Source organism: Erythrolamprus reginae, chromosome 2 (genome assembly GCF_031021105.1).
Source record: "Erythrolamprus reginae isolate rEryReg1 chromosome 2, rEryReg1.hap1, whole genome shotgun sequence".
In the NCBI taxonomy this organism is placed as follows: Eukaryota; Metazoa; Chordata; class Lepidosauria; order Squamata; family Dipsadidae; genus Erythrolamprus; species Erythrolamprus reginae.
In genome coordinates, this window is record NC_091951.1 from 35,330,378 (window position 1) to 35,472,492 (window position 142,115).

Below are 142,115 nucleotides of genomic sequence, written 5' to 3' on the forward strand. Positions count from 1 at the left end.
TGTGGGTTCATGCTCTTCTTATCTATTTGATGGACAACCTTGCTCTGCTCCTGTTTATCTGTGGAGCAGGATGTTCCTGACCTGTCTTTTCTATTTACTTTCCAAGATGAGCCTAGCTTTGAAGCGAACAACTGAAGCCAGAAACCAGATAGCAAAGGATACAATTCTTAACAAGCAAGATTTACAGAATTAATTCCTAACAAATAATTCCTAATTGTAGCAAAATAGCACAAGCAACTCTTAATGGAAGGACATAGCAAAGGTAGATTGATTCTTGTCACTATGTCCCTTCAACATAAAGTTTCTCCCCTCCTTGAATTTGGTTTTTAAAAGGCATTCTGTTTATTTAAAAAAAAATGAACAGGGAAGGCACTGAAGTGGCAAAAGTGTTAAAGGGTGGAAAGAAAGAGTGGAGAAAGTGGTAAGTATTATAGAGCATATGTAGAGAAGGGGAATAAACAGTGGGGAGAAAATACAAGTGATCTCACTCTGTTCCAAGATATTCATCCAATCACATTATTGGGAGTCATTGCTAAACTATTGTTAATAAATAAATAAAATAAATATGTTGGTGACTTTCCACAGTCCCAAGGTAGTCATTTTGAAAGCAGGCATAATCCGTGCAAGCAAGATTCATCTTGTAACAGTATTGGTGGTGCCCATTGTTGTCCAGTGTTAAGACTGACACTTTGGAAGAATGTAGAAGGAACTTTAAAAACTAAAATTTTACAAAATCATCAGGTTTCCCAGGAGCCTTTCCTCTAAAGCAAATTGGGAGAAGCAATAATGGCATGCCTTTCTAAAGGTGAAGAATAGGAGGAAATGAAATCCTTCCTAGAAAAGACACTGGAGCAGGTAAAATCAATCACCAGAATCCTTGGACATGCTGACAGCTACCCCTTCAGTTGGTGGGTTGGAGGCTTGGAGAATGAAAATTGGTACAAGAGAGCTAAGACTCCAGACATTATTCCAGTAATCCAGTAGTCTCCTGGTTTGTAGTAATGGAACCCCTCCTTTTCTTCTATTATCACCTTTAATGGACATTTCATCAGCATACTGGCACAGGGAATTTGAGACAGAAGCAGAAGCAGAAAGAGCTGTATATGCAACAGAAGCAACATTTGACCTATACAGTATTCTGCGGGAGATCCTTCCTATTGTTCTTTTTTCATGACAAAATTAAATCTCAGAGATCACAGAAGACCACAATTACAATGAAGAAAGTCCACTTTGGCTCAGATTTGAAAGAGATGCAACAGTATTTGCCCAGCTTTACCCCAAACTCTGATCTCACCACTCCTTATAGTAGATTATCACATAAACCATGTTCAAATGAGAATAAATAATCATGATTATTTTAATAATTAGAAGGGGAATTGGGATCCAGCATTGCCATAAAAGTGTGCCTCTGGAGAGGTTTTTTGTTTGACACAAGAGAATAATCCCAATTTAAGAGTCAAGAGAGAAAATTCAGGGAAACTTTATTGTTTTTGGTCTCCAAACCTATACTTGAGATTCTAAACATTAAAATGTGGGAAAACAGTTCAACACTTTTGAACTAGGCAGTGGGTTATTATAATTCCTTCTTATTGTGTCTGGTGTAGATGAGGCCATCTTCCTAAATGAAGGTTAGATACTCCAAAATGGTTAACTCCATATCGTGACATATTGAACAACCTATTGGGGACCCCTTTTGTGTCTTGTATCTTTCAAAATATAGAAGACTATCAATCTTCATGGTTATAAAGAAGATCTAGTCAAAATTCCCTGGAGTTTTAACCTGAAACAATGGCCCATTATTGAATTCTTCATGATAGCAATAGCAATAACAGATTAACAGACCACCGCATAGTGCTTTTACAACCCTGTCTATGTGGTTTACAGAGTCAACATATTTTCCCCAACAATCTGGGTAATCAGTTTATGACTTTGGAAGGATGGAAGGCTGAGTCAACCTTGAGCCAGTGAGAATTTTCCAAATTGCAAGCAGCCGTCAGGCAGCAGAAATAGCATGCAATACTGCATTCTAAACACTGTCCTTCCTCCTCCCCCTGATGTGATGACATTTGCTACCTCTTACATAAGGTATCTAGTAGGGAACCAAGAGATGATGCTATATGAGTACAATAACACAATGGCTGAAGATGAAGGATTAAACAAAATTTGAGGACCTGAGCTCAGGGGTCAATGTTAAATAATGCACAGCAGTTCTGAGATGCTACTGGTAGAGAAAGGGACGGCGCACTTGTACTGGCCTCCAGTTTGTTCAATTTGTGTGCGGCTGCTACACTGCCTGTCCTATAGGTGCCACCATCTTTTTTATTCATTATTTTTGTATTTTTACTTCATGCGCATGCACAGAAGCAAAATCTTGTGACGGGTCACGTGTGTGAGGTAGATTTCAATGTTTTTTTGCTTCTGTGCATATCAAAATTTCTTTCTTGCATGCATCCCCTCGCAAAATTTCAGTGCAGAAGCAAGAACGTGCTGGGACATGCACACAGAGCATATGCACACACAAGAGAACCAAGCAACCAATGAATAGAATGGAGGTCAAGAAAGAAAGCAGGAGTGAAACCAGGAGGATGTAGTTGAGTGCTTGATTGACAAAGAGAGTCAGGATAATACCCAATATTTCTTTATAAGATAGGAACATTCTGAGTTTATGGAAAGATTTATTTTGCTTCATATTGGGAATTCCCAACATCTGGACACTTTCCACAAGGGGTTGCATCCGGAAAAAAACACAAGCAACCCACAAATACCACAATTTTGTAATGTGCATAAAAATAACCTTAAAAATTTATTTCATTTTATTGTCACATTGCCTGGTCTTTTCTTAAATGCTTGATTGAATTTTCTGCTGCACTAATCATTGCAAAGATATGATTCCCTTGCTCAGGAATGTCTGTATACATTTCCAAAATAAATGTCTGGCTTCTAGGGCACTTTGTATGAGAAAAAGACATGGGCAAATTAATACTCATTTTTATTTATGTATTTATGTATTTATGTATTTATATATTTATGTATTTATGTATTTATGTATTTATTTATTTATTTTTATTTGTCCAATACACAATACATATTGAACAGAATAGACATGTAGTAATATATATAAAGAAAAGGATAAAAGAAAAGATATAAAAATAGAGAAGATATATGAAAGGAAGAAAAGATATATGAGATAAAGGAGAGACATTTGGACAGGGAATGAAAGGCACACTAGTGCACTTATGTACGCCCCTTACTGACCTCTTAGGAATATGGAGAGGTCAACTGTGGAAAGTCTAACGGTAAAATGTTGGGTGTTAGGGATCGACACTACTGAGTCTGGTAATGAGTTCCACGCTTTGACAACTCGATTGCTAAAGTCATATTTTTTACAGTCAAGTTTCGAGCGGTTAATATAAAGTTTGAATCTGTTGCGGGCTCTTGTGTTCTTGTGGTTGAAGATGAAGTAATCATTGACAGGTAGGATGTTGCAGCATATGATCTTGTGGACAATACTTAGATCGTGTTTTAGGCGTCGTAGTTTTAACCTTTCTAGACCCAGTATTGTTAGACTATTTTTGTAGGGTATTCTGTTTTGAGTGGAGGAGTGAAGGGCTCTTCTGGTGAAGTATCTTTGGACATTTTCGGGAGTGTTGATGTCCGAGATGTGGTATGGATTCCAGACCGATCAGCTGTATTCAAGGATGGGTCTGGCAAAAGGTTTGTAGGCTCTGGTGAATAGTGTGAGATTGCCATAGCAGAAGCTCTAGAAGCTTCTTTGGCAATATTGTTGCAGTGTGCTTTGGCACTTAGGTCATTTGATATTAATATCCCAAAGTCTTTTACTGAGTGGGGGTTAGCTGTGAGATTTTGTTTATTCAGTTTATATATGAGGTTCGGATTCTTTTTGCTGATGTGAGAGCATTTGTTGGATGATATTTGAAGTTGCCAGTTGTTAGACCAATCTGAGACAAAGTTGAGGTCTTTTTGGAGAGTAGATGTGTTGTCCGTGGTGTTGAAAAGTTTTACATCATCGGCAAAAAGAACACAGTTGCTTGTGATGTGATCGCACAGGTCATTGATGTAGAGAATGAAGAGAGTAGGACTTAGTACGCTGCCCTGAGGAACACCACTTTTGACAGGGACGGGGGTGGAAATGGCGCTTCCAATTTTGACAACTTGTTGCCTATTTGACAGGAATGCAGTAATCCAGCTGTGGAGGAATCCTGAGATGCCATAGAATTTGAGTTTTAGGAGTAGTTTGTTGTGGACCATTGAGTCGAAGGCCTTATAAATTGCATCAATGGATTTTCCTTCATCTAGGTGGGTAGTCCATATGTTTTTGCAGTGAAGTAGTTGTAGGTTGCAGGATAATTTCTTTCTGAATCCAAATTGTTTGTTAGAGAGTAGGTTATTAGATTCTAAGTAAAGGGTGATAGATTGATTTATAATGGATTCCATGATTTTACATGAGATGCAGCATAGTGATATTGGTCTGTAGTTGTCAACGAGAGAAGGGTCTCCTTTTTTGAAGATAGGGATGACTACTGCTTTTGACCATAGTTTGGGGAGTGTGCTGGTCCTGAAGGATTTTTGGAAGATAATGCTTAGAGGTTCAACTATAGGAGAAGAGAGCTTTTTTAGGAAGTATGCACAACGACAGTCTTGTCCGACTGATAGGGAAGGTTTGAGGTCATGGATTACTTTTTCAATGTGGTCTACAGTGAAGTCTATTTGGGTTAGGTTGTTGAGAGAGTTTGAGGTGCGATTTGCAAAGATGGGGGATGAGCCATTACTGTTAACAAACAGAGCCAAAGAAAGAGTTGAAGAGGTTAGCTTTGGATGGATCATCGTGGTATTCTTTGTTGTTGGGTCCTACGAGAGGTGGAATAGGTCTAGAGTCATTGAGTTTGTTGTTAACGAAGCTGCGAGAGCAATCATGGGCTTTCCCAAAAATGCCCATGTAACACCAACACTCCGCAGTCTGCATTGATTGCCGATCAGTTTCCGGTCACAATTCAAAGTGTTGGTTATGACCTATAAAGCCCTTCATGGCACCGGACCAGGATATCTACGAGACTGCCTTCTGCTGCATGAATCCCAGCGACTGGTTAGGTCCCACAGAGTGGGCCTTCTCCAGGTCCCATCAACAAAGCAATGTCATTTGGCGGGGCCCAGAGGAAGAGCCTTCTCTGTTGCGGTCCCGGCCCTCTGGAACCAACTCCCCCCAGAGATTAGAATTGCCCCCACCCTCCTTGCCTTTTTAAACTCCTTAAAACCCACCTAAGTCATCAAGCGTGGGGTAACTAAGACATCTCCCCCTGCCTATGTAGTTCTAGTACATGATATAACTGTATGTATGTTTGTTATGTTGGGGTTTCTTGCTTTTAGATTTTAAATGTGTAATTGTTATCTTAGATTTTTTAATTATTAGATTTGTTAATATATATTGTTTTTGTTGTTGATGTGAGCCGCCCTGAGTCTGTGGAGAGGGGCGACATACAAATCTAATAAATCAAATCAAATCAAGCTAAGGGGTGTTGTTCATCTTTGATTCACAAATGAAGGGCCAGGTTTGTCTGGAGATGCTTCCACGATCATGTCGTATAACCATACACTGAAGATGCACAGAACATTGTTCCTTTTTCACTGAACTGGTACCTATTTATCTACTTTTACATGCTTTCAAATTGTTAGGTTAGCATGGCGCACGCGCGCGCGCGCTGCGCGCGCACACACACACACAGAGGGAACGTTTGTAGCGAAGGATTTTGAGAAAGTGGTCGCACTCCAATTCCTGCAGACTTTGGAAGAAGTGGATTATCTAAACCCATTTCAATCTGGCTTCAGACCTGGTTACAGAACAGAAACCTCATTGCTCGTGCTGATGAATGATCTCTGGTGGGCCTGGGATAGGGGGCACTCCCCTATCCTGTTTGACCTCTCAGCGGCTTTTGATACCATCGACCATTGTATCCTTCTGCGAGTGGGAGTGGGAGACACTGCTTTACGGTGGTTCTCCTCCTACCTTACATACCCATGATACTCCATTTCTACACAAACTGCATTAGTTGCCAGTTGGTTTCCGAACCCAATTCAACGTGTTGGTTATCACCTTTAAAGCCCTAAATGGCCCAGTGCCAGACTATTTACGGAACTGCCTCCTCCCTCATACCTTATTGCGGCCAGTAAGGGCCCACAGTATCGACCTTCTCAAGGTCCCATCCATCAAACAATATTGCTTGGTGGGACCTTGGCTAAGAACCTTCTCTGTGGCGGCTCTGATCCTATGGAATTAACTGCCCCCAGAGATTCTCCTCCCTACTGATCTCCCAGAAAGCTGTTAAGACCTGGCTTTTCTGGCAGGCCTGGAATTAGATTGACTGCTGTGTGTGCATGGTTCTTTTAAAGTTATTATTTATCGTTATTACTTCTTTTATTATTTATTTATGATTGTATATTAATATTCTTGTATTTATCACATTTGTTAGCCATTCTGAATCTGCTTTGGAATGAGCAACATATAAATAAATAAATAAATAAATAAATAAATGAATGAATGAATGAATGAATGAATGAATGAATACATACATACATACATACACACACACACACACACACACACACATACATACATACATACATAAACAAACAAACAAACAAACAAATAAATAAATATTTGGACTTCAACAATTTTTAAAAACAATGTTAGAACATCACCTCAGAAAATAAAATAAAACATAACATCAACTTATACTGTAATAAAACAACACATCAACATTAGCCATATTCATTAATTTAATTGAAAAGCATATCAGAACAGTTTATCTGGACTGATTTCAGAAATTTTATTAATGTCATTGATGATGGTTAAGATTTAACATGAATTCAGCTTTTGACAATTGAAGGATATGATTAATTGAAATAGTTTGAGATGTTTGTAGGAATTTTGCTATTCGGTTATTATAATTCAAAATCTACATGGAATGAAGAAAGATAAGTGACAAGACATAAAGCAGTACTTCAAAGTTTGTAATTTTTATACTGCATGTAAAGTGTGCAAAAATAGACACCAACATAAGGAACCTTACTGCTTTTTTAGCATTAGATGTTCTTTGGTGTTCATGGCTGGTCTCAGGATAATAATGTAGCACTTGGAGATAAAGATGCAGCCCAGTAATCCCAGGCTGGAGGCCAGGATGGAGAAGATCTGCACGGCTACCATGTATTTTCCCTTGGTACTCAGATATGTGGGGACAAAGGAGATCCAAACACTACAAAAAACCAACATGCTGAAGGTTATCAGTTTGGCTTCATTAAAGGCCCCTGGCAGATTTCGAGCCAGAAATGCCACCAAGAAACAGATGGCAGCCAAAAAACCCATGTAGCCAAGAGCAGAGTAGAACATGGTGACAGAGCCTTCATTACATTGCAGCAGGATATGTTCTGGTTGGGAATGAAAATCAGAATCTGGGAATGGGGGAAAGATTCCCAGCCACATCATACAAATGCCTACTTGAATACCAGAGCAGGATAAAACAATAGAGTTGGCCAGACTCTTCCCCAGCCATTTCCTCATGCTGCTGCCTGGTTTTGTGGCCAGAAAGGCCACCACCACCATTACAGTCTTGGCCAACAAAGAAGAAACAGCAACTGAGAAAATAATACTGAAAATGGTTTGTCGAAGGAGACAGGTCATTTTCACGGGTCGACCGATGAATAGAAGGGAAGTCAAGAAAGAAAGCAGAAGTGAAACCAGGAGGATGTAAGTGAGTTCACAGTTGTTGGCTTTGACTATGGGAGTTTGTCGATATTTAATGAAGATTCCCAGAATAAAGACAGCTGTTAGAGACAAAGCAATGGCAAAGAAAGCCAGGGTGAGTCCCAATGATTCTTCATAGGATAAGAAGCTTATATTTTTGGGGACACATTGATCTCGCTTCTTATTGGAACACTGGTCATCTGGACACTTTTCACAATGGACTGCATCTAGAAAAAAATGGTTAGCATAAATCTTTTTCTGCAGATGTAGGAGCATGAAAACCACATCAGAAATCAATTACTTCATTTTCAAGAAATAATATAATTTTTCTGCCCAGGATATCCATATGACACAGCATTAGTTAAAACAATAAACACTCTTTTTAAAGGCTGAAGATGAATGCGATTATCAGCTCTCAAAATTTGTCCTCTTTCCAAGCAAGCAACCAAGCAAGAAAGTACGTAACAACTGAATAGAAAGCAGCAAATTTTCATTATTTATTGTAATGCTCCCATCATCATACAAAATTGGTGATAGCATCCAATCATTGAAATGTTTTTGGATGTCTTCAAGAAATGTTTTTCTTGCGTCTTGAACAAATACCCCCTAAAAATCAATAGAGAATAATGATTGTATCCTGAATTTTCTTGTCTTTGGAGCCACCTACTGTACCTTCCTGCTCAGAGAATGTTCCTTCCACACAAAGAGAGCAGTCATAGCAGCAAACTGGGGCTCCCTCTCTCACAAGCTTGGCAAAACCTGGGGAGCAACTTTTTGTGCATTTTGAATAAGGCACCATCTAAATATAAACAGAAACTGAAATCAACTGTCTTCCAGTAGCTCAGGGGCACAGTGACTGGTGGCATGAACTTTTAGCTGCCCTTATTTTTCCCTCACCACATTCTAAGTGATATTTTTCTGTTATGCAATTCAGTGAGCTAAACCCTTCATATAAAGGATTTTCTCCTAAAGGTGTTTTTTCAAAAGACAATTGATCTTTTGTTCCCTTGAAGAAGTTTTGGTTCTCATTCCAGAAGCTTCTTCATTTCTGACTGAATGGAGAAGTATGGAAGGATTTATATTCCTTGCAATCTTCTGATTGTTAGCAATCTTTTTGAAACTTGTTGAGGCTACGTGGAATTTATCTGTGCCCTCAGGCTCACTTGAATAATGCAAATGGGTGTGGACCTTTTTTCAACTGATGAATCTATATCCTCTTTACAATAGAGTTTTTTCAACAGTTCCAAATCTTTCAATCCTCCACCATTCTGTCTGAACTGAGGAAGCTTCTTGGATGAGAAGTGAACAATCTACAAGGGAAGACAAAATTCAGGTGCCTTAAAAAACACTTTTGGCGCAACCATGACCTGGATGACTGAGAATCTCCATAGACATTCTGGATTTTCTCTTACTGAAAACAGGATAATTTCATGTACTCTAAATTATGGCAACACATTCCAGTTTAATAATGTAGATTGGAAATCCCACAATACAATTCAGCAGGTCCCAGTGTGTGATAGATTATTATAAAATCTCAAAAGTAAAATGATATCTAATAAATTAATGATGTTTTAAGTTCTCTTATTTGGAAATTCTCTCAATTGGCCTCCATAAGAATTATTTCCGAGCAGAAAAATTTCCACATATAGAGACAAATTGGGGGAATTGGGGGAAAGATCAAAAGCAACATGAGAAAATATTATTTTACTGAAAGAGTAGTAGATCCTTGGAACTTCCAGAAGACGTGCTTGGTAAATCCACAGTAACTGAATTTAAACATGCCTGGGATAAACATATATCCATCCTAAGATAAAATACAAAAAATAGTATAATGGCAGACTACATGGATCATGAAGTCTTTTTCTGCAGTCAATCTTCTATGTTTCTATGTTTCAAATAGAAGAGCAAATTCCAAGTAGTCTCAAGTACTTTGTTAAATAAAGTTGGCCATTGGATGGCATTTTGATTGACAGAAATCTTAACTTCTGAGGAGGCTTGTATTTGTACATTCCCAATTTTCACCCCAGCATATGATTTGTTCCTAACTGACGTCCAGTGCATGATATTAAAGATGCCAACAGGAGCTCCATTTTCATCAAAAGAAATCCCATCTCTGGAGATATTGTGATATTGGAAGTTTCTCAGGAACTTATGAAGCTGCATAAAAACATAGAAAAATCATTACAATTTGAGCCTTTATTCGTTGTTTTTCTTCCTATTATTCTGGATTGGAGGTACTCTGAATAATTCAACTTCTTCAAATCACCAATACAGTCTGAGGATATTGTGCTTCAAATATTTTAGCAAAGGTTTCTCTGCCCAGTTGCAGAGTTGTGCTTCAAATATTTTAGCAAAGTTTTCTCTGCCCAGTTGCTATGTGGGGATGGCCACAGTGAGCATAGCCTAGTCGGCCTCCTTCACCATGGTGCGGGGTTGGAGGCTTTTTCACTCTCCCCGAGCCTCCATCCTGACCCTACACTTACCTGGCATCCAAAACAGTGCACATGGAGACAGGTGGTAGCCCCCAGAATAGGGAAGGGAGAGGACCAGGTCTGCCCTTAAAAGGGGCCACCACTTTTGTTGCCCTCCCTCCCTGCATGGCAGGAATAGGTCCTCCGACCTTCTAGAATCAGTGCTGCAGTGAAAGAGGCAGCCACTTCCAATTAATCATTATTTATTGATTTATTTTGTTTATTAGATTTGTATGCCGCCCCTCTCCGAAGACTCGGGGCGGCTAACAACAACAAAGTAAACAATGTAACAAATCTAATATTTAAAAATAATCTTTAAAAAACCCCAATTTAAAAGACCAATCATACAAAGAAGCATACCATGTATAAATTCTATAAGCCTAGGGAGAAGGGAATATAATAATAATAATAATAATAATAATAATAATAATAATAATAATAATAATAATAATAATAATAATTATTATTATTATTATTATTATTATTATTATTATTATTATTATTATTTATTAGATTTGTATGCCGCTCCTTTCCATAGACTGGCCTGGCCCTTTCATTGACAGAGGCAGTGCACAGGTATGTAGGACCCTCACCACCCACCCTCCCAGAGCACTCCAGACACAGTTGCATTCTTCCTGCTCCTATCACCGCCCATCTTAGCTCCAATGCAGCAGCTGCTTCTCCCTCAAGGGCCACTCACTCATCCACTGCCCAGACTTGGCCAGAAACAACAATTTTCCCATCATGGGCTAGACACTGACTTTGGAAGGCAAGTGGGCATGGGCGACCAACAGGAAGGCCACATGGAAGGCTGCCAAGCATGGCAGGGTTGAGGGGAAGGGAATTATTATTATTATTATTATTATTATTATTATTATTATTATTATTATTTAGATTTATATGCCCCCCCTTTCCACAGACTTGGGGCGGCTCACAGCAGCAACAAAACAATATAAAATAACAAATCTAATATTCAAAATCTAAAAACCCATTATTTAAAAAGCATACACACAAACATACCATACATAAAACTACATAGGCGAAGGGGAGATGTCTCAGTTCCCCCGTGCCTGACAGCAGAGGAGTTTAAGGAGTTTACGAAAGGCAAGGAGGGTGGGGGCAATCCTAATCTCTGGGGGGAGCTGGTTCCAGAGGATCGGGGCCACCACAGAGAATGCTCTTCCCCTGGGTCCCGCCAGTCAACATTGTTTAGTCGATGGGACCCGGAGAAGGCCAACTCTGTGGGACCTAACCGGTCGCTAGGATTCGTGCGGCAGAAGGCACTTTCAAAGATATTCCGGTCCAGTGCCATGAAGGGCTTTATAGGTCATAATCAACACTTTGAATTTTGACCGGAAACTGATCAGCAACCAATGCAGATGCAGGTGGAAGAACTCACAGCTCCAATGGCCTTGTCCACTTAATCAGGTGTCACCAGATCAAACTTTTCCCAGACAGATGGACAAGTATGGGCCCCAGTCACCTAGACTGACTCGTTGTCAGTCAACTCTGTTATCCTATTGGAGTCGAGGTCTGCCCAGATCCGTGCGACTTTATCAGCATAAAAAGTGTTAAAATCCTCGGCATTACTCTGCAAGGGCTCCCCAACTCCCCCCTGGTTAAGAAGGTAGTGGGTCACCCTAAACAGAGCGGCCGGGTGAGATTCCGTTGATGCAATCAAGGCAGCATGATACGCGCATCTTGCCATCTTGAGCGCCACTTTGTAAGTCTTAATATGAGCTCTTACAAGTGTTCGATCGGATTCAAACTTACTCTTCCTCCATGGCTTCTCTAGACATCTCTTCTGGCGTTTCAGCTCCCGGAGCTCCTCAGTAAACCAAGGAACTCTCCGGCATATAGTGCCGCAGAGAGGTTGCAATGGCACAATCCGGTCAAGAGCCCCTGCTGCAGCCTTGTTCCAGGCTACAGCAAGAGATTCCACCAAACTGTGGATGAGAGCATCTGGAATAGCCCCAAGCGCCCTGTGAAAACCCTCTGGATCCATCAGGCATCTGAGGCAGAACCACCTAGTCGGAACCATCAGGCATCTGGGGCGGAACCACCTAGGCAGAACCACCTAGTAATATACTGCTACCTCCCTTCTCCACTGCCTTGACATGCTTTCCTGCCTTTCACGTGGCCTTCCATATGCCTGCTTTTGCAAGCTGGCCATGTGTAAGACAGGAAAGCATGTAGAGTCCTTCCCAGCCTCAAAGCTCCACACTCAAAGCCTCACTAGGAGCCTCTGCCCTCATTAAGGCCACGCAGGAAAACTCCCTGGCATGGTTCAATTTTGGGATGGCAGAAGGCCCAGGCACACCCTGCTCATGCCTACCGCATTTTCCACAACCCTTTTCCAGCACGAAATCATGTTCTACAGAATGTGCAGTGCTGGGAAACCTGCTTGCAGGATGAGAAAGTGGCAAGTGGTGGACCAATACGGGAACATGGCCAGCCAGCCATTGCTGGGTGGCCATTGCTACTGGTCCGCCTGATCCAGGTCAAACCAGCAGCATTTCACTCCCAGACATGATCTTTGAACTTACCACCAGCTTTAACAAGCTACTGTGAAATACCAGATTCACTTTCCCTAAAAAGTGAGGGAGTCTGTTCTACTGTCATCGCTACTGCCATCACTAACAGTCCCCCAATCCACTCTGAGCTGGGTCTGATCTGGGAGCCTATCACTGGCCTTAGCAAACTGCTGTGTAAAACCAGATACACATTCCTAAAAAGCGAGGGAGTCTAAGTTGTACTGTAACAAGGTTGATCAATTTCACTGTGGTGAAAGATCCTTGAACTTTGGTCCTATGAACATTTAAAGTCAGTTTAATGTCAGGTTCCAAGTAATAAACTCGTAGCAAACAGGACTTCGAGACAAGAAGGATCCTCGAATATCAGTTTTATTGTACATATCATATAGGAATAGACTGGTTAAAACTGACTCTAAATGTTCCCACAATTTTAATCTAATTAAAAGTAAAAGCTTTTCTCCCCTTTCCAAAATGTCACATGGTCCAATCAAGGTGTCATCTGGTTGTCTGGTGACTTCACTCATTGTCCCTCTGTCCATCAGTAAAAATCTCCTTGGTTTCCAAGAGACAGTATTTAGTTTTGGCTAGAAAATCCCTTAAAAATATCTCTATTTTCCCTTCCCTATCCCTCAGCTCCAGTGTGGCCACACTGAAGCATCAAAGTGGCCTCAGTCAGGTCAGCTTCATGTTCACAGTCACTCTCAAATACTGCAAACTGGGCAACTGCTCTTGGAATATCTCATCCATCTCTACATCTAATTTAATATTGAGGAATTGGAAGGGGGAATCAATAGAACCTCAAAGGAGAAGACTTACCTGCCATGGCTGTACAATCTGGGGTGATTGATGGTCTCCAACTTGCACTCTCTTTTTATTCCATTGGGAGGAAGAGGCAGCACTGAGGACCAAAGCTACAATTTGAATTATTGGGGAAATATTGGAGGAATCCTGAGAGAGGATTCTTGCAATCACATCATGGGGTGGGAATTCCCAATTTTCCTTTTCTCTGCACTTTTTCCATACTTTCTTAGATAACAAAGGACTGGAGTAAGAACATTGAAATGCTTCCTTTCCATACAATCGGATCATAGATGCATAAGAATTAAAGTCATAATATTGAGTCCTTCTGTTTGTCTGGATAAGGAAAGAAAACAAAGCATATTTATTTTTGAGATCAACCCAGAGGTTAAAATTGTCTATGCTGAATTCTGTCAAAGTTGTTGCAATCCACACCCTTCCCACAATGGATATATTTGTCATATCAATTTGTTGTAGTATTAGTGCTAACATTGCTGAGGCCTGAGAATCTAGTTGGCATACTATAATTTTTATTTGACTCTTGATAAGAGAAAAGAACATTTTTCTTTTTTCTTTTATGAGAGTTTCCCCAGCACTTGTCTGCACACTTGCTTCGGGGACAGTTCCTGAAAGGACAATGCAAATCCCATTTTTTAAGGCGAGAATTTCAAATTTTCTTTTGAATTTTTCTCCTCTTTCTTTGTTCTGAGAAAGGAGGCCGATCCATGTCCATTGGAAGTGCAGGAGCAGCTTGACAACTGCTGAGTAAGGAGGTTCTTGGTTTGGGGTCATCCGATATGAAAAAGGGGAACAATGATTTTTCTCAGCCATCTGGTTGATGATGCAATAGTTGATCTAAGATAAAAAAAGAAGGCATTGGTAGTTTGTGCCAGTTTTGATGATAAAAGTCAGGTGGTAAATCCCAGTTATCAAACAATAACTCTATGAATTTTGCTAGTTCCCTTGACGTTCTGTCCTTATCTGCTTTGGAATATAGCCTTTGGTGGGCTGAGAGACAAAAAGGAAGTTGTATGCTGTTTCCATATACCAGGCTGACTCCACAAAAAAACAAATATAACCCTTCCCTGGTACAAGCTGATACAGAAGGTGAGCCTGATGATGGCAAATAAGACCAAACTAGATCTATAGTAGTCTCCCTTCCTTTTCATTATCAGCAAAGATATGTTACACTTATAGATTATATCTGTTAGCTATTAAAAAAAACCTTATCTGCCTTGGAATATGGCCCCTCGTGTGCCCAAGAGGCAAAAAGGAAGCTGTATGCTCCTTCCATATACCAGGGTGACTTGACAAAAAAATCACCAGGTATTGGGGGATATGTGTGTCTATGTCTCTCTTTGTGTGTGTGTGTGTTTGTGTGTATGTGTATGTGTGTGTGTGTGTAATAACGGTTTTAACTGTTTTAATATTGGATTGTTATATGCTATTTTTATTACTGTTGTTAGCCGCCCCGAGTGTACAGAGAGGGGCGGCATACAAATGAATGAATGAATGAATGAATGAATGAATGAATAAATAAATAAATAAATAAATAAATAAATGTTACTTCTAGGTCCCAGGATATTCCCCTTTTTCCCTGGTCAATCCCTCCAGAATGGAGCGTGCCTTTTCTGGCTCTCCAACAAGAAAATTCAAGCTTCGGGAACAGAATTATGTTCCTCATTTCTCTATACAGTGACGTCACCACTAGAAGTTGTGTTTGTCTACGCATGCACTTGTGTGTGTTTGTGTATACATATTTTCATTATCAGCAAAAATATATTCACAGAGAGAGAGAGAGAGAGAGAGAGAATCTGAAAACTTTACAACATGGAATTAATTTCATTTGGCTTTATACCTGTGGAATTTTATAGAGGGTCAAGAGGTTAGATATATGATCAAAGAGTTCAGAATCCAGCTCTTCAAGAATAGCCAGCAGGTTCTTTTCTATTCCACATCTGTAGTTTGGGACATTCTCCTGCCCTGTAGACAGCACATCCAGCATGGCTTCATATGTCATTCTTGCATTGAAAAAGTTCTCATAGATGTTATAGCCCAAGGTAATGTTGGGTAAGAGCCTTGCATTCTGGTTGACTTCATGAAGAGTAAGCAAGAAAGGCAGAATGTGGTAGGTGTTCTCACTGCAACGTAAGGAATTTCATCATCTTTTCCCCCTCTATATCAATGATTTATGTGATCAACTTAAAAACAATTCCGTTCTTTTTGCCCAGGGTGTAAACTTATTCAATTCTACGGATAATTCTGTTGTTTTGCAAAGTGATCTCAACTATGTGTCCGAATGGTCATCTATTTGGCAACTTCTAATTTTGATTAATAAATGCTCTGTCTTACATATTGGTAAACATATTCATAATATCAAGTTTAAGCTAGGTGGCATTGATCTAGCAGATGATCCTCACCTGTTTAAGAACCTAGGTGTAATTATCTCTGATAATTTATGCTCCAAATGTCACTGTAACAGCATGGCTAAAGCAGCCTAAAGAGTTGTAAACATAATTTTGTAAAGGTTTTTTTTTTAAAAAAAAACACACACATTGTATTGCTAATTAGAACTTATAAAATCTATGTTAGATCAATTTAGAGTATTGTCCAACTGTTTGGAATCCGCACCATATACTTGACATCAATACAATCAAACGGATTCCAAGTTAGTTCACAAGTAAAGTTTTTACTTCCGTACATAGTAAAATTCCTTATGCTACTAGGTTCAAAATTCTCTAGCAGATTGGATAACTTAGAACATGTGATCAGACCTATTACATACAAAATTATATGTAGTAATGTATTATCTGTAAATGACTTTTTCTATTTTAATTGCAATAATATTTATTATTTATTATTTATTTATTAATTGGACTTCTATGCCCCCTCTCCATGGACTCGGGGTGGCATGTAAGTCCATATATATATATATTCATGCAGACAAACACTTTAAAATCCATGTAAATTGTTCTAACTTGATTTTTAAAAAATATGATTTCAGCTACAAATTTTCAATCACAAACCGACTTTCATGGACTTTACTTCATACTTAAGTGGTCAGTAGAGGGAGGGTACATAAATTGAATAAAGTGTCTATCGTCCCTGTTGAGAATTTTTATTCTCTTATTCTTGTTCAAAGTTTTCTAACAAATTTCAGTAAATAAATAAATAAGTAAGTAAGTAAGTAAATAAATCTTTAATTTGGATTTTCATGAAAGCATGTCATATTTACTGTAGTTTTATATCTATATAGTGCAGTCCCCAAAAGATAATCAGATATTCATTATTCAATTAAATTATTCAATTTATTTGGACTATGCAGGTGATAGACCTTTTTAAAATTTCTTTGACAAGAACAATCTCATTGACAGCATTAGGAGCTTCTTGCTAAAAGATATATCAGAGAGAGATGACAAGATTGCTATGTCATGATCAAAGGAATCCTATCAAAATCACCAGAAATAATTCTGCCTATTATTTTCTCCACATTATGGCATGGGAGGAAAAATGAGGAAAATTATTCTTATGGTTCAGTAGCCACGCAAGGAAAATGGTTTTGCTTACTGAAGGTTTCTTACATTGTAACTGTGAGAAGATTTGTATCTTCACACGCCTCCAGAATGTTTATAAGGGATGCTATCAAGTATATATTCTGTATGTTGTGATCATATGATTTTTTTCTGTTATACCTTCTGGAGATGACTAACAGCTAGATTCAAGGGCCAGATTAGCAAGAGATATTACCTATCTGAAAATGGATATCTCTCCAACAAGCCTTTTTTAGACCTAGATATTTGCTGCAGAATATTCATGGTTTTAGAGTTATTGTTCTATAGTCTACAGTTAACTACAGTTAATGTGATTCTTCTGTGATTAAACATTACCTAATCACATCATCTCCTGTTCTGTCCTAGCACCAAAGCCACAAATAACTTCGCAACACACAAACGTTTAAACATGATCTGTTTTAGTCAGCAAAGCAACTTCCCATAATAACGCAACAAGGCAGAATTCCCTCTGTTCAACTCCCAGTTGTTAATTCCTATTTTATCAACTGGCTGAAGTCCAGGAGTTTGCAAAGTTCCTAGAAATTTGTCCTTGAAAACTTCAAGTCGAACTAAAAAACCAAACTAGAGTCATTGAGCAGGCTATGAGCAGACATGTTTTCTGACAGGTTATCTACAGACAGTTTTTTTGAAGACTGGAACCACTGAAACAAAGATTCAAACCACAATACAAACTGGAAACAGAGAAGCATGGCCAATTATTCTGCAGGTCTACTCATGAGTAGACCTTCACCAGAGCAAACCTTTCTGCATTTCTACAGTTCCTGTTGTTAAGCAGCCCTGTGTGCTCTTGCATACATGCAAAGGAGGAACACCTCCTTTCTCAACCCTAACAAGAGGCGCAGAAGACTTCTAAAGGTTCTGGCTGCATGGGCTGCTAGGCAGACCACAACACTCTCACTTCTTTGAATTTCATCCCTTTTATTTTGTTTCCCTTTATTTAAACCAAAAAGAACAGAGAAGCCACAAAAGTGGCAAATGTGTTAAAGGGTGGAAAGAAAGAGTGGAGAGGGTGGTAGGAATTATAGACTAAATGTAAGGAAGGGGAATAAATGATGGGGAGAAAATGCATGAGATCACCCTCTGTTCTAAGGTATTCATCCAATCACTTTACTGGGAGTCACTGCTTAACTATTGTTCATAAATAAATCAATAAAATAAACATGAATTAATAAGATGTTGATTCTTTAGAGTCCCCAGATAATCATTTTGAAAGCTGGCAGAATCCATCCAGGCAAGATTCATTGTGGGACAGTGTTGGCAGTGCCCGGTATTGCCCAGTATTGAGTATGACACTTTTGGAACAACTTAAAAAGAAACTTTGCAAATTCAGGTTTTTAAAAAAGCATTATGTTCCCCTGTTGCTTTTCCAAATTTGGATGAGCAATAATGACTTGCCTTTCTCAAATAGAGGAATAGGAGAAATTAAATCATTGGAGCAGGTAAAATCAATCACCAGAATCCTTGGACATGCTGACATGCTGCAAGACCCAGATTGTGGGGGCAATATGCTGGCTCTGTTAAAAAGTGCTATTGCTAACGTGTTGAAAGCTGTCCTGAGTCTAAGGAGAGGGGTGGGATAAAAATTGAATAAAATAAATAAATAAAATAAATAACCTTTCCAGTTGATGGGTTGGAGGCTTGGAGAACGAAAATTGGTACAATAGAGCTACAGTTCCCGACATTATTCCAGTAATCCAGTAATCTCCTGGTTTGTAGTAATGGAACCACTCCTTTTCTTCTATTATCACCTTAAATGGACATTTCATTAGTGTACTGACACAGGGAATTTGAGACAGAAGCAGAAGCAGAAAGATCTGTATATGCAGCAGCAAGAACATTTGTTTTATACAGTATTCTGCAGGAGATATTTTCTATATTTTTTCTTCTTAAGCAAAGAGCTAAATTTCAAAGATCACAATTGCAATGAGAAAGTCCAGTTTGCTCCAGATTTGGAATAGCTATCTTCAATTTCAGACTGCTACAGTATTTGCCCAACTTTACCCAAACTTTGATCTCATCACAAAGCAGATTATCACATGCTGTCTATTGCATTTGTTGTCACATTGATTGGCCACTAATTGTGGTGGTGAAAATCCCATACACTTTGTTCAAAGGAGAAAAGATAATAATAATTTTAATAATTAGAAAGGGAATTGGGAACGAGCATTGCTATAAAAGTGTTCCATTGGAGAAAAGAATTTTGTTTGACTCAGGAGAATAATCCTAATTTAAGAGTCAAGAGAAAAAATTCAGGGAAACTTGATTGTTTTTGGTCTCCAAATTTATTCTTGATATTCTAAACATTAAAATCTCGAAAAACAGTTCAATATTCTTGAACTAGGCAGTGGGCCATTTTAATTCGTCCTTATTTTGCCCTGTGTGGATGAGGCCATTTTCCTCAATGAAGATTAGATATATCAAAATGTTTAACTCCAGATCATGACATATAGAATAACTTATTGGAGACTCATGTTAAATGTTTTATGTCTTTCAAAAGGTAGAAGTCTTTATGGTTACAAAGAAGATCTAGTCAAAATTCCCTGGGGCATTAATCTGAAACAAAGGGCCATTACTGAGTTCTTCATGATAGCAATAGCAGACTTATATAACACTTCACAGTGCTTTTAAAAGCCCTCTCTAAGTGGTTTACAGAGTCCACATATTTTCCCCAAAATCTGGGCCCTCATTCTACTGACATTGAAGGAGGGAAAGCCAAATCAACCTTGAACCATTGAGAATTGAACTACCAAATTGCAGGCAGCCAGCAAGCTGCAGAAATAGCCTGCAATTCTGCATTCTAACCACTGTGCCACCTCCTCCTGTTGTGGTAACTAGGAGGTATCTAGTCGGGAACCAAGATATGATGCTATATGAGAACAATACTACAATGGCTGACGGTGAAGGGCTAAACAAAATTTGAAGACCTGAGCCAATGGCCAATGCTATATGTTGTAGAGGTATGCATTTTTCGGCTAAGTGTGCACCTGAGACCTCTCTCCATTGCAGCTGCCCCGAGTCTGTGGAGAGGGATGGCATACAAATCAAATAAATAATAAATAATAATAATAATCCTCCAAAACCACTCGATGGAGTGTAAATTAATAAATAAATTATACATCTATATATAATTTAATACGGAAGGGACAACAACTGAAAAAACAACACCAAAAATGGTTTGTTGAAGGAGACAGGTCATTTTCATAGGGCAACCACTGAATAGAATGTAGGTCTAGAAAGAAAGCAGTAATTGAAACCAGGAGGATATAGTTGAGTGCCTGTTGACTGTTGACTTTATCTATGAGGTTTTCTCAGTGTTTAATGAAGATTCCCAGGACAAAGGAAGTAGTTATGGATAAAGCAATGACAAAGAGAGTCAGGATGATACCAGGGGTGAAATTCAGCAGTTTAATATTAAAGGTGGTGGTATACTAAACCCAACCAAACAGAGGAAGTAGATCAACTTTTTGCTAGTCAGCTAAATAAGGCATGTAGGAAGCACATCGCAATAGTAATGGGGGAGTTTAATTACCCTGACATTAACTGGGAGACAAATTCTGCACCAAGTGCAAGATCCAACAGGTTCCTAAAAAACCTAGCAGACAAATTTGTAACCCAAAAAGTAGAAAAGGGAACAAGGGGATCAGCCATATTGGACTTAATTTTCACTAACAGAGATAAAATGATAGAAGGTGTTGAAGCTACAATAACCTTTGGGTCAAGCGATCATGCAATATTAGGATTCAACATTTTTCAGTGCAAATTGGGTGCTCTGGGGTGGAGCTCCATTTTTGCTACCCAACTGTGTTCCCCCGCATCCGGGCAGTAGCCCATCCCTGCATGCATACATACATACTTCATATAACTGGGAACCAAAAAATGTGTGACTCTTGCAAATGAATGGCATGGTTTTCCTGATGTATTGTGAGGCTATCCTCTGATGGACATGGTGCATATGAGACACCACCAAGTTAGAATAGAATAAAATAACAGAGTTGGAAGGGACCTTGGAGGTCTTTTAGTCCAAGCACCTGTTTAGGCAGTAATCCCTATACCATTTCATTCTTGTTGAGTTCATTCTTGTTGAGTGCTCTGGACACATTGATTTGGTAAATGATTGGAAGGAAGAAATGTTTCTCACCTTTTCAGACAACCCAGAAGTCTCTATGATATATACGACACTATAATATCAGAAATCAAAATTAGGACAAATTAGAATCTTGATTTGGCATATTGAATGAAACTGATCAGTATGTGAATAAAAATACTACAATTACATTTGGGAGGGCTTTGCTTTCCCAATGCTTTCTGACTATCCAAAGAGAGGGAGTGTAGAAGGCAGAATTAATGGCATTGGGAGATCATTATCAAGACAAGGTCAACTAAAAGTAGTACTGATTTATATGACACATATTTCCTAATCTGTAATACACTGAAGGGCTGACTGACAAAAAGACAAAATACAGATGCATAAAAACGTAGTTATATATTTTTAGGTAAAGGTATAAGTAGGTATAGGTAAAGGGTTAGTAAGAGATGATCAAGCCAAGGAGTGGTGTACATCTTTGATTCACAAATGAAGAGCCAGGTTTGTCTGGAGATACTTCCATGGTCATATGGCTGGCATAACCATATGCTGAAGTTGCACAGAACATTGTTCCTTTTCAACTGAACTGGTACATATTTATTTACTTTTATATGCCTTCAAATTGCTAGGTTGGCAAGGCACACACAGACACACAGAGACGCACACACACACTATGTATATGGAAATGGATATGGATATTAATAAAGCAGGAACCAATTTTAATACTCTCATAAGAACACCTTCATTATCATATCACATGTCAATATGATTCCCCCCAAACATTCAGATTTGTAATTTTTTTCCTTTTGATTGAAGACTGTTTATAATAATAATTTGTCTCATTAATTTATTCAAATGGATGAGAAAAAATTAAAGTTATTCCAATGTTTATGTTGATATATTATCTATGCTTAATATATAGAATGTTATCTGTCTGTCTGTTTCTCTTTCTCTCTCCCATCTTTATAATTTATCCATCTATAAGTGATTTTCATTATACATCCCAAAGTGATCAATCAAATATACAATATACAGTATTTGAAATTAACTATTTTTAAACAAAGTCAGAACATTACTCTAGAAAATACAATATAACACCAAATCATACATAATTATTAGCTATAGTCTTTAATTTAATCTAAAAGCATATCAGAACATCCCTAATAACAAAAAAATAATTTATGTCATTGATGATGGTTATGGTTTTACATGAATAAAGATTGTGGCAATTGAAGAATATGATTAATTCAAATAGTTTGAGTTTTTTGTAGAAATTTTACTATTCAATTATTATAATTTGAAATCCACATGGAATGAAGAAAGATAAGCTACAACACCTAAAACTGTACAGTAGTCCCTCACCTATCGCTGGTGTTACGTTCCAGACATGGCCACGATAGGTGAAATCCGCAATGGGGAATTTATCGACTGATAGTACTTATTTAAGTATTTATATTGTAATTGTTTGGTAAGTTTTCATTGTTTTAAGTGTTTATAAACCCTTCCCACACAGTATTTATTTTAGATACAGTATTTAAATACAGTATTTACAATTTTAGATTTTTTTTAAAAAAAATCCTGCCGATCGAGTTCGGCGGGCTGTTTAAATCTGCCGATCGGCTTCCTCAGAAACCCACGATGAAGTGAAGCGCGGTATAGCGAGGGACTACTGTACTTCAAAGTTTGTGATTATATACTGTATGTAAACTGCAATCATAGACACCAACAATAAAGAATCTTAATGCTTTTTTAGCATTAGATGTTCTTTGGTGTTCATGGCTGGTTTCAGGATAATAATGTAGCACTTGGGGATAAAGATGCAGCCCAGTAAACCCATGCTGGAGGCCAGGATGGAGAAGATCTGTACGGCCACCATGTATTTCCCCTTGGTGCTCAGATATGTGGGAACAAAGGAGATCCAAACACTACAAAAAACCAACATGCTGAAAGTGATCAGTTTGGCTTCATTAAAGGCCCCTGGCAGATTTCGAGCTATAAATGCTACCAAGAAACAGATGGCAGCCAAAAACCCCATGTAGCCAAGAGCAGAGTAGAACATGGTGACAGAGCCTTCATTGCACTGCAGCAGGATATGTTCTGGTTGGGAATGAAAATCAGAATCTGGGAATGGGGAAAAGATTCCCAGCCATATAATGGAGATGCCTACTTGAATTCCAGAGCAGGATAAAACAATAGAGTTGGCCAGATACTTTCCCAGCCATTTCTTCATGCTGCTGCCTGGTTTTGTGGCCAGAAATGCCACCACCACCATTACAGTCTTGGCCAACAAGGAAGACACAGCAACTGAGAAAATAATACTGAAAATGGTTTGTCGAAGGAGACAGGTCATTTTCACGGGGCGACCGATGAATAGAAGGGAAGTCAAGAAAGAAAGCAGAAGTGAAACCAGGAGGATGTAGGTGAGTTCACAGTTGTTGGCTTTGACTATGGGAGTTTGTTGATATTTAATGAAGATTCCCAGAATAAAGGCAGTTGTTAGGGAGAAAGTAATGGCAAAGAAAGCTAGCGTGAGTCCCAACAATTCTTCATAAGATAAGAAGCTTATATATTTGGCAACACAGTGATCTCGCTTTTTATTGGAATATTGATGATTGGGACACTTTTCACAATGTAATGCATCTAGAAACAAATGGTTAGCATGAATCTTTTTTTGCAGCTATAGGCGAATGAAAACTGCAGCAGAAATCAATTACTTCATTTTCAATGAACAATATAATATTTCTGCCCAGAGATATTTATATGACACAATATTATTTAAAATAATAAAGAATGTGATTATATAAAAAGTTGACCTCTTTCCCAAAACCAAGCAAGAAAGTAACAACTTAATAGAAAGCAACAACCTTTCATTATTTACTTTAATGCTCATATCAAAATTTGGTGATAGTGCCCAATCTTTGAAAAGTTTGTGGATGGCTTCAAAACTGTCATCTTTTTCTTGCTTCTTGAGCAAAAACTTCCCAAAAGTCAATAGAGAATTTTGATATTACAGATTTGTTTTGTTTTTGGAGCCACCTACTCTACCTTCCTGCACAGAGAATGTTCCTTCCACACACAGAGAACAGTCGTAGCAGCAAACTGGGGCTCCCTCTCTCACAAGCTTGGCATAACCTCGGGAGCAACTTTCTGTACATCTTGAATAAGGTGCCATCTAAACATAAACAGAAAGATTAGTCAGGACAATACGTGAATTAGAAGGATTTGCTGAAATCAACTGGCTTCCAGAAGCTCAAGAGGACATTGAGCAAAATGAGTCAAGGAGTAGTGGGATGAACTATAATTACTCTACTTGCAAGGGGTAAATTTCTTTCTTTCTTTCTTTCTTTCTTCCTTCCTTTCTTTGATTTACATGTTGCCCCTCTCCAAGGACTCGGGGCAGCTCACAACCTATCAAAACAATATATAGTACACATATCTAAAATGCAATTAATATAGCTAAAATATCTTTAAATACTCTAATAACATTTAAAATTACTTATATTTATATTGAATTGGATTTGTATGCCGCCCCTCTCCGAGGACTTGGGGTGGTTCACAGCATATATAGTAGACATAACAATACAATAAATCCAATAAATCCAATTAATTTTTTTTAAAAAATTCTGAAACATTTTTAAAAACCATTCATTTACATTCCTCCAATAAATTATTCTAAAAACACTCATTGGTCAGAGGGAAGATCTAATTTCCCCTGGCCTGGCAACAAAGATGAGTTTTTAAACTCTTTCGGGGGCAAGGAGGGTGGGGGTAGTATAAATCTCCAGGGGGAATTGATTCCAGAGGGCCAGGCCCCCCACAGAGAAGGCTCTTCCCCTAGGTCTCATCAACCCGCATTGTTTAGTTGATGGGACCCTGAGGAGACCAACTCTGTGGGACCTCACCGGCTGCTGGGATAATCTGGTCCTATGCCATATATGGCTTTATAAGTCATAACCAACACTTTGAATTGTGTCTGGAAACCAATCGGCAGCCAATGCATTCCGCGGATTGGTGATGAGATATGGGCATGTCTTGGATGGCCCAAAACAGTTTGCGCAACTGCATTTTGCACAATTTGAAGTTTCCGAACATGCTTCAAAGGTAGCCCCATGTAGAGACCATTGCAGTAGTCAAACCTCAAGGTGATAAGGGCATGAGTGACCATGAGCAAACACTCCCTATCCAAATAGGGCCGCAATTGATGCACCAGTTGGACCTGGAAAAACTCCCCCCTTGCCACAGCTGAAAGATTGTGATCTAAAGTCAGCTGTGGATTGAGGAGGATGCCCAAATTGCGGACCCTCTCTGAAGGGGTCAATAATTCCCCCCCCCCCAGAGTAATGGACGTGTCCTTGGGAGGCAGTAACCAGAGCCAATCCATCTTGTCTGGATTGAGTCTGAGCCTGTTGGCACCCATCCAGACCCTGACAGCCTCCAGACATCGGCACATCACTTCCAGTGCTTCGCTGAGTGGATGCAGGGTGGAGATGTACAGCTGAGTATCATCAGCATACTGATATTATCTCACACAGTAACCTTGGACGATCTCACGCAGTAGTTTCGTGTAAATATTAAACAGAAGGGGAGAGAGGACTGACCCCTGAGGAACACCACAATATAGAGACCTAGGCGTCGACCTCTCACCCCTGCTAACACTGACTGCAACTGACCCAAGAATAGGAGGAGAACCACCATAAAATGGTGCCTCCCACTCCCAGCCCCTCCAGTCAACGCAGAAGGATACCATGATCGATGGTATCAAAAGGCACTGAGAGGTCAAGAAGTACTAGGACAGAGGATAATCCCCTGTCCCAGGCCTGCTTGAGATCATCCATCAGCATGACCAAAGCATTTTCTGTGCTATAGCCAGGTCTGAATCCTGACTGAAGCCTAGATTAGTGATTTTTTTCCTTGGGTGCCGAAAGAGCATGGGCATGTGCTATCGTGCATATGTGAGTGCCCACACCCATAATTCAATACCTGGGGAGGGCAAAAACAGTCTCCCCCCCCCCAAGGCCCTCAGGAGGCCAGAAAGGGTCTCTTTCCCAACTTCTGGTGGGCCTAGTTGGCTCATGTTTCACCCTCCCCAGACTCCAAAGTCTTCCCTGGAGCCAGGAGAGGAAAACAATGCCCTTCCCCATCCCCCAGAGGCACCCTGGAAGCCAAAAACTTCCACCCAGAGCCTCCATGTAAGCCAAAAATCAGCTGGCTGGTACACACATGCACATTGGAGCTGAGCTAGGGTAACAGCTTGCGTGCCAGCAGATATGGTTTTGCATGCCACTTGTGGCACACGTGCCATAAGTTTGCCATCACTGGCTAGATAATCGGCTTCATCCAAGGAACATTGGATCTGGAGCAACAACATCTTCTCAACAAAGGGAAGGTTGGAGACAGGATGATAGTTGTTAAATATGGCTGGGTCCAGGGAAGGCTTCTGGAGGAGGGGGTGCACAAGTGCCTCCTTGCAGGGAGCCAGGAAGGAGCCCTCCCTAAGAGAAGTGTTGGTAATCTCCTGGACCCAGCTCCATGTCACCTCCCTGCTGGCCAAGACAAGTCAGGAGGGGCATGGGTGCAACAAGCAGGTGGTGGAACTCACAGCTCAAATGGCCTTGTCCACTTCATCAGGTGTCACCAGGTCAAACTCACTCCAAACAGGTGGACCAAGATGAGCCCCTGTCACACCAACTGACTTGTTGCCTGCTGGCTCTGCATTCCAATTGGAGTCAAAATCAGTCCGTTTGCACAGCAAAACATATCTACACTCATCGGCCAGGGGGCTAGGGTCTAATGTCCTCAAGCCTGGCGACACAACTAGACTCTTACGGAAGGCAAGAAGGGTGGGGCAGTATAAATTCCTGGGGGGAACTGGTTCCAAAGAGCCAGGCTGCCCACAGAGAAGGCTCTTCCCCTAGGTCCCACCAAGTGACATTGTCCAGTTGAAGGGACCTGGAGAAGGCCAACTCAGTGGGATCTAACCGATTGCCTGGGTTCAAGCAGTAGAAGGCAGCCCTGCAAGTAATCTGATCCGATGCCATGTAGGGCTTTATAGGTCATAACCAACACTTTGAACTTCATTTGGAAATCAATCAGCCGCCAATACAGTCTGTGGAATGCTGGTGAAATATAAGTATGCCTTGGAAGGCCCATAACTGCTCTTATTTGGAAGATATCTCAATTGGCCTGTACAAGAATTATTTCTTATTGTCCATCAGGAGAGGGGAGGCTTATAAATGTGATAAATAAATAAATAAATAAACAAATAACCAAAAATAAATAAATAAACAAGTAAGTAAGTTAATTAATTAATTAATTAATTTCTAGGCAGCAAAATTCCACATATGGTTTCAAATAGAACAAATTCCAAGCAGTCTCAACTACTTTGTTAAATGAAGTTGGCCATTGGATGGCACTTTGATTGACAGAAATCTTGACTTCTGAGGAAGCTTGTCTTTCTATGCTCCCAATTTTCACCCCCACATATGATTTGTTCGAAACTGATGTCCAGTGCATGATATCAAAGTCACCAACAGGAACTCCATTTTCATCAAAAGAAATCCCATCTCTGGAAATATTGTGATGTTGGAAGTTTCTCAGGAACCTATGAAGCTGCATAGAAAACAGAAAAAGCATTTTGAGCCTCTATTCAATGTTTTTCTTGCTCTTATTCTGGATTGGAGGTACTCTGAATAATTCAACCTCTTAAAATCACCAGTACAGTATGTATTCTGGGCATGGGCCTCCGGAGCGAACCCCAACTCAGAGATCACTGATTTTATGATAACAATCCCACTCTTTATTCGAACTCAAGCATACAGGAGGAAACTCAGGGTTTAAAACAGCACAGAAGCAGTTAATTTTCTCTTTAGAGCTAGCTCTAATCTATGTCCAGGAAGAGCGCAAGAAACTCAGTCTTATCTGCATTCCTGAGATAAAGACCATTTTTTTACTTAAACATATGCCTTTGCTCACCGAAAGCTTTCCCTAGCACAGCATCTAACAAAGATTGTCTTTTTGAAGTAGAAATCATGATTTTAAAGCTTTGTTCAAGCACACCCCCAGTTTCATGCCCCTACCTAACAAAATGAAATTCAACACAGATAAAAGTAAGGTTTTATAGTTAGGCTTAAGGCTTAATACAAGTAACTGTGAGAGAGATTTTGGAGTCCTACTGGACAATTTAAATGTGAGCTAACAACATATGGCAGCAAACAAAAATGCCAATGCAATCCTAGCTGCATTAATAGAGGGATACAATCAAGATCACATGAAGTTCTAGTATCGCTTTACAAAGTCTTAGTAAGACCACATTTAGAATACTGCATCCAGTTCTGGTCAACACAATATAAAGCCCTACATGGCATCGGGCCAGATTACCTCCAAGACCGCCTTCTGCCGCACTAATCCCAGTGCCCAGTCAAGTCCCACAGAGTAGGCCTCCTCAGGGTCCCATCAAAAAGACAATGCCCTTTGATGGGGCCTGGGGAAGAGCCTTCTCTGTGGGGGGCCCGGCCTTTTGAAATCAGATCCCCCCAGAGATTCGCACTGCCCCCACCCTCATTGCCTTCTGATAAAAGTTTAACGAGCTATTTATACCACCCCGCCTGGGGCCATTACATCCTAGCCCCCTTACCAACAAGTGTTTTAGTATATTTATGGGATGAATGGTGAATGAATTTTTAAAAATTATATTGGAGTTTTAGTTTTTTAGTCATATTTATTAGATTTTTGAGATGTTTACTGTTCTGTATTTTTTATTTGTTGTGAGCTGCCCTGAGAACTCAGAGAGGGGCGGCATAGACATCCAATTAATTAATTAATAATAAATAAATTTAAAAGATACTAAAACTCTGGAAGGACTGTAGAGATGAGCAACAAAAATGGTAAGAAGTCTGGAGGCTAAAACATACTAATGGAATTTGGAATGTCTAGTCTAAGGAAAAGAAGGACAGGAGAGATATGGTATCACTTGAGGGGCTCATACAAAGATGAGGGTTCAAAACATTTCCCAAAGCACCAATAGGGAAATCAAGAAACAATGGTTGGAAACTAATGAAGAAGAGAAGAAACCTAGAACTAAAGAGAAATTTCCTAATGGTGAGAGCAATCAACCAATGGAATAGTTTGCCTTCAGAAATTGTAGTGCTCCAACATTGGAGCCTTTCAAAATGAGACCTGAACAACCATTAGTCTGAAATAATATAGGGTATCTTGCTCAATTATTGCGTTGGACTAGAAAACCTCTGAAGTTGTTTCAAATGCTTATTATTCCTTTTTATGTTCTATGTCAGTGATGGGTGGCACAGGTGGCATGCAGAGCCATATTTGCTGGCATGCAAGCTGTTGCCCTAGCTCAGCTCCAATGTGCATGTGTGTGCTGGCCAACTGATTTTTGGCTTGCACAGAGGCTCTGGGAGGGTGTTTTTGGCTTCCATAGAGCCTCCAGGGAGATGAGCGAAGATATTTTTACCTTCCCCTGGCTACAGGGAAGACTTTGTAGCCTAGGGAGGGCGAAACATGAGAAAACTGGACCCATCATAAATTGGAGAACAGGTTGTTTTCAGCCTCTAGGGGGCTCCGGGGGCTGGGGGAAGCTGTTTTGCACTGTCCAGGTATTGAATTATTGGTGTGGACACTCGCACATGCTCTATAAGATAAACACACACTCTTTCGGCACCCAAGGGAAAAAACGTGAGCCATCAATGTTCTATGTTTTGCTGCTTCACCATCACAGCTAATCTGAGGCAAGATCATTTGCAGATATGGGAAAACTTCTAAAGGGAAAAATGGAGAATAAATTTTACCATCAGTCCTGATCAAGATGAAGTTAGCAAAGTTTAACTTTTAGCTTGTAATGTAACAAAAATTGCCTGATGACTTCCCTCAACCTCCCTCTGGTCATCGGTGGGAATGTCCCTGGTTCCCAGGAGAAAGTATTTTGTTTTAGCTACAAAATCCCAGCAATCTCTATTTCTCCGTTTTTATCCATCAGCTACAATGTGGCAACACTGAAGGCTCAGTCAGGTCATAAGAAATATAAGAACATAAGAAGAGTCATGCTGAATCAAGCCAAACCCCATGAAGTCCAGCATTCTGTGTCACACACTGGCCCACCAATTGTCCATGGGGATCTTGAGCAGAAAGAGAAGGCAAGACCCTCCCTTTCCCTTGACCCTCAACAAATGCTTGCCTCAACCAACATAGAGGCAGCACTTGGATATCTGTTTCAATAACTACTTGGCATCCATGAATCTATCTAAGCCTGCCTTGAAGCTATCAGGGCTGACATCTGTCACGACCTTTTCTGGAAGTGAATTCCATAAACCAACGACCCTCTAGGTGAAGAAATATTTCCTTTGATTTGTCCTCACTTTCTTACCTATGAGCTTTAGGGAGTGCCCCCTTGTCTTAGTATCCACCTTTTCTACCCCATGCATGATTTTATACACTTCGATAAAGTCACCCCTTAAACGCCGTCTTTCAAGGCTTTAGAGACCAACGTGTTGTAACCTGTTATCATAAGGGAGGTGCTCGATTTCCTTTATAATTCTTGTTTCCATTTTTTGTACCTTTTCCAGTTCCATTATATCCTTCTTGAGGTGCGTTGTCCAGAACTGTACACAGTACTCCAAGTGTGGTCTCACCATCGATTTGTACAGAGGCAATACAACACTTGCTGACCTATTTTCAATTCCCTTCCTAATCATGCCAAGCATGGAATTTGCTTTTTTTACTGCTGCTGCGCACTGGGTTGACATCTTCATTGAGCTGTCCACCAAAACCCCAAGATCCCTTTCTTGGGTTGTCTCAGAAAGTTTTATCCCCACCAGTTGGTAGGTATAATTGGGGTTCTTTGCCCAGATGTGCATAACTTTGCACTTGTTTAGGTTAAAATGCATTTGCCAATTTATTGCCCACTCACTCAATTTCGAGAGATACTTCTGGAGGTCCTGACAATCAGTTTCACTTTCCACTACCCAGAACAATTTAGTGTCATCAGCAAACTTTACTACCTCACTATTTACTTCTACATCCAGATCATTAATGAATAAATTAAAAAGTAAAGGTCCCAAAACTGAACCTTGGGGTACACCACTTCTTACTTCTTTCCATCCAGAGAATTGTCCATTTATTGCCACCCTTTGCTTCCTACAATTTAGCCAGTTACCAATCCAGGTCAAGACCTGTCCTCTAATTCCATGGCTGAAGAGCCTTTTTTGGAGCCTTTGGTGAGGGACTTTGTCAAAAGCCTTTTGTAAGACAAGATATACAATATCAACTGGGTCCCCTTTACCTCTGTGTTTATTTACACCCTCAAAGAATTCTAACAAGTTAGGAAGACATGATTTGCCTTTGTAAAAACTATGTTGATTTTCTTTCAGCAATGCCTGTTTTTCCATGTGCCCAGTAATTTTATATTTAATAATGGTTTCCATCACTTTACCTGGAACTGAGGTTAAACTGACTGGTCTATAGTTTCCTGGATCACCTCTGGATCCTTTCTTGAAGATCGGGGTTACATTTTCCTCCCTCCAATCCTCAGGTACAGTGCCTGATGTTACAGAAATATTGTATATTTTAGCTAGAAGTTCAGCAATTTTGAACTTGAGTTCCTTGAGAACTCTAGGGTGGATGCCATCTGGACCCAGCAATTTGTTAACATTTAGTTTAGAGAGGCAGGCAAGAACATCTTCCTTGTTTATCTCTATCTGGTTTAATTCTTCTAATTCCTTCCCTGGGAAAACTAATTCAATGGCACGCAAATGCTCTCTATCCTCCTTAGTGAAAATGGAGGCAAATAAATCATTTAGTCTCTCAGCAATCTCCTTGTCTTCTCTGATTATCCCTTCTGACCATTGTCATCAAGTGGCCTAACTATTTTTTTGGTTGGGTTCCTGCTTCTGATGTACTTAAAAAAGTTTTTGTTATTATTTTTAATATTCTTTGCTATATGCTACTCAAAATCTCTCTTGGCTTTCCTGACTATCACCTTGCATTTGGTCTGCCAGAGTTTGTGATCCTTCCTGTTCTCCTTGGTAGGAAGAGCCTTCCATTCCTTAACTGAGTTTTTCTTCTTTCCAATAACCTCCTTTACCTCATGCGTAAGCCATACTGGTATCCTCTTGGACTTTCCAGTCCTCTTTCTTCTTTTAGGAATGGTCAGCTTTAGTGTTGACTCTCATTTTCAAATACTACAAACTTGGCAACTTCCCTGAGGAATATCTTTCCCATTTTTTATTTTATTTATTTATTTTTATTTATTTATTAATTTGTCGAACAAGTATAGGATTGTAGTTCATATAAGAATGACATAAGTAGAAAGAAATGATAAAAAAGAAAATAGGACATTAGGACAGGGATGGCAGACACAGTTGTGGGCTGCTACGGATATGGTTAGGTACGCAAAACCGGTAGAAAATTTTTGATTTTTTTCTTTTTTCCTATCATAGTAAATGAGATTGAATGCATATAATTTTAAAAGAGCTGTGTGTATGTATGTCTCTCTCTCTGTGTACATACATATAAAGTTTATATAGTAGATAATGTATACTTTTGTGCGCCTGTGTGTAATATGCATGTACATATATGGCATATATACATAGAATTAAATAGTATATTTATTTATTTATTGTATTTATATGCCACTCATTCCAAAGTGGACTCTGAGCAGCTAACAAGTGGGATAAATACAAAAATGCAATCAAAATATATAATAAAATAGATGACATAATAAAACAATATAATAATATCCTAAAAAGAACCATACACACACATCAGTCATATTTTGGGTGTTCAGTAATAGTAAATTGATAGGGAAATTGTATCCCTTTGAGGTGAGGAGAGGCTAGGCAATCTAACCCTAAACCAAACCCTTGACATGAGTGAAGTAGTCACTAACAGGAAGGACATTTTATAAACTACTGTTAGATCGGATCAGAGGCAACATACTTGTAAATTGTCTAATCACAGTATTTCAAGTCTGGAGAAGTAAGGTGTTTTGTTTAGAGAGGAGGAGTGAAGGACTCTTCTTGTGAAATATTTTTGGACTCTCTTAATTGTATTTATTGTCTGATAAGCAATGCAGGTTCTATACAGGTGAACTGTATTCTAGTTTTGTAAGCTCTGGTTTTAAGTTCAATGTTTTTGGAGGAGAAGCTATGTAAGATTTGATTAACAAATCTTAATGCTTTTCTAGCAATCTTTAAAAATTAATATTGAGGAATTGGAAGGGGAGAATCAATGGAACCTCAAAGGGGAAGACTTACCTGCCAAGGCCATAAAACCTGGGTTTTTCCCCCCTTACTTTGTTGGGAGGAAGAGGCAGCACTGAGGACCCAGGCCAAAATCTGAATAATTTGGGAAATACTGGAGGAATCCTGAGACAGGATTCTTGCAATCACATCATGTTGTGGAAATTCCAAGTTCTCTTTTTCCCTGCATTTTTTCCAAACTTTCTTAGATAACACAGGACTTGAATAAGAACATTGAAATGCTTCCTTTCCATACAAAAGGGTCATGGTTGCATAAGAATTAAAGTCATAATACTGAGTCCTTCTCTTTGTCTGGATAAGGAAGGAAAACAAAGCATATTTATTTTGGAGATCAATCCAAAGGTTAAAAATGCTTATACTTAAAGGTGTCAAAGTTGTTGCAATCCAAACCCTTCCCACAATGGATGTATTAGTCATATCAAACATTTGTATTGTTTTTGTTAACAATCCTGAGGCCTGAGTATCTAGTTGGCATACTATAATTTTTATTTGACTCTTGATAACAGAAAGGAACATTTCCCATTTTTCTTGCATGAGAGTATCTCTAGCACTTGACTTCATATTTGCTTCTGGGACGGTTCCTGAGAGGACAATGCAAATCCCATTTTTTAGGGTGAGAGCTTCCAAGCGTCTTTTGAATTTTTCTCCTTTTTCATTGTCCTGAGAAAGGAGGCCGATCCACATCCATTGGAACTGCAGGAGCAGCTTGACAATTGCTGAGTAAGGAGGTTCTTGGTTTGGGGTCATCCGATGGGAAAAAGGGAAACAATGATTTTGTTCAGTCATCTGGTTGATGACACTAAAGTTGATCTAAGATAAAAGAGAAAGTATTGCTAGTTTGTGCCAGTTTTAATGATAAAAGTCAGTTGATAAATCGGAGGTACTTTCTCCACTGCTGAGAGAAGTTTCAAATGTTAACACTATGAATTTTGCTAGTTCCCCTGATGTTCTGTCCTGTTATCTTGTATGCTCCCTTTGAAATCAGGGAGCTCTGAATTATTTGTGGGTGATGTTCATGGGTGGTCCTCATAGAGTGTACCCTTCTGGTCACTTCATAACTCTGTGGATCAATCGTCCAATCAGTCAATTAGTCCATCAGAATAGAGCTGGAAAGACTTCTAGTCCAACAACCTGCTCCAGCAGGAGCCCCTAGTCCAGGGGTAACAAACTCAAGACCTGGCGTCCTTAGATCAAGCCTGCAGTGCCGTCTGAAAATAGCAAAGGACCAGCCTGCAGTGCCCTTGCCAGTGAAAATTAGAGCTAGAGAGGACCGTGTATGTCCTCCCAAGCTCTGTTTTGGCTGACAATGGGTTGCAGGAGACTGTCCCAGCCAAAAAGAGCTCAGGATCCTCTTTTTGCTGACAGGGCATTCAGGCCACCACAGGTGCCCCTGATACAAGTGAAATTATGCTGGTCATGCCCACCTTGGCTATGCCTTCCCCAAAATCAAACACAAACTTGATGCTGTCCTCAATGAAATCAAGTGATATCCTTGCTCTAGGCCATCCTCCTGCTCAAGCAGGAGACCCAATACCATTTCAGACAAGTGACTGTCCATTCTCTTCTTAAAAATATATACAAACACATGCACAGTGCATTTGGATATGTGTGTGTGTGTGTGTGTGTGTGTGTATGATGGCAGGTTTCAACCAGTTTAACAACATGTTCTGTGAGCATGCATACACACATACTTTGTGAATTAAAAATTCTTTCAACTCTTCTAATATTTACACTCTGACTTTCAATTTATTTGGAGAGAAATATATATAAGTGCCGCCTTCTAGTCAAATCAGAACTATTTATAACACAGAAATAATTATATTTGGCTTTATACCTGTGGGATTTTATAGATACTCAAGACATTAGCTATATGATCAAAGAGTTCAGAATCCATGTCTTCAAGAATCGCCAGCAGGTTCTTTTGTCTTCCACATCTGTAGTTCGGGACATTCTCCTGTCCTGTAGACAGCACATCCAGCATGGCCTCATATGTCATTCTTGCACTGAAAAAGTTCTCATAGATGTTGTAGCCCAAGGTGATGTTGGGTAAGAGCCTTGAATTCTGGTTGACTTCATGAACAGCCAACAAAAAGGGCAGAATGTGGTGAAAGGCTTTCTCACTGCAATATAAGAAATTTCATCATCTTTTTCCCCTCTATATCAATTATTTATGTGATTTAAAAGCCATTCCATTATTTTTGCTGATGTTGTAAAATTATTCAGTTCAACAGATAATTCTGCTGTTTTGCAAAATGATAATAACTATTTGTATGAATGGTTATCTATTTGGCAATTCAAATATTGATGAATAATTTTCTCTTCTACATATTGGTAAATGTAATCAGAATGTCAAGTATTGATCTAGCAGATGACCCTCACTTAAGAACCTAGGTATATTTCTCTCTGAGATTTATGCTCCATAGCTCACTATAACATCATATAACAAGCAATCTAGTTGGGATGCAATGTGGGGGAAGGAACAACGAGGCTTTGACTTGAACAGCCGCATCTGTTCTTGCTAGAGCCTAGCCGGCAACATCCCTTGACTGCCCGATTGGCAGCAGGCTGAACCAATCACTGCAAGGATGTGACTCCTCCTCTACATGGAAAAAAGGCACTGAGAGAAGGGGCAGGAGGATAGAAGGGACTTTCGGAAGGTAAAGGCGATGAAAATGTTATCTTTCTCCGAGGGGAGCCGCTTCAGGTGACCTTGGCTTTCTCTTCTGTTTAGAAATAGAAGTCCTTTCCAGCAAGCCGGTGATATATTTTACACGTAAAATAAGTTACCAATTTACATTTGATTCATTTCTAGTAACAGAAGAGGTAATTTTGTAATAAAATGTTACTTCAAATGGGAACATACTTAACACTGTGTAAGTACACTTTTTCTTCCAACAAATCATCACCACCAAGATGATTGTTAATGTGAGTCCTGCTGACTTTTGAGTTTTAGTAACTGAAAATGATTTTATAATCAACATGTCACAAATTATTATAATTCTTCTTTTATATAGAGATCACGCTCAAATGTTCAAGCCTGTGTCCCAGCTAGCTACAGTTCCCAGCTCCTATAGAAACTCATGCTGCAAGGTTGTGCACAGCCAGACAGCTTCAAGGAATTGTACAGTGCAATATATAACAATATATAACAGAATATTATGAGCACTGGAGACTTTTCTTTGGCTTCTGATTGTCTTTCTTGTTTTTAGGTATACTTCTCTCTGAGATTTATGCTCCATAGCTCACTGTAACAGCATTTCTAAAAGAGTATTAAGAGTTGTAAACATAATTTTGCAAAGCCTTTCTCTGGTAACATTTTATTGCTAACTAAAGCTTATAAAACTTAATTTTAGAGTATTATTCAACTGTTTGGAATCCCCACCATATATCTGACATCAGTACAATTGAGTAAGTTCAGACGTACTTCATGAGAAATGTCTTGCACTCTTCTGTACACAGCAGAAATCATTATTCTACTAGAATCCAATTCTCAGTTTGAATAACTTATAACTGCTTTGCTTGAGGTCAAACCTAATGTTACATACAAAATTATACATAGTAATGTTTTGCTTGTAATTTTTTCTGTTTTAATTGCAATAATATGCATGCAAAACACCACTTTAAATGCCATGTAAATAATTTTAAACCTGCTTATAAAAATATTATTTCTGTAATAGAGTTGTCAAATTCTGGAATTCCCTACCTGATTCAGTTGTCTCAACCACTGTTCCCTCTAAGCTGAGTGGCTGTGCAGCCAACATGGCCAACAGAAACTCCAAGCAGCATTTTCCAAAGCCGTGCAATAAGATATAAACAAGCTTAACATGGCTTCTTCCGTTGCATATTGGCTGATCTAAGTTTGCCTATTTGTTGTCTTCTATTCTTTAAATTATTGATCATGTTAATTTCTGTTGGAATCTTTATATGCTAGTGATGTCAATAATTAGGGGTAAAACACAGCACCACCCCGAGTCTTTGGAGAGGGGCCGCATACAAATCTAATAAACTATAACTACAAACTATAATTAGGCAACCAGAATAACAGAATAACATAGTGGGAAGTGACTTTATTCTGCCCAAACACTGAGCTCCAAATAATTATGCAACAAGTTGTCTTGGGTGACATCTGTGAAAAAAACCCCCAGGTGCTCAGGCATGAAAATGTGCCGCTCAGATATTATACTTTTCTCCCCAAAAAATTATAGGGAACATTGGTCTCAACTATAAATTTTCAAAGTTTCAGTCATAAATTGAGGGAGCATACATGCTATAGAGGTTGTGTGAGCTCCAATAGTTGAGACTTTCAAAAGGAGATTGGATTGCCATTTGTGTGGAGAGCAAGAGGGGGAGAGAGAAAGAGAGAGAAATGACTCTTGATTTAAAACATATGGTAAAAGAAATGGTGAAGGGACTCCTACTTGAGCAGGTGATTGGACTAGATGACCTGCAAGGTCCCTTTCAGCTCTAATAATCTGTAATGACAGGATACCACTAGGAGCTTTTGCCAAAAGAAATATCAGAGAGAAAGATAGAAAGTTAGTTATGTCAAGATCAAAGGAATCCTATCAAAATCACAAGAATTGTGAAGAATCATTTTCTACACATTATGACTTGGGAGGAAAAATTGAGAAAATTATTCTGATCGTTCAATATCCAGGGAGCAAAAACAGTTACAATAGTAAGAAACTTCCACAACTTCTTTTACTCAAAAAGAAAGTGTGAGTGTTTCTTACTATTGTAATTTTTCCAATCAGTTTAGAATAAACGTTTGGAAAACCAATGCATTAATTTTATTTACTTACCTATTTGCAAAGCTAATATATCTCTCATATCAATGCTATCAAAATGTATATTGTGTATGTTGTGATTATATGATATAATTTCTTCTTCTGGAGATGACTAATAGCTGTATTCAAGTGTTGGATTGGAGATGAATATCTCTTCAACAAAACTTCATTAGACCAAACAATTACTGCAGAATATTCATGGCTTTACAGTTATTGTACTATATTTTACAGTTAATTGTACTTAATGTGGTCTGCTGTGGCTAAACATTAATGTATCACATTATATGGTCAAAAAAATGCACCAGAATGCAGTCACCAGAATGCCAGGATGCAACTCAAGAAGAAGCTTGGAAATTAGACAGCTTTTATTTGTACAAAGAAGAGCTGGGTATACTGATTCCAACCTGCATATATACAGCAACCATGCAAGGAAGAAGCCACACCTGAGAAGAGTGTAGCTAGGATCTTATGCATTCATTTAGCCAATCAGAGATAAAGATTCATTACCCAACCTGGGCAATGTCTTGCCCATGCCCCCCTTATCAATGGAGCATTTTTTGTCTATGCTCTGTCGAAGCTTTTTTGTTATCTTACAGAGCATTTCTTGTAGCCATGTGGGTTCATGCTCTTCTGATCTATTTGATGGACATTCTTGGGCAACCTTGCTCTGCTCCTGTTTATCTGTGGAGCAGGATGTTCTTGAGTAACTATCTGACCTGTCTTTTCCATTTACTCTCCAAGGATGAGCCTAGCTTTGAAGCGAACAACTGAAGCCAGAAACCAGATAGCAAAGGATATAATTCTTAACAAGCAAGATTTACAGAATTAATTCCTAACAAATAATTCCTAATAGTAGCAAAATAGCACAAGCAACTCTTAACAGAAGAACATAGCAAAGTTAGATTGATTCATGTCACTATGTCCCTTCAACATAAAGTTCTCCCCTCCTTGAATGTGGTTTTTAAAAGGCATTCTGTTTATTTAAAACAAAATGAACAGGGAAGGCACTGAAGTGGCAAAAGTGTTAAAGGGTGGAAAGAAAGAGTGGAGAAAGTGGTAAGTATTATAGCGTATATGTAGAGAAGGGGAATAAACAGTGGTGAGAAAATACAAGTGATCTCACTCTGTTCTAAGATATACATCCAATCACTTTATTGGGAGTCATTGCTAAACTATTGTTAATAAATAAATAAAATAAATATGCTGGTGACTTCCCAAAGTCCCAAGGTAGTCATTTAGAAAGCAGGCATAATCCATCCAAGCAAGATTCATCTTGTAACAGTATTGGCGATGCCCATTGTTGTCCAGTGTTAAGACTGACACTTTGGAAGAAAGTAAAAAGAACTTTGAAAACTAAAATTTTACAAAATCATCAGGTTTCCCAGGAGCTTTTCCTCTAAAGCAAATTGGGAGAAGCAATAATGGCATGCCTTTCTAAAGGTGAAGAATAGGAGGAAATGAAATTCTTTCTAGAAAAGACACTGGAGCAGGTAAAATCAATCACCAGAATCCTTGGACATGCTGACAGCTACCTCTTCAGTTGGTGGGTTGGAGGCCTGGAGAATGAAAATTGGTACAATAGAGCTAAGATTCCAGACATTATTCCAGTAATCCAGTAGTCTCCTGGCTTGTAGTAATGGAACCCCTCCTTTTCTTCTATTATCACCTTTAATGGACATTTCATCAGCATACAGACACAGGGAATTTGAGATAGAAGCAGAAAGAGCTGTATATGCAGCAGAAGCAACATTTGACCTATACAGTATTCTGCAGGAGATCCTTCCTATTGTTCTTTTTTCATGACAGAATTAAATCTCAGAGATCACAGAAGACCACAATTGCAATGAAGAAAGTCCACTTTGGCTCAGATTTGAAAGAGATGTAACAGTATTTGCCCAGCTTTACCCCAAACTCTGATGCCACCACTGCTTATAATAGATTATCACATAAACCTTGTTCAAATGAGAATAAATAATCATGATTATTTTAATAATGAGAAGGGGAATTGGGAGCCAGCATTGCCATAAAAGTGTGCCTCTGGAGAAGAGTTTGATTTGACTCAGGAGAATAATCCAAATTTAAGAGTCAAGAGAGAAAATTCAGGGAAACTTTATTGTTTTTGGTCTCCAAGCCTATTCTTGAGATTCTAAACATTGAAATGTGGAAAAACAGTTCAACACTCTTGAACTGGGCAGTGGGTTATTATAATTCCTTCTTATTGTGTCTGGTGTGATCAATCAAATATACAGTATACAGTATTTGAAATTAAACAAAGTCAGAACATTACCCTAGAAAATAAAATATAAGACCAAAAAATACATAATTATTAGCTATAGACTTTAATTTAATCTAAAAGCATATCAGAACATCCCTAATAACAAAAAAATTATTAGTGCCATTGATGATGGTTATGATTAAACATGAATATAGATTGTGGCAATTGAAGAATATGATTAATTCAAATAGTTTGAGTTTTTTGTAGAAATTTTACTATTCAATTATTATAACTCGAAATCCACATGGAATGAAGAAAGATAAGCGACAACACATAAAACTGTACTTCAAAGTTTGTGATTGTATACTGCATGTAAACTGTGCAATAATAGACACCAACATAAAGAATCCTAATGCTTTTTTAGCATTAGATGTTCTTTGGTGTTCATGGCCGGTTTCAGGATAATAATGTAGCACTTGGAGATAAATATGCAGCCCAGTAAACCCATGCTGGAGGCCAGGATGGAGAAGATCTGTACGGCCACCATGTATTTCCCCTTGGTGCTCAGATATGTGGGAACAAAGGAGATCCAAACACTACAAAAAACCAACATGCTGAAAGTGATCAGTTTGGTTTCATTAAAGGCCCCTGGCAGATTTCGAGCTATAAATGCTACCAAGAAACAGATGGCAGCCAAAAACCCCATGTAGCCAAGAGCAGAGTAGAACATGGTGACAGAGCCTTCATTGCACTGCAGCAGGATATGTTCTGGTTGGGAATGAAAATCAGAATCTGGGAATGGGGGAAATATTCCCAGCCATATAATGCAGATGCCTACTTGAATACCAGAGCAGGATAAAACAATAGAGTTGGCCAGATTCTTCCCCAGCCATTTCTTCATGCTGCTGCCTGGTTTTGTGGCCAGAAAGGCCACCACCACCATTACAGTCTTGGCCAACAAGGAAGACACAGCAACTGAGAAAATAATACTGAAAATGGTTTGTCGAAGGAGACAGGTCATTTTCACGGGGCGACCGATGAATAGAAGGGAGGTAAAGAAAGAAAGCAGAAGTGAAACCAGGAGGATGTAGGTGAGTTCACAGTTGTTGGCTTTGACTATGGGAGTTTGTTGATATTTAATGAAGATTCCCAGAATAAAGACAGTTGTTAGGGAGAAAACAATGGCAAAGAAAGCCAGGGTGAGTCCCAACGATTCTTCATAGGATAAGAAGCTTATATTTTTGGCAACACAGTGATCTCGCTTTTTATTGGAATATTGATGATTGGGACACTTTTCACAATGGACTGCATCTAGAAACAAATGGTTAGCATGAATCTTTTTCTGCAGCTATAGAGAAATGAAAACTGCATCAGAAATCAATTACTTCATTTTCAAGGAACAATATAATATTTCTGCCCAGGGATATTTATATGACACAATATTATTTAAAATAATCAAAAATGTGATTATATGAAAACTTGACCTCTTTCCCAAAACCAAGCAAGAAAGTAACAACTTAATAGAAAGCAACAACCTTTCATTATTTACTTTAATGCGCATATCAAAATTTGGTGATAGTGCCCAATCTTTGAAAAGTTTGTGGATGACTTCAAAAATGTCATCTTTTTCTTGCTTCTTGAGCAAAAACTTCCCAAAAGTCAATAGAGAATTTTGATATTACAGATTTGTTTTGTTTTTGGAGCCACCTACTCTACCTTCCTGCACAGAGAATGTTCCTTCCACACACAGAGAACAGTCGTAGCAGCAAACTGGGGCTCCCTCTCTCACGAGCTTGGCATAACCTCGGGAGCAACTTTCTGTACATCTTGAATAAGGCACCATCTAAACAAGAGCAGAAAGATTAGTCAGGGAAATATGTGAATTAGAAGGATTTACTGAAATCAACTGGCTTCTAGAAGCTCAAGAGGACATTGAGCAAAATGAGTCAGGAGTAGTGGGATGAACTCTAATTACTCTACTTGCAAGGGGTAGATTTATTTACTTATTTATTTATTTATTCCTTCCTTCCTTCCTTCTTTCCTTTCTTTGATTTACATGTTGCCCCTCTCCAAGGACTTGGGGCAGCTCACAACCTATCAAAACAATATATAGTACACATATCTAAAATCCAATTAATATAGCTAAAATATCCTTAAAGACCCTAATAACATTTAAAATTATTCATATTTATATTTATATTGAATTGGATTTGTATGCCACCCCTCTCCGAGGACTTGGGGTGGTTCACAGCATATATAGTAGACATAACAATACAATTAATACAATTAATACAATTAATTTTTTTAAAAAAATTCTGAAACATTTTTAAAAACATTCATTTACATTCCCCCAATAAATTATTCTAAAAACACTCATTGGTCAGAGGGAAGATCTTATTTCCCCAAGCCTGGCAACAAAGATGAGTTTTTAAACTCTTTCGGAAAACAAGGAGGGTGGGGGTAGTATGAATCTCCAGGGGGAATTGATTCCAGAGGGCCAGGCCCCCCCACAGAGAAGGCTCTTCCCCTAGGTCTCACCAACCCGCATTGTTTCGTTGATGGGACCCTGAGGAGACCAACTCTGTGGGACCTCACCAGCTGCTGGGATTCGTGCGGCAGAAGGCGGTTTTGGAGGTAATCTGGTCCTATGCTATGTAAGGCTTTATAAGCCATAACCAACACTATGAATTGTGTCTGGAAACCAATCAGCAGCTAATGCAGTCCGCGGAGTGGTGGTGAGATATGGGCATGTCTTGGATGGCCCAAAACAGTTCGTGCAACTGCATTTTGCACAATTTGAAGTTTCCGAACATGCTTCAAAGATAGCCCCATGTAGAGAGAATTGCAGTAGTCAAACCTCAAGGTGATAAGGGCATGAGTGACCATGAGCAAAGACTCCCTGTCCAAATAGGGCCGCAATTGGTGCACCAGTCGGACCTGGACAAACTCCCCCCTTGCCACAGCTCAAAGATGGTGATCTAAATTCAGCTGTGGATTGAGGAGGATGCCCAAGTTGCGGACCCTCTCTGAAGTGGTCAATAATTTCCCCCCCCCCCCAGAGTAATGGACGTGTCCTTGGGAGGCAGTACCCAGAGCCACTCTGTCTTGTCTGGATTGAGTCTGAGCCTGTTGGCACCCATCCAGACCCTGCCAGCCTCCAGACACCGGCACATCACTTCCAGTGCTTCACTGAGTGGACACATGGTGGAGATATACAGCTGAGTATCATCAGCATATTGATGGTATCTCACCCAATGCCCTTGGACGATCTCACTCAGCAGTTTCATGTAGATATTAAACAGCAGGGGAGAGAGTACTGACCCCTGAGGAACACCACAATGTAGGGACCTAGGCATCAACCTTTCACCCCCCCGCTAACACTGACTGCAACTGACCCAAGAGATAGGAGGAGAACCACCATAAAATATTGCCTCCCACTCCCAGCCCCTCCAGTCGACGCAGAAGGATACCATGATCGATGGTATCAAAAGGCACTGAGAGGTCAAAAAGCACCAGGACAGAGGATAATCCCCTGTCCCGGACCCACCAGAGATCATCCATCAGCGTGACCAAAGCAGTTTCTGTGCTATAGCCGGGTCTGAATCCTGACTGAAGCCTAGATTAGTGATTTTTTTCTTTGGGTGCCGAAAGAGCATGGGCATGCGCTATCCTCCATATGTAAGTACCCACACCCATAATTCAATACCTGGGGAGGGCAAAAACAGTCTCCCAACTTCTTGTTTCCCAACTTCTGGTGGGCCCAGTTGGCTCATGTTTTACCCTCCCCAGACTCCAGAGGCTTTCCTGGAGTCAGGAGAGGATAACAATGCCCTTTCCCATCCCCAAGAGGCACCCTGGAAGCCAAAAACGCCCTCCCAGAGCCTCCGTATAAGCCAAAAATCAGCTGGCTGGTACACACATGCACATTGGAGCTGAGCTAGGGTAACAACTCGTGTGCCAGCAGATATGGTTCTGCGTGCCACTTGTGGCACACGTGCCATAAGTTTGCCATCACTGGCTAGATAATCGGCTTCATCCAAGGAACATTGGAGCTGGAGCAACACCATCTTCTCAACAACTTTCCCCATAAAGGGAAGGTTGGAGACAGGATGATAGTTGTTAAATATGGCTGGGTCCAGGGAAGGCTTCTGGAACAGGGGGTGCACAAGTGCCTCCTTGCAGGGAGCCAGGAAGGACCCCTCCCTAAGAGAAGCGTTGGTAATCTCATGGACCCAGCTCCATGTCACCTCCCTGCTGGCCAAGACAAGTCAGGAGGGACATGGGTGCAACAAACAGGTGGGGGAACTCACAGCTCAAATGGCCTTGTCCACTTCATCAGGTTCACCAGGTCAAACTCACTCCATACAGGTGGACCAATATGAGCCCCTGTCACACCAACTGACTTGTTGCCTGCTGGCTTTGCATTCCAATTGGAGTCAAAATCAGTCCATTTGCACAACAAAACATATCTACACTCATCGGCTAGGGGGCTAGTGTCTAATGGCCCCAATCTGGCAACACAACTAGACTCTTACAGAAGGCAAGAAGGGTGGGACAGTATGAATTCCTGGGGGGAACTTGTTCCAGCGGGCCAGGCCGCCCACAGAGAAGGCTCTTCCCCTAGATCCCACCAAGTGACATTGTCCAGTTGATGGGACCTGGAGAAGGCTGACTCAGTGGGATCTAACCGATTGCCGGGGTTTAAGCAGTAGAAGGCAGCCCTGCAAGTAATCTGATCCAATGCCATGTAGGGCTTTATAGGTCATAACCAACACTTTGAACTTCATCTGGAAATCAATCAGCCACCAATGCAGTCTGTGGAGTGCTGGGGAAATATGAGTATGCCTTGGAAGGCCCATAACTGCTCTTATTTGGAAGTTATCTCAATTGGTCTGTAAAATAATTATTTCTTATTGTCCATCAGGAGAGGGGAGACTTATAAATGTGATAAGTAAGTAAGTAAGTAAGTAAGTAAGTAAGTAAGTAAGTAAGTAAGTAAGTAAGTAAGTAAGTAAGTAAGTAAGTAAGTAAAATAATTAATTTCAGGGCAGCAAAATTCCACATATGGTTTCAAATAGAACAAATTCCAAGCAGTCTCAACTACTTTGTTAAATGCAGTTGGCCATTGGATGGCACTTTGATTGACAGAAATCTTGACTTCTGAGGAAGCTTGTCTTTCTATGCTCCCAATTTTCACCCCCACATATGATTTGTTCAAAACTGATGTCCAGTGCATGATATCAAAGTCACCAACAGGAACTCCATTTTCATCAAAAAAAAATCCTATCTCTGGAAATATTGTGATGTTGGAAGTTTTTCAGGAACCTATGAAGCTGCATAGAAAACATAGAAAAAATATTTTGAGCCTCTATTCAATGTTTTTCTTGCTCTTATTCTGGATTGGAGGTACTCTGAATAATTCAACCTCTTAAAATCACCAGTACAGTATGTATATGCTGCCGATCAGTTTCCGGTCACAATTCAAAGTGTTGGTCATGACCTTCAAAGCCCTACATGGCATTGGACCAGAATACCTCTGGAACCACCTGCTACCGCACAAATCCCAGCGGCCAATAAAGTCCCACAGAGTTGGCCTTCTCCGGGTCCCGTCGACTAAACAATGTTGTCTGGTGGGCCGCAGGGGAAGAGCCTTCTCTGTGGTGGTCCCGGCCCTCTGGAATCAACTCCTCCCGGAGATTAGAACTACTCCCATCCTCCTTGTCTTCCGTAAACTACCTAAGACCCACCTATACCGCCAGGAATGGGGGATTTGAGACACCTTTCCCCCAGGCTTATTATAATTTATGTTTGGTATGTATGTGCTGTTTGGTTTTTAATTATGATAGGGTTTTTAGTTTTTTCTTAATATTACATTTGTGCCTGTATAATATTGTTTTTTTATCGCTTGTTGTGAGCCGCCCAGAGTCTTCGGAGAGGGGCGGCATACAAATCTAATAAATAGTAATAATAATAATAATAATAATAATAATAATAATAATAATAATAATAATAATAATAATAATAATATTATATGGTATCACTTGTGGGGCTCATATAAAGATGAGGGTTCAAAACATTTCCCAAAGCACCAATAGGGAAGACAAGAAACAATGGTTGGAAACTAATGAAGAAGAGAAGAAACCTAGAACTAAAGAGAAATTTCCTAATGGTGAGAGCAATCAACCAATGGAATAGTTTGCCTTCAGAAATTGTAGTGCTCCAACATTGGAGCCTTTCAAAATGAGACCTGAACAACCATTAGTCTGAAATAATATAGGGTATCTTGCTCGATTATTGCGTTGGACTAGAAAACCTCTGAAGTTGTTTCAAATGCTTATTATTCTGTTTTATGTTCTATGTCAGTGATGGCGAACCTATCGCACGGGTGGCACAAGTGGCATGCAGAGCCATATCTGCTGGCATGCAAGCTGTTGCCCTAGCTCAGCTCCAACGTGCATGTGTGTGCTGGCCAACTGATTTTTGGCTTGTACAGAGGCTCTGGGAGGATGTTTTTGGCTTCCAGAGAGCCTCCAGGGAGATGAGCAAAGATATTTTTACCCTCCCTTGGCTACAGGGAAGACTTGGGAACCTAGGGAGGCGAAACATGAGAATACTGGACCCATCATAAATTGGAGAACAGGCTGTTTTCAGCCTCTAGGGGGCTCCGGGGGCTGGGGGAAGCTGTTTTGCACTCTCCAGGCATTGAATTATAGGTGTGGGGACTCGCGCATGCTCTATAAAATGCACACACACTCTTTCAGCACCCAAGGGAAAAAAGGTTAGCCATCAATGTTCTATGTTTTGCTGCTTCACCATCACAGCTAATCTCAGGCAAGATCATTTGCAGATATGGGAAAACTTGTAAGGGGAAAAATGGAGAATAAATTTTACCATCAGTCCTGATCAAGATGAAGTTAGCAAAGTTTAACTTTGAGCTTGTAATGTAACAAAAATTGCCTGTTGATTTCCCTTAACCTCCCTCTGGCCATCGGTGGGAATGTCCCTGGTTCCCAGGAGAAAGTATTTTGTTTTAGCTACAAAAGCCCAGCTATCTCTATTTCTCCGTTCTTATCCCTCAGCTCCAATGTGGCACCATTGAAGGCTCAGTCAATTCACAAGAACATAAGAAGAGCCATGCTGAATCAGGCCAAAGCCCATCGAGTCTAACATTCTTTGTCACACACTGGCCCACCAATTGTCCATGGGGATCTTGAGCAGAAAGAGAAGGCAAGACCCTCCCTTTTCCTTGACCCTGAACAAGTAGTACTCAAGGGAATCCTGCTTGCCTCAACCAACATAGAGGCAGCACTTGGACATCCGTTTCAATAACCACTTGGAATCCATGAATCTGTCTAATCCTGCCTTGAAGCTATCAAAGCTGAAAGTTGTTATGACCTTTTCTGGAAGTGAATTCCATAAACCAATGACCCTCTGGGTGAAGAAATATTTCCCTTGGTTTGTCCTCACTTTCTTACCTATGAGCTTTAGGGAGTGCCCCCTTGTCCTAGTATTGTGTGATAGAGAAAATAATTTTTCTCTATCCACCTTTTCTACCCTATGCATGATTTTATACACTTCGATCAAGTCACCCCTTAAATGCCATCTTTCAAGGCTGAAGAGACCAAGGTGTTATAACCTGTTATCATAATGGAGGTGCTCCATTTCCTTTATCATTCTTGTTGCCCTTTTTTGCACCTTTTCCAGTTCCATTATATCCTTCTTGAGGTGTGGTGTTAAGAACTGTACACAGTACTCCAAGTGTGGTCTCACCATCGATTTGTACAGAGGCAATACAAGGCTTACTGACCTATTTTCGATTCCCTTCCTAATCATGCCAAGCATGGAATTTGCTTTTTTTTACTGCTGCTGTGCACTGGGTTGACATGTTCATTGAGCTGTCCACCAAAACCCCAAGATCTCTTTCTTGGGTTGTCTCGGAAAGCTTTGTCCCCATCAGTTGGTATGTATAATTGGGGTTCTTTGTCCCGATGTGCATAACTGTGCATTTCTTTAGGTTAAAATGCATTTCCCACTTTGTTGCCCACTCACTCAATTTCGAGAGATCCTTCTGGAGCTCCCGACAATCAGTTTCACTTTTCACTACCCGGAACAATTTAATGTCATCAGCAAACTTTGCTACCTCACTATTTACTTCTACATCCAGATCATTAATGAATAAATTGAAAAGTAAAGGTCCAAAAACTGAACCTTGGGGTACACCACTTCTTATTTCTTTCCATCCAGAGAACTGTCCATTTACTGCCACCATTTGCTTCCTACAATTTAGCCAGTTACCAATCCAGGTCAAGACCTGTCCTCTAATTCCATGGCTGAAGAGCTTTTTTAGGAGCCTTTGGTGAGGGACTTCGTCAAAAGCCTTTTGAAAGTCAAGATATACAATATCAACTGGATCCCCTTTATCTCTGTGTTTATTTACACCCTTAAAGAATTCTGACAAGTTAGTAAGACATGATTGGCCTTTGTAGAAACCATGTTGATTTTCTTTCAGTAATGCCTGTTTTTCTATGTGCCCAGTAATTTTATCTTTAATAATGGCTTCCATCACTTTACCTGGAACTGAGGTTAAACTGACTGGTCTATAGTTTCCTGGATCACCTCTGGATCCTTTCTTGAAGATTGGGGTTACAGGTACAGTGCCTGATCTTAGAGAAATATTGTATATTTTAGCTAGAAGTTCAGCAATTTCGAATTTGAGTTCCTTGAGAACTCTAGGGTGGATGCCATCTGGATCCGGCAATTTGTTGACATTTAGTTTAGAGAGGCAGGCAAGAATATCTTCCTTGTTTATCTCTATCTGGTTTAATTCTTCTCATTCCCTCCCTGGTAAAACTAATTCAGTGGCAGGCAAATGCTCTCTATCCTCCTCAGTGAAAACAGAGGCAAATAAATCATTTAATCTCTCAGCAATCTCCTTGTCTTCTCTTATTATCCCTTCTGACCATTGTCATCAAGTGGCCCAACTGTTTTTCTGGTTGGGTTCCTGCTTCTGATGTATTTAAAAAAGTTTTTGTTATTATTTTTAATATTCTTTGCTATAGGCTCCTCAAAATCTCTCTTGGCTTTCCTGACTATCACCTTGCATTTGGTCTGCCAGAGTTTGTGATCCTTCCTGTTCTCGTCGGTAGGAAGAGCCTTCCATTCGTTAAATGAGTTTTTCTTCTTTCCAATAACCTCCTTTACCTCATGCGTAAGCCATACTGGTATCCTCTTGGACTTTCCAGTCCTCTTTCTTCTTTTAGGAATGGTCAGCTTAAGTGTTGACACTCATTTTCAAATACCAAAAACTTGGCAACTTCCCTGAGGAATATCTTTCCCATTTTTTATTTTATTTATTTCTTTATATTTATTTATTTACTTTGTCAAACAAATATAGGTTTTTAGTTCATATAAGCATGACATAAGTAGAAAGTAATGATAAAAAAGAAAATAGGACATTAGGACAGTGATGGCAGACACAGTGATGGGCTGCTACAGATATGGTCAGATACGCAGAACTGGTAGAAAATTTTTGGTTAGATATGCAAACCGGGTAGAAAAATTTAGAATTTTTTTCTTTTTTTCCCTTCTGGGCTTTGGATATGTTTTTCCTATCCTATAGTAAATGAGATTGAATGCATATAATTTTAAAAGAGTTGTGTGTATGTATGACTCTCTCTCTCTCTGTGTACATACACATAAAGTTTATATAATAAATAATGCATATTTTTGTGTGCCTGTGTGTAATATGCATGTACACATATGGCATATATACACAGAATTAAATAGTATATTTATTTATTGTATTTATATGCCACTCATTCCAAAGTGGACTCTGAGTGGCTAACAAGTGGGATAAATACAAAAATGCAATCAAAATATATAATAAAATCGGTGACATAATAAAACAATAAAATAATATCCTAAAAAGAACACACACACATCAGTCATATTTTGTATGTTCAGTAATAGTAAGTAGATAGGGAAATTGTATCCCTTTGAAGTGAGGAGAGGCTGGTCACATGGCCAGCAAGCGGCCACGAAATAATACCCACCCACAGTATGGTAATATTTTTTTTATTTGGGTGGGCACTATGGTGCACTTATGCACGCCCCTTCCAAACATCTTAGAAAGGGGAGAGGTCAACTGTAGACAATCTGAAGTTAAAGATTTTGGGGTTTGGGAAAGAAACCACAGTGTCAGGTAATGCATTCCAGGCATTGGTCACTCTATTGCTGAAGAAGTATTTTCTGAAATCTAGTTTTGTGCTCGTGTGTTGTTGCAGTTGAAGGTGAAGTAGTCACCAACAGGAAGGACACTTTGGTATATAATTTTATAAACTACTGTTAGATCTGATCGGAGGCAACATAGTTGTAAATTGTCTAATCACAGTATTTCAAGTCTGGAGAAGAGGAGAAGTGAATGACTCTTCTTGTGAAATATTTTTGGACTCTCTTAATTGTATTTATTTCTGATATGCAATGCAGGTCTGACAAAAGTTTTGTAAGCTCTGGTTTGAAGTTCAGTGTTTTTGGAGGAGAAGCTATGTAAGATTAGATTAACAAATCTTAATGCTTTTTTTAGCAATCTTGTTACAGTTAAAAATTTAAAAATTAATATTGAGGAATTGGAAGGGGGGAATCAATGGAACCTCAAAGGGGAAGACTTACCTGCCATGGCCATAAAACCTGGGTTTTTTCCCCCTTACTTTGTTGGGAGGAAGAGGCAGCACTGAGGACCCAGGCCAAAATCTGAATAATTTGGGAAATACTGGAGGAATCCTGAGACAGGATTCTTGCAATCACATCATGTTGTGGAAATTCCAAGTTCTCTTTTTCCCTGCATTTTTTCCAAACTTTCTTAGATAACACAGGAGTTGAATAAGAACATTGAAATGCTTCCTTTCCATACAAAAGGGCCATGGCTGCATAAGAATTAAAGTCATAATACTGAGTCCTTCTCTTTGTCTGGATAAGGAAGGAAAACAAAGCATATTTATTTTGGAGATCAATCCAAAGGTTAAAAATGCTTATACTTAAAGGTGTCAAAGTTGTTGCAATCCAAACCCTTCCCACAATGGATGTATTAGTCATATCAAACATTTGTATTGTTGCTGTTAACACTCCTGTGGCCAGAGTATCTAGTTGGCATACTATAATTTTTATTTGACTCTTGATAAGAGAAAGGAACATTTCCCTTTTTTCCTGCATGAGAGTATCTCTAGCACTTGACTTCATATTTGCTTCTGGGACGGTTCCTGAGAGGACAATGCAAATCCCATTTTTTAGGGTGAGAGCTTCCAAGCGTCTTTTGAATTTTTCTCCTTTTTCATTGTCCTGAGAAAGGAGGCCGATCCACATCCATTGGAACTGCAGGAGCAGCTTGACAATTGCTGAATAAGGAGGTTCTTGGTTTGGGGTCACCCGATGTGAAAAAGGGAAACAATGATTTTTTTCAGTCATCTGGTTGATGAGACTATAGTTGATCTGAGATAAAAGGGAAGGTATTGCTAGTTTGTGCCAGTTTTAATGATAAAAGTCAGTTGATAAATCTGAGGTACTTTCTCCACTGCTGAGGGAAGTTTCAAATGTTAACACTATGAATTTTGCTAGTTCCCCTCATGTTCTGTCCTGTTATCTTGTATGCTCCCTTTGAAATCAGGGAGCTCTGAATTATTTGTGGGTGATGTTCATGGGTGGTCCTCATAGAGTGTACCCTTCTGGTCACATTATAACTCTGTGGATCAATCATCCAATCAGTCAATTAGTCAATCAGAATAGAGCTGAAAAGACTTCTAGTCCAACCACCTGCTCCAGCAGGAGCCCCTAGTCCAGGGGTAACAAACTCAAGACCTGGCGTCCTTAGATCAAGCCTGCAGGGCCGTCTGAAAATAGCAAAGGACCAGTCTGCAGTGCCCTTGCCAGTGAAAATAGAGCTAGAGAGGACCGTGCATGGACCTCCCAAGCTCTGTTTTGGCTGACAATGGGTTGCAGGAGACTGTCCCAGCCGAAAAGAGCTCAGGATCCTGTTTTTGCTGACAGGGCATTCAGGCCACCACAGGTGCCCCTGATACAAGTGAAATTATGCTGGTCATGCCCACCTTGGCTATGCCTTCCCCAAAATCAAACACAAACTTGATGTGTTCCTCAATGAAATCAAGTGATATCCCTGCTCTATGCCATCCTCCTGGTCAAGCAGGAGACCCAATACCATTTCAGACAAGTGACTGTCCATTCTCTTCTTAAAAAATATATACAAACACATGCACAGTGCATATGCGTGTGTGTGTGTGTATGGTGGTGGGTTTCAACCAGTTTAACAACATGTTCTGTGAGCATGCATACACACATACTTTGTGAATTAAAAATTATTTCACCTCTTCTAATATTTACACTCTGACTTTCAATTTATTTGGAGAAATATATGCTGCCTTCTAGTCAAATCAGAACTATTTATAACACAGAAATAATGATATTTGGTTTTATACCTGTGGAATTTTATAGATTGTCAAGACATTAGCTATATGATCAAAGAGTTCAGAATCCATCTGTTCAAGAATCACCAGCAGGTTCTTTTGTCTTCCACATCTGTAGTTCGGGACATTCTCCTGTCCTGTAGACAGCACATCCAGCATGGCCTCATATGTCATTCTTGCACTGAAAAAGTTCTCATAGATGTTGTAGCCCAGGGTGATGTTGGGTAAGAGCCTTGAATTCTGGTTGACTTCATGAACAGCCAACAAAAAGGGCAGAATGTGGTGAAAGGCTTTCTCACTGCAACATAAGAAATTTCATGATATTTTTTTTCCTCTATATCAATTATTTATGTGATTTACAAGCAATTCCATTATTTTTGCCAATGATATAAAATTATTCAGTTCAACAGATAATTTTGTTGTTTTGCAAAATGATAATAACTATTTGTATGAATGGTTATCTATTTGGCAGTTCAAATTTTGATGAATAATTTTCTCTTCTTACCTATAGGTAAACGTAATCAGAATGTCAAGTATTGATCTAGCAGATGGCCCTCACTTAAGAACCTATGTATACTTCTCTCTGAGATTTATGCTCCATAGCTCACTATAACATCATATAACAAGCCATCTAGTTGGGATGCAAAGGGGGGGAAGGAACAACGAGGCTTTGACTTGAACAGCCACATCTGTTCTTGCTAGAGCCTAGCCGGCAACATCCCTTGACTGCCCGATTGGCAGCAGGCTGAACCAATCGCTGCAAGGATGTGACTCCTCCTCTACATGGAAAAAAGGCACTGAGAGAAAGGGCGGGAGGATAGAAGGGCCTTTCGGAAGGTAAAGGCGATGAAAATGTTATCTTTCTCCGAGGGGAGCCGCTTCAGGTGACCTTGGCTTTCTCTTCTGTTTAGAAATAGAAGTCCCTTCCAGCAAGCCGGTGATATATTTTACAAGTAAAATAAGTTACCAATTTACATTTGATTCATTTCTAGTAACAGAAGAGGTAATTTTGTAATAAAATGTTACTTCAAATGGGAACATACTTAACACTGTGTATGTACAGTGGTACCTCGAGATACGAGTTTAATTCGTTCCGGACCTGGGCTCTTAAGTCGAGCAGCTCTTATCTCGAACGACTTTTCCCCATAGGAATTAATGTAAATAATTTTAATTGGTTCCAGCCCTCAAAAAACTCACAAAGTTAGTCTAAATTATGCAGAAAGACATGTTTTTAATGAAGAAATGTACATGTACATATAAATGAATAATGAAGTTTCTTTCACTTAACTTGTAAACTTTCTTAAACTTTTAAATTTACATATGTTCAACTTCTCTGCCACCCAATCCTGTAGGACAGAGGTCCCCAACCCTTTTTGCACCAGGGACCGGCTTTAAGCGATCAAGAGAGGAATGGGTGAATGAATGGACGGAGGGTGGGAAGGAAGGAAGGAAAGAGGGAAGGGACAGGAACAGAGGAAGGAAGGAAGGAAACTTATGAAAGGGGAGAGTAAGAGAGGAATGAGTGAAGGGAGGGAGGGAGGGAAGAAGGTGGGAAGGAGAAAGAAAAGAAGAAATAGAGGAAGGGAAGGTAAAAGAGAGAAAGAAAAAGAGCAAGAAAGAAAGAAAGAAAGAAAGAAAGAAAGGGGGAAGGGACAGGAACAGAGGAAGGAAGCAAGGAAACTTATGAAAGGGGAGAGTAAGAGAGGAATGAGTGAAGGGAGGGAGGGAGGGAAGAAGGTGGGAAGGAGAAAGAAAAGAAGAAATAGAGGAAGGGAAGGTAAAAGAGAGAAAGAAAAAGAGCAAGAAAGAAAGCTGCAAGCCCCCCCCCGAGCCCCCCAGGCCGGCTGCAACCTTTTAAAACACGCGCGCCGCTTCACAGCTGTCTCCTGAAGCCGAACGCGGAAGTTAGCGTTTGGCTTCAGGAGACAGCTCCTTGGTGCTTGTATCTCGAATTTGGGCTTGTAAGTAGAACAAAAATATCTCTCCCCTCCCAGCTCTTATCTCGAGTTGCTCTTAAGTAGAGCAGCTCTTATGTCGGGGTTCCACTGTATACTTTTTCTTCCAACAAATCATCACAACCAAGAGGATTGTTAATGTGAGTCCTGTTGACTTTTGAGTTTTAGTAAATGAAAATGATTTTACAATCAACATGTCGCAAATTATTATAATTCTTCTTTTATATAGAGATCACGCTCAAATGTTCAAGTTTGTGTCCCAGCCAGCTACAGTTCCCCGCTGCAATAGAAACTGATGATGCAAGGTTGTGCACAGCCAGACAGCTTCAAGGAATAATACATTGCAATGCATAACAATGTATAACAGAATATTGTGAGTACTGGAAACTTTTGTTTGGCTTCTGATTGTCTTTCTTTTTTTTTATTGAACACTGTATACTGTTTCTTTTTGAAATAAGCAAATATATCTTATAAGTTAGTTATATGAGATTTGATTAAAGGTAAGCTCTCTTTGAAATATATGAATACATTTTATATGTTGGTTTGCAGATAACAATAGTAAAATTTGAGGATAACTTTGATTTACAAAAATCGTAAGTTTAAAACAATACAAAGGTTAGGATAATATTATAGTAGTATGAATTTTGGCATTAATCATTTGTTCTTCGGAATTAATATAATATATTTACTTTTTTTGGAGAGTGTGGTTTCTTCTTATATAAGATAAATATCATCTTGTAGAAGAAACATTTTACAATTAATGATTGAGCAGCCCCAAACTGTTGTTTACTGATGTATTGAGATAGTAATGATTTTAACTTGTGAAATATGTTTTAAATGGAAAATCTGAATATTTATCATATGGAAATTTGAGTTAAGCAATTCTTTTGAAATAATATATGAAATTCTGATTATTAAGAACATTATAATGATGATGATGATGATAACAACAACAACAACAATAATAATAATAATAATTTATTAGACTTGTATGCTGAACCTCTCAGAAGACTCTTGTAATGAAGATGAAGATAACAAATTTGATTACATACCTAAATATATTTTTAGAGGTTTTTGGTTACGATAAAAGAAGGAATAAAAAAGGATATAGCAGAAGAGATTTAGGAAGGGGAGGAAGTAGTAGGCCCAAAATTGGAAAGGTGCAAGAAATTAAAATAATAATAATAATAATAATAATAATAAGAATAAGAATAATAATAATAATAAGAATAAGAATAAGAATAAGAATAAGAATAAGAATAAGAATAAGAATAAGAATAAGAATAAGAATAAGAATAAGAATAAGAATAAGAATAAGAATAAGAATAAGAATAAGAATAAGAATAAGAATAAGAATAAGAATAAGAATAAGAATAAGAATAAGAATAAGAATTTATTAGATTTGTATGCTGCCCCTCTCTGAAGACTCAGGTCGGCTCATAACAACATAAAACAGTGTACAAATCCAATTTTTAAAAAAATACAATTTAAAACACTTATAATAAAATAATCACACACTCCAATCAAACCATACACCAACCTTGATAATTGGGGTGTGCGTTAATTTCCCCATGGCTGGCAGCAAAGATGAGTTTTTAATAACTTACAAAAAGCAAGGAGGGTGGGGGCAGTCCTAATCTCTGGGGGGAGTTGGTTCCAGAGGGATGGGGCCACCACAGAGAAGGCTCTTCTCCTGGGTCCCACCAGATGACATTGTTTTGTCGCCAGGACCCGGAGAAGGCCAACGCTGTGGGACCTAATCGGCCACTGGGATTCGTGCGGCAGAAGGTGGTCTTGTAGGTATTCTGGTCTGATGCCATGTAGGGCTAACCAACTCTTTGAATTGTGACCGGAAATTGATCGGCAGCCAGTGCAGGCCACAGAGTGTTGATGAGACATGAGCATAACGAGGAAGGCCTATGATTGCTCTCGCGGCTGCATTCTGCACGATCCGAAGTTTCCGAACACTCTTCAAAGGTAGCTCCATGCAGAGAGCATTGCAGTAGTCGAATCTCGAGGTGATGAGGGCATGAGTGACTGTGAGCAGTGACTCCCAGTCCAAATAGGGCTACAACTGGTGCACCAGGTGAACCTGGGCAAGCGCCCTCCTTGCCGCAGTTGAAAGATGATGCTCTAATGTTAGCTGTGGATCGAGGAGGATGCCCAAGATGTGGACCCTCTCTGAGGGGGTCAATATTATTTATTTATTTATTATTTATTTATTTATTAGATTTGTATGCCACCCCTCTCCATAGACTCGGGGCGGCTATAATAATTCCCTCCCCCCAAGGTGATGGACAGACTGATGGAATTGTCCTTGGGAGGCAAAACTCACAGCCACTCTGTCTTGTCAGGGTTGAGCTTGAGCCCGTTGACACCCATCCAGACCCTAACAGCCTCCAGGCACCGGCACATCATTTCCACTGCTTCGTTGACTGGACATAGGTTGGAGATGTACAGCTGGGAATCATCAGCGTACTGATGATACCTCACCCCATGCCCTTGGATGATCTCACCCAGCAGTTTCATGTAGATATTGAGTAGCAGGGGGGAGAGGACTGACCCCTGAGGCACCCCACCAGGAGTAACCTAGAGGTTGACCTCTAACCCCCCACTAACACCGACTGAGACCAACTGGAGAGATAGGAGGAGAACCGATCCTGGGCCTGCCAGAGAACATCCATCAGTGTGACCAAAGCAGTTTCTGTGCTGTAACCGAGCCTGAATCCTGATGGCTGAGGGCCTAGATAACCGGCTTCTTCCAAGGACACTCGAGTTGGAGCACCACCACCTTCTCAACAACCTTCACATAAAGGGAAGGTTGGAGACTGGACAATAGTTGTTAAGAATGGCTGGGTTCAGGGAAGGCTTCTTGAGGAGGGGGCACGCCAGGTTGAGTCCATGAGGCCAGAACAAGGGATCGCTTTCAAATAGTGAGACAATAATAAATTAGTATCAATGAATATAAAATAAGTTCTTAGTCACTAGTGCAAATTCATCAGTCAATCAATCAATCCAGGTATAATGTCCTCCATAGATCTTCAATAAAGTCTTAGAGTCTGCTGTATTATGCGATCTTCCCACTAGGGGTACAATTCTTCTGTGATCTTTTGTAGTGAATAGGAAGATGGAGGGGGTGGGGGGAGATGACAAAGATCACAAAGCAAGAATTAAACATTGATTGATATCCCCAGTCTAGTTGGCCTTGATGTTCTTAGGCAGTTTAATTCCAACATTCTCACCCCTGACACTAGTTATTCTGGTTGCTCTAGTCTGTTGTTCTAATATCAGCCAATGCCTTCCACTCCACAGGGCAGCCCCAACTCACTTCAGCCACCTCTCTGCTCATACTGGCCGTCTGTCTCCTTTGTCTCCTTTCGTCCCCACGGCACCAGCAGCTCTCACTCATTGGTGCCATGCGGGGAACTGTATCATTGCTCCTAGTTGTTCCTCACATACCATATCTCCATGGACGTCCTCTGATGCCGACAGCAAGTCGCTCCCACCGGACTGGATCCTTGGCGTCTTTGGCCTCACAATGCAGGTGAATTCGCCTCGGTCTCGGCGCTGGTCTCCGCTCCGTTACTCCTTCACCTCCACCATCGCGGCACTGGTCACTCTCACTCACCGGTGCTGCGCTGAGAGTCTTGGTTCAATCATGGTCTCAGTTCTCTCATCTCTCTCAACTCCTTCCCCTTCAGTGTTCGGCACCCGGGAGTGGCTGCCATCTTCCATGCCCCAGCTGATCACTCTGCCAAACTCTCTCGGCTCTGCAGTCCCTGGCGCCCCCACAGACAGCATGGTAGCACTCAATTTTGAACCCCCAAAATGGGGGGCAGAGCAGCAAATAGACCTTGAGCCATATCCAGCCTGGGTTGATTCATTTCTGATGATTTTTTCACCATAGTCTCAGAGGAGTGGCGGATCCTCCATCTCCTCGCTGCTCGCACCAGAACCATTTTGGAAGAAAAAGTTATATCATCATCATCATCATCATCCCAACTGATGGGTATGCCTTGTTGTGGTGGCAGGGCTTGCATGCTTCAATGAAGCTGAGAGCTATGCCGGCTGGAGTACAAACTACCAGTAGGTCTAACCTCGCCAGAGTGGTCAAAGCAGAGGAGCCAGACTAAACATACCTAACCCATTTAAACTAATGGAGAGACAAAACAAAAAGAAGTCTATACTGGCTCAGTCATCACCCAGGATAAAAAGGACCATGGTGGCTGCTGAGGAACATGGGCAGCCATTGACAAATGAGCTACAGGAAGAAAACAAACAAAACTTACAAATCAAAGAGCGGCAGAAATTTTCAATGTCAGGGAATCGCACAATCATGAACTGTTATTAAAACTCGGAGCCTGAAAAATGTAGATATCAGAGACGGATGTACCAATTATGGAAACAAGAACATGCAAACTCAAAAATAACGGAACTTTGACTGGTCGATCAGCGACGATTCATAATCAGGAACCAAATTTTCAGTGAAGTCAAATTAGAAGAAATACGGAAAACTTGCAAAATAAAAACACCAAAATCTGATCTGGCACCAGTAGAAGCTCCAATAAGATCTGGAGTCACTGCACAACTGGAAACTGATGAAAATTTGGAAAGACAGCAAGAAGCTGCAGATGAAACACAGGCAGCAAGAACTGAAGGACCAAATACTTGCTCACGCAGGGTCCAATGCAGAGTGAAAGATACTGGCAGCCTTAAAAACTATAAGCAAGAAACGACTTGTCCCACTGATGGAAGCTATTAACTCTGCACTTCCAATTGTCAATGTAACATCAATTGAAGAATTGAATCAGCTTGCCTACAGTACAGCTGTGATAGTAACTGAAGGACTAGGATTACTGCAACAGAAGCCAATCAGAAAACCAAAATGGAAAATCTGACTAGAACTGAAAATCAAAAGCTTGAGATCAGATGTAGGTAACTTGAAGAACATTAAGGAGCAGAAATTGAACAATCAGAAGATCAAAAACTATTTGACCAAAAGATACTGGCTTAATACAAGAAAAATCAAGGAAGCTCTGGAAATTGTAAAGCAGCAGATAACAGCAATGGCCAGTAAAATTGAGCGATATGATGCTAGGATCACCCAATACAGACAGAATCAAACATTTCAATCCAACCAGAGGTAGTTCTACCAGAACCTGCATCAGCAAACAGATAAGAAAATTGAAAAGCCAGAGGTGAAAATAACAACAAAGTTCGGGAAAGATCTCTGGGAGGTTGAAAAGGACTATAACAAAACTGCCAGGTGGATAAAGGAGTTTGAGAAAAAATTCTCAAAGAACAAAAGGCAGTAGCTGGAAATAACACCTGAAATGATTGCAAAAAGAGTGAAGAAAGTAAAGAACTGGACATCCCCTGGCACTGATCAGGTGCATGGTTTCTGGCTCAAATACCTGTCCATCCTGCATGCAAAAATGGCTGAATTGTTCAACAAAATGCTGCAGACAGAAAATATCAATGAATGTTTTACAACTGGCAAAACATACTTAATATTGAAAGATGCAGCGAAAAGAGCAATACCAGGAAACTACAGGCTGATAACATGTCTGCTGACCATGCTCAAACTGCTGATGGGTATCATAGCTGACAGAATTCAGGACTACCTACAAGAAAATGAAATCATGCCAGTGGAGCAAAATGGCAATAAAAGATGAAGCAGAGGTCTGAAAGACCAGCTCCTAATTGATAAAATGATTTTGGAGAGTAGGAAAACAAACCTATACATGACCTGGATTGACTACAAGAAAGCCTTTGACTTTGGCTGGATCATAAAATGCCTGGAAGTCATTGGAGTCAATGAAAACATCAGAAATTCATAGAAAAGGTGATGAAATATTGGAAGACTGAGCTTTTTGTCAGGAATGAAAGCTATGGACTGATCAATATCAGGAGAGGCATCTTCCAGGGGGATTTCTTGTCCCCATTGCTATTCATCATTGCTATAATCCCACTATTATCCTACACAAAACAAACCTAGGCTACAAAACTGCTAGGAATTCACAAAAAAATTTCACACCTGTTGTATATGGATGACCTGAAGTTATACGGAAAATCAGAAACTGAGATACAGTCACTAACCAACACTGTATGAATCTTCAGCAATGACATCAGCATGGAGTTTGGCCTGGATAGGTGTGCCACAGTGGCATTGAAAAAGGGGAAAATCACTGAAAATGAGGGCATTGAAATGCCAAATGGTCAAACCATCAAGTGCCATCAGGCACTACACCACTGCAGTGACGTTAACAGGCTATATTTACCAAGGAAAACAGGTGGCAGAGGACTTTTTCAAGTGAGGCAGACAGTGGAAGGAGAGAAGCATGCATTAGCAGACTATGTGAAAGAGAGCAAAGAGTCAGCATTGATAGAGGACAACAATAGGAAGCTTATCAAGGTGAAGCAAACTAAAGACCAATACAGTCAATGTCGTATGGACAGCTGGCGGAGCAAAGCATTGCATGGCCAGTTCTTGGAAAAGATTGAAGGCAAAGTGGATTAAAAAAAAGACCTGGTCATGGCTTACAAGTGGAATGTTCAAAAAGGAGACAAAATGACTAATACTGGCTGCATGAGAACAGGTCATTAGAACGAATGCTATCAAAGCCAGAATTGAAACATCAAAAGACGATCTGAAGTGTAGACTCTGTAAAGAAGGAGATGAAACAATCAATCACATACTCAGCTGCTGCTAAAAGATCACACAGACTGACTACAAGCATAGATATGATGCTGTGGCTTAGATAATCCACTGGAACCTGTGCTGGAACTACCATTTACCAGTGGCAAAGAACTGGTGGGATCATAAGCCCGAAAAAGTGGTCGAAAATGAGCAAGCAAAACTACTGTGGGACTTCCGACTTCAGACTGACCGAATTCTGAAGCATAACACACCAGACATACTGATTGTGGAGAAAAAGAAAGTATGGATCATCGACATCGCAATCCCAGGGGACAGCAGAATCGAGGAGAAGCAGCTGGAGAAATTAGTGAAATACGAAGATCTAAAAATCGAGCTAAAACGACTCTGGCACAAGCCAGTGAAAGTGGTCCCAGTGGTACTTGCCACACTGGGTGCAGTGCCAAATGATCTCAGCGGACATTTGAAAACTGTCAGAATTGACAAAATCTCCATCTGTCAATTGCAAAAGGCTGCTTTACTGGGATCGGCAAACATAATTCGACGCTACATCATACAGTCCTAGGTGCTTGGGAAGAGCCGACTGGTGATGAAATACGAAATCCAGCATAGTGATCTCGTTTTCTGTGTTGTACTGACAAAATAATAATAACAACAACAACAACAACAACAACAACAACAACAACAACAACAACAGAGCTGTAAGGGACCTTGGAGGTCTTCTAGTCCAATCCCTGCTTAGGCAGGAAACCCTACACTACTTCAGACAATTTCCAGTGTTGGAGCATTCACAACTTCTGGAGGCAAGCTGGTCAACTGAACTAAGCTGTTCCTGACATTTCTCCTTAGTTCTAAGTTACTTTTCTCCTTTTTTAGTTTCCACCCTGTTGTGATTCCGCCTGAGGCTCCTCAGGGACCGGCTGGAGCTCTGCCGGATTCATGCCCAGAGGAGGAGGACAGTGACCAGGAGGGGGAGGACCAGGCAGACGGGGGAGAGGAATGTCAGGAAGAGGAGGAGGGAGAGCAGCCTGAGACCCCCGGGGGGGCCCTCTCCCCAGCTAGTAGCCTGGATTCATTGGATGAAGACGCACAGGCTATAATAGACATGAGGCAGAGACGTGCAGCTCAAAGAAGGGGCCAATTAGAAAGGTATTTCCATCCCTGAATTGGCAACAGCTGGGTTTGGGTGTGGTTCTCCTCAGCAGGGTTGAAAAGGCAGGCCCGCCCTTACAGTCTTGTGGAGAGTTATCAACTGGGAGTCCTGTGACCTTGCTTCGATTCTTGGCGTCTCTGATCTTGGCTTGTGGCCTAGAAGGCTGAAAGACTTGGGGGAGGCGTGGGTTTTATTATCTCCAGTGTTGTTTCTGCCAGCAAGAATCCTGTTTTATTGCCTGGCCTTCGTGAAACCTCTGTGAAGCTTCATCGTGTTCCTGTCTGTAAGAACAGTTTTTGTTACCTGTGTTTGCTTTCCAGTATATAAACTGCCTTTGCTTTTTACCAGTGTGTCTGGATACTCTTTTTGGATGGTGTTGGCGTCTGGGGGGACCCAGACAGAACACACCCATTGCTTCTTGTTCTACCCTCAGGTCTTTTGGAGAATAGGTTGACTCAATCTTCTTTGTGGCAATTCCTGAGATGTTGGAACACTGCTATCCTGTCTCCCCTGGTCCTTCTTTTCATTAAATTAGCCATGACCAGTTCTTGCAACCATTCTTCATACATTTAAGCCTCTAGTCCCCTAATCATCTTTGTCAGTCTTCTCTGCACTCTTTCTAGAGTCTCAACATCCTTTTTTGCATCATGGCAACCAAAACTGAATGCAATATTCCAAGTGTGACCTTCACTTGGAATACTGCGCGGTATCATAGTGAGATGCCACAAATTTCACTTCCAAACTTTTAAAAAATAGGAAACTTTCCCCCCTATAAACTATGGTTGGAAAATGATGGAAACTGTCACAAAAAGACCAACATTTGTAGCAAATATATGATACTTTAGTGACTAGACTGATATTTAACAAGATATTTAGTATATTCCACTGCTAGCTTGTACAACGAAACATGCAACCAATTGGTGCCTTCCATTAAAATGAAGCCTTCTGTGAACATAATATACTATTTGGGAGCAAATATATCTTTTAAATATATTATTTCCACTCATAAATTAGTTTGGTTAACAAATAAGATATAAACAAGCTTAACATGGTTTCTTCCCTTGCATATTGGCTGATCTAAGTTTGCCTATTTGTAGTCTTTTGTTCTTTAAATTGTTGATCATGTTAATTTCTGTTGGAATCTTTATATGCTAATGATGTCAATAATTAGGGGTGAAACACGGCACTGCCCTGAATCTTCGGAGAGGTGCTGCATACAAATCTAATAAACTATAACTACAAACTATAATTAGGCAACCAGAATAACAGAATAACATATTGGGAAGTGACTTTATTCTGCCCCAGCACTGAGCTCCAAATAATTATGCAACAAGTTGTCTTGGGTGACATCTGTGAAAAAAAATAAAAAAACCCGGTGCTCAGGCATTAAAATGTGCCACTCAGACATTATATTTTTCTGCCAACACCACCCAAAAATTATAGGGAACATTGGTCTCAACTACAAATTTTCAAAGTTTCAGTCATAAATTGAGGGACCATACATGCTATAGAGGTTGTGTGAGCTCCAACACTTGAGACTTTAAAAAGGAGATTGGATTGCCATTTGTGTGCAATGGTGTGGGGACTCCTGCTTGAGCAGGTAATTGGACTAGATGACCTGCAAGGTCCCTTTCAGCTCTAATAATCTGTAATGACAGGACACCACTAGGAGCTTTTTGCCAAAAGAAATATCACAGAGAAAGATAGCAAGTTGGTTACGTCAAGATCAAAGGAATCCTATCAAAATCACAAGAAGTGATTTTACCTATCATTTTCTCCACATTATGACTTGGGAGGAGAAATTGAGAAAATTATTCTGATAGTTCAATATCCAGGGAGCAAAAACAGTTACAATACTAAGAAACATCCACACCTTCTTTTACTCAAAAAGAAAGTGTGAATGTTTCTCACTATTGTAATTTTTCCAATCAGTTTAGAATAAACGTTTGGAAAACCAATGCATTAATTTTATTTACTTACCTATTTGCAAAGCTAATATATCTCTCATATCAATGCTATCAAAATGTATATTGTGTATATTGTGATTATATGATATGATTTCTTCTTCTGGAGATGACTAATAGCTGTATTCAAGTGTTGGATTGGAGATGAATATCTCTTCAACAAAATTTCATTAGACCAAACAATTACTGCAGAATATTCATGGCTTTGCAGTTATTGTCCTATATTCTACAGTTAACTGTACTTAATGTGGTCTGCTGTGGCTAAACATTAATGTATCACATTATATGGTAAAAAAAAATGCACCAGAATGCAGTCACCAGAATGCCAGGATGCAACTCAACAAGAAGCTTGGAAATTAAACAGCTTTTATTTGTACAAAGAATAGCTGGGTATACTGATTCCAACCTGCATATATACAGCAACCATGCAAGGAAGAAGCCACACCTGAGAAGAGTGTAGCTAGGATCTTATGCATTCATTTAGCCAATTAGAGATAAAGATTCATTACCCAACCTGGGCAATGTCTTGGCCATGCCCCCCTTATCAATGGAGCATTTTTTGTCTATGCACTGTCCAAGCTTTTTTGTCATCTTATAGAACATTTCTTGTAGCCATTTGGGCTCATGCTCTTCTTATCTATTTGATGGACATTTTGGGGCAACCTTGCTCTGCTCCTGTTTATCTGTGGAGCAGGATGTTCCTGAGTAACTATCTGATCTGTCTTTTCTATTTACTCTCCAAGGATGAGCCTAGCTTTGAAGCGAACAACTGAAGCCAGAAACCAGATAGCAAAGGATACAATTCTTAACAAGCAAGATTTACAGAATTAATTCCTAACAAATAATTCCTAATTGTAGCAAAATAGCACAAGCAACTTTGGACATGGTGACAGCTACCTCTTCAGTTGGTGGGTTGGAGGCTTGGAGAATGAAAATTGGTACAATAGAGCTGAGATTCCAGACATTATTCCAGTAATCCAGTAGTCTCCTGGCTTGTAGTAATGGAACCCCTCCTTTTCTTCTATTATCACCTTTAATGGACATTTCATCAGCATACTGGCACAGGGAATTTGAGACAGAAGCAGAAAGAGCTGTTTATGCAGCAGAAGCAACATTTGACCTATACAGTATTCTGCAGGAGATCATTCCTATTGTTCTTTTTTCATGACAGAATTAAATCTCAGAGATCACAGAAGACCACAATTGCAATGAAGAAAGTCCACTTTGGCTCAGATTTGAAAGAGATGAAACAGTATTTGCCCAGCTTTACTCCAAACTCTGATCTCACCACTGCTTATAGTAGATTATCACATAAACCTTGTTCAAATAAGAATAAATAATCATGATTATTTTAATAATTAGGAGGGGAATTGGGAGCCAGCATTGCCATAAAAGTGTGCCTCTGGAGAAGAGTTTTGTTTGACTCAGGAGAATAATCCCATTTTAAGAGTCAAGAGAGAAAATTCAGGGAAACTTTATTATTTTTGGTCTCCAAACCTATACTTGAGATTCTAAACATTAAAATGTGGAAAAACAGTTCAACACTCTTGAACTAGGCAGTGGGTTATTATAATTCCTTCTTATTGTGTCTGGTGTGATCAATCAAATATACAGTATACAGTATTTGAAATTAACTATTTTTAAACAAAGTCAGAACATTACCCTAGAAAACAAAATATAACACCAAAACATACATAATTATTATCTATAGTCTTTAATTTAATCTAAAAGCATATCAGAACATCCCTAACAAAAAAAATATTAATGCCATTGATGATGGTTATGATTTAACATGAATACAAATTGTGGCAATTGAAGAACATGATTAATTCAAATAGTTTGAGTTTTTTGTAGAAATTTTACTATTCAATTATTATAATTGGAAATCCACATGGAATGAAGAAAGATAAGCAACAACACATAAAACACTACTTCAAAGTTTGTGATTGTATACTGCATGTAAACTGTGTAATAGTAGACACCAACATAAAGAATCTTAATGCTTTTTTAGCATGAGATGTTCTTTGGTGTTCATGGCTGGTTTCAGGATAATAATGTAGCACTTGGGGATAAAGATGCAGCCCAGTAAACCCATGCTGGAGGCCAGGATGGAGAAGGTCTGTACAGCCACCATGTATTTCCCCTTGGTGCTCAGATATGTGGGAACAAAGGAGATCCAAACACTACAAAAAACCAACATGCTGAAAGTGATCAGTTTGGTTTCATTAAAGGCCCCTGGCAGATTTCGAGCTATAAATGCTACCAAGAAACAGATGGCAGCCAAAAACCCCATGTAGCCAAGAGCAGAGTAGAACATGGTGACAGAGCCTTCATTGCACTGCAGCAGGATATGTTCTGGTTGGGAATGAAAATCAGAATCTGGGAATGGGGGAAAGATTCCCAGCCATATAATGCAGATGCCTACTTGAATACCAGAGCAGGATAAAACAATAGAGTTGGCCAGATTCTTCCCCAGCCATTTCTTCATGCTGCTGCCTGGTTTTGTGGGTTTTGTGAGAATAGTCGTAGCAGCAAACTGGGGCTCCCTCTCTCACAAGCTTGGCATAACCTCGGGAGCAACTTTCTGTACATCTTGAATAAGGCGCCATCTAAACATAAACAGAAAGACTAGTCAGGGCAATACGTGAATTAGAAGGACTTACTGAAATCAACTGGCTTCCAGAAGCTCAAGAGGACATTGAGCAAAATGAGTCAAGGAGTAGTGGGATGAACTCTAATTACTCTACTTGCAAGGGGTAAATTTCTTTCTTTCTTTCTTCCTTCCTTCCTTCCTTTCTTTGATTTACATGCTGCCCTTCTCCAAGGACTCAGGGCAGCTCACAATCTATCAAAACAATATATAGTACACATATCTAAAATCCAATTAATATAGCTAAAATATCCTTAAAGACCCTAATAACATTTAAAATTATTCATATTTATATTTATATTGAATTGGATTTGTATGCCGCCCATCTCCGAGAACTTGGGGTGGTTCACAGCATATATAGTAGACATAACAATAAAATAAATCCAATTAATACAATTTTTTTTAAACAACTTCTGAAACATTTTAAAAACATTCATTTAATTTTCCCCAATAAATTATTATAAAAACACTCATTGGTCAGAGGGAAGATCTAATTTCCCCAGGCCTGGCAACAAAGATGAGTTTTTAAACTCTTTCGGAAGGCAAGGAGAGTGGGGGTAGTATGAATATCCAGGAGGAATTGATTCCAGAGGGCCAGGCCCCCCACAGAGAAGGCTCTTCCCCTAGGTCTCACCAACCTGCATTGTTTGGTTGATGGGATCCTGAGGAGACCAACTCTGTGGGACCTCACCGGCTGGCTGCTGGGATTCATGTGGCAGAAGGCGGTTTTGGATATAATCTGGTCCTATGCCATGTAGGGCTTTATAAGTCATAACCAACACTTTGAATTGTGTCTGGAAACCAATCAGCAGCCAATGCAGTCCATGGAGTGGTGATGAGATATGGGCACGTCTTGGATGGCCCAAAACAGTTTGCGCAGCTGCATTTTGCACAATTTGAAGTTTCCGAACATGCTTCAAAGGTAGCCCCACTTAGAGAGCATTGCAGTAGTCGAACCTCAAGGTGATAAGGGCATGAGTGACCATGAGCAAAGACACCCTGTCCAAATAGGGCCGCAATTGGTGCACCAGTCAGACCTGGACAAACTCCCCCCTTGCCACAGCTCAAAGATGGTGATCTAAATTCAGCTGTGGATTGTGGAGGATGCCCAAGTTGCGGACCCCAGAGTAATGGACGTGTCCTTGGGAGGCAGTACCCAGAGCCACTCCATCTTGTCTGGATTGAGTCTGAGCCTGTTGGCACCCATCCAGACCCTGCCAGCCTCCAGACACCGGCACATTACTTTCAGTGCTTCACTGAGTGGACACATGGTGGAGATGTACAGTTGAGTATTATCAGCATACTGATGGTATCTCACCCAGTGCCCTTGGATGATCTCACTCAGCAGTTTCATGTAGATATTAAACAGCAGGGGAGAGTGGAATGACCCCTGAGGAACACCACAATGTAGGGACCTAGGCATCGACCTCTCACCCCCCGCTAACACTGACTGCAACTGACCCAAGAGATAGGAGGAGAACCACCATAAAATGGTGCCTCCCACTCCCAGCCCCTCCAGTCGACGCAAAAGGATACCATGATCGATGGTATCAAAAGGCACTGAAAGTTCAAAAAGCACCAGGACAGAGGATAATCCCCTGTCCCGGGCCCGCCAGAGATCATCCATCAGCGTGACCAAAGCAGTTTCCGTGCTATAGCAGTGTCTGAATCCTGACTGAAGCCTAGATTAGTTATTTTTTTTCCTTGGGTGCCAAAAGAGTATGGGCATGCACTATCGTGCATATGTGAGTGCCCACACCCATAATTCAATACCTGGGGAGGGCAAAAACAGTCTCCCCCAAGGCCCCCAGGAGGCCGGAAAGGGCCTGTTTCCCTACTTCTGGTGGACCTAGTTGGCTCATGTTTGACCCTCCCCAGACTCCAAAGGCTTCCCTGGAGCCAGGAGAGGATAACAATGCACTTTCCCATCCCCAAGAGGCACCCAGGAAGCCAAAAACGTCCTCCCAGAGCCACCGTGTAAGCCAAAAATTAGCTGGCTGTTACATACATGCACTTTGGAGCTGAGCTAGGGTAACAGCTCGCGTGCCAGCAGATATGGTTCTGCGTGCCACTTGTGGCACACGTGCCATAAGTTTGCCATCACTGGCTAGATAATCGGCTTCATCCAAGGAACATTGGAGCTGGAGCAACACCATCTTCTCAACAACTTTCCCCATAAAGGGAAGGTTGGAGACAGGATGATAGTTGTTAAATATGGCCGGGTCCAGGGAAGGCTTCTGGAGGAGGGGTGCACAAATGCCTCCTTGCAGGGAGCCAGGAAGGACCCTTCCCTAAGAGAAGCGTTGGTAATCTCCTGGACCCAGCTTCATGTCACCTCCCTGCTGGCCAAGACAAGTCAGGAGGGACATGGGTGCAACAAGCAGGTGGTGGAACTTACAGCTCAAATGGCCTTGTCCACTTCCTCAGGTGTCACCAGGTCAAACTCACTCCAAACAGGTGGACCAAGATGAGCCCCTGTCACACCAACTGACTTGTTGCCTGCTGGCTCTGCATTCCAATTGGAGTCAAAATCAGTCCGTTTGCACAGCAAAACATATCTACACTCATCGGCCAGGGGGCTAGGGTCTAATGGCCCCAAGCCTGGTGACACAACTAGACTCTTATGGAAGGCAAGAAGGGTAGGGAAGTATAAATTCCTGGAGGGAACTGGTTCCAAAGGGCCAAGCCACCCACAGGGAAGGCTCTTCCCCTAGGTCCCACCATGTGACATTGTCCAGTTGAAGGGACCTGGAGAAGGCCGACTCAGTGGGATCTAACCGATTGCCGGGGTTCAAGCAGCAGAAGGCAGCCCTGCAAGTAATCTGATCCAATGCCATGTAGGGCTTTATAGGTCATAAACAACACTTTGAACTTCATCTGGAAATCAATCAGCCACCAATGCAGTCTGTGGAGTGCTGGGGAAATATGAGTATGCCTTGGAAGGCCCATAACTGCTCTTATTTGGAAGTTATCTCAATTGGCCTGTAAAAGAATTATTTCTTATTGTCCATCAGGAGAGGGGAGGCTTATAAATGTGATAAACAAACAAACAAACAAACAAACAAACAAGTAAGTAAGTAAGTAAGTAAGTAAGTAAGTAAGTAAGTAAGTAACTAAGTAACTAAGTAACTAAGTAAGTAAATTAATTAATTAATTTCTGTGCAGCAAAATTCCACATATGGTTTCAAATAGAACAAATTCCAAGCAGTCTCAACTACTTTGTTAAATGAAGTTGGCCATTGGATGGCACTTTGATTGACAGAAATCTTGACTTCTGAGGAAGCTTGTCTTTCTATGCTCCCAATTTTCACCCCCACATATGATTTGTTCGAAACTGATGTCCAGTGCATGATATCAAAGTCACCAACAGGAACTCCATTTTCATCAAAAGAAATCCCATCTCTGGAAATATTGTGATGTTGGAAGTTTTTCAGGAACTTATGAAGCTGCATAGAAAACATATAAATAACATTTTTAGCCTCTATTCAATGTTTTTCTTGCTCTTACTCTGGATTGGAGGTACTCTGAATAATTCAACCTCTTAAAATCACCAGTACAGTATGTGTTCTGGGCATGGGCCTCCGGAGCGAACCCCAACTCAGAGATCACTGATTTTATGATAACAATCCCACTCTTTATTTGGACTCAAGCATGCATGAGGAAACGCAGGGTTTAAAACAGCATAGAAGCAGTTATTTTTCTCTTTAGAGCTAGCTCTAATCTACTTCCAGGAAGAGCGCCAGAAACTCAGCCTTTTCTGCATTCATGAGATAAAGACCTTTTGTTACTGAAACATATGCCTTTGCTCACCGAAAACTTTCCCTAGCACAGCATCTAACAAAGATTGTCTTTTTGAAGGAGAAATCATGATTTTAAGCTTTGTTCAAGCACACCCCCAGTTTCATGCCCCTACCTAACAAAATGAAATTCAATACAGATAAAAGTAAGGTTTTATAGTTAGGCTTAAGGCTTAACACAAGTAACTGTGAGAGGGATTTTGGAGTCCTACTGAACAATTTAAATGTGAGCTAACAATGTATGGCAGCAAACAAAAATGCCAATGCAATCCTAGCTGCATTAATAGAGAGATAGAATCAAGATCACATGAAGTTCTAGTATCGCTTTACAAAGCCTTGGTAAGACCACATTTAGAATACTGCATCCAGTTCTGGTCAACACAATGTCAAGTCCTACATGGCATCGGGCCAGATTACCTCTGAGACCACCTTCTGCCAGTGCCCGGTCAAGTCCCACAGAGTTGGCCTCTTCAGGGTCCCATCAACCAGACAATGTCATTTGATGGGGCCTGGGGAAGAGCCTTCTCTGTGGGGGCCCCGGCCTTCTGAAATCAGCTCCCCCCAGAGATTCGCACTGCCCCCACCCTCATTGCCTTCTGAAAAAGTTTAAAGAGCTATTTATGCCACCACGCCTGGGGCCATTACATCCTAGCCCCCTTACCAACGAGTGTTTTAATATATTTATGGAATGAATGGTGAATGAATTTTTTAAAATTATATTGGAGTTTTAGTTTTTTAGTCATATTTATTAGATTTTTGAGATGTTTACTGCTCTGTATTTTTGATTTGTTGTGAGCTGCCCTGAGAACTCAGAGAGGGGCGGCATACACATCCAATTAATTAATTAATAATAAATAAATTAAAAAGATACTATAACTATGGAAAGACTGTAGAGATGAGCAACAAAAATGATAATAAGTTTGGAGGTTAAAACATACTAACAACAGTTAATGGAATTTGGAATGTCTAGTCTAAGGAAAAGAAGGACAGGGGAGATATGGTATCACTTGAGGGGCTCATACAAAGATGAGGATTCAAAACATTTCTCAAAGCACCAATAGGGAAGACAAGAAACAATGGTTGGAAACTAATGAAGAAGAGAAGAAACCTAGAACTAAAGAGAAATTTCCTAATGGTGAGAGCAATCAACCAATGGAATAGTTTGCCTTCAGAAATTGTAGTGCTCCAACATTGGAGCCTTTCAAAATGAGACCTGAACAACCATTAGTCTGAAATAATATAGGGTATCTTGCTCGATTATTGCGTTGGACTAGAAAACCTCTGAAGTTGTTTCAAATGCTTATTATTCTGTTTTATGTTCTATGTCAGTGATGGCGAACCTATCACATGGGTGGCACAGGTGGCATGCAGAGCCATATCTGCTGGCATGAAAGCTGTTGCCCTAGCTCAGCTCCAACGTGCATGTGTGTGCTGGCCAACTGATTTTTGGCTCACAGAGAGGCTCTGGGAGGGTGTTTTTGGCTTCCAGAGAGCCTCCAGGGAGATGAGCGAACATATTTTTACCCTCCCCTGGCTACAGGGAAGACTTTGGACCCTAGGGAAGGTGAAACATGAGAATACTGGACCCATCATAAATTGGTGAACAGGTTGTTTTCAGCCTCTAGGGGGCTCCGTGGGCTTGGGGAAGCTGTTTTGCACTCTCCAGGCATTGAATTATAGGTGTGGGCACTCGCGCATGCTCTATAAGATGTTTTGTTGCTTCACCATCACAGATAATCTGAGGCAAGATCATTTGCAGATATGGCAAAACTTGTAAGGGGAAAAATGGAGAATAAATTTTACCATCACTCTTGATCAAGATGAAGTTAGCAAAGTTTAACTTTGAACTAGTAATGTTACAAAAATTGCCTGATGACTTCCCTCAATCTCCCTCTGGCCATCGATGGAAATGTCCCTGGTTCCCAGGAGAAAGTATTTTATTTTAGCTACAAAACCACAGCTATCTCTATTTCTCTGTTTTTATCCCTCAGCTACAATGTGGCAACACTGAAGGCTCAGTCAGGTCATAAGAAATATAAGAAATAAGAAGAGTCATGCTGAATCAAGCCAAAGCCCAGGAAGTCCAGCATTCTGGCCCACCAATTGTCCATTGGGATATTGAGCAGAAAGAGAAGGCAAGACCCTCCCTTTCCCTTGACCCTCAACAAATGGTACTCACAGGAATCCTGCTTGCCTCAACCAACATAGAGGCAGCACTTGGATATCCGTTTCAATAACCACTTGGCATCCATGAATCTATCTAGTCCTGCCTTGAAGCTATCAGGGCTGACATCTGTCACGACCTTTTCTGGAAGTGAATTCCATAAACCAACGACCCTCTAGGTGAAGAAAAATTTCCTTTGATTTGTCCTCACTTTCTTACCTATAAGCTTTAGGGAGTGCCCCCTTGTCTTAGTATCCACCTTTTCTACCCCATGCATGATTTTATACACTTCGATAAAGTCACCCCTTAAAAGCCGTCTTTCAAGGCTGAAGAGACCAATGTGTTGTAACCTGTTATCATAAGGGAGATGCTCGATTTCCTTTATAATTCTTGTTTCCTTTTTGCACCTTTTCCAGTTCCATTATATCCTTCTTGAGGTGCGTTGTCCAGAACTGTACGCAGTACTCCAAGTGTAGTGTCAACATCGATTTGTACAAAGGCAATAGAACGCTTGCTGACCTATTTTCAATTCCCTTCCTAATCATGCCAAGCATGGAATTTGCTTTTTTTACTGCTGCTGCGCACTGGGTTGACATCTTCATTGAGCTGTCCACCAAAACCCCAAGATCCCTTTCTTGGGTTGTCTCAGAAAGTTTTGTCCCCACCAGTTGGTAGGTATAATTGAGGTTCTTTGCCCCGATGTGCATAACTTTGCACTTGTTTAGGTTAAAATGCATTTGCCAATTTGTTGCCCACTCACTCAATTTCGAGAGATCCTTCTGAAGGTCCTGACAATCAGTTTCACTTTTCACTACCCAGAACAATTTAGTGTCATCAGCAAACTTTGCTACCTCACTATTTACTTCTACATCCAGATCATTAATGAATAAATTAAAAAGTAAAGGTCCCAAAACTGAACCTTGGGGTACACCACTTCTTACTTCTTTCAATCCAGAGAATTGTCCATTTATTGCCACCCTTTGCTTCCTACAATTTAGCCAGTTACCAATCCAGGTCAAGACCTGTCCTCTAATTTCATGGCTGAAGAGCCTTTGGTGAGGGACTTTGTCAAAACCCTTTACCTGTGTGTTTATTTACACCCTCAAAAAATTCTAACAAGTTAGTAAGACATGATTTGCCTTTGTAAAAACCATGTTGATTTTCTTTCAGCAATGCCTGTTTTCCTATGTGCCCAGTAATTTTATCTTTAATAATGGTTTCCATCACTTTACCTTGAACTGAGGTTAAACTGACTGGTCTATAGTTTCCTGGATCACCTCTGGATCCTTTCTTGAAGATCGGGGTTACATTTTCCTCCTTCCAATCCTCAGGTACATTGCCTGATCTTAGAGAAATATTGTATATTTTAGCTAGAAGTTCAGCAATTTCGAACTTGAGTTCCTTGAGAACTCTAGGGTGGATGCCATCTAGACCCGGCAATTTGTTAACATTTAGTTTAGAGAGGCAGGCAAGAACATCTTCCTTGTTTATCTCTATCTGGTTTAATTCTTCTAATTCCTTCCCTGGGAAAATTAATTCAGTGGCAGGCAAATGCTCTCTATCCTCCTCAATGAAAACGGAGGCAAAGAAATCATTTAGTCTCTCACCAATCTCCTTGTCTTCTCTGATTATCCCTTCTGACTATTGTCATCAAGTGGCCCAACTGTTTTTCTGGTTGGGTTCCTGCTTCTGATGTACTTAAAAGAGTTTTTGTTATTATTTTTAATATTCTTTGCTATATGCTCCTCAAAATCTCTCTTGGCTTTCCTGACTATTGCCTTGTATTTGGTCTGCCAGAGTTTGTGATCTTGCTGTTCTCCTCGGTAGGAAGAGCCTTCCATTCCCTAAATGAGTTTTTCTTTTTTCCAATAACCTCCTTTACCTCATGCGTAAGCCATACTGGTATCCTCTTGGACTTTCCAATCCTCTTTCTTCTTTTAGGAATGGTCAGCTTTAGTGTTGACACTCATTTTCAAATACTACAAACTTGGCAACTTCCCTGAGGAATATCTTTCCCATTTTTTATTTTATTTATTTCTTTATATTTATTTATTTACTTTGTTGAACAAATATAGGATTGTAGTTCATATAAGCATAACATAAGTAGAAAGTAATGATAAGAAAGAAAATAGGACATTAGGACAGGGATGGCAGACACTGTGATGGGCTGCTCCGGGCTGCCAATAGGGCAATACTACCGGTACTGGCGTCAGGGGCCTGGCCAAATTGAAAAATGGGAGGGGGCAGCGATTGAAGAAGACCAGTAACATCTGCGGTTGCTGGTGAGTTGGAGTGCTAAGGAAGCTAATTGGATTAAGTTGCAAAATTGTTACAATCGGGACCAGGCAAGAGCACAGATCAGCAAAAATGCCTAATTTTCTCTATTCTGCCTGAAGAGCTTCATAGCTGTTAAAGATGAAGTTTGGATCAGAGCTAGTTTGGTATACATTTTGATTATGGTGTTAGATTTTTTTTGAAATTGTTCCCTTCTTAGTGTGAGGAAAAGATGTGTTGCTTTGGAGTTGACATATTTTTTGGAGCCGTCTCGACATTTTAGATTTGAGAAGCAAACACCATCCTGGATTCGAGAAGCAAGCATTGTGGGAAGTGGGAAGATTTGAATATGCAAAGCAGAAACTGGGTAGAGCTAAGGACTAAGGACTTTTCAAAAAACAAACAACTACATCATATTTTGAGACTTTGCAGAGAAGATCTGAAGCGGGAGTTTGTTATTTTAAATTTACATTCTAAATTATGTTAAATGAATACACAGTAATATCTCACCGTATGTTTAATAGATATGATAACATCCTAGGAAAAGAAGAAAAAGAAGAAAAGAGAAATAAAGGTGTTGTTCTTAGAGCCACGGACATGCTATTTGTTAAGAGACATTATACATTACACATTTAAAAGCTTAAATATATTAAGTTATGGAACTTAATAGCAAATTAGGCAATATTTGGTGATCCTATTTGTTTGTTTTTTCCCCCTTTGATTATGCTACTGCAAGATGTTTTCAATTTTTTTAGGGGTATTTTTTAATAGGTGCTAATTATCTGTAAAGGGTTGACTTTTTTTTTACACCTCTGGTTACCTGTTATTTATTGGTATTATTGTGAAAACAAATATTTTTCTAGTGTGATGCAGGAGTATTTTGTCTTTATCCTTTGTGCCATCTTATTGCTGCTTTTAATATCGTTGATGGCAAAATTAATAATATTTTGTTAATTTGGTGTATTTGCACTGTTCTGGTTATTTATTTATATGTATGTAATATGTTGATGTCACTTGAATATATTTTCTGCGTTATTAACATATTATTAATCTGTCAAACATGTGTACCTTGTTGTAGTGGCAGGGTTTAAATTTTTTTGGGGAAAGGTAAATTTAATACATAATTGGTATGTCGCAAAATAAAGTAGTTTTTAAATGGCAGGGGGGGCCCAGACACTTAGGCTGTATGGAGCCCCAAAATTCCTGATGACGGCCCTGGGGCTGCTACGGATATGATCAGGTACGTAAAACCGGTAGAAAATTTTTGATTTTTTTTCTTTTTTCCCTTCTGGGCTTTGGATATGTTTTTCCTATCATAGTAAATGAGATTGAATTAGATAATTAGATTAATTGAATTAGATAATGAATTAAAGGGGAGGGATAAAATGGCAGGAGCGAGCATCCAGTGGACTGTATTAAAAAAGGCCATCTTAAAAGCCACTGGACTGTATGTAAGACAAATAACTAAAGGTAAAAGGAAGAAGAAACCGCTATGGTTTAGCAATGATGTAAGGGCTATAGTCAATGAAAAAAAGGCTGCCTATAGGAGGTATAAAGAGTCTGGAAGTATAGCTGATAGGGAGGTATATAAAATGAGACAGAAGGAGGCGAACAGATAATATATGCTGCTAAAGCCTCAAAAGAGGAAGAAATTGCCAAATCTGTAAAGAAGGGGGATAAAACCTTCTTCAGATATATTAATGATAAGAAGAAGAAAAACTGCGGCATCACGAAGCTTAGTACCGGGAATAATACATGCATTAATGGGAATAAGGAGATCGCTGACCATTTCAATAGCTACTTCTGTTCAGTTTTCTCAAAAGACACCTTACAAAATAATACTATAGAGGGATATAGCATTGCTTCCAGCTGTACGGATTCAGCTCCAGTGATCTTAGAAGCCGATGTCTTAGAAGAACTTGAACGATTAAAGATAAATAAGGCAATGGGTCCAGATGGCATCCACCCCAGAGTTCTTAAAGAACTCAGATCTGTCATTGCTACCCCCCTGACTGATTTGTTTAACCAATCCTTGTTAACAGGAGAAGTTCCTGAGGATTGGAGAATGGCCAGTGTTGTGCCTATTCACAAGAAGGGCAGTAGAGAAGAAGCTGGTAACTACAGGCCAGTTAGCTTGACATCAGTTGTAGTTAAAATGATGGAGACTCTACTCAAAAAGAGGATAAATCAGCACCTAAAAAACAATAACTTATTAGACCCAAATCAGCATGGCTTTACTGAAGGCAAATCATGTCAGACTAATCTCATTGATTTCTTTGACTATGTCACAAAGGTGTTGGATGAAGGTGGTGCCATGGATATTGCCTACCTGGACTTCAGCAAAGCCTTTGATACGGTTCCACATAAAGAGCTGATAGATAAATTAGTGAAGATTGGACTTAATCCCTGGATAGTTCAATGGATTTGCAGCTGGCTGAAGCGTAGACATCAGAGAGTTATTGTTAATGGCAAGTATTCCGAGCAGAGTCAGGTTACAAGCGGTGTGCCACAAGGATCTGTTCTGGGTCCTATTCTTTTTAATATATTTGTGAGTGACATAGGGGAAGGTTTGGTAGGGAAGGTTTGCCTATTTGCCGATGACTCTAAAGTGTGCAATAGGGTTGATATTCCTGGAGGCGTCTGTAATATGGTAAATGATTTAGCTTTACTAGATAAATGGTCTAAGCAATGGAAACTGCAGTTTAATGTTTCCAAATGTAAAATAATGCACTTGGGGAAAAGGAATCCTCAATCTGAGTATTGTATTGGCAGTTCAGTGTTGGCAAATACTTCAAAAGAAAAGGATTTAGGGGTAGTGATTTCTGACAGTCTCAAAATGGGTGAACAGTGCAGTCAGGCGGTAGGGAAAGCAAGTAGGATGCTTGGCTGCATAGCTAGAGGTATAACAAGCAGGAAGAGGGAGATTATGATCCCACTATATAGAATGCTGGTGAGACCACATTTGGAATACTGTGTTCAGTTCTGGAGACCTCACCTACAAAAAGATATTGACAAAATTGAACGGGTCCAAAGACGGGCTACAAGAATGGTGGAAGGTCTTAAGCATAAAACGTATCAGGAAAGACTTAATGAACTCAATCTGTATAGTCTGGAGGACAGAAGGAAAAGGGGGGACATGATCGAAACATTTAAATATATTAAAGGGTTAAATAAGGTCCAGGAGGGAAGTGTTTTTAATAGGAAAGTGAACACAAGAACAAGGGGACACAATCTGAAGTTAGTTGGGGGAAAGATCAAAAGCAACATGAGAAAATATTATTTTACTGAAAGAGTAGTAGATCCTTGGAACAAACTTCCAGCAGATGTGGTAGATAAATCCACAGTAACTGAATTTAAACATGCCTGGGATAAACATATATCCATCCTAAGATAAAATACAGAAAATAGTATAAGGGCAGACTAGATGGACCATGAGGTCTTTTTCTGCCGTCAGACTTCTATGTTTCTATGTTTCTAATGCATATAATTTTAAAAGAGCTGTGTGTGTGTATGTCTCTCTCTCTCTCTCTGTGTGTGTTTGTACATACACATAAAGTTTATATAGTAGATAATGTATACTTTTGTGTGCCTGTGTGTGATACGCATGTACACATATGGCATATATACATAGAATTAAATAGTATATTTATTTATTGTATTTATACACCACTCATTCCAAAGTGGACACTGAGCAGCTAACAAGTGGGATAAATACAAAAATGCAATCAAAATATATAATAAAATCAGTGACATAATCAAACAATAAAATAATATCCTAAAAAGAACCATACACACACATCAGTCATATTTTGGATGTTCAGTAATAGTAAATAGATACGGAAAATTGTATCCCTTTGAGGTGAGGAGAGGCTAGGCAATCCAACCCTAAACCAAACCCTTGACGTGAGTGACATCAAGTTAGCCACCTTTAAGCCAGTCACATGATCTTTAAGCCACCTTTAGTCACATGATCACCAAGCCACTCCCACTTGGTCACATGGCCAGCAAGCCGGCCACAAAATAATCCACACCCACAGTATGGTAATATTTTTTTTTAATTTGGGTGGGCACTATGGTGCGCTTATGCATGCCCCTTCCAAACCTCTTAAAAAGGGGAGAGGTCAACTGTAGACAATCTGAACATAAAGATTTTGGGGTTTGGGAAAGAAAGCACAGAGTCAGGTAATGCATTCCAGGCGTTGGTCACTCTATTGCTGAAGAATTATTTCCTGGAATCTAGTTTGGAGTGGTTTACCTTAAGTTTGAATCTATTTCGTGCTTGTGTGTTGTTGCAGTTGAAGGTGAAGTAGTCACTAACAGAAAGGACATTTTATAAACTACTGTTAGATCGGATCAGAGGCAACATACTTGTAAATTGTCTAATCACAGTATTTCAAGTCTGGAGAAGTAAGGCGTTTTGTTTAGAGAGGAGGAGTGAAGGACTCTTCTTGTGAAATATTTTTGGACTCTCTTAATTATATTTATTGTCTGATAAGCAATGCAGGTTCCATACAGGTGAGCTGTATTCTAGAATTGGTCTGACAAAAGTTTTGTAAGCTCTGGTTTGAAGTGGGTTTTTGGAGGAGAAGCTATGTAAGATTAGATTAACTAATCTTAATGCTTTTCTAGCAATCTTGTTACAGTTTAAAATTTAAAAATTAACATTGAGGAATTGGAAGGGGAGAATCAATGGAACCTCAAAGGGGAAGACTTACCTGCCATGGCCATAAAACCTGGGTTTTTCCCCCCTTACTTTGTTGGGAGGAAGAGGCAGCACTGAGGACCCAGGCCAAAATTTGAATTATTTGGGAAATACTGGAGGAATCCTGAGAGAGGATTCTTGCAATCACATCATGTTGTGCAAATTCCAAGTTCCCCTTTTCTCTGCATTTTTTCCAAACTTTCTTAGATAACACAGGACCATACGAAAAGGGCATGGTTGCATAAGAATTAAAGTCATAATACTGAGTCCTTCTCTTTGTCTGGATAAGGAAGGAAAACAAAGCATATTTATTTGGGAGATCAATCCAAAAGTTAAAAATGTCTATACATAAAGGTGTCAAAGTTGTTGCAATCCAAACCCTTCCCACAATGGATGTATTAGTCATATCAAACATTTGTATTGCTGCTGTTAACACTCCTGAGGCCTGAGTATCTAGTTGGCATACTATAATTTTTATTTGACTCTTGATAAGAGAAAGGAACATTTCCCTTTTTTCTTGCATGAGAGTATCTCTAGCACTTGACTTCATATTTGCTTCTGGAACGGTTCCTGAGAGGACAATGCAAATCCCATTTTTTAGGGTGAGAGCTTCCAAGCGTCTTTTGAATTTTTCTCCCTTTTCATTGTCCTGAGAAAGGAGGCCGATCCACATCCATTGGAACTGCAGGAGCAGCTTGACAATTGCTGAGTAAGGAGGTTCTTGGTTTGGGGTCATCCGATGTGAAAAAGGGAAATGATTATTTTGTTCAGTCATCTGGTTGATGACACTATAGTTGATCTAAGATAAAAGAGAAGGTATTGCTAGTTTGTGCCAGTTTTAATGATAAAAGTCAGGTGATAAATCTGAGGTGCTTTCTCCACTGCAGAGAGAAGTTTCAAATGTTAACACTATGAATTTTGCTAGTTCCCCTGATGTTCTGTCCTGTTATCTTGTATGCTCCCTTTGAAATCAGGGAGCTCTGAATTATTTGTGGGTGATGTTCATGGGTGGTCCTCATAGAGTGTACCCTTCTGGTCACATTATAACTCTGTGGATCAATCATCCAATCAGTCAATTAGTCAATCAGAATAGAGCTGGAAAGACTTCTAGTCCAACCACCTGCTCCAGCAGGAGCCCCTAGTCCAGAGGTATCAAACTCAAGACCTGGCGTCCTTAGATCAAGCCTGCAGGGCCATCTGAAAATAGCAAAGGACCAGTCTGCAGTGCCCTTGCCAGTGAAAATAGAGCTAGAGAGGACCGTGCATGGCCCTCCCAAGCTCTGTTTTGGCTGACAATGGGTTGCAGGAGACTGTCCCAGCCGAAAAGAGCTCAGGATCCTGTTTTTGCTGACAGGGCATTCAGGCCACCACAGGTGCCCCTGATACAAGTGAGATTATGCTGGTCATGCCCACCTTGGCTATGCCTTCCCCAAAATCAAACACAAACTTGATGTGTTCCTCAATGAAATCAAGTGATATCCCTGCTCTAGGCCATCCTCCTGGTCAAGCAGGAGACCCAATACCATTTCAGACAAGTGACTGTCCATTCTCTTCTTAAAAAATATATACAAACACATGCACAGTGCATATACGTGTGTGTGTGTGTGTGTGTGTGTGTGTGTGTGTGTGTGTGTATGATGGTGGGTTTCAACCAGTTTAACAACATGTTCTGTGAGCATGCATACACACATACTTTGTGAATTAAAAATTATTTCAACTTTTCTAATATTTACAGTCTGACTTTCAATTTATTTGGAGAAATATATATAAGTGCTGCCTTCTAATCATATCAGAACTATTTATAACACAGAAATAATGATATTTGGCTTTATACCTGTGGAATTTTATAGATGCTCAAGACATTAGCTATATGATCAAAGAGTTCAGAATCCATCTCTTCAAGAATCGCCAACAGGTTCTTTTGTCTTCCACATCTGTAGTTCGGGACATTCTCCTGTCCTGTAGACAGCACATCCAGCATGGCCTCATATGTCATTCTTGCATTGAAAAAGTTATCATAGATGTTGTAGCCCAGGGTGATGTTGGGTAAGAGCCTTGAATTCTGGTTGACTTCATGAACAGCCAACAAAAAGGGCAGAATGTGGTAAAAGGCTTTCTCACTGCAACATAAAAAATTTCGAATGGAATCCTACTGAAGCTATAATTATTTGCAATGAAATTTGGATTACTTACTCTATTTTTCTACTTTTAAAATTTTTGACATTATTTTTACTTCTTTTTTACCCTTGTTTTTGGATTTGATGGGACTATTTTTCTGCGTTATAATAGAGCTGTAAGGATATCTTTTGTATTTTTACTTTCTTCTGCCCTTTTTATAAAATAAAGAGACTTGGATTATTTTACAAGTATTTGAATTTGGAAATTACACTGGACATTGGTTTTGGACTTATTCTTATTTTTCTTGGATAATTTTATTAGAACATAATTTAGGTTCACTTTAATTGGATTTATTGTTAGAAATATTTGCATCCTTTTTTTTTCTATGGACTAAGTGGGACTATTTTTTTCTTTTTCTCTCAATACAAATTTGGAGGCGTAAGGATATCTTTTGTGCTTGTCTCTTCTCTCCTTGTTTTTTTCTTTCTTTTTTATACAATAAGAAGACACTTTTTTAAACTGGACATTATATTGGACATTACATTGGACATTTGCTTGGAGTATCTCTTTTTTGAGATTTTTATTAAAGTATAACTTATATTTGGCATTTTTGGACTTAATAGTTTCCTCTTTTTTTGCTTCTTTTTCTACTTTTTGGATTTTTCCTTTAGATTTTTTAGATCTTTTCTTTTTTTTACCTTTTCTTAGTTAATAGATTATTATTATTGTATTGTTATTATTTTCTTTATATATACCCTTTCATATTTTCTTTCTTCCTTTTCTCTTTTAAAGAAATCTTTTCCAGTTTTTTTTTCTTTTTCTCCCCTATCACTTTCCTCTCCCTAAAGAAATCTTCCTACCTTTTTACCTTATTTCTTCCTTATCTCCCTTTTTCTCCCCCTCCCTTTTATATTTTTAATCTTCAATTACCATTATTTTTTAATTATTATTAATTTTTTTCCCTTTTTTCTCTTTCAAAATGACATTTATATTTTTTCTCTCTTTTAGCATTAAATAGCTATGTGCTAGAATATTGGTTTCTTCCTTTCCCCCACCTGATCTCCCTTTTAAGGTGCCTAGGAACTCATTGAAATACTTTTCCACCTACCCCCTCTTCTTTTTCTCTTTCTTTTCCATTTTCCTCTCCAATTAAACCAATAATTGATTACAATATTAACTGAATTGTATTGATATACTCAATTTCTTTCTTCTTTCTTTTTTTGTTTCATTTTCTTATTAAGAATATATAAGATCTAGATTAAAACATTTTTAAACTAAAATAATAACAATGATTTTGCATGATGAAAGATTCCCACAGGGCACAGAGTGTGACTTCAGTGACCACACTAACATCGCGAAAACAACCAACTACTCCTGTCCCAACCTCTTCACCCAGGGTCTCCCCAACTTCATCACCATTACAACAAAGGACCATACCCACAATGTTGGCTAAAGAGAAAGAAAAAGATAAGCCTATGATGGACCCTAACCTCCAGATTATTCAAGAAGCATTAGCAGACATTAAGGCATTACAAACCCAGGCAAAAACTGAAAGTGACTCATACAAAGAAGAAATGAAAACCTACTTACAAGAATTGAGACAAGAGATGAAGGAGATGAAAGATGAAATTAAAAAAGAAATTGCGGAACTTAAAACAGAATTAACTGAAGTAAAAGAAATGTTGTTGTAATGGACGGAAATATAAAAGCTATTCAACAAAAACTACAAGACAGCGAAAAGAGAATACAAGTGACAGAAGAAAAAATTCAAGATGTGGGACAGAGAGTAGAAGAATATGAAGACCGCAACTACGCAGCCCGCAGAGACTTTGATATAGCGATAACCAATTTAGAACTCCACTCCGCACAACATGGTTTGAGGTTCCAAAATATTGAAGAAGAAAAAGATGAAGATTTGCCTTCAAAAATGGCAGAAGTCATGGGAGCTATTTTGCAGCTGGACCCAACAGACCTTGTAAAAGAAATCGATGAAGTCTACTGAGTCCAGACTGGCTATGTAAGGCGCCATAACTTACCCAGAGAAGTTCACATTAAGTTCACAAGAAGAATCGTCAAAGACGCGATACTGAAATACACCAAAAATGAGTCCCTTCAACGTAATGGGAAAGAAATCACGATTCTGAAACAAGTTCCGAGGAGAGTTCAAGAAAGTAGAAGACAATATTACTTTCTTACAAGCATTTTAATCAGAAAGAACATTGTTTTCAGATGGCTGATACCAGAAGGGTTGACCCTAACATGGCAACAAACGAGAGTGAAAATAGAAAGCATAGAACAAGCAAGATATTTTCTAACACGCAGTGGACTGGACAGTACTGCACAAATTCAGGTTCAACCAAAACCTAGCGACGATATGGTGGGGGCCACAGGTGGCGGAGGGGAAAAAGCATTGGTGGTGAAACAGAAACAACCACAGATTTCACAGGACTTAATCTTGGATACTCAACTCCGAGAACCAAAAGAAGCCAAAAGGTACTATAAATAAAGATGACACATGATCTGAAAATATTTTCAGTTAATGTAAATGGACTAAATAACCCAAGGAAGAGAAACCAAGTCTTAACTAAACTCTCGAAACAAAAAGCCCAGATAAACATTCTACAAGAAGTCCATATCAAAAAATCAAAAAGAAGTCTCCTCAAAAATTCAAAATTGGGAAAATTATATACTAGTTTGGCTAACCAAAAGAAAAGAGGTGTAGCAATGTATATTGATGAACTAATTGAATCAAAAGAAATATACAATGAAGGGGATGGAAGGATTTTGATAGTACAGTTAGATTTAGAAACAAAACCATTAACAATTGTCTCAATTTATGCACCAAATGATAATCAAAAACAATTTTATAAAGATTTACATGAAAAAATTAATGAGTTATTAATTGAAAATATGATAATAATAGGAGACTTTAATGCAATCTCAGATGACCAAATGGATTACAATGGGAAAAGAAAAAAAAAAAAGGTAATTCTACCGGCGTCATTTTGGAAAATGAGTTCAGAATTAACATTAAAAGATGTATGGCGAGAACAGCATTTAAAAGATAAACAGTATACCTTTTATTCCAACCCGCATAAGACATGGTCTAGAATTGATATGGCTTGGGCTCCTGCACACATAATGGAACAAATAAGTGAAATAGAAATAGAGACAAATACCTGGGCGGACCATAACCCTTTATCCTTATATTGGAAAGGTAAAAGGAGAATAAAGAATTGGTCAATGAATAGAACTATAATAAAAGATCCTGAATATAAGAAATGGATAGAGAAGGAATTAGAGATTTTTTAAAAAATAAATAAAAACACAGATACCACACCTCAAAATTTATGGGATACAACTAAAGCATATATACGTGGACTAACAATATCATTTATAGCAAGAAAAAATAAAGAAAAGAAAAAATACCAAGGAACACTAGTAGAAGAACTAAGAAAATTAGAAATTTTAATGCAAAAAGAGGATAAGGATGACAAATTAAAAAATCAGAGAGAATTAATAAGACACAAATTGAGATTAATAGAACAAGAACCAATTGTAGAAAAGATAAAGAGAGTAAAACAAGATTATTTTGAGCATGCAAATAAACCCGGAAGATGGTTGGCATACAAACTAAGAAAAGAGAGAGAAAATAAAATTATAAAAAATTTGATAGATTCAAAAGGTACAATAAAACATAGAATAGAAGATAAAAAGGAAATAGTATTAGAATTTTATAAACAATTATATAAGAAAGAAGAGATAAGTGAGGATTTAATTTTTAAATATCTGGAAAAAATAGAACTTCCAGTTTTAACCGAAACACAACAGCAAAGTTTAAATAGACCTATTACAGATATGGAATTAAAACAATCTATAAAGAATCAAAAAAACAATAAAGCGACTGGTCCAGACGCAATACCAGCTGAATTTTATAAATTAGATTTAGAAATACTTTCTTCAAACATGCTTGAGATATATAATCAAATATTGACAATAGGTAAATTACCAAAAACTTGGTCAGAAACTTTAATAACTTCAATACATAAGGCTGACACAAAGAAGGAAAAAATTGAAAATTACAGACCCATTTCATTGTTGAATGTGGATTATAAAATCTTTATATCAATATTTGCTAATAGACTTAAAAGTATTATAAATAATATGATACATAGTGATCAAAATGGATTTCTACCAGGAAGACAAATTAAAAATAATTTAAGAATAATAGTTAATACTTTAGAATACTACGAGCAGCATCCAGAAAAACAAATGGCACTTATATTTCTGGATGCCAAAAAAGCATTTGACAACGTGGATTGGAATTTTATGAAAATACAATTAAATAAGATGGAAGTAGGAACATTTTTTTTTAATATAATAGACGCTATATATTCTGAACAAACTTCTAAAATTATTATAAACAGTGAACAGACAGAAAAAGTAGTTATACAAAGAGGAGTAAGACAAGGTTGCCCAATATCACCATTGTTATTTATTCTAACCTTAGAAGCATTGTTGATAAAAATAAGAGCGTATAAGGAAATAAAAGGACTGGAAATTAGAAAAGAAACTTATAAAATACAAGCATTTGCTGACGACGTAGTGTTTGTTTTGGATGACCCAATAGAATCTATTTTAAACTTAATAAATGTGATCGAAGAATATGGGAAAGTTGCAGGATTGAAAATAAACAAGGAAAAGACACAGATATTAACAAAAAATATGACTGAAGTACAGAGAAAATATTTAGGTGACTTATCAAACATGAAGATCACGAAAAAAGTTAAATACTTAGGGATATGGATGACTTCTAAAGCCCTATCCTTAAAAAGTGATAATTATTTAAAATTATTAAGTCAGATTTAAAAAGTCTTAGAAATATGGAGTAATTTACAATTATCACTTGTAGGAAGAATCTCCACAGTTAAAATGAATATTCTTCCAAAAATATTGTTTCTTTTCCAAGTGATCCCAATAAACCCAGGAACGAAATTCTTTGCCGAATTGAATAAGATAATAAGAAAATTTATTTGGCAAGGCAAAAAAGCAAGAATAAAACAAAATTCACTAGAAAATCGTAAGGAAAGAGGAGGTCTAGGTCTCCCAAATTGGAAACTATATTATCATGCCACAGCTCTGACATGGATAAAAGAATGGCTGACACTAGAAAATCAAAGATTGCTCAATCTAGAAGGTCACGACTTGATGGTCGGATGGCACGCATTTGTATGGTATGATAAATTAAAAACTCACTCATATTTCAAAAACAATGTTATTAGAAAAGCATTAATAGAAGTGTGGAATGAAATAAAGAAAAATCACTTTTTAGTAATGCCAGAATGGGTTTCACCCTTTGAAGCTATTGTACATCCGAATCTTAAAGGAAAAAGTGAGATTTGGAAATACAGTGACTTGTTAGATAACCAATTAAAACTAAGAACAAAACAAGAGTTATACGAGTTGGGTATAGATTTAGATTGGTGGCATTATATGCAGATTAGTTCTAGATACCAAATAGACATAAAGACTTATATTTTTAAAAAAGAAAATAATGTACTGAGCAAATTATTATTCCAAAGTCAAACAAAGACAATTGGAAATGTTTATAAATATTTATTAAATCATAGAACGATAGGTTGGATATTGAAAGATAATATGATCAGTTGGTGCAAAAATTTTGGTAAAGAGATTGACTTAGATACTTGGGAAAATGTATGGAAGTATAATTGGAAAATAACAAAATCCATTTCCTTCAAAGAAAACCAAATTAAGATGTTTTATAGATGGCACCTTCCACCATATAGAATCTCTAAAATGTTTCCATCTGTATCGCCTATTTGTTGGAAATGCAAAAAAGAAGTTGGCACATATTATCATGCATGGTGGACCTGTCCTGAGACAAAAATATTTTGGAATAAAGTAGAGAATTGGATAAATGAAATAACTAAGGAGAAGATCAAAAAATCTCCTGAATTTTTCCTATTGGGTATTTCAAATATAAAGTATAAAAAAGAAATTTACTATTTAATAATACATATATTGGTGGCGGCACGAATAGTATTTGCACAGAAATGGAAAGAAAAGACGATACCGAAAGATACGGAGGTATTCAAAAAAATTATAGAATGTGCAGAATTAGACATGATGACTAAACGTTTGAATAACCAAACCGAAACGGAATTTTACAAAATATGGGATAAAGTATATGATTGGTGGAATGTTAAAAATAGTACTAAAAATTAAATATGCAAGAATAAATGACTATTTGAAAAATTATAAGATAGAATTAAATAGTTTATATGATAACTAACCTAGAAGTGTTTATTTTGTTTTCTTTTTGTACTACTAATAATTTGTTTATTGTTCTTTATATATACATATATATATACAAGTGTATCTTTTTTTAAAACATAAAGAAATTTAATCAATAATTTTAATCTTAAAAATATGGAATTAAATTTAATGATAATGTATTTTGCAAGAGTGGCATTTCTGCTTAGATTTTGTAACAGTTAGAGTTTTTTATATTCTGTATTAGTAGACTTCTACGATAAGCGGAGCAATGGTAGCTCCTTAAATGTTCAATGTTGTATGTCTTTGTCTGTCTTTTTTGAAAATAATAAAAAATATTTTAAAAAAAAGAAAGAAAGAAATTTCATCATCTTTTTTTCCTCTATATCAATTATTTATGTGATTTAAAAGCAATCCCATTATTTTTGCCGATAATGTAAAATTATTTGTAAAATGATAATAACTATTTGTATGAATGGTTATCTATTTGGCAGTTCAAATTTTGATGAATATTTTCTCTTCTTACATATTGTTAAACATAATCAGAATATCAATATTGATCTAGAAGATGACCCTCACTTAAGAACCTAGGTATACTTCTCTCTGAGATTTATGCTCCATAGCTCACTATAACAGCATATAACAAGCCATCTAGTTGGGATGCAAAGGGGGGGAAGGAACAATGAGGCTTTGACTTGAAGAGCCGCATCTGCTCTTCCTAGAGCCTAGCCGGCAACATCCCTTGACTTTTTAAAAGGCATTCTGTTTATTTAAACCAAAAAGAACAGGGAAGGCACTGAAGTGGCAAAAGTGCTAAAGGGTGGAAAGAAAGAGTGGAGAAAGTGGTAAGTATTATAGAGTATATGTAGAGAAGGGGAATAAACAGTGGGGAGAAAATACAAGTGATCTCACTCTGTTCCAAGATATTCATCCAATCACTTTATTGGGAGTCATTGCTAAACTATTGTTAATAAATAAATATAATAAATATGCTGGTGACTTTCCACAGTCCCAAGGTAGTCATTTTGAAAGCAGGCATAATCCATCCAAGCAAGATTCATCTTGTAACAGTATTGGCGGTGCCCATTGTTGTCCAGTGTTAAGACGGACACTTTGGAAGAAAGTAAAAAGAATTTTGAAAACTAAAATTTTACAAAATCATCAGGTTTCCCAGGAGTCTTTCCTATAAAGCAAATTGGGAGAAGCAATAATGGCATGCCTTTCTAATGGTGAAGAATAGGAGGAAATGAAATCCTTCCTAGAAAAGACACTGGAGCATGTAAAATCAATCACCAGAATCCTTGGACATGGTAACAGCTACCTCTTCAGTTGGTGGGTTGGAGGCTTGGAGAATGAAAATTGGTACAATAGAGCTAAGATTCCAGACATTATTCCAGTAATCCAGTAGTCTCCTGGCTTGTAGTAATGGAACCCCTCCTTTTCTTCTATTATCACCTTTAATGGACATTTCATCAGCATACTGGCACAGGGAATTTGAGACAGAAGCAGAAGCAGAAAGAGCTGTATATGCAGCAGAAGCAACATTTGACTTATACAGTATTCTGCAGGAGATCCTTCCTATTGTTCTTTTTTCATGACAGAATTAAATCTCAGAGATCACAGAAGACCACAATTGCAATGAATAAAGTCCACTTTGGCTCAGATTTGAAAGAGATGCAACAGTATTTGCCCAGCTTTACTCCAAACTCTAAAAATAAAACTTCAGAACCTTGAAAAAACCCTACAAACCAAACCAAATAACACTGAAATTTTAGGAGAACTGAATATTACAAAACACTACATAAACCTACAAACTCAAGAAGAACTCTCACATAAATTAAGGATTGCCAAACAAAAGCATTTTGAATTTGCAAACAAACCCGGGCGATGGTTAGCCTCAAAACTCGCTCATCAAAAAGCAGAAAAAATCATAGAGGCAATATATGATCATACAGGTGTCTTAAAAACAACACTTAGTGATAAAAAACAAATAATTAAATCCTTCTTTGAGGAATTGTATAAAAAAGATGACGTAAATGAACAACTAATAAATAATCTATACGAGAGCTTAGAAAATACAGAAAAAATAAATAAGGAAGATCAGGATATGCTAAATGACAAAATAACATCAATAGAACTAATCAATGCAATTATGAAACAAAATAATAATAAAACCCCGGGCGCAGACGGTATACCTGCTGAATTCTACAAACAATTTCAAGAAATGCTGGAGCCTATAATGTTACCTCTTTTTAATGAAATCTTCGAAGGTTCAAAGCTTCCTTCCTCTTGGAATGAGGCTTATATAACTTTAATACCTAAAGATACACAAAATAGAGCTTACATTCAAAATTATCGCCCAATATCCTTTCTTAATTCAGACTATAAAATCTTTGCATCAATCATAGCTGAAAGATTTAAAAGAATACTAACTGTTAGAATACATACAGACCAAAATGGCTTTCTTCCAGCAAGAAATATAGCAACAAATACAAAGATTATTTTGGACTCTTTAGAATATTACGATAAAAACATAGATAAACCAGTAGCATACCTATTCGTAGATTTACAGAAAGCCTTTGATAGTTTATACTGGCAATTCTTCACAACACAAACGGCGTCAATGCAACTTGGTAATAAATTTACAGAACTCATTAAAACTATATACTCAATACAAACAGCCAAAATACTGATAAACAATGATATGACAGAAACAATAAACATAAAAAAGGAGTGAGGCAGGGCTGTCCCTTAACCCCCCTGATTTTTATTTTCGCACTAGAAGTTCTACTAAATAAAATAAGACACAACAAGGAAATCCAAGGACTAAAAATTAAAAGTGAACACTATAAACTTCAAGCATTTGCTGATGACATGGTGTACAAGACCCCTTAAAATCTGCACCTATTCTAATTAATGAAATAAATAAATTTGGAAAGATTGCCGGACTAAAAATCAACAGGGAAAAAACAAAAATGATAACAAAAAATATGACAAAACAGCAGATATTGAAACTAGAGGAATCTACTAAAATCAAAACCGCCAAAAAGTTAAATACCTAAGACTATGGATTACCGCTAATTGTAGCACTATCAAGAAAGACAGCTACGATAAACTAATCAATGAAATGGACAAAGATTTTTGCAGATGGTCAAAGCTCTCACTTTCTATAATGGGGAAAATTGCCGTAATTAAAAGTAATATACTCCCTAGATTTTTATACCTTTTTCAAACTGCACCCATTAAATTAAACAGGACTTTTTTCAAAAACTTACACAAAAAAATTCGCAAATTTATATGGACAAAAAAAAAAAGGGCAGAATAAAACTTAAAGACCTACAAGATCATAGGTCAAGAGGTGGATTCGGGTTACCAAACATGGAACTATATTACCATGACTCAATTGCTAACTTACTGAAAGAATGGATAACACTTAAAAATTCTAGAATATTAACACTTGAAGGCTATGACCTTCAATCCGGGTGGCACAAGTTTCTGATGGCAGACATAGGTAAAATACCAACATACTTCAGATCAAACTACATACGAAAAACCTTAATTAACACCTGGCACTTCATTTTAAAAAAACATTACCTCTGTATCCCAAAATGGATATCCCAAACAGAAGCAATTATATACCCGAATGCATTAACCCCTGACAAAATTATAACATACGACCAACTGTTAAACAAAAATAATGATCTAATCCCTAATCAAAAACTCATGGAAAAAGGTATTAAAGTGGATTGGTTATACTACCTACAAATCAAATCAAAATATAATGAAGATAAGAACAAATTAGGCTTTCAAAAAACCATCTCCTTGATAAGATAATTTTTGGTCCACAAAAAAAACCAAATATCAAACATATACAATATCCTCCTTAAACACGATACAGTAGAAGAAATAGTTAAAGGAACTATGATAGCGTGGTCACAAAATTTTGGATACACAATTAATTTAAATGAATGGGAAAAAATTTGGACTGTTTACTACAAATTAACGATGGCAACTTCATATAAGGAAAATAATTACAAAATGTTCTACAGATGGCACCTGCCACCTGCTAGACTTGCAAAAATGTATCCAAACATATCACCACTATGTTGGAAATGCAGCAAAAAACCAGGTACATACTACCACATCTGGTGGACATGTGAAACCACCCAAAAATATTGGTATAAAATCAAAATCATGCTAGAACAAATCACTTCCCAGATCATCCATGCAAAACCCGAACTATTTTTATTAGGAATCATAAGACAAAACTTTAATAAAGAAAACAGATATATTATAATTCACATTATTACAGCCGCAAGGATTTTATATGCACAATTCTGGAAACAGGAAAAAAACCCAACCATTCTATCCCTTTTGATTAAAATAATGGAATGTGCAGAAATGTCCAAGCTAACAATGGAATTGCAAAACAAGGATGAGACAGATTTCTATAAAGCATGGGACAAATGGTACATTGGTTAAAAAAAAGAAATTACTGAAAAATTATTCATCAAGAAAAATATCCAATAAAAACAACTTGTAAAACCAGCAATCTACGTCACAAATCATAATATCAAAATTGAAACAACAAACTGTAAACATCGATTGACACAAATTTTGAATTACAAAGAAACTGAATGAACAAACCCTTAAACCACCGATGCGTGTTGGCACTAACAATTACGTCAAAAACATATGGATAAAACTTTAGGGAAATCTACACCACCTATGTGTTCAAACCACAGGCCGCAAAGCATGAAAGCCCCAGCTCTAACGCTGGCCCTCTACACTCTTCTTACTACAGTGATCCCCCGAGTTTCGCGATCCCGAACATTGCGAATCGCTATATTGCGATTTTTCCACCCGGAAGTAAAAACAGCATCTGCACGCATGCGTAGATGGTGGAGTTTGCGTTCCCCGCCGGGCAGATCAGCTGCTGGGCGGCCGAAGGAACCTTCCCTGGGTCTTTCTGCCGGCATGGGGGGCTTCCTAGCACCCCCCGACCCCCCAACCCGGGTTTGGGGGGTGCTAGGAAGCCCCCCATGCCGGCGGCGACCTTTTAAAACACCCATGCCGCTTCCCAGCTGAGTCCTGAAGCCAAACGCCAAAGGCGAACTTCTGCGCTTGGCTGCAGGACTCAGCTGGGAAGCGGCACGGGTGTTTTAAAAGGTCTCCGCCGGCATGGGGGGCTTCCTAGCACCCCCCCAAACCCAGGTTGGGGGTTCGGGGGGGTGCTAGGAAGCCCCCCATGCTGGCGGAGACCTTTTAAAACACCCGTGCCGCTTCCCAGCTGAGTCCTGAAGCCAAACGCCAAAGGCGAACTTCTGCGCTTGGCTGCAGGACTCAGCTGGGAAGCGGCACGGGTGTTTTAAAAGGTCTCCGCCGGCATGGGGGGCTTCCTAGCACCCCCCCAAACCCGGGTTGGGGGTTCGGGGGGGTGCTAGGAAGCCCCCCATGCCGGCGGAGACCTTTTAAAACACCCGTGCCGCTTCCCAGCTGAGTCCTGAAGCCAAGTGCAGAAGTTCGTCTTTGGCGCTTGGCTTCAGGACTCAGCTGGGAAGCGGCACGGGTGTTTTAAAAGGTCTCCGCCGGCATGGGGGGCTTCCTAGCACCCCCCCAAACCTGAGCTGCAAACGGCGGGTAGATGGGCGAGCAGCAAACGGCGGGTGAACAGGGCGAGCGGCAAACGGTGGGTGAACGGGGCGAGCGGCAAACGGCGGGTGAGCAGGTCAACGGGGCGAGCGGCAAACGGCAGGTGAATGGGGTGAGTGGCAAACGGCGGGTGAACAGGGCGAGCTGCAAACGGCGGGTGAACGGGTCGAGCTGCAAATGGCTGGTAGGCGGGCGAGCGGCAAACGGCGGGTGAACGGGGCGAGCGGCAAACGGCGGGTGAACGGGGTGAGCGGCAAACGGCAGGTGAACGGGGCGAGCGGCAAATGGCGGGTAGGCGGGCGAGCGGCAAACGGCGGGCGGGCATCAGCGAGGATCCGAGGTGGCGGGGAAGACCCAGGGAAGGTTCCTTCGGCCGCTGGGGTTTCCTCTTTGCGTGGGCAGCTGGGAAACCCCATCTTCGGCTCCTCGCTGCTGCTGCGCTACCAAGCAGATCAGCTGGTAGGCGGCCGAAGGTACCTTCCCTGGGTCTTCCCCGCCGCCCACACGCAAACCCCACCATCTGCGCATGTGCGGCCATGAAAAAAAAGGACGCGCATGCGCAGATGGTGTTTTTACTTCCATGCCGCTACATCGCGAGTTATCGATTATCGCGAGGGGTCTTGGAACGGAACCCTCGCGATAATCGGGGGATCACTGTACTCCTCTTTTGCTTCAATTTCCTATCCCTCTTCCCCTCATATCTCTTTCTCCTCTTCCCCAACCCCCTCCCTTTCTTCTTTTCTCCGTACCCACCGACGTGTACTATATAAGTAAATTATAATTGTTAGAATGTACATTATATATATTCCCTTTGCTCTTCTGTACCCTGTTTTTAATGTATATATTAAATAAAATTTAATTTTAAAAAATAAAATAAAATTGAATACCCCCCCCCCAAAAAAAAACAAAGTGCAGGCAGCTGGCAGGCAGCACAAATAGTCTGCAATACTGTACTCTAACTACTGAGCCACCTCCTCCTCCTGATGTGATGACATTTGCTGTCTCTTACATAAATAAGTTATCTAGCAGGGAACCAAGAGATGATGATTTATGAGTACATACCACAATGGGTGAAGGTGAGGCACTAAACAAAATTTGAGGACCTGAGTCCAGGGCCAATGTTGTATGATGCACAGCAGTTGTGGGTTGCTACTGGTACAGTAGGGGACAGCGCATAGGTAGTGACTGCCAGATTGTTCAATTTGCGTGTGGCTCCTACGGTGTCAGTCCTATAGGAACTGCCATCTTTTTTATTCTTTTTTTTTTTTTTGTATTTTTGCTTCATGCCCATGCACAGAAGGAAAATCTTGTGAGGGGACACGCGCGCGACAGAGATTTCTGCTATTTTTTGCATGCATTCCCTCACAATTTCAGTGCAGAATCAAAAACACATTGGGATATGCACACATAGCATGTGCAGACACAAGAGAACCGAGCCACCAATGAATAGAATGGAGGTCAAGAAAGAAAGCAGGAGTGAAATCAGGAGGATGTAGTTGAGTGCTTGATTGTTGACTTTATTTATGGGAGTTTTTCAATGTCTAATGAAGTTTCCAAGGATAAAGGCAGTAGTTATGAATAAAGCAATGACAAAGAGAGTCAGGATAATACCCAATATTTATTTATAAGCTAGGAACATTTTGAATTTATGGAAAGATTTATTTTGCTTCATATTGGGAATTCCCAACATCTGGACACTTTCCACAATGGGTTGCATCTGAAAAACACAAGCAACCCACAAATCCCACAATTTTGTAATGTGCATAAAAATAACCTGAACGATTTATTTTAGATTGTCTCACTGTCACCCTGCCTGGTCTTTTCTTAAAGGCTTGATTGAATTTTCTGCTGCATTAATCATTACAAAGATATGATTCCCTTGTTCAAGAAAGTCTATATACATTTCCAAAACAAATGTCTGGCTTCTAGGGCATTTTGTGGGAGAAAAAAAAAACCAGGCAAATTAATACCAAACTAGGTCCCACAGAACATGAAAATCAATCACCGCTTTGGAGGTTAAACAGATCAGATCCAGTCATGGGCTGCTGCCCATACAGGAAGGGGTGCATTGGGGGTAGTGAAAATGGAGCTGAGGGAAGGGAAGAAGGGAGGGAAGGGGAGGAAAGGGAAGAAGGGAAGGAATGGAATAGAGGAAAAGAAAGGAAAGAAGGAAAAGGGAGGAGAAAGAAGGGAGGAAAGGGAAGGAAAGGAGGAAATGAATGGGAAGGAGAGAAAGGAAATAAAGGCAAGGCAAGGAAAGGAGGAAAGGAAATGGGAGGAGAAAGGAGTGAAGGAAATGGACAGAAAGGAAAGGAGGAAATGAATGGAACAGGAGAAAGGAAAAGAACGGAAAGGATAAAAGCAAATGGGAGGAGAAAAGAGGGAAGGAAATTGAAGGAAAGAAAAGAAATGGAACAGAGGAAGGGAAAAGAAAGAAAAGGGGAGGAAAGGAAGGAAGAGAGAGAAAGAAAGAAAGAAAGAGAGAAAGGAGGGAGGAAGGAAGGAAGGAGGAAGGAAAGAAAGAAAGAAAGAAAAACCTATGACCACAACTGAGCTCAAAATTTGGTTGCTACACTCTAACAGTGATGTGCAAGTTAGGGAAGTACATCTGAAGGCATGTGTAATGTTCTAATGTATAGAGGTTATGGTTAAATGTGTGCCAGAAAGGACACTCTGGGTATGTTTTTCCTATCGCTGTAAATGGGGTTCAATGTCTATAATTTTTGAAGAGATGTGCATGTGTGTGTGTATATATATAGTAGATAATGAATATTTTTGAGTGCCTATGTATAATATGTATGTACACATAGAGAATATATACAAGGAAAGGCCAGGCACCCTAACCCAAACCCTTGATGTGAGTGACAAGCCAATTACATGATCTTTAAACCATCCCGATCACATAATCGTCAAGCCACTCCTACCCAGTCACATGGTTGACAAGCCACTTCCACCCAGTCACATGACCATCAAGCCACACCCACAAAATAATTTATGCCCCTAGTGTGGTAGTACATTTTTTTGTGGCCCTTCACTTATTGGACTTGAGCGTTGTACCTCATGATTCTTGACAAATGTATATTTTCTTTTATGTACACTGAGAATGTATGCACCAAAGAAAAAATCCTTGGCCAATAAAGAATTCTATTCTATTCTATTCCGACAACATGGGGTGAGTTATCAACAATACACTGATGATACTCAGCTGTATATCACCACCCCATGTCAGTTCAGTGAAGCAGTGGAAGTAATGTGCTGGTGTCTTGAAGATGTTAGGGTCTGGATGGGGATTAACAGGTTAAAACTCAACCCAGACAAGACTGAATGGCTGTGGGTCCTTCCTCCTAAAGACACTTCTACCTTTCCATCTTTGGTCTTAGAGGGAAAAACAATTTCTCCCTCAGATAGGGCTTGCAACATGGGTGTCCTCCTAGACCCACAGCTGAGGCTATAGAAACATCTCTCAGTTGTGGCTAGGGGGGCTTTCACACAGGTTCAATCTGTCCACCAGTTTATGGCCCTACCTTGACCAGGAGGCACTCTGCACATACACTCATGCCCTCATCACCTGTCATCTTGACTATTGCAATGCGCTCTACATGAGGTTACCCTTGAAGCATGTTCAGAGACTTCAACTGGTCCAAAATGCAGCAGCGCATGCAATAAGGGGTTTACCTAGGTATGCCCATGTTACTCCATTTCTACACAAGCTAAATTGGTTGCCAATCAGTGTCTGAACCCAATTCAAGGTGTTGGTTATCACCGTTAAAGCCCTAAATAGCTCAGGGACAGACTATTTACAGGACCACCTCCTCCCTCATACCTCATTGTGAACAGTAAGGGTCCACAGAGTCAGCCTTCTCCAGGTCCCATCCACCAAAAAATGTTGGTTGGTGGGACCTCAGGAAAAAGCCTTCTCTGTGGTGGCTCTGACACTATGGAATCAACTGCCGCCAGAGATTTGCATTATCTCCTTCCTACCGATCTTCCAGAATGCCGTTAACACCTGGCTTTTCCAGCAGGCCTGGAATTAGATTGACTGCTATGTGTGTATGGTTCTTTTAAAGTTATTAAATATCATTATTACTGAATTTATTATGTATTTGTGATTGTATATCAATATTATTGTATTTATCACATTTGTTAGCTTCTCTGAGTCTGCTTTGGAATGAGCAGCATATAAATACAATAAATAAATAAATTAACAAACAAACAAACAAATAAATAAATAAATATTTGGAATTAAATATTTTTTTAAAACAATGTTAGAACATCACACAAGAAAATAAAATATAATATAACACCAACTTATATATTAATAAAACAAGACATCAACATTAGCCATAGTCTTTAATTTAATTAAAAAGCATATCAGAACAGTTTATCTGGTGTGATTTCAGAAATTTTATTATTGTCATTGATGATGGCTATGATTTAACATGAATTCAGTTTGTGACAATTGAAGGATATGATTAATTCAAATAGTTTGAGTTTTTTGTAGAAATATTACTATTCAATTATAATTCAAAATCCACATGGAATGAAGAAAGATAAGGGACAACGTATAAAACAGTACTTCAAAGTTTGTGATTTTATACTGCATGTAAACTGTGCAAAAATAGACACCAACATAAGGAGCCTTACTGCTTTTTTAGCATCAGATGTTCTTTGGTATTCATGGCTGGTCTCAGGATAATAATGTAGCACTTGGGGATAAAGATGCAGCCCAGTAAACCCAGGCTGGAGGCCAGGATGGAGAAGATCTGTACGGCCACCATGTATTTCCCCTTGGTGCTCAGATATGTGGGAACAAAGGAGATCCAAACACTACAAAAAACCAACATGCTGAAGGTGATCAGTTTGGCTTCATTAAAGGCCCCTGGCAGATTTCGAGCTATAAATGCTACCAAGAAACAGATGGCAGCCAAAAACCCCATGTAGCCAAGAGCAGAGTAGAACATGGTGACAGAGCCTTCATTGCACTGCAGCAGGATATGTTCTGGTTGCGAATGAAAATCAGAATCTGGGAATGGGGAAAAGATTCCCAGCCATATAAGGCAGATGCCTACTTGAATACCAGAGCAGGATAAAACAATAGAGTTGGCCAGATTCTTCCCCAGACATTTTTTCATGCTGCTGCCTGGTTTTGTGGCCAGAAAGGCCACCACCACCATTACAGTCTTGGCCAACAAGGAAGACACAGCAACTGAGAAAATAATATTGAAAATTGTTTGTCGAAGGAGACAGGTCATTTTCACGGGGCGACCGATGAATAGAAGGGTGGTCAAGAAAGAAAGCAGAAGTGAAACCAGGAGGATGTATGTGAGTTCACAGTTGTTGGCTTTGACTATGGGAGTTTGTTGATATTTAATGAAGATTCCCAGAATAAAGGCAGTTGTTAGGGAGAAAGCAATGGCAAAGAAAGCCAGGGTGAGTCCCAATGATTCTTCATAGGATAAGAAGCTTATATTTTTGGCAACACAGTGATCCCGCTTTTCATTGGAATATTGATGATCGGGACACTTTTCACAATGGACTGCATCTAGAAAAAAATGGTTAGCATGAATCTTTTTCTGCAGCTATAGGAGAATGCAAACTGCATCAGAAATCAATTACTTCATTTTCAAGGAACAATATAATATTTCTGCCCAGGGATATTTATATGACACAATATTATTTAAAATAATCAAAAATGTGATTATATGAAAACTTGACCTCTTTCCCAAAACCAAGCAAGAAAGTAACAACTTAATAGAAAGCAACAACCTTTCAATATTTACTTTAATGCTCATATCAAAATTTGGTGATAGTGCCCAATCTTTGAAAAGTTTGTGGATGGCTTCAAAAATGTCATCTTTTTTTTGCTTCTTGAGCAAAAACCTCCCAAAAGTCAATAGAGAATTTTGATTGTACCTATTTGTTTTGTTTTTGGAGCCACCTACTCTACCTTCCTGCACAGAGAATGTTCCTTCCACACACAGTGAACAGTCGTAGCAGCAAACTGGGGCTCCCTCTCTCACAAGCTTGGCATAACCTCGGGAGCAACTTTCTGTACATCTTGAATAAGGCACCATCTAAACATAAACAGAAAGATTAGTCAGGGCAATATGTGAATTAGAAGGATTTACTGAAATCAACTGGCTTCCAGAAGCTCAAGAGGACATTGAACAAAATGAGTCAAGGAGTAGTGGGATGAACTTTAAATACTCTACTTGCAAAGGGTAAATTTATTTATTTATTTATTCCTTCCATCCTTTCTTTCTTTGATTTACATGCTGCCCCTCTCCAAGGACTCGGCGCAGCTCACAAAACAATATATAGTACACATATCTAAAATCCAATTAATATAGCTAAAATATCTTTAAAGACCCTAATAACATTTAAAATTACTCATATTTATATTTATATTGAATTGGATTTGTATGCCACCCCTCTCTGAGGACTTGGGGTGGTTCACAGCATATATAGTAGATACAATACAATAAATACAATTAATACTAATTTTTTTTAAAAAATTCTGAAACATTTTAAAAAACATTCATTTATATTCCCCCAATAAATTATTCTAAAAACACTCATTGGTCAGAGGGAAGATCTAATTTCCCCAGGCCTGTTAAGAAAGATGAGTTTTTAAACTCTTTCGGAAGGCAAGGAGGGTGGGGGTAGTATGAATTGATTCCAGAGGACCAGGCTCCCCACAGAGAAGGCTCTTCCCCTAGGTCTCACCAACCTGCATTGTTTGGTTGATGGGACCCTGAAGAGACCAACTCTGTGGGACCTCACCGGCCGCTGGGATTCATGCGGCAGAAGGCGGTTTTGGAGATAATCTGGTCCTATGCCATGTAGGGCTTTATAAGTCATGACTTTGAATTGTGTCTGGAAACCAATCAGCAGCCAATGCAGTCCATGGAGTGGTGATGAGATATGGGCATGTCTTGGATGGCCCAAAACAGTTTGCGCAGCTGCATTTTGCACAATTTGAAGTTTCCGAACATGCTTCAAAGGTAGCCCCAGGTAGAGAGCATTGCAGTAGTCGAACCTCAAGGTGATAAGGGCATGAGTGACCATGAAAAAAGACTCCCTGTCCAAATAGGGCTGCAATTGGTGCACCAGTCGGACCTGGAAAAACTCCCCCCTTGCCACAGCTGAAAGATGGTGATCTAAAGTCAGCTGTGGATTGAGGAGGATGCCCAAGTTGCGGACACTCTCTGAAGGGATCAATAATTCCCCCTCGCAGGGTAATGGACGTGTCCTTGGGAGGCAGTACCCAGAGCCACTCCATCTTGTCTGGAGTGAGTGTGAGCCTGTTGGCACCCATCCAGACCCTGACAGCCTCCAGACACCAGCACATCACTTCCAGTGCTTCGCTGTGTGGACACAGGGTGGAGATGTACAGCTATTGTCATCAGCATACTGATGGTATCTCACCGAGTGCCCTTTGATGATCTCACCCAGCAGTTTCATGTAGATATTAAACAGCAGGGGGGAGAGGACTGACCCCTGAGGTACACCACAATGTAGGGATCTAGGCATCAACCTCTCACCCCCTGCTAACACTGACTTCAACTGACCCAAGAGATAAGAGGAGAACCACCATAAAATGTTGCCTCCCACTCCCAGCACCTCCAGTCGACGCAGAAGGATACCATGATCGATGGCATCAAAAGGCACTGAGAGGTCAAAAAGAGGATAATCCCCTGTCCTGGGCCCACCAGAGATCATCCATCAGCGTGACCAAAGCAGTTTCTATGCTATAGCCGGGTCTGAATCCTGACTGAAGCCTAGATTAGTGATTTTTTTCCCTTGGGTGCAAAAAGAGCATGGGCATGTGCTATCATGCATATGTGAGTGCCCACACTCATAATTCAATACCTGGGGAGGGCAAAAACAGTCTCCCCCCCAAGGCCCTCAGGAGGCCAGAAAGGGCCTGTTTTCCAAATTCTGGTGGGCCCAGTTGGCTCATGTTTCACCCTCCCCAGACTCCAAAGACTTCCCTGGAGCCAGGAGAGGATAACAATGCCCTTTCCCATCCCCCAGAGGCACTCTGGAAGCCAAAAACTTCCACCCAGAGCCTCCGTGTAAGCCAAAAATCAGCTCGCTGGTACACACATGCACATTGGAGCTGAGCTAGGGTAACAGCTAGCGTGCCAGCAGATATGGTTCTGTGTGCCACTTATGGCACACGTGCCATAAGTTTGCCATCACTGGCTAGATAATCGGCTTCATCCAAGGAACATTGGAGCTGGAGCAACACCATCTTCTCAACGACCTTCCCCATAACAGGAAGGTTGGAGACAGGATGATAGGTGTTAAATATGGCTGGGTCCAGAGAATGCTTCTGGAGGATGGGGTGCACAAATGCCTCCTTGCAGGGAGCCAGGAAGGAGCCCTCCCTAAGAGAAGTGTTGTAATCTCCTGGACCCAGCTCCATGTCACCTCCCTGCTGGCCAAGACAAGTCAGGAGGGACATGGGTGCAACAAGCAGGTGGTGGAACTCACAGCTCAAATGGCATTGTCCACTTCATCAGGTGTCACCAGGTCAAACTCACTACAAACAGGTGGACCAAGATGAGCCCCTGTCACGCCAACTGACTTGTTGCCTGCTGGCTCTGCATTCCAATTGGAGTCAAAATCAGTCCGTTTGCACAGCAAAACATATCTACACTCATCGGCCAGGGGGCTAGGGTCTAATGGCCCCAAGCCTGGTGACACAACTAGGGGAACTGGTTCCAGAGGGCCAGGCCGCCCAAAGAGAAGGCTCTTCCCCTAGGTCCCACCAAGTGACATTGTCCAGTTGAAGGGACCTGGAGAAGGCCGACTCAGTGGGATCTAACCGATTGCCGGGGTTCAAGCAGCAGAAGGCAGCCCTGCAAGTAATCTGATCTGATGCGATGTATGGCTTTATAGGTCATAACCAACACTTTGAACTTCATCTGGAAATCAATCAGCCACCAATGCAGTCTGTGGAGTGCTGGGGAAATTTGAGTATGCCTTGGAATGCCCATAACTGCTCTTATATGGAAGTTATCTCAATTGGCCTATAAAAGAATTATTTCTTATTGTCCATCAGGAGCGGGGAGGCTTAGAAATGTGATAAATAAATAAATAAATAAGTGAGTGAGTGAGTGAGTGAGTGAGTGAGTGAGTAAATTAATTAATTAATTTCTGGGCAGCAAAATTCCACATATGGTTTCAAATAGAAGAACAAATTCCAAGCAGTCTCAACTACTTTGTTAAATGAAGTTGGCCATTGGATGGCACTTTGATTGACAGAAATCTTGACTTCTGAGGAAGCTTGTCTTTCTATGCTCCCAATTTTCACCCCCACATATGATTTTTTCGAAACTGATGTCCAGTGCATGATATCAAAGTCACCAACAGGAACTCCATTTTCATCGAAAGAAATCCCATCTCTGGAAATATTGTGATGTTGGAAGTTTTTCAGGAACCTATGAAGCTGCATAGAAAACAGAAAAAACATTTTGAGCCTCTATTCAATGTTTTTCTTGCTCTTATTCTGGATTGGAGGTACTCTGAATAATTCAACCTCTTAAAATCACCAGTACAGTATGTGTTCTGGGCATGGGCCTCCGGAGCGAACCCCAACTCAGAAATCACTGATTTTATGATAACAATCCCACTCTTTATTCGAACTCAAGCATGCATGAGGAAACACAGGGTTTAAAACAGCACAGAAGCAGTTAATTTTCTCTTTAGAACTAGCTGTAATCTATGTCCAGGAAGAGCGCCAGAAACTCAGTCTTATCTGCATTCCTGAGATAAAGACCATTTTTTTACTTAAACATATGCCTTTGCTCACCGAAAGCTTTCCCTAGCACAGCATCTAACAAAGATTGTCTTTTTGAAGTAGAAATCATGATGTTAAAGCTTTGTTCAAGCACACTCCCAGTTTCATGCCCCTACCTAAGAAAATGAAATTCAACACAGATAAAAGTAAGGTTTTATAGTTAGGCTTAAGGCTTAACACAAGTAACTGTGAGAGAGATTTTGGAGTCCTATTGGACAATTTAAATGTGAGCTAACAATGTATGGCAGCAAACAAAAATTCCAATGCAATCCTAGCTGCATTAATAGAGAGATAGAATCAAGATCACATGAAGTTCTAGTATTGCTTTACAAAGCCTTAGTAAGACCACATTTAGAATACTGCATCCAGTTCTGGTCAACACAATGTAAAGCCCTACATGGCATCGGGCCAGATTACCTCCAAGACCGCCTTGTGCCGCACGAATCCCAGTGCCCGGTCAAGTCCCAGAGAGTCGGCCTCCTCAGGGTCCCATCAACCAGACAATGTCATTTGATGGGGCCTGGGGAAGAGCCTTATCTGTGAGGGGCCAGGACTTTTGAAATCAGCTCCCCCCAGAGATTCGCAGTGCCCCCACCCTCATTGCCTTCTGAAAAAGTTTAAAGAGCTATTTATGCCACCATGCCTGGGGCCATTACATCCTAGCCTCCTTACCAACGAGTGTTTTAGTATATTTATGGAATGAATGGTGAATTAATTTTTAAAAATTATATTGGAGTTTTAGTTTTTTAGTCATATTTGTTAGATTTTTGAGATGTTTACTGTTCTGTATTTTTTATTTGTTGTGAGCCGCCCTGAGAACTCAGAGAGGTGTGGCAAACACATCCAATTAATTAATTAATAATAAATAAATTAAAAAGATACTAAAACTTTGGAAAACTGTAGAGATGAGCAACAAAAATGATAAGAAGTCTGGAGGCTAAAACATACTAACAACAGTTAATGGAATTTGGAATGTCTAGTCTAAGGAAAAAGAAGGACAGGGGAGATATGGTATCACTTGAGAGGCTCATACAAAGATGAGGGTTCAAAACATTTCCCAAAGCACCAATAGAGAAGACAAGAAACAATGGTTGGAAACTAATGAAGAAGAGAAAAAACCTAGAACTAAAGAGAAATTTCCTAATAGTGAGAGCAATCAAACAATGGAATAGTTTGCCTTCAGAAATTGTAGTGCTCCAACATTGGAGCCTTTCAAAATGACACCTGAACAACCATTAGTCGGAAATAACATAGGGTATCTTGCTCGATTATTGCGTTGGACTAGAAAACCTCTGAAGTTGTTTCAAATGCTTATTATTCTGTTTTATGTTCTATGTCAGTGATGGTGAACCTATCGCATGGGTGGCACAGGTGGCATGCAGAGCCATATCTGCTGGCATGCAAGCTGTTGCCCTAGCTCAGCTCCAATGTGCATGTGTGTGCCGGCCAACTGATTTTTGGCTCGCACAGAGGCTCTGGGAGGATGTTTTTGGCTTCCAGAGAGCCTCCAGGGAGATGAGCAAAGATATTTTTACCCTCCCCTGGCTACAGGGAAGACTTTGGACCCTAGGGAGGTGAAACATGAGAATACTGGACCCATCATAAATTGGAGAACAGGCTGTTTTCAGCCTCTAGGGGGCTCCGGGGGCTGGGGGAAGCTGTTTTGCACTCTACAGGCTTTGAATTATAGGTGTGGGCACTAACGCTCTTTCAGCACCCAAGGGAAAAAAGGTTAGCTGCTTCACCATCATAGCCAATCTGAGGCAAGATCATTTGCAGATATGGAAAAACTTGTAAGGGGAAAAATGGAGAATAAATTTTACCATCAGTCCTGATCAAGATGAAGTTAGCAAAGTTTAACTTTGAGCTAGTAATGTAAAAAGTAATGCCTGATGTCTTCCCTCAACCTCCCTCTGGCCATCGGTGGGAATGTCCCTGGTTCCCAGGAGAAAGTATTTTGTTTTAGCTACAAAATCCCAGCTATCTCTATTTCTCCGTTCTTATCCCTTAGCTCCGATATGGCAACACTGAAGGCTTAGTCAGGTCATAAGAACATAAGAACATAAGAAGAGTCATGCTGAATCAGGCCAAAGCCCATCGAATACAACATTCTTTGTCACACACTGGCCCACCAATTGTCCATGGGGATCTTGAGCAGAAAGAGAAGGCAAGACCCTCCCTTTTTCTTGACCCTGAACAAGTGGTACTCAAGGGAATCCTGCTTGCCTCAACCAACATAGAGGAAGCACTTGGACATCCATTTCAATAACCACTTGGCATCCATGAATCTGTCTAATCCTGCCTTGAATCTATCAAGGCTGACAGCTGTCATGAGCTTTTCTGGAAGTGAATTCCATAAACCAACGACCCTCTGGGTGAAGAAATATTTCCCTTGGTTTGTCCTCACTTTCTTACCTATGAGCTTTAGGGAGTGCCCCCTTGTCCTAGTATTGTGTGATAGAGAAAATAATTTTTCTCTATCCACCTTTTCTACCCCATGCATGATTTTATACACTTCGATCAAGTCACCCCTTAAATGCCGTCTTTCAAGGCTGAAGAGACCAAGCTGTTATAACCTGTTATCATAAGGGAGGTGCTCCATTTCCTTTATCATTCTTGTTGCCCTTTTTTGCACCTTTTCCAGTTCCACTATATCCTTCTTGAGGTGCGTTGTCCAGAACTCTACACATTACTCCAAGTGTGGTCTCACCATCGATTTGTACAGAGGCAATACAACACTTACTGACCTATTTTCGATTCCCTTCCTAATCATGCCAAGCATGGAATTTGCTTTTTTTTACTGCTGCTGCGCACTGGGTTGTCATCTTCATTGAGCTGTCCACCAAAACCCCAAGATCTCTTTCTTGGTTTGTCTCGGGAAGCTTTGTCCCCATCAGTTGGTAGATATATTTGGGGTTCTTTGCCCCGATGTGCATAACTTTGCATTTCTTTAGGTTAAAATGCATTTGCCACTTTGTTGCCCACTCACTCAATTTTGAGAGATCCTTCTGGAGCTCCCGACAATCAGTTTCACTTTTCACTACCCAGAACAATTTAATATCATCAGCAAACTTTGCTACCTCACTATTTACTTCTACATCCAGATCATTAATGAATAAATTAAAAAGTAAAGGTCCCAAAACTGAACCTTGGGGTACACCACTTCTTACTTCTTTCCATCCAGAGAACTGTCCATTTATTGCCACCATTTGCTTCCTACAATTTAGCCAGTTATCAATCCAGGTCAAGACCTGTCCTCTAATTCCATGGCTGAAGAGCTTTTTTAGGAGCCTTTGGTGAGGGACTTTGTCAAAAGCCTTTTGAAAGTCAAGATATACAATATCAACAGGGTCCTCTTTATCTCTGTGTTTATTTGCACCCTCAAAGAATTCTGACAAGTCAGTAAGACATGATTTGTCTTTGTAGAAACCATGTTGATTTTCTTTCAGTAATGCCTGTTTTTCTATGTGCCCAGTAATTTTATCTTTAATAATGGTTTCCATCACTTTACCTGGAACTGAGGTTAAACTGACTGGTCTATAGTTTCCTGGATCACCTCTGGATCCTTTCTTGAAGATTGGGGTTACAGGTACAGTGCCTGATCTTAGAGAAATATTGTATATTTTAGCTAGAAGTTCAGCAATTTCAAATTTGAGTTTCTTGAGAACTCTAGGGTGGATGCCATCTGGACCCGGCAATTTCTTAGCATTTAGTTTAGAGAGGCAGCCAAGAACATCTTCCTTGTTTATCTCGATCTGGTTTAATTCTTCTAATTCCCTCCCCCTGGGAAAACTAATTCAGTGGCAGGCAAATGCTCTCTATCCTCCTCAGTGATAACGGAGGCAAAGAAATCATTTAGTCTCTCAGCAATCTCCTTGTCTTCTCTTATTATCCCTTCTGACCATTGTCATCAAGCGGCCCAACTGTTTTTCTGGTTGGGTTCCTGCTTCTGATGTACTTAAAAAAGGTTTTGTTATTATTTTTAATATTCTTTGCTATATGCTCCTCAAAATCTCTCTTGGCTTTCCTGACTATCGCCTTGCATTTGGTCTGCCACAGTTTTTATTTTGGATGGGCACTACAGTGCACTTATGCACGCCCCTTCCAAACCTCTTAGAAAGGGGTGAGGTCAATTGTAGACAATCTGAAGTTAAAGATTTTGGGTTTTGGGAAAGAAACCACAGAGTCAGGTAATGCATTCCAGGCATTGGTCACTCTATTGCTGAAGAAGTATTTTCTGGAATCTAGTTTGGAGTGGTTTACCTTAAATTTGAATCTATTTCGTGCTCGTATGTTGTTGCAGTTGAAGTTGAAGTAGTCACTAACAGGAAGGACATTTTGGTATATAATTGTATGAACTACTGTTAGATCGGATCGGAGGCAACATAGTTGTAAATTGTCTAATCACATTATTTCAAGTCTGGAGGAGTAAGGTGTTTTGTTTAGAGAGGAGTGAAGGACTCTTCTTGTGAAATATTTCTGGACTCTCTTAATTGTATTTATGTCTGATATGCAATGCAGGTTTTATACAGATGAGCTGTATTCTAGAATTGGTCTGACAAAAGTTTTGTAAGCTCTGGTTTGAAATGCAGTATTTTTTGAGATGAAGCTATGTAAGATTAGATTAACAAATCTTAATGCTTTTCTAGCAATCTTGTTACAGTTTAAAATTTAAAAATTAATATTGAGGAATTGGAAGGGGAGAATCAATGGAACCTCACAGGGGAAGACTTACCTGCCACGGCCATACAACCTGGGTTTTTTCCCCCTTACTTTGTTCAGAGGAAGAGGCAGCACTGAGGACCCAGGCCAAAATTTGAATTATTTCGGAAATACTGGAGGAATCCTGAGAGAGGATTCTTGCAATCACATCATGTTGTGGAAATTCCAAGTTCTCTTTTTCCCTGCATTTTTTCCAAACTTTCTTAGATAACACAGGACTTGAATAAGAACATTGAAGTGCTTCCTTTCCATACAAAAGGGCCATGGTTGCATAAGAATTAAAGTCATAATGCTGAGTCCTTCTCTTTGTCTGGATAAGGAAGGAAAACAAAGCATATTTATTTTGGAGATCAATCCAAAAGTTAAAAATGTCTATACTTAAAGGTGTCAAAGTTGTTGCAATCCAAACCCTTCCCACAATGGATGTATTAGTAATATCAATCATTTGTATTATTGCTGCTAACACTCCTGAGGCCTGAGAATCTAGTTGGCATACTATAATTTTTATTTGACTCTTGATAAGAGAAAGGAACATTTCCCTTTTTTCCTGCATGAGAGTATCTCTAGCACTTGACTTCATATTTGCTTCTGGGACAGTTCCTGAAAGGACAATGCAAATTCTATTTTTGAGGGTGAGAGCTTCCAAGTGTCTTTTGAATTTTTCTCCTTTTTCATTGTCCTGAGAAAGGAGGCCAATCCACATCCATTGGAACTGCAGGAGCAGCTTGACAATTGCTGAGTAAGGAGGTTCTTGGTTTGGGGTCATCCGATATGAAAAAGGGAAACAATTATTTTGTTCAGTCATCTGGTTGATGAGACTATAGTTGATCTAAGATAAAAGAGAAGGTATTGCTAGTTTGTGCCAGTTTTAATAATAAAAGTCAGTTGATAAATCTGAGGTACTTTCTCCACTGCTGAGGGAAGTTTCAAACGTTAACAGTATGAATTTTGCTAGTTCCCCTGATGTTCTGTCCTGTTATCTTGTATGCTCCCTTTGAAATCAGGGAGCTCTGAATTATTTGTGGGTGATATTCATGGGTGGTCCTCATAGAGTGTACTCTTCTGGTCACATTATAACTCTGTGGATCAATCATCCAATCAGTCAATTAGTCCATCGCAATAGAGCTGGAAAGACTTCTAGTCCAACCACCTGATCCAGCAGGAGCCACTAGTCCAGGGGTAACAAACTCAAGACCTGGTGTCCTTAGATCAAGCCTGCAGGGCCGTCTGAAAATAGCAAAGGACCAGCCTGCAGTGCCCTTTCCAGTGAAAATAGAGCTAGAGAGGACCGTGCATGGCCCTCCCAAGCTCTGTTTTGGCTGACAATAGGTTGCAGGAGACTGTCCCAGCCGAAAACAGCTCAGGATCCTGTTTTTGCTGACAGGGCATTCAAGCCACCACAGGTGCCACTGATAAAAGTGAGATTATGCTGGTCATGCCCACCTTGGCTATGCCTTCCCCAAAATCAAACACAAACTTGATGCGGTCCTCAATGAAATCAAGTGATATACCTGCTCTAGGCCATCCTGCTGCTCAAGCAGGAGACCCAATACCATTTCAGACAGGTGACTGTCCATTCTCTTCTTAAAAAATATATGCAAACACATGCCCAGTGCATATACGTGTGTGTGTGTGTGTGTGTGTGTGTGTGTGTATGATGGTGGGTTTCAACCAGTTTAACAACATGTTCTGTGAGCATGCATACACACATACTTTGTGAATTAAAAATTCTTTCAACTCTTCTAATATTTACACTATGACCTTCAATTTATTTGGAGAAATATATATAAGTGCTGCCTTCTAGTCAAATCAGAACTATTTATAACACAGAAATAATTATATTTGGCTTTATACCTGTGGAATTTTATAGATTGTCAAGACATTAGCTATATGATCAAAGAGTTCAGAATCCATCTCTTCAAGAATTGCCAGCAGGTTCTTTTGTCTTCCACATCTGTAGTTCGGGACATTCTCCTGTCCTGTAGACAGCACATCCAGCATGGCCTCATATGTCATTCTTGCACTGAAAAAGTTATCATAGATGTTGTAGCCCAGGGTGATGTTGGGTAAGAGCCTTGAATTCTGGTTGACTTCATGAACAGCCAACAAAAAGGGCAGAATGTGTTGAAAGGCTTTCTCACTGCAACATAAGAAATTTCATCATCTTTTTTCCCTCTATATCAATTATTTATATGATTTAAAAACAATTCCATTATTTTTACCGATAATGTAAAATTATTCAGTTCAACAGATAATTCTGTTGTTTTGCAAAATGATAATAACTATTTGTATGAATTGTTATCTATTTGGCAGTTCAAATTTTGATGAATAATTTTCTCTTCTTACATATTGGTAAATGTATGCTGTCTCAGGCAGTTCTCTTAAAACAGATCTCTTATAAAATTGAGCATTAAGTAATATGCTAATTTACATTTCCAAACTTTGAACTGGAGGAATCAGCAAATGTATGATACTTTAGTGACTAGACTGATATTTAGCAAGATATTTAGTATATTCCACTGCGAGTTGGTACAACAAAACATGCAAACAATTTTTGCCTTCCGTTAAAATGAAGGCTTCTGTGAACATAATTACTATTTGGGAGCAAACATATCTTTTAAATATATTATTTCCACTCATAAATTAGTTTAGCTAACAAATAAGATATAAACAAGTTTAACATGGTTTCTTCCCTTGCATATTGGCTGATCTAAGTTTGCCTATTTGTAATCTTCTGTTCTTTAAATTATTGATCATGTTAATTTCTGTTGGAATCTTTATATGCTAGTGATGTCAATAATTAGGCAACCAGAATAACAGAATAACATAGTGGGAAGTGACTTTATTCTGCCCCAGCACTGAGCCCCAAATAATTATGCAACAAGTTGTCTTGGGTGACATCTGTGTGTGTGTGTGTGGGGGGGGACAGGTGCTCAGGCATAAAAATGTGCCGCTCAGACATTATACTTTTCTGCCCACACCCAAAAAAAATTAGAGGGAACATTGGTCTCAACTACAAATTTTCAAAGTTTCAGTCATAAATTGAGGGAGCATGCATAAGTGCACTATTGTGCCTATCATCCCTATCATTGTATTTTATTTTCTTATTTTTGTTCTCATTTTGACAAATTCCAATAAATAAATAAGTAAGTAAGCAAGCAAGCAAGTAAATAAATAAATATATAAATAACAGACAAACAAATAAACAAACAAATAAATTGTTAGTTTGGGTTTTCATGAAAGAATGTCATACTTACTGTTGTTTTATAGCTATATAGTGCAATGCCAAAAACATAAGCAGTTACTCATTATTCAATTAAATTATTCAATTTATTTGGACTTTGCAGGTGATAGACATTTTTGAAATTTCTAGAAAAAGAACAGATCCTTTGACACCATTAGGAGCTTCTTGCCAAAAGAAATGTCAAAGAGAGATAGTAAGATTGTTATGTCAAGGGAGAATGATCAACCAGTGGAACAGCTTGCCTACAGAGGTTGTGAGCACCGTTCCTGGTAAGCTGTGCATGTGCGCGCGTGCACATTCCAAATACCCCCCGCACAGCCTTTTCCTCGGGCATGTGCTCCCCATCCCCCTGCCAGCCCATGGGGGGGGGTGCGGACAGTACAAGGAAGCCGTGGCCGCCCCTGCCTCTCCATGGTGCCTCCGGCCCCCTCACGCTCCTGGCCTCTTGACCCTGCCGCCCGCCCGCCCGATCCGCCCCCTCTCCTCCTCCGCCGCCTCCTGCCTTGGGCGAGACTTCTCTCACGGCGGCTGCAGCTGCGGCTTCGGCTTCTCGGGACAAAAGCGCTCCCAGCCAGGGGGCTGCGAGAGGGGCGGGGCGGGGTTTCCTGAAATGGATGGAGAAAGCCCTCTCTCGCAGCCCCCTGGCTGGGAGCACTTTCGCTGGGAGAGAGGGCTTTCTCCATCCGTTTTGGGAATGCCCCCCCCTGCCCCTCTCGCAGCCCCTTCTCTGGGAGCGCTTTCGTCCCAGACTTCCAGCAAGGGGGCTGCAGTAGAGGCAGGGCAGGCATTCCTGAAGCGCTCGGAGAAAGCGCTCTCGCAGCCCCCTCACTGACGGAGAGGGATAGAGAGAAAGTAAGTGAGAAAGAGAGAAAGAAAGAAAGAAAGAAAGAAAGAAAGGGGGGAGAGATAGCAAGAGAGAGAAGAGAAAGAAAGCAAGAGAGATAGAAAAAAAGAGAGAGAAAGAAAGAAAGAAAGCAATAGAAAGAGAGAAAGAAAAAAAGAGACAGAGAGAGAAAGTGAGAAAAAGAGAGAGAGAGCAAGAGGGGGAGAGAGAAAGAGAGAGAAATGACTCTTGATTTAAAGCATATGGTAAAAGAAATGGTGAAGGGACTCCTACTTGACCGGGGGATTGGACTGGATGACCTGCAAGGTCCCTTTCAGCTCTAATAATCTGTAATGACAGGACACCACAAGGAGCTTTTTGCCAAAAGAAATATCCGAGAGAGAGATAGCAAGTTTGTTATGTCAGGATCAGATCAAAGGAATCCTATCAAAATCACAAGAACTGATTTTCTCCACATTATGACTTGGGAGGAAAAATTGAGAACATTATTCTGATAGTTCAATATCCAGGGAGCAAAAACAGTTACAATAGTAAGAAACTTCCACACCTTCTTTTACTCAAAAAGAAAGTGTGAATGTTTCTTACTATTGTAATTTTTCCAATCGGTTTAGAATAAACGTTTGGAAAACCAATGCATTTATTTTATTTACTTACCTATTTGCAAAGCTAATATATCTCTCATATCAATGCAGAATATTCATGGCTTTGCAGTTATTGTCCTATATTCTACAGTTAACTGTACTTAATGTGGTCTGCTGTGGCTAAACATTAATGTATCACGTTATATGGTCAAAAAATGCACCAGAATGCCAGGATGCAACTCAAGAAGAAGCTTGGAAATTAAACAGCTTTTATTTGTAGAAAGAAGAGCTGGGTATACTGATTCAACATGCATATAGACAGCAACCATGCAAGGAAGAAGCCACACCCGAGAAGAGTGTAGCTAGGATCTTATGCACTCATTTAGCCAATCAGATATAAAGATTCATTACTCAACCGGGACAATGTCTTGCCCATGCCCCCTTATCAATGGAGCATTCTCTGTCTATGCTTTGTCCAAGCTTTTTTGTTATCTTACAGAGCATTTCTTGTAGCCATGTGGGTTCATGCTCTTTTTATCTATTTGATGGACAACCTTGCTCTGCTCCTGTTTATCTGACCTGTCTTTTCTATTTACTCTCCAAGGACGAGCCTAGCTTTGAAGCGAACAAAAGAAGCCAGAAACCAGATAGCAAAGGATACAATTCTTAACAAGCAAGATTTACAGAATTAATTCCTAACAAATAATTCCTAATTGTAGCAAAATAACAAAAGCAACTCTTAACAGAAGGACATAGCAAAGTTAGATTGATTCTTGTCACTATGTCCCTTCAACATAAAGTTTCTCCCCTCCTTGAATTTGGTTTTTAAAAGGCATTCTGTTATTTAAACCAAAAAGAACAGGGAAGACACTGAAGTGGCAAAAGTGTTAAAGGGTGGAAAGAAAGAGTGGAGAAAGTGGTAAGTATTATAGAGCATATGTAGAGAAGGGGAATAAACAGTGGGGAGAAAATACAAGTGATCTCACTCTGTTCCAAGATATTCATCCAATCACTTTATTGGGAGTCATTGCTAAACTATTGTTAATAAATAAATAAATAAAATAAATATGTTGGTGACTTTCCACAGTCCCAAGGTAGTCATTTTGGTGGTGCCCATTGTTGTCCAGTGTTAAGACTGACACTTTGGAAGAATGTAGAAGGAACTTTAAAAACTAAAATTTTACAAAATCATCAGGTTTCCCAGGAGCCTTTCCTCTAAAGCAAATTGGGAGAAGCAATAATGGCATGCCTTTCTAAAGGTGAAGAATAGGAGGAAATGAAATCCTTCCTAGAAAAGACACTGGAGCAGGTAAAATCAATCACCAGAAACCTTGGACATGCTGACAGCTACCCCTTCAGTTGGTGGGTTGGAGGCTTGGAGAATGAAAATTGGTACAATAGAGCTAAGGTTCCAGACATTATTCCAGTAATCCAGTAGTCTCCTGGCTTGTAGTAATGGAACCCCTCCTTTTCTTCTATTATCGCCTTTAATGGACATTTCATCAGCATACTGGCACAGGGAATTTGAGACAGAAGCAGAAGCAGAAAGAGCTGTATATGCAGCAGAAGCAACATTTGACCTATACAGTATTCTGCAGGAGATCCTTCCTATTGTTCTTTTTTCATGACAGAATTGAATCTCAGAGATCACAGAAGACCACAATTGCAATGAAAAAAGTCCACTTTGGTTCAGATTTGAAAGAGATGCAACAGTATTTGCCCAGCTTTACCCCAAACTCTGATCTCACCACTGCTTATAGTAGATTATCACATAAACCTTGTTCAAATGAGAATAAATAATCATGATTATTTTAATAATTAGAAGGGGAATTGGGAACCAGCATTGCCATAAAAGTGTGCCTCTGGAGAAGAGTTTTGTTTGACTCAGGAGAATAATCCCAATTTAAGAGTCAAGAGAGAAAATTGAGGGAAACTTTATTGTTTTGGTCTCCAAACCTATACAGTACTTGAGATTCTAAACATTAAAATGTGGAAAAACAGTTCAACACTCTTGAACTAGGCAGTGGGTTATTATAATTCCTTCTTATTGTGTCTGGTGTAGATGAGGCCATCTTCCTAAATGAAGGTTAGATACTCCAAAATTGTTAACTCCATATCATGACATATTGAACAACCTATTGTGGACCCCTGTTGTGTCTTGTGTCTTTCAAAATATAGAAGACTATCAATCTTCATGGATATAAAGAAGATCTAGTCAAAGTTCCCTGGGGTTTTAACGTGAAACAATGGCCCATTACTAAATTCTTCATGATAGCAATAGCAATAATAGACTAACAGATGACTGCATAGTGCTTTTACAGCCCTCTCTAAGTGGTTTACAGAGACCACATATATCCTCCAAGGGTCTGGGTAATCATTTTAATGACCTTGGAAGAATGGAATACTGAGTCAACCTTGAGCTGGTAAGACTCTTGCAAATTGCAGGCACCTGGCAGGCAGCACAAATAGTCTGCAATACTGTACACTAACTAATGAACCCCCTCCTCCTCCTGATGTGATGACATTTGCTTTCTCTTACATAAATAAGGTATCTAGCAGGGAACCAAGAGATGACGCTATATGAGTACAATACCACAATGGGTGAAGGTGAGGCACTAAACAAAATTTGAGGACCTGAGTCCAGGGCCAATGTTGTATGATGCACAGCAGTTGTGGGTTGCTACTGGTACAGTAGGGGACAGCGCATGGGTAGTGGCTGCCAGATTGTTCAATTTGTGTGCGGCTGCTACGGTGTCAGTCCTATAGGAACCGCCATCTTTTTTATTCATTTCTTTGTATTTTTGCTTCATGCCCATGCACAGAAGCAAAATCTTGTGAGGGGACACGCGCGCAACAGAGATTTCTGCTATTTTTTGCCTCTGCGCATACCAAAATCTCTTTTTTGCATGCATTCCCTCACAATTTCAGTGCAGAAGCAAAAACACACTGGGATATGCACACATAGCATGTGCAGACACAAGAGAACCGAGCAACCAATGAATAGAATGGAGGTCATGAAAGAAAGCAGGAGTGAAATCAGGAGGATGTAGCTGAGTGCTTGATTGTTGACTTTACTTATGGGAGTTTCACAGTATCTAACGAAGTTTCCAAGGATAAAGGCAGTAGTTATGAATAAAACAATGACAAAGAGAGTCAGGATAATACCCAATATTTATTTATAAGCTAGGAACATTTTGAATTTATGGAAATATTTATTTTGCTTCATATTGGGAATTCCCAACATCTGGACACTTTCCACAAGGGTTTGCATCTGAAAAAAACACAAGCAACCCACAAATCCCACATTTTTGTAATGTGCATAAAAATAACCTGAAAGATTTATTTTAGATTGTCTCACTGTCACCCTGCCTGGTCTTTTCTTAAAGGCTTGATTGAATTTTCTGCTGCATTAATCATTGCAAAGATATGATTCCCTTGCTCAAGAAAGTCTATATACATTTCCAAAACAAATGTCTGGCTTCTAGGGAATTTTGTGGGAGGAAAAAACCCGGGCAAATTAATACCAAACTAGGTCCCACAGAACATGAAAATCAATCACCGCTTTGGAAGTTAAACTGATCAGATCCAGTCATGGGCTGCTGCCCATACAGGGGGGCGGGATGCATTGCGGGTAGTGAAAATGGAGCTGAGGGAAGGGAAGAAGGGAGGGGAAGGGAGGAAAGGGAAGAAGGGAAGGAATGGAACAGGGGAAAAGAAAGGAAAGAAGGAAAGGGGAGGAGAAAGAAGGGAGGAAAGGGAAGGGAAGGGGAAATGAATGGAAAGGAGGAAATGAATGGAACCGGGGAAACAAAATAAAGGAAAGGAAAGGAAATGAGGAAAGGAAATGGGAGGAGAAAGGAGGGAAGGAAATTGAAGGAAAGAAAAAAATGGAACAGAGGAAGGGAAAGAAAAGAAAAAGGGAGGAAAGGAAGGAAATGGGAGGAGGGAAGGAAATTGAAGGAAAGAAAAAAATGGAACAGAGGAAGGGAAAGAAAAGAAAAAGGGAGGAAAGGAAGGAAGAGAGAGAAAGAAAGAAAGAAAAAAGAAAAAGAAAAAGAGAAAAAAGAAAGAAAGAAGGAAGGAAGGAAGGAAGGAAGGAAGGAGGAAGTGAGGGAAGGAGGAAGAAGGAAAGAAAGAAAGAAAGACAAACCTATGACCACAGCTGAGGCCAAAATTTGGTTGCTACACTCTAACAGTGATGTGCAAGTTAGGGAAGTAAGTACATCTGAAGGCATGTGTAATTTTCTAATGTATAGAGGTTATGGTTAAATGTGTGGCAGAAAGGACACTCTGGGTATGTTTTTCCTATTGCTGTAAATGGGGTTGAATGTGTATAATTTTAGAAGAGCTGTGCATGTGTGTGCATGTACATATAGTAGATAATGTATATTTTTGAGTGCCTATGTATAATATGTATGTACACATAGGAAATATATACAAGGAGAGGCCAGGCACCCTAACCCAAACTCTTGATGTGAGTGACAAGTCAATCACATGATCTTTAAACCATCCCGGTCACATGATCATCAAGCTACTCCTACCCAGTCACATGGTTGACAAGCCTCTTCCATCCAGTCACATGACCATCAGGCCACACCCACAAAATAAGTTATGCCCCTATGTGGTAGTAATTTTTTTGTGTCCCTTCACTTATTGGACCTGAGCATTGTACCTCATGATTCTTGACAAATGTATATTTTCTTTTATGTACACTGAGAACGTATGCACCAAAGACAAATTCCTTGTGTGTCCAATCACACTTGGCCAATAAAGAATTATATTCTATTCTATTCCGACGACATGGGGTGAGTTATCAACAATACACTGATGATACTCAGCTGTATATCACCACCCCATGTCAGTTCAGTGAAGCAGTGGAAGTGATGTGCTGGTGTCTTGAAGATGTTAGGGTCTGGATGGCGATTAACAGGTTAAAATTCAACCCAGACAAGACTGAATGGCTGTGGGTCCTTCCTCCTAAAGACACTTCTATCTTTCCATCTTTGGTCTTAGAGGGAGAAACAATTTCTCCCTCAGATAGGACTCGCAACATGGGTGTTCTCCTAGACCCATAGCTGAGGCTATAGCAACATCTCTTAGTTGTGGCTAGGGGGGCTTTCACACAGGTTCAACCTGTCCACCTTGACCAGGAGGCACTCCGCACATAAACTCATGCCCTCATCACCTGTCGTCTTGACTATAGCACTGCGGAGTCTTCAGTTGGTCCAAAATGCAGCAGTGCATGCAATAAGAGGTTTACCTAGGTATGCCCATGTTACTCCATTTCTACACAAGCTAAATTGGTTGCTAATCAGTCTCTGAACCCAATTCAACGTGTTGGTTATCACCTTTAAAGCCCTAAATAGCTCAGGGCCAGACTATTTACAGGACCATCTCCTCCCTCATACCTCATTGCAAACAGTAAGGGTCCACAGAGTCAGCCTTCTCCAGGTCCCGTCCACCATACAATGTTGGTTGGTGGGACCTTGGGAAAGAGCCTTCTCTGTGGCGGCTCTGACACTATGGAATCAACTGCCCCCAGAGATTCGCATTATCTCCTTCCTACCGATCTTCCAGAATGCCATTAAGACCTGGCTTTTCCAGCAGGCCTGGAATTAGATTGACTGCTATGTGTGTATGGTTCTTTTAAAGTTATTATTTATCGTTATTACTGATATTATTATGTATATGTGATTGTATTTCAATATTATTGTATTTATTACATTTGTTAACTTCTCTGAGTCTGCTTTGGAATGAGCAGCATATAAATACAATAAATAATAAATAAATTAACAAACAAACAAATAAATAAATATTTGGAATTAAATATTTTAAAAAAACAATGTTAGATCATCACCCAAGAAAGTAAAATATAATGTAACACCAACTTATATAGTAATAAAACAAGACATCAACATTAGCCATAGTCTTTAATTTAATTAAAAAGCATATCAGAATAGTTTATCTGGTGTGATTGCAGAAATTTTATTATTGACATTGATGATGGCTATGCTTTAACATGAATTCAGCTTGTGGCAATTGAAGAATATGATTAATTCAAATAGTTTGAGTTTTTTGTAGAAATATTACTATTCAATTATTATAATTCAAAATCCACGTGGAATGAAGAAAGATAAGCGACAACACATAAAACAGTACTTCAAAGTTTGTGATTTTATACTGCATGTAAACTGTAAAAAATAGACACGAACATAAGGAACCTTACTGCTTTTTTAGCATCAGATGTTCTTTGGTGTTCATGGCTGGTCTCAGGGTAATAATGTAGCACTTGGGGATAAAGATGCAGCCCAGTAAACCCAGGCTGGAGGCCAGGATGGAGAAGATCTGCACGGCTACCATGTATTTTCCCTTGGTACTCAGATATGCGGGAACAAAGGAGATCCAAACACTACAAAAACCCAACATGCTGAAGGTGATCAGTTTGGTTTCATTAAAGGCTCCTGGCAGATTTCGAGCCAGAAATGCCACCAAGAAACAGATGGCAGCCAAAAAACCCATGTAGCCAAGAGCAGAGTAGAACATGGTGACAGAGCCTTCATTGCACTGCAGCAGGATATGTTCTGATAGGGACTGAAAATCAGAATCTGGGAATGGGGGAAAGATTCCCAGCCATATCATACATATGCCTACTTGAATACCAGAGCAGGATAAAACAATAGAGTTGGCCAGACTCTTACCCAGCCATTTCCTCATGCTGCTGCCTGGCTTTGTAGCCAGAAAGGCCACCACCACCATTACAGTCTTGGCCAGCAAGGAAGACACAGCAACTGAGAAAACAATACTGAAAATGGTTTGTCGAAGCAGACAGGTCATTTTCACGGGTCGACCAATGAATAGAAGGGAAGTCAAGAAAGAAAGTAGGAGTGAAACCAGGAGGATGTAGGTGAGTTCACAGTTGTTGGCTTTCACTATGGGAGTGTCTCGGTATTTAAAGAAGATTCCCAAAATAAAGATGGTGATTAGGGACAAAGCAACTGCAAAGAAAGCCAGGGTGATTCCCAATGATTCTTCATAGGATAAGAAGCTTATATTTTTGGGGACACATTGATCCCGCTTCTTATTGGAATACTGGTCATCTGGACACTTTTCACAATGTACTGCATCTGGAAAAAACGGTTAGCATAAATCTTTTTCTGCAGCTGTAGGAGCATGAAAACCACATCAGAAATCAATTACTTCATTTTGAAGTAATAATATAATATTTCTGTCCAGGATATCCATATGACATAGCATCAGTTAAAACAATAAACACTCTTTTTAAAGGCTGAAGTTGAATGCGATTATCGGCTCTGAAAATTTGTCCACTTTCCAAGAAAGCAGCCAAGCAAGAAAGTAAGTAACAACTCAATAGAAAGAAGCAAACTTTCATTATTTATTTTAATGCTCCCATCATCATACAAAATTTGGTGATAGCATCCAATCATTGAAATGTTTTTGGATGTCTTCAAGAAATGTTTTTCTTGCTTCTTGAATAAATACCCACTAAAAATCAACAAGGAATAATGGTTGTATCCTGATTTTTCTTGTTTTTGAAGTCACCTACTGTACCTTCCTGCCCAGAGAATGTTCCTTCCACACAAAGAGAACAGTCATAGCAGCAAAGTGGGGCTCCCTCTCTTACAAGCTTGGCAAAACCTGGGGAGCAACTTTCTGTACATCTTGAATATGGTCCAATCTAAATATAAACAGAAAGATTAGTCAGGACAACATATGAATTAGAAGGATTTACTGACATCAACTGTTTTCCTGTAGCTCAGGAGCACAGTGAGTAGTGTCAGGAAACCTCAAACATCTAGCTTTCTTTAGAGTCCCATATTTCTCTCCTACAACTGATTATTGTATCATCATATCACTTTTTTAGCTGCCCTTATTTCCCTCTCCACATTCTAAGTGATATCTTTCTCTTATGCAATTCAGTGGGCTAAACCCTTCATATTAGGGATTTTCTCCCAAAGGTGTTTTTTTTCAAAGACAATTGATCTTTGTTTTCCCTTGAAAATGTTTTGGTTCTCATTCCAGAAACTTCTTTGGTTCTGACTGAATGGAGGAGAATGGAAGGATTTATATTCCTTTCAGTCTTCTGATTGTTCGCAATCTTTCTGATAGTTGTTGAGGCCACTTGGAATTTATCTGTGCCCCCAGGCTCACTTGAATAATGCAAATGAGTATGGACCTTTTTTCAACTGATGAATCTATATGATGTTTACAACATAGTTTTTTTCAGCAGTTCCAAATCTTTCAATCCTCCATCATTCAGTCAGAACTGAAGAAGCTTCTTGGATGAGAAGTGAACCATCTACAAGGGAAAATAAATTCCAGATCAATGTTCTGTCTAATTTTTTTTTCAGTGTGGGTGGAAAAGTATAGCGTCTGAGTGGCAGTCCCTTTGGGACTGAGCAGCATAGAAGTACAAATAAATAAGTAAGTAAGTAAGTAAGTAAGTAAGTAAGTAAGTAAGTAAGTAAGTAAGTAAGTAAACAAACAAACAAACAAACAATGAATGAATGAATAAATGAATAAATACATAAATAAATAAATCTCCCCCCTGCCTGTGTGTGTATGTGTGTGTGCGAGAGAGAGAGAGCTCTTGAACCACTTCCAAAAAAACAGGTGAGGGCTGGGGTTTTTTCTCTGTTATTATTTAAGTGCTTTTCACCATATGCTTTAAATCAAGAGTCACTTCTCTCTCTGTTTCTCTCTCTTTCCTGTCATTCTCTGCCTCAATCATTTTCTCATTTCTCTTTTTTCTCCCCTTTTTCTATCATTTCTCTCTCTTGCTTTATCTCTCTCTCTCTTGCTTTCTTCCTCTCTCTCCCTCTCTCCCTTCCTCTCTCCTCTCTCTCTCTCTTTTTCTTGCTCTCACTCTTTCTCTTCCTTCCTCTCTTCTCTCTCTTTCTCTCTCTTGCTTTCTTTTTCTCTCTTTCTTCCCCTCTTGCTCTCTCTCTCTTTTCTCACTTTCTCTCTCCCCCTCTCCTTTCTATCTCACTCTGTCTGTTGCTCTCTCTCTTTCTTTCTCTCTCTCGTTTTCTTTCTCTCTCACATTCAAAACAACCTTCACTGGTCTCCGCAGTTTCGTCACTCCCCGCCCCCAACTCCAAGCCCGGCTCCTTGTGCGGCCTTGGAAAAGGGTGCGCGGAGGGTAATTTTTGGGCACGCGGCCACATGGCCGCGTACCTTAGAGTGAACATAGTTCCAGGTGATTTTAAAAAACACTTTTGGCACAACCATGACCTGGATGACTGAGAATCTCCTTAGATATTCTGGATTTTCTCTTACTGAAAACAGGATAATTTCATGTACTATAAATTATGGCAACACATTCCAGTTTAATAATGTAGATTGGAAATCCCACAATACAATGCAGCAGGTCCCAGTGTGTGATAGATTATTATAAAATCTCAAAAGTAAAATGATATCTAATAAATTAATGAGGCTTTAAGTTCTCTTATTTGGAAGTTCTCTCAATTGGCCTCCATAAGAATTATTTCCAAGCAGAAAAAATTCCACATACGGAGACAAATAGAAGAGCAAATTACAAGCAGTCTCAAGTACTTTGTTAAATAAAGTTGGCCATTGAATGGCACTTTGATTGACAGAAATCTTAACTTCTGAGGAGACTTGTATTTGTACACTCCCAATTTTCACCCCAGCATATGATTTGTTTGAAACTGATGTCCAGTGCATGATGTCAAAGTCACCAATAGGAACTCCATTTTCATCAAAAGAAATCCCATCTCTGGAAATATTTTGTTGTTGGAAGTTTCTCAGGAACTTATGAAGCTGCATTAAAACATAGAAAAATCATTACAATTTGAGCCTTTATTCAGTGTTTTCCTATTATTCTGGATTGAAGGCACTCCGAATAATTCAACCTCTTCAAATCACCACTACAGTCTGAAGGATATTGATTTAGCCAGGGTTGTGCTTCAAATATTTTAGGCTTCTCTGCCCAGTTGCTCTGTGGGGATGGCCACAGTGGGCATAGCCTAGTCGGCCTCCTGCACCATAGTGTGGGTGTGAGAAATTCTTCACCCTCCCCGAGCCTCCATCCTGACCCTGCACTTACCTGCATCCAAAAGAGTGCACATGGAGACTCCTGTGGTGGGAGGGGACGGGTAGGTTGGTCTGGGGGGAGCAGGTTAGGTGGGCCAGGGCCTGACAGGAGTGGGATTTGTGGGGTTCACTGAATCACACAGAATCTTCCAGAGCAGTCCATCTGAGTCCATCTTTTGCAGATATGGGAAAACTTGTAATTGGAGAAGATGGAGAATTTTACCATCAATCCTGATCAAGACAAATTTAGTGGAGTTTAACTTTGGGCTAGGAATGCAACAAAAATTGCATAGTGATGATATCTCTTTCAAATAGTAGCTATGGAAGAATATCCATTAGTTGAGATGTGTGGATTAACTTTTTGTTGCCTCCAGAAGATGCTATCATTTATCTCTTGTTGCTACATTAGAAACTTTTAGTCAGCAAAGTTAAATTTTAATCCAATTTTGAACCAAGGCATTCTCCATTGGTCAATGGTGTCCAATGGATTGATGTCCATGTTGCTGTTGGACCCACAGAGAAAGCCAAGCTTAGTTGCAGCCGCATTTGTAGCTGTATCACTCTTGGCTTGGCTCATCCTGTTGCCTCTTGTGGAAGCCCCTTTTGGACAGCCCTGACCCAGAGGACAGCAAAGCAAAGGCATTTGGATGCCAAAGCTTTCCCCTCATCCTCCTCCTTTATTTGGGGGGGCATTTCTTCTGGAGGGTGGAACAGTGCACCTCACCTCACAGCTTTTCTTGGAATATCTCATCCATCTCTACATCTAATTTGAGGAATTGGTTGGGTAGAATCAATAGAACTTCACAGGAGAAGACTTACCTGCCATGGCTGTACAATCTGGGGTGGTTGATGGTCTCCAACTTGCATTCTCCTCTTATTCCATTGGGAGGAAGAGGCAGCATTGAGGACAAAGGCCACAATTTGAAGTATTTGGGAAATACTGGAGGAATCCTGAAACAGGATTCTTGCAATCACATCATGGGATGGGAATTCCCAATTCTCCTTTTCACTGCATTTTTTCCAAACTTTCTTAGATAACACAGGATTTGAATAAGAACATTGAAATGCTTTCTTTCCATACAATTGGACCATAGATGCATAAGAATTAAAGTCATAATATTTAGTCCTTCGGTTTGTCTGGATAAGGAAGGAAAACAAAGCATATTTATTTTGGAGATCAACCCAGATGTTAAAATTGTCTATGCCGAATGCTGTCAAAGTTGTTGCAATCCACACCCTTCCCACAATAGATTTATTTGTCATATCAATTTGTTGTAGTATTAGTGTTAACACTACTGAGGCCTGAGAATCTAGTTGGCATACTATGATTTTTATTTGACTCATGATAAGAGAAAAGAACATTTTTCTTTTTTCTTTTATGAGAGTTTCTCCAGCACTTGTCTGCATATTTGCTTCTAGGATGGTTCCTGAGAGGACAATGCAAATCCCATTTTTTAGGGCGAGAACTTCCAAGTGTCTTTTGAATTTTTCTCCCCTTTCATTGTCCTGAGAAAGGAGGCCGATCCACGTCCATTGGAAGTGCAGGAGCAGCTTGACAATTGCTGAGTAAGGCGGTTCTTGGTTTGGGGTCATCCGATATGAAAAGGGAAAATGATGATTTTGCTCAGCCCTCTGGTTGATGACACTATAGTTGATCTAAGATAAAAGAGAAGTTATTGGTAGTTTGTGCCAGTTTTAATGATAAAAGTCAGATGGAATATCTAAGGGCCCTTCCTCAATTATCAAACTATAACTCTATGAATTTTGCTAGTTCCCTGGATGTTCTGTCCTTATCTGTCTTGGAATATGGCCCTTGGTTGGGCTGAGAGGCAAAAAGGAAGCTGTATGCTCCTTCCATATGCCAGGCTGACTTAAGAAAAAAATCACACCTAACCCTTCCCTGGTGCAACTTGATACAGGAGGCAAGCCTGTAGCCTAGAGGATAAGGCTACAGGCAGAGCCCCAGGTTCAAATCCCAGTAAGGGTATGGCTACCTGATGAAGGCAAATAAGCCCAAAATAGATCTATAGTAGTCTCCCTTCCTTTTCATTATCAGAAAAAACATGTTACACTTATAGATTATAGTTGTTGGGTATAAAAAAACCTTGTCTGCCTTGAAATATGGCCCCTGGTGGGGCCGAGAGGCAAAAGGGAAACTCTATGCTCCTTCCATATACCAGGGTGACTTGACAAAAAAAATCACTAGGTATTGGTGTGTGTGTGTGTGTGTGCGCGCGCGTGCACATGTGCATACAATATACCAGGGTGATTCGACACAAAAAAACATGTAACCTTTCCCTGGTACAGAGCTGAAGGGATTGGATACTGTAGCCTAGAGGTTAATTATCTGCCTTACAAGGCAAAGGCTGCAAGTCCAAGTCCCAGTGAGGGTATGGCTAGCTGATGAGGCCAGAATAAGGCTGAAATAGATCTATCCTAGTCTCCCTTAATTTTCAAATTCAGCAAAAACATGTGACATACACACACACACAGAAACACACAAATACATGCATACACACACATGCACACACTGCATATACATACACATATTTATGTGTGTGTATATGTGTGTGTGTATGTGTAATTTTTTTAATTGAATACACATACAAAACAAACAAAATATTGGGGAAATAATTTCCCCTATTTACAATAAACTTCCATCAGTATATATCCACATTTATATTATCTTATATATTATATATATTGTAATTTACCTGTAGTTTTCCAAGCCCTAAGTCTTTGCAGGTCTTTCCCATTGCTCTACTTGTTCCAAATGTTTCTTTCCAAATGCTAATGAGGTTCCCAGCTCTTACTGGCTTTGAAGCTCTTTTATTGTTACTGTCTCAGAATAAAGTTTTTTAAAGCCCTTAACCAGGAGAGAAAATAATGTGCTGCAGCTGACCAGACTAAGGACACTAGTCATATGAATACCTGATAAGCAGATTCTTTTCCCTATTTTCCTCCCCCCAAATTAAGGTGTGTCTTATACTCTGGCGCATCTTATACTCTGAAAAATACAGTATCTTTCACTAAATTTTGGTTAATTGTCCATCTAATTTTCCTTTTCTTTCCTTTCCATGGAATTCTTAGTGGGTTATCATCTGCCCACATATTAGCTTCAATTTCAATTACATGTAAATCATTGTGCAATCCTGGATGTAGATTGCACAATGTGGACTTCTTGTAAACATTATATTGGTATTTAATTTCCTTAATTTTGCAATTTTTTTGTTCTCTTCTTTGGTCTATTTAATCCATTTATGTTTATTGAGGTTATTTTAATTTCCTCTTCCATTATTACCTATATTGTTTTTTATATTCTTTGTTTCTCTTAGTACTCTTCCTTTTGCTCCTTCTCATCTTTCCTGTCTCCTTTCTTCTTCTCTTTCATTCTCTCTTTCTTCTATCTGATCTTCTTACTGACTCCTATTTTCCACTTCTCCTCTACTTTCTTTACTCTCCTGTTCCTCATATATCTCGCAACGATGATCATAAAACTCTTGGGCTTTCTCCAGTGTATCAATATTAAATGTTTTATCTTGCCAAGTTATCAATAGGCCTTCTGGCATCAACCAACTGAACATTGTTTTATTTTTCATTAAATAATTTGTTAAAAATTGGTACTTTTTCTATTGTTCCTCACTCTTTGTGGAATCTATTTTAATATAATAATTACTTTTCCTTTGTATAATATCAATTCCTCTCTTGGTTTTTTTGTATATTTCATCCCCTATCATTCTCCTAGCATATTTAATGCTTCTTCTTATCTAGTTTTTGTGTACTCTGTGCACTTCCTCGATATCTCTTCTCATCTCTTGAATATCTATTTGTATTATTTCCATCAAAATTTCTGACATCTTATCACCTAAGATCTCTCCTTTCTCCTCCATTATACAGTGGTCCCTCATGATACAAACCCCTCGTGATACAAACTTTTCGAGATATGAACCCGGGGTTCAGAAATTTTTTGCCTCTTCTTACGAACATTTTTCGCCTTACGAACCCGCTGCCGCCGATTGCAAAAATCCACCCGGCTGTCACCTTCTGAAAAAGCTGGGCGCTTCTCAGCCTTCTACTGAACCTGAATGCCGGCAGAGGAGGAAAAAAAAGCAGGCGACCCCTCAGTCAGGCTGCTTCCCGTGGCTGCAATGAGGAAGGGCACCCCTAGGCTTCTTTCTGCAGCAGCAGGAGGAGGCGGAGGCAGGCACGGAGGGCTCCAGTTTCACAAAGCCAGAGTTGGTCCTGAATCCTTGTGTGCGCCAGCCGGGCTACTGTTCCTCCCCCGCGGAGCTTCCAATGCCTGGCCGGAGAAGGCTCGTTTCTCTTGCTCACTCACTCGCTCTCCAGCCCGCTACAAGGACGTCATGGGAGAAAATACTGACATTGGGCTTTTTTCTCTGGGGGATAGAAAAGACATATCCCTTCCCCTAGTGTCCAGAGAATGGAAAACGCTCCTTTGGATTCAGACGCTGGAGAAAGGGAAAGATCTCTCTAAGCCCCCAGAGAAAAGAATCCCTCCCTTTGATCCAGACAGCCTCAATCCAAGAGATCGTTTTCCATTTTCTCTGAGGGCTTAGAGAGTTCCTTCTCTTCCTCCAGCATCCAGAGAATGAAAAACGCTCTCTTGGATTGAGGCTTCTCAGATTAAAAGGAAGGATTCCTTTCTCTGGGTGCTTAGAGAGTTCTTTCCCTTCCTCCAGCTTCCAGAGAATGGAAAACACTCCCTTGGATTCAGACCCCAGAGAAAATACGCTGGAGAAAGGGAAAGGACTCTCTAAGTCCCCCAGAGAAAAGAATCCCTCCCTTTGATCTGGGCAGTCTCAGTCCAAGAGATCGTTTTCCATTTTCTCTGAGGGCTTAGAGAGTTCTTTCACTTCCTCTAGCGTTCAGAGAATGGAAAATGCTCCCTTGGATTCAGGCTGTCCAGATCGAAGGGAAGGCTTCTTTTCTCTGGGGGCTGGGAGAGACCTCGATTCGTTCTTTCCCTCGGGAGAGAGCCCGACAGACAGGAGTCAGCGAGGAAAGAAGATAGTGGGCCACCCTCAGAAGAAATGGCTGAGGCAATGTCCGGAGGTGGGGTTTTGAGGTGGGGTTTTGAGGTGGGGTTTCAGTGTTTTTGCGATGCTGCAATTTTGCTGAGGCTCCCCTCTCTGGGAAACCCCACCTCCGGACTTCCATTGCCAGCAAAGCGCCCATTTTTGCAATGCTGGGAATTCCCGTGCTGGGATTTCCCTGCAGCATTGCAAAAACACGCAGGTGGGGTTTCCCATGGAGGGGAGCCTCAGGGGAATTCCACCAGTGTGAAAACGGGCACTTCAGCCGGCAAAAGGGGTGAATTTTGGGCTTGCACGCATTAATCGCTTTTCCATTGATTCCTATGGGAAACAATGTTTCGTCTTACGAACCTTTCACCTTACGAACCTCCTCCCAGCACCAATTAAGTTTGTAAGATGAGGTATTACTGTACAGTGGAACCCCGACATAAGAGCTGCTCTACTTAAGAGCAACTCGAGATAAGAGCTGGGAGGGGAGAGATATTTTTGTTCTACTTACAAGCCCAAATTCGAGATACAAGCGCCAAGGAGCTGTCTCCTGAAGCCAAACGCTAACTTCCGCGTTCGGCTTCAGGAGACAGCTGCGAAGCGGCGCGCGTGTTTTAAAAGGTTGCAGCCGGCCTGGGGGGCTCGGGGGGGGTGCTTGCAGCTTTCTTTCTTGCTCTTTTTCTTTCTCTCTTTTACCTTCCCTTCCTCTATTTCTTCTTTTCTTTCTCCTTCCCACCTTCTTCCCTCCCTCCCTCCCTTCACTCATTCCTCTCTTACTCTCCCCTTTCATAAGTTTCCTTGCTTCCTTCCTCTGTTCCTGTCCCTTCCCCCTTTCTTTCTTTCTTTCTTTCTTTCTTTCTTTCTTGCTTTCTTGCTTTCTTTCTTGCTCTTTTTCTTTCTCTCTTTTACCTTCCCTTCCTCTATTTCTTCTTTTCTTTCTCCTTCCCACCTTCTTCCCTCCCTCCCTCCCTCCCTTCACTCATTCCTCTCTTACTCTCCCCTTTCATAAGTTTCCTTGCTTCCTTCCTCTGTTCCTGTCCCTTCCCTCTTTCCTTCCTTCCTTCCCACCCTCCGTCCATTCATTCACCCATTCCTCTCTTGATCGCTTAAAGCCGGTCCCTGGTGCAAAAAGGGTTGGGGACCTCTGTCCTACAGGATTGGGTGGCAGAGAAGTTGAACATATGTAAATTTAAAAGTTTAAGAAAGTTTACAAGTTAAGTGAAAGAAACTTCATTATTCATTTATATGTACATGTACATTTCTTCATTAAAAACATGTCTTTCTGCATAATTTAGACTAACTTTGTGAGTTTTTTGAGGGCTGGAACCAATTAAAATTATTTACATTAATTCCTATGGGGAAAAGTCGTTCGAGATAAGAGCTGCTCAACTTAAGAGCCCAGGTCCGGAACGAATTAAACTCGTATCTCGAGGTACCACTGTACTGTATTTTGAAACCTCAAATAAGATGAGGCCTTTTCCATTTCAAGACAGGCAATTGATTCTTCAAGTTCTCTAATAATCAATGTATTTTTTTTCTCCATCTTTTCTTCCTTTTCATATACCCGGTCCACTTTAGCTTCTATTGTCTTAATCCTTTGTTCGCTCTCTGCCATCATCTGTTGAATCTTTTCAATCATTTCATCTATGCTCTTAACATTTCCTTTAACTTCTACCATGCTTTCTGTTGTGGTTAGCTCAGGCCCAGCTCCTGCCCCAAGGAATGTGGAGGTGGATGTGGGGGAAACATCCGCATGCCACAGGCCTGTTTTGCTCCCGATAGAATCTGCTGACAAAGTCTCCTCTGACCAAGGAAGCGTGAGTGACAGGGAAGAGGGGAGTTTGGCAGACAGCCCAGAGGAGATCAATCTTCCTTATCACCCCTAGATTCTGAACAAGAACTTATGACAGACCCATGCTTGCAGAGAGTGATGCATAGAAGAGAACAACTGAAGGATTATTACAGGAGATAAGTGAGGCCATCTGTGGTTGGGAGGGGCTGCTGTAATTAGTACTACAGATAAAAAGAACAGCGTGCTGATTTAGCCTTGTGGAAGTTTATCTGATTCATAGTTTCATCAAGATCGTGGTTTTGCTGTTTCCCTGTTCAAGATTGTGTGTGGACTTTCTGGACTTTGGAATTGGACTCAATTTCCCAGTTACTGGATGAGAAATTGGATTGCATTTAACCTGGGCCTTGTGTGTACCAGAAAATCTCTTTGACATTTAAAAAGGGAGTTTGTTCTGCTTTTCTGTTGATAAAGACTTTTGGTTTTCCTTCTATCGGGTGGTGTGTATCTTTCTGGACCAATTACCCTGTAATTATGGGCGGTTGGGACACGCCGGCAGAACACTTTCTATTGATCTTTGTTGTGATGCGGATGTTGTGGTGGTGGTAGGGTTTGATACTGCTTTCCCCCTAACTTAGTTATGTAATTGTACTAGTCATTTTAATTGTTTGGCATATTTTTTTCCACAATAGCATATAATGAAACAAAAAAGGAAAGGAATTTTTTTTCCTTTATTAACATTGTAAAGTATTACAAATACTACTAGAAAGATAAATTGTATATACTTTAATGCAATAGGTGTGGGGGGGTTGTGTGTGTATATATATATATATATTCTTATAAAACTCAATATGGCATATTATTATATAGTATGTTAAATAGCATTTCTTTCAATTAATTATATCTACTTCTAAAATCAAGCGAAAGGAGAATGGGTCTTCTTATCAATATGCACTATATTAATAATAAATACAATACTAATATAATCACTTAATTAATTAGAGGATTTCTTAAATAATTATCTATCAACAATATTTCCAGATAATAAAAAAAATCTTTTAAAAAAATGTTTTGGTTGGTGTGCAATCAATTTAACACTTCAACAAGCTATTTCCTGGATTCCACAGTCTTACGTCATTTCGAACATCAGCTCCATGATTCATCTTCAACTCCAGTAATAATGTTCTATATTTCTCCCCTTCCCCAATGGAAATTTTTCAGAATTATTTTTTAAAGTCTCAATATCATACTCCCAGTATTCTATTAAATAGGTCCACTACAACAAAGATGGTTATTGTCCTGGTGGCTAAAACATATGAAGAACAGTTGCAGGAACTGGGCATGGCTAGTTTATTGAAAAGAAGGACCAGGGGAGACATGATAGCAGTCTTCCAATAACTCAGGGGTTGCCACAAAGAAGAAGGAGTCAAACTATTCTCGAAACCACCTGAAGGTAGAACAAAAAGCAATGGATGGAAACTAAACCAGAAAGGTATAAAGCCCTTCATGGCATTGGACCAGAATATCTCCGGGATCGCCTTCTGCTGCACGAATCCCAGTGACCAGTAAGGTCCCACAGAGTTGGCCTTCTCCGGGTCCCCTATTCCTTCAAGGCAATTGCATGTTATTTCTGGGTGCCAGGATTCCTCCCTTTTTTTTTCTGGTAAATCCCTCCAGAATGGAGTGTGTCTTTTCAGGCTCCCCAACAAGAAAATTTAAGCTTCAGGAACAGAGTCCTGTTCCCTCATTCCTTATACAGTGATGTCAACACTAGAAGTTGTGTGTGTTTGTGTATACATGTGTGTGTGTGGGTACATATTTTCATTATCAGCAAAAATATGTTCACACACAGAGAGAGAGACACAATCTGAACACTTTACAACATGGAATTATTTTCATTTGACTTTATACCTGTGGAATTTTATAGAGGCTCAAGAGGTTGGATATATGATCAAAGAATTCAGAATCCACCTCTTCAAGAATAGCCAGCAGGTTCTTTTCTGTTCCACATCTATAGTTTGGGACATTCTCCTGCCCTGTAGACAGCACATCCAGCATGGCTTCATATGTCATTCTTGCATTGAAAAAGTTCTCATAGATGTTATAGCCCAAGGTAATGTTAGGTAGGAGCCTTGAATTCTGGTTGACTTCATGAACAGCCAACAAGAAGGGCAGAATATGGTAGGTGTTCTCACTGCAACATAAGACATTTCATCATCTTTTCCCCCTCTATATCAATGATTTATGTGATCAACTTAAAAGCAATTGCGTTCTTTTTGCCAATAATAATAATAATAATAATAATAATAATAATAATAATAATAATAATAATAATAATAATAATAAACAAGGAGAGAAGTAACTTAGAACTAAGAAGAAATTTCCTGACAGTCAGAATGATTGATCAGTTGAACAGCTTGCTTCCAGAAGTTGTGAATGCCCCAACACTGGAAGTTTTTAAGCAGATGTTGGATAACCATCACTCTGAAATAGTGTAGGGTTTCCTGCCTATGAAGGGGGTTGAACCAGAAGACCTCCAAAGTCCCTTAATAAGTCTGATGTTTTTGTTGTTAATTCTCAGTCCTTTTAAGTTCCTCTTCCCATTCAATCAACTATTGTCACCACAATTCAAAGGGTCCAGATTCTTTTTTGTTTCTTTGTTTTAGTCCCCAAGTTTTCAAATATTTCAAATATCTCATTATACCCTTTGTTGTGGTTGGCTCACAGCCAGCTCCTTTGGTAACAGATTTTGAATCTGATGAACTGTCTGAGCATCGGAGACCTGTGTGGCTATTGGAGGATTCAATTACTGCTCAACTGCCACGCCAGGCAGAACATCCTTACCCACAGGCGATGGATTAGAAAAGCTCATAGCTTGCAACCCCCATCCTACCCAATGCTTAGGAGGAGATTTTTATCTTCACACACCTTCAAAATGTTAATAAGGAATGCTATCAAGTATACATTGTGTATGTTGTGATTATATTATATGATTTCTTTCTGTTGTACCTTCTGGAGGTGACTAACATCTGGATTCAAGGGACACCTATTAGAAGATGGATATCTCTCCAACGACCTTTTTAGACCTAGATATTTGCTGCAGAATATTTATGGCTTTAGAGTTATTGTTCTATAGTCTACAGTTAACTACAATAATGTGATTCCTCTGGATTAAACATTAACTTGTCACATAAAGTCTCTCCTGTTCTGTCCCAGCACTAAAGCCCAAAATAAGTACACAACACACAAATGGTCTGTTTTAGTCAGCAAAGCAACTTCTCATAATAACACAAAAAGGCAGAATTCACTCTGTTCAAAACTCCCAGTCATTAATTCCATTTTTATCAACTGGCTGAAGTCCAAGTGTTGTCAAAGTTGCTAGAAATTTGTCCTTGAAAACTTCAAATTGAACTAAGAAAGCAAACTACAGTCATTAAGCAGGCTATTAGCAGACAGGTTTTCTGACAGGCTATCAACAGACAGGTTTTCTGAAGACTGGAACCACTGAAACCAAGATTCAAGCCACAATACAAACTGGAAACAGAGACGCATAAAGCAAGGTTCAAAAGTCATGATATAAACTAGAAAACTGAAGACATGAGACAAGATTCAATAGTCACAATGCAAACTGGAGTCATCAATCAAGATGGGCATTGTTCCTTCCAATTAGCCTTAGCATGGTTAGGCCTTAAGTAGTCTTAAGGGCATGGCCAATTAGTCTGAAGCTCTACTCACGAGTTGACCTCCACCAGAGTAAACCTTTCTGCATTTCTGCAGTCCATGCTTTTTAGCAGCCCTGCATGCTGTTGCATTCAGGCAACGGAGGAAGGAACACCGCCTTTCTCAGCCCTGACAAGAGGCACAGCAAATTTCCAAAGGTTCTGGGTACACAAACTGCTAGGTGGGCCACAACACTTTCCCTTCTTTGAATTTTATCCCTTTTATTTTGTATCTCTTTTATTTAAACCAAAAAGAACAGAGAAGCCACAAAAGTGGCAAAAATGTTAAAGAGTGGAAAGAAAGAGTAGAGAGGGTAAGAATTATAGAGTAAATGAAAGGAAGGGAAATAAATGATGGGGGGAAAATACACGAGATCGTCCTCTGTTCTAAGGTATTTATCCAATCACTTTATTGGGAGTCACTGCTTAATTATTGTTCATAAATAAATAAAATAAACATGAATAAATACGTTGGTGACTCTCCACAGTCCCAATGGTAGTCATTTTGAAAGCAGGCTGACTCCATCCAGACAAGATTCATTGTGGGACAGTATTGACAGTGCCCAGTATTGCCCGGTGTTGAGTCTGACACTTATGGAACAATTTTAAAAGAAAATTGCAAACTCAGGTTTTAAAAAATTGTTATGTTCCCCTGGTGCCTTTCCAAATTTGGATGAGCAATAATGACTTGCCTTTCTCAAGGTGAGGAATAGGAGAAATGAAATCTTTCCTAGAAAAGACATTGGAGCAGGTAAAATCAATCACCAGAATCCTTGGACATGCCGACAATTACCTTTCCAGTTGGTGGGTTGGAGGCTTGGAGAATGAAAATTGGTACAATAGAGCTACAATTCCAGACAATATTCCAGTAATCCAATAGTTCCCTGGCTTGTAGTAATGGAAGCCCTCCTTTTCTTCTATTATCGCCTTTAATGGACATTTCATCAGCATACTGGTACAGGGAATTTGAGACAGAAACAGAAGCAGAAAGAGCTGTATATGTAGCAGCAACATCATTTGATCTATACAGTATTCTTCAGGAGATCTTTTCTATAACTTTTTCTTAATCACAGAGCTCAATTTAAAAGATCACAGAAGACCACAATGAAGAAAGTCCAGTTTGCACCACATTTAGAAGAGTTACCTGCAATTTCAGAGTGCAACAGTATTTGCCCAGCTTTACTTCTAACTCTATTCCCACCACAGGAGGCTATTACAAAGGAGATTATCACATGCTGTCTATCCCTTTTTTCTCACATTGTTTGACCACTAATTGTTATGGTGAAAATCCCATAAACTTTGTTCAAAGGAGAATAAATGATCATGATTTTAATAATTAGAATGGGAATTGGGAACAAGCATTGCCATAAAAGTGTGTCATTGGAGAGTACAGTTTTGTTTGACTCAGGAGAATAATCCTAACTTAAGAGTCAAGAGAGAAAATTCAGAAAAGTTTGATTGTTTGAAAGTTTGAATTCTTGAGATTCTAAAGATAAAAATGTGGAAAAACAGTTCCACACTCTTGAACCAGGCAGTCGGCCATTATAATTCTTTCTTATTTTGCTTAGTGTGGATGAGGTAATCTTTGAACCATCTTTGACTCTTCAGTTAATTCCAGATGATGACATATTGAACAACCTATTGAAGCCTCATGTTAAATGTCTTTTGTCTTTCAAAATGTAGAAGACTATCAGTCCTCTTGGTTACTAAGAAGATCTAGTCAAAATTCCTTGGGGTGTTAATCTAAAATAATGGCCCATTACTGAGTTCTTCATGCTAGCAATAGCAATAGCAGACTTATATACCACTTCACAGTGATTTTGCAGCCCTTTCTAAGTTGTTTACAGAGCCTGCATATTTCCCTAAAAATCTGGGTCCTCATTTCACTGACTTCAAAATATGGAAGGCTGAGTCAACTTTGAACCAGTGAGAATCAAACTGCCAAATTGCAGGCCGCCAAAAGCAGCAGAAATAGCCTGCAATACTGCATTCTAACCACTGTGCCTCCTCCTCCTCTTGATGTGATAACATTTGCTGTCTCTTATATAAAGCATCTAGTAGGGAACCAAGAGATGAAGCTCTATGAGTACAATGCCACAATGGCTGAAGGTGAAGGTCTTAACAAATTTTGAGGACCTGAGCCCATGGCCAATGATATATGATGTACAGGTATTCTGTCGGGCTCTCTGGTAGACTCCTCCCGAAAATTCACAGGTACAAATTTCAGACACACACACGTTTGAAAATTCAAAACAATGTTCTTTATAATGAAAATTCACTTAAACTAAGCCCTCTTTTGGTATAGCAAAGAGCACTCATCTCCAAACAAACTGCTAATTGGTACAAGTCCCTTATCAGTTCTGTGATACTTAGCTTGCAGCTGTGAGGCAATTCACAGTCCTTCCTCTTTCACAAAGTGAAACACACTTTGCTCTGGTTTAGTTTCAAAGCAGGGAAAAATCAGCACACAAAAGATCAAACACAGCAAAGCAGGCACAAAAACAATGATCAGATAATCCTCCTCAATGGCCAAACCCACAGCCTGCTATTTATAGCAGCCTCACTAATTACCACAGCCCCACCCAACCACAAGTGGCCTCATTTTATTTGATAATAATCTCTCGGTTGTTGTTGCCTATGCATTGCTCTCCGCATGCGTGGCTGTATCATTAACTCTTGTTCTGAATCCAAGGAGGAGCTAGATAATTGATCTCCTTCTGAGCTGTCTGCCACACTCTCCTCCTCCCTGTCACTCATGTCTTCTTGGTCAGAGGAGCCTTCATCATCAGGTTCCACCGGGGGCAAAACAGGCCTGCAGCATGTGGATGTCTCCCCCACATCCACAGTCCTTGGGGCAGGAGCTAGGCCAGAGCTAACCACAATAATAATAATAATAATAATAATAATAATAATAATAATAATAACAACAACAATTATTATTATTATTATTATTATTATTATTATTATTATTATTATTATTATTATTTATTGGATTTGTATGCCACCCCTCTCCGTAGACTCGGGACGGCTTACAACAATAATAAAAACAACATGTACAATCCAATAATAAAAAACAACTAAAACCCCTATTATAAAACCAAACATACACACAAACATACCATGCATAACTTGTAATGGCCTAAGGGGAAGGGCTATCTCAACTCCCCTATGCCTGGCGGTATAAATGAGTCTTGAGTAGTTTACGAAAGACAGGGAGGGTGGGGGCAGTTCTAATCTCCGGGGGGAGTTGGTTCCAGAGGGCCGGGGCCGCCATAGAGAAGGCTCTTCCCCTGGGGCCCGCCAAACGACATTGTTTAGTCGATGGGACCAGGAGAAGGCCAACTCTGTGGGACCTTATCAGTCGCTGGGATTTGTGCGGTAGCAGGCGGTTCCAGAGGTAATCTGGTCCAATGCAGGTATGCATTTTTCTGCAAAACGTATACCTGAAACCTCTCCAAAACCACTTGATCGTGTATAAATTAATAAATAAATTAGTTATATATATATATATATATATATATATATATATATATATATATATATATATATATATATATATATATCAGAATACAGAATATAGTTGTCGGCGATAAAATATATTAACTGCCTTGTAGTGGTCCTGGGTTGGGCCTAGAGCCAAAAAAGGAGCTGTGACGTTCCTTAAAATATACCAGGGTGATCTGACAGAAAAATCATATAGCCCCTCCCTAGTACAAAGCTGAAGGGATCAGATCCTGTGTCCTAGAGGTTAATTCTCTGCCTTACAAGGCAGAAGCCCCAGGATCAAATCCCAGTAAGGGTATGGCTAGCTGATGAGGCCAAAACAAGGCTGAAATAGCGCTATCCTAGTCTCCCGTAATTTTAAAAATTCAGCAAAAACATGTGATACATATATACATACACACACACACATATATTCTGGAAAATCAATTCAGTGATGGGATTCAATTTTTTTCTATGAGTATTGTGGGTGTCGCGTGGTGGGTGTCATTTGGCTTGGTGGGTGTGGCTTGATGGGTACGGCAAGAGAAGGAGACTGTAAAATCTCTATTCGCATCCCAATCCAGGGGAATGTTATTGCAAAATCCAAATTTCCTCCTGATCCGTTGGGACTCAGGAGGCAGAGAATAGATGAGGGTAGGGAGAGTCAGAGATGGTATTTGCCAGTTCTCTGAACTACTCCATATTTCCACTATTGGTTCTTTGAACTGCTCAAAATTTCTGCTACTAGTTCTTCAGAACTAGTCAGAACTGAAAAACACCTCTGAGTCAGTTGGTTCAGGGATGCAAGTTAATCTGAAGCTCTGATTCCAAAGATTTAGTCTCCAAATTATGGTCGCCAAAGATATGGGCCAGCTGTGGCTCCTGACAGAATCCTATGGTGAGCTCTGTGCTATGAGGCTTCCATCAGGTTTGAACATAGGTGTTCCCCAAAACTGATAGAAAACCATGAGTGCCATGACAAAACCATGCACATAGTTATTACTACATTGGACTTTCAGTCACATATTGTGTTATACTCTATACTTTGGAAGACGATTACCGCTATTACAGTCTTGGCCAGCAAGGAAGGGACAGCATTTGAAAAAAAAAATCATACTGAAACTGATGAATAGAATAGAGGTCTATTAGTAGTGAAACTAGGAGGATGTATTTGAGTACCTATTGACTGTTGACTTTATCTATGGGAGTTTCTCAGTGTTTAATGAAGATTCCCAGGAAAAGGGCAGTAGTTATGGATAAAGCAATGACAAAGAGAGTCAGGATGGTTCTAGGGATGAAATTCAGCAGGTTCTGGAGAACCAGTAGTGGAAATTTTGAATAGTGCAAAGAACTAGCAAATACAACCTCTAGCTGGCCCCAGAGTGGCGTGAGAATGGAGATTTTGTAGTATGCTTCTCCTGCCATGCCCACCAAGCCACACCCACAGAAATGGTAGGGAGGATTTTGGAATTTCACCCCTGGATAATACCCATTATTTCTTTATAAAATAGTAACATTAAAACTGTACAGAAACATTGAATTTTCTCATGCACTAATCACTGCAAAGGTCTGATTCCCACACTGAGGAATGGCTATATACTCTACATTTCCAAAGCAAATGTCTGGCTTCTAGGGCACTTTGTGGGAGAAAAAACAACAACTGGCAAATTAATAGCAAAGTAGATCCTCCAGAACATGGAGGTCTATGACAGCCTTGGAGGTTAAATAGGATCAGACCTGATATGAGTTTGAATAGTATCTTTTCACTGCTCCTTAGCCACCTACCTTCCTGGGTAGAGATTGTTCCTTCCATAGATGGAAAACAGTCATTAGATAATGCCAAATATATAATGCAAGAAAGAAAGAGAGAGAGAAAGAAAGAAAGGGAAAAAAGAGAAAAAAGAGAAAAAATGAAAAGAAAAAGAATGAAAACTCATGATTTTAGAAAAATATTTTTGTGCAGCTCAGTTTTATTGGTTACTTGCATTATAACATAATATGCCTTAATAATCATAATAATAACAGAGTTGGAAGAGACCTTGGAGGTCTTCTGGTCCAACCCCCTGCTTAGGCAGGAAACCCTACATTACTGCAGACAGATAGTTATCCAACATCTGCTTAAAAACTTCCAGTGTTGGGGAATTCACAACTTCTGGAGGCAAGCTGTTCCATTGATCAACCGTTCTAACTGTCAGGAAATTTCTCTTTAGTTCTAAATTCCTTCTCTCCTTGTTTAGTTTCCACCCATTACTTCTTGTTCTATCCTCAGGTACTTTGGAGAATAGCTTTACTCTTTCTTCTTTGTGGCAACCCCAGTGAAGGGCTACCAAAATGTTTACTACCACGATGTGGGCATGGATGCAGGATGTCCTGCATTTTCTTTCAATATCTTTCAGTGCAAATTGGGTGCTCTGGGGTGGAGCTCCATTTTCGTTACCCCACTGCATTCCCCCCTGTCTGGGCAGTAGCCCACCCCTGGGCAACCCCTAAGATATTGGAACACTGCTATCATGTCTTTGCTGGTCCTTCTTTTCATTAATGCTCAGTTCCTGCAACCATTCTTCATATGTTTTAGGCTCCAGTCCCCTAATCATCTTTGTTGCTCTTCTCTGCACATTTTCTAGACTCTCAATGCTGGTAATCTACTTTTTAGATATTCAAAACATTTTTTGTCTGTCAATGTGGGTTCTGAATTATAATAGGTAACTACATTAGCATTCATATATACAACAATTATTTGGGATTGTGTTGAACAAGTGTTATTCATGACTGGTTGTCAAAGTCAGTGGTCACCAATCATTCGAGCCTCGCAGCCCAGCTTGGCACAGTGAGGCACAGATGAGTACAAGATGTATGTGTATGCAACACAGCTCTATTTGTGCAAGTGGTACTCATCAACTTCCCCCCAATGTCCATACCGCTCCCAGCCTGCTGGCTTTTCGAAAGGCCATAAAGACATGGCTATGCTGGCAGGCCTGGAGGCCTTAAACAACCAGCTTGACCACCTGTGTAAATATGATTGTGGATGAATGGTATGTATGTATGTTGTGGAGTCATCCTAATATGAGTTTTAGCTAGGTTTTTAGTTATTAGTTTCTCTTTTCTTTGACTTCATTTTATTGCTGTTGCAAATTGTAATGTTATATTGTTGTAAGCTGCCCTGAGTCCTTCGGGATTGGGTGGCATAGAAGGCTAAGTAAGTAAGTAAGTAAGTAAGTAAGTAAGTAAATGTGCACCCTCTACTCATGTGAATGGTGCTTGCACTCATGCATGAAGCCCCACTCATAGAAGCTGAATGTGCCAGAGTACTTGTGCTCATACATGGGCCTCCACTTGCATAAGTGCAAGCAACCTTTGCTTGCGGGAGTGGAACTTCATCTGCAAACATAAGTGCCCTCTGCTCATGTGAGTGAAACTTCACGTACTCATGCTTGCCCATCTCTCCTGCAGATCTATAATGGAAATTCAAGAAAGCCTACATGAGTACAATCTGGTTGGCAGTCAAGTAGCTCTCCCTTCACTATGGAATATAAGATTCACACATCTTGTACTGAATAGTGCCAGTTGCATTTGTGCTCAAAGAATAGAATAGAATAGAATTCCATCTATCTCATTTATCTATCTATAAATGATCTTACATTATCTAGCCAGAAGAGATTATTCAAATATATACAGTATTTGAAAGTAACTATTTTTAAAAACAAAATAACAACATCAAACCATAAAATAAAAAATAACACCAACATATATATTAACGAAAATAGCCATAATATTTAATTTAATATAAAACCATATCCGAACACCCATGGTAAAAGTATATCTAGCCTGTTTTCAGAAATTTTATTAATGGTTATGATGATGATTATGATTTAACATGAATTCAAATTGTGACAATTGAAGGATATGATTAATTCAAATAGTTTGAGTTGTTTTAGAAACTTTACTATTCAATGATAATTATTCAAAATCCACATGGAATGAAGAAAGATAAACTTCAACACATAAAATATTATTTCAAACTATGAGATTTTATACTACATGTAAATTGTACAAAAATAGACACCAGCATAAAGAACCTTAGTGTTGTTTTGGCATCAGGTGTTCTTTGGTGTTCATGGCAGGTCTCAGGATAATAATGTAGCACTTGGGGATAAAGATGCAGCCCAGTAAACCCAAGCAGGAGGCCAGGATGGAGAAGATCTGCACAGCTACCATGTATTTCCCCTTGTTACTCAGATATGTGGGAACAAATGAGATCCATACACTACAAAAAACAAACATGCTGAAGGTGATCAGTTTGGCTTCATTATAGGCCCCTGGCAAATTTCGAGCCAGAAATGTCACCAAGAAACAGATGGCAGCTAAAAAACCCATGTAGCCAAGAGCAGAGTAGAACATGGTGATAGAGCCTTCATTGCACTGCAGCAGGATATGTTCTGGTTGGGAATGAAAGTCAGAATCTGGGA

At 39.7% G+C, this 142,115-nt stretch overlaps 2 protein-coding genes across 2 annotated transcripts; both read right to left on the minus strand.

Annotated features, from left to right (window-relative positions):
- Positions 1-40,898: 40,898 nt before the first annotated feature.
- Positions 40,899-58,577, minus strand: LOC139159338 (vomeronasal type-2 receptor 26-like). The gene is made up of 7 exons (XM_070736659.1): positions 58,546-58,577; positions 52,975-53,260; positions 51,158-51,973; positions 48,630-48,866; positions 42,279-42,332; positions 42,039-42,137; positions 40,899-41,837 (listed from the first exon to the last, which is right to left on the minus strand). The coding sequence occupies exons 1-7, from the start codon at positions 58,575-58,577 to the stop codon at positions 40,899-40,901; spliced, it is 2,463 nt and encodes an 820-aa protein (XP_070592760.1).
- An 8,111-nt stretch (positions 58,578-66,688) lies between these two features.
- Positions 66,689-82,275, minus strand: LOC139159339 (vomeronasal type-2 receptor 26-like). The gene is made up of 5 exons (XM_070736660.1): positions 82,114-82,275; positions 80,293-81,078; positions 70,561-70,788; positions 67,118-67,301; positions 66,689-67,071 (listed from the first exon to the last, which is right to left on the minus strand). Exons 1-5 carry the CDS (start codon positions 82,273-82,275, stop codon positions 66,689-66,691), a joined length of 1,743 nt encoding a protein of 580 aa, XP_070592761.1.
- Between the last annotated feature and the right edge of the window lie 59,840 nt (positions 82,276-142,115).

What these genes read in the sequence shown, in the direction of transcription:
- LOC139159338 (XM_070736659.1), bottom strand. Translation starts at nt 58,577, where the DNA reads ATGATTGAACCAAGACTCTCAGCGCAGCACCG. An exon ending in CAATCTATAAAATTCCACAG is followed by an intron (nt 51,974 to 52,974) that starts GTATAAAACCAA and finishes CTTTTATCTCAG; the next exon opens with ATCAACTATAGTCTCATCAA. An exon ending in AGGTTTTATGGCCATGGCAG is followed by an intron (nt 48,867 to 51,157) that starts GTAAGTCTTCCC and finishes GACTTTCAAAAG; the next exon opens with GCTTTTGACGAAGTCCCTCA.
- LOC139159339 (XM_070736660.1), bottom strand. Translation starts at nt 82,275, where the DNA reads ATGACATATGAGGCCATGCTGGATGTGCTGTCTACAGGACAGGAGAAT. An exon ending in AGGTTTTATGGCCATGGCAG is followed by an intron (nt 70,789 to 80,292) that starts GTAAGTCTTCCC and finishes TTTTCTATGCAG; the next exon opens with CTTCATAAGTTCCTGAAAAA. An exon ending in GGCCAACTTCATTTAACAAA is followed by an intron (nt 67,302 to 70,560) that starts GTAGTTGAGACT and finishes GTTTATGTTTAG; the next exon opens with ATGGCGCCTTATTCAAGATG.